The 110,837-nt window shown below is 42.2% G+C and overlaps 1 protein-coding gene and 1 long non-coding RNA gene across 3 annotated transcripts; one reads left to right on the top strand and one right to left on the bottom strand.

The window, feature by feature from the left end:
* Nucleotides 1-45,059: 45,059 nt before the first annotated feature.
* LOC108922287 (uncharacterized) lies at nucleotides 45,060-53,321 on the bottom strand. Its single transcript, XR_001965117.1, has 3 exons — nucleotides 53,245-53,321; nucleotides 49,930-50,038; nucleotides 45,060-45,337 (listed from the first exon to the last, which is right to left on the bottom strand). It is a non-coding gene; the product is annotated as an uncharacterized LOC108922287 (long non-coding RNA).
* Nucleotides 53,322-53,614: 293 nt separating this feature from the next.
* klf7b (Kruppel like factor 7b) lies at nucleotides 53,615-90,988 on the top strand. 2 transcript variants are annotated; one of them, XM_018732394.2, is made up of 4 exons: nucleotides 53,615-54,053; nucleotides 80,003-80,606; nucleotides 84,129-84,252; nucleotides 89,534-90,988. In XM_018732394.2, exons 1-4 carry the CDS (start codon nucleotides 53,952-53,954, stop codon nucleotides 89,583-89,585), a joined length of 882 nt encoding a protein of 293 aa, XP_018587910.1. In that variant the 5' UTR covers nucleotides 53,615-53,951; the 3' UTR covers nucleotides 89,586-90,988. The 2 variants fall into 2 exon arrangements, with proteins under 2 accessions (XP_018587910.1, XP_018587908.1); XM_018732392.1 differs by lacking the exon at nucleotides 89,534-90,988 and having other exon boundaries at nucleotides 84,129-84,495.
* Nucleotides 90,989-110,837: the final 19,849 nt, after the last annotated feature.

The raw sequence follows: 110,837 nt of genomic DNA, 5'->3' as shown, positions 1-110,837 counted from the left end.
AGTTGGGTGAATAAGTTGCCATAGTAACTATTCACACATTACGTAACTCACGAGGATTCTGGGCATAAAACTTGACACAGTTGCTTGTCGTATTTCAATGTTTATTACTGAATTAATATATTTTTTGATATTAGACTGTTTATTTACATTATTTATTTAGCAAATACTTTTCTTCAAAGCAACTTCCAATGAACTCTATGTAGTGTTATCTGCCCTCACACTTTATTCACCAAGGTGACTTACACTGCTAGATACACTACTTACACTGGGTCACTCATCAATACATCAATGGAGCACACTCTCTCTGTCACTCACACACTATGGGAGAACCTGAACAGCATGTCTTGGAACTGTGGGAAGAAACCCACAAAGACACGGGGAGAACATACAAACTCCAAAGAGACTGAGCAGGGTTCAAGCCCACGTCCTCTCACGCCACCTAGGTGCTGTGAGCCAGTAGCACTACTTGCCGTGCCGCCTTGCTGCTCGTTTCTTCTTCTTATTATCATTATTATTACATTTCCCAGCAACTATAAAATTCATGCCTTGCAATTATTCCTTGCACAGTCATTCTCCTTCCTAGATGGCCTAACACTGACAAAGAATATGTTCTCCTGGCAACAGAATATGCTTCTGCTGGTGCTTCTTGCCACACTGACCTGACTATCCTGACTTTGTCCTCCAGTATATCAGGAAAGAGAATGCCATCGTCATATATTGAGCACTGTGATTGACGTGAGACACAGGGGCCACAGTGGTCACTATGGTGGAGAACAGCCTTCCCACCCCCTTAATACACAACCCTTTCAGCTCTAAAAGTTGCCACCTCAGCAGTCTGAGCTCATGCGTGTTGAGTTGCCAAACTTCCAGATGAGCATGCGTGACATCGCGTGAGCATCAGTTGCTTTTAAATTTGCAAGGAGCCAGAAATTTGCAATGGCGAAGCTTTGACTGAGCCCTCTGGGACAGCAAGCTCCCATGAGTCAGCATCCAGTCAGATTTATAGTAAATTGATTAAATTAGCATTCACTACACAACCAGTGGTTCAGCCCCTCTTCTACCAGCAGTGCACTGACACCTCTGCACCTAACGCTCAGGAGCCCCTGCCTCATCTGGGAAATTTTTAATTTCTTTTTGACAGTCCCAGGAAAAATGGACTAAAGAAAGAACAGAAGATAAAAAAAAATGTACAAACTGGAAATGAGTGTCATGAATATGCGCCTCTTTGTAAGCCGGAGAAAAACCGACCCAGGAGTCAAAATTATCAAAAATCGACGTGACACACAAAAAGCAGCACGCTGAAAAATGGCCTTGGGCCTCACTATTGTTCACTGACCCCTTTTTATGATTTTCACAGGAGCAATTAGTTATTTTCCAGCCAATTAATTTAAAGAGGGGAAACAAGATCAATTAGGCTGGAAAAATAATGGTTTTGCTGTTTCCTTTTTACGGCCTAATTTTTCTCCAACCTCCTGTGAAAAACCAATTGTTATTTTTTCCTTCTTTCTACACTGTAAATGTTTGAGTATACATAGTAAAAATTAAACTGTGTTACATTAGTTTTTAAAGAGGACTTAACATGAGTTAGTTCATCTTTTTGGATAAGAAGGAGCTAGGCACACATGACAAAGTCAGTGAGGTTTACAGAAAGGAAAAGAAAGGTAAATCAGAAGAGAGGAGTGAAGTAAGAGACATGCATGGCTTGATGATGCACGTGACGCGAGTCGTAGATTCTGTATCTATGTCATTTTGATAAATGGTTTTTAGGGTTATGTATGGATGATAGAATATTTAAACCCAGGGTAGCGGGTTTCGGCTAAAATTCGGACAATGCATGTTGGCGTCCAGGAAGATGGGACAAGGTCACAGTGGGGAACAGGAGGATAGGGACAGATACTACAAGTTTAACATACTAAAGAACTACTCTGGGTTTTCAGAGGGTTGCAATGTGAGTGCCGCAGAGTTTGGGATCAAGTCTGTCACCAGTCCTTGATGCTGACAAGGGGCTGGAAAGAAATTAAATAATCTGAAAATGCCTGTCAAGGATGTATGCAGAACAGTAGAGAAAGACCATGAAATGTGAAAAACCAGGCCAAACTGAAATCACACTTGTGAGGATGATGAAATCCAAGGGGAGAAAACTCTGTGCCTGTTAATGCCCACCAGGTTGTGACATAAAGATGACAAAAATTATGAATATTCAAGACATAGTATTTATTAAAAAAAAAAAATATATATATATATATATATATATATATATATATATATATATATATATATATAACAAAATTTACTTAAATAAAGAGAGGGGGGTGCGGTGGTGCGGTGGTGCAGTGGGTTGGACTCCAGTCCTGCTCTCCAGTAGGTCTGGGGTTCGAGTCCCGCTTGGGGTGCCTTGAGACGGACTGGCGTCCCGTCCTGGGTGTGTCCCCTTCCCCCTCTGGCCCTACGCCCTGTGTTGCCAGGTTAGGCTCTGGCTCCCCGCGACCCCCTATGGGGACAAGCGGTTCTGAAAATGTGTGTGTGTGTACTTAAATAAATGTGACATTTATATGTGTCCATCCATCCATTCTTGACAACCTCTTGTGAAGCCTATCCAAGGAAGTACAGGACAAAAGGAGGAGTGCACCCTGGACCAGTCTACTGCAGGGCACTCACAAACACTCGTGCACACACTGAGCACAATTTTATAATCACCAATTAATATGAAACACCTGTCTTTGCACTGTGAGAAGAAACCTGGGTAAAACCCTCATGAACACAGGAAGAAACTCCAAACTCAGATCTTTCCAAACTACAGCTAAAGTTTTAAACCACGCTAAAAATTATCAGAACGCTTTATTGCAGAGATGTGAAGTAGGTTATGTTTGATTTCTCAATCAATCCTCAAAGAAGAAGGAATCAATGGTATTGTGCTAACTGATGATGCTTGGAGTGGAAATGCCCAGAAACAATCTATAAGATCCAGCCTGTCTGTTTGTGTTTGCCTTAGCTCCAAAATTCTGATCAAGAAGTTTTATTGCGCCTCCACAAAACATACCTTTGACAGGGCCCAGCAAAATGAATAATTATGGTTAGAAAAGAGTTGGGAATTGGAAAAGGACTATTTGTAATTTGACAATGCTAAGCATCATTGTGAAAATCCTCTTGTTTTCGACAGTGGGTTAGAGATGGAGGTCCATTGCTGCAATGTCACTTTACTCAGAGGAAGACAAGGTTTTTGAAGTTCTATTGATCTACATTTTATTCATCAATGTATTTATTTACTTATTTATTTCTTAAGAAATTGGGGGTTCCTGATTCTTTTGGCAAGTAGCTGATTTCTTAAGCTGCATCAGCCTGAATACTAACAGACGGTATGCAAATCGACTCTTTAGTATGCAGGAACAGTCTTGTTCCAGAGAATATCAATCAGGGCCTTTGCTGGCCAAAGTGTAACAAATACTTTATCATAAGAGGAAGGGTTCTGGAAAACGCAATCCACACAGCCTTATCAAGGGAGAGCCACTGGCTTTCTTGACCCAACGTGACTTCATCCCTCTCAGTACCTCTGCTAAACAGCATTGCCCCCACCCACACTCCCCAGAGTTAGCATTGTCTCATTTGTCTTCCTAAGTGGAGGGCAAGATCAATGGTACTCATGAGTCCTCTGCTGCTCTATTCCTCTCCCTGCTCACCTTCCTTTTCCCCCACCCTCCTCCAAACCACCACAGCCATGCTCCATAACCTTGGCCAGATGCAGCATAATGTGGTTAATCACCATAACAACGTCAATGCATGCCATCTTTGCCTAGCGTTGACATCCTTCTCCGCCCTTCCTCCTCGCTGTTTCTGAGAACTCTTCTTCCTGACCCTGTGTGTAATGCAATTAAATCCCACATTATAGAAAATGAATAGATGGTAATCCAATCAAGGGTTCTCAAAGGCCACTGTAACTCGAATTGCATCTTCCTCTTGTCTCCTGTGCTTTAGGGTCAAAGAGAACAAGGACACCCTGAATTATTAGGGACTACTCCACAAAGTTGGCTGCATCAAATGGTTTTTGTTACATTGCTGTGTACCTAGGACTTTAGTGTTATCCTCCAAACCCTGAAACAGCATTAGGCCGCGGTATTATTGACTGAGTTCATAAATGGCCTGAAAACAAATCCAATACCTACCTGTTCTTCAGGAGTCACATCAAATGTTATCAGCTGTGTTGTCTGTCAAGGTCTGTACACAAACATGGACAGTTTTCAACCCACTTGAATTCCTTTTGGTTCGGTTACTCCAATTGTTAGGACAGCCTATCCTTGTCAACATCTTGATGGTACAATACCTCTTTTTATTTTCATAAAATTGACTTCACTGTCCCTGAAAGGTTAAAAGTTTTGCCAGGCAACTTCATTTCAGCATTCTACAGCATTCTATTCCTTAAACTTAATGACAGCATATCTCTTGTAAGCTTTAGTAGTATCGCTCAAGAAAATAGAATACACTCGACTAAATTTAGGAAAGGTTGTTGTTGTTGGGTGCTGTTGAGTTGATGTCAACTCATGTTGATTCTCTGGATAGCTGTCCTGAAAAGCGTCCGGTCTTCCACCAGCCAGCTAAGACTTGAAAGTGGGGCATCCTTGGCTGTGGTGATTGTGTGGATCCACCATGTTGCAGGCCTTTCTCTTCTACATTGATCTTCCACTTTGCCCAGCATGATTTCCTTTTCCACTGACTGTTCTCTCCGCATGATGTGTCTGAAATAAAAGATTCAAAGCCATGTCATCTGAGCTTCCAATGACATCTTTGGTTTGATCTGCTTAGGAAAGGTACATATTACTTAATTATTTTTTTTCTCATTTTTACTATAATTCTACAAATATCTAAAATATTTTTGTGTTCTAGATAAATCATTAAAGTCCTTAGATAGATCTTGTAGAGTTTGATATATGTTGGAAGACTTAGTCTCCTTACATTTATTTTTACATGACCTGGCAACACAGCTAAAGGAACAATAATGAGTGGGATGGAATTTTTTGCCAAGGAACTCTATAGAAACTCACACACTCGTATTTATATATTGTATACACACACACACACACACACACACACACACACACACACACACACAGCAATATATATTTTGGAATTTTCAGAACCTCTAGTGATACTAGTTAGATACTAGTGAGTGTATCTAAATTGGTCGTACATTTAGACTGGTACTTGCAGCCATTCTGTTTCTTTATGTGTCTGTCCCAGGATTTAATGAGTAAAATCATTCTCAAACTTAGCAGAAAATCAGCAAAGGTAGGTCTGTACAGATAATACAGCTTTACAGCTTCAGAGTGGTGCTAATTGGACTCCCACACATCCTCATTATACATCTATTTCTTTCAAGGCAGCTTAGAGAAAGGGAGGCTGAGGAGCATGCTAGTGGAAAAGAGAAGAAAATTAGCTACTTTTTGTCATAAATACATTTAAAGGAAAGCAATTTCCTGGTATCTGCTGGAGCTGGTGGAGCCAGATTCATCTGTTGTTCTGAAGCTATGACTGCGAAATAGCCCAAGGGCAGGTAATGACCCTGTGACCCATGGCCTTCCTGGTTCCTCCACAGTTTTTATGCAATTCCTTCAATATAAAAAAACTCAGTCTTGTTGTTGTTGTTGTTGTTGTTGTTGTTGTTGTTGTTGTTGTTGTTGTTGTTGTTGTTGTTGTTGTTCTTCTTCTTCTTCTTCTTCTTCTTCTTCTTCTTCTTCTTCTTCTTCTTCTTCTTCTTCTTCTTCTTCTATTGAATGGCATAACCAGGATCTTAGAGTCCTGTACCATAAATGATAGTGTCATAGTCTCATGTTTCCTTGTATGATCTTCATACAGAGAACATGTTTAATGTATTTCTTTCTAAAAGCAAAGAACTATGTCACTATTTTAAATATAAAACATGGGATCATAGCAGTCCAAAGCCTGCCAGAGAAACATCAGGCCAAAGGTAGGGTATACTCTAGACAGGATACCAGTCCATCACTGGATTAGCCTGTAGTAGAAAACAAAAATGAAACATACAGGGTAGACATACACAACCTGAACTGGATTTGAACTTACATTCAACTGCACAACACCAGAACCGTGGGATAGCAGTACTACCAACCGTGTTTTTGTCCCATCCTGTCTATTCAATGGCTCCTCGGTGAAGACAACTAAAATGTTTTTATAACAGGTCATACTATTGTCATGAGGGGGGGGACATGTTATTGCCTATGCTGTGAGCGTGTACATGCTTCTGTCATGGAGAGGATGCATTGCATAATGTGCCTGGTGTATGTAGCATAATGTGTATGTATCCATGTAGTTGCTGCGTGCGTGTATGATTTTCCTGTATTGGTGTTGCCTGATGTTCCATGGTGGAATGTTATACATGTTCATGTGTTCTGTATATGTGCATGTGTTCTACACCCCCACCTGCCTACCCCCATGGCACAGTGACATTTACCCTGTATTGATATCTCAGAAGAGGTGGTCTATGGTATAATGAGGCCTGACTGGCTAAATAAGATAAGGAAGTCATTATAACATCCAGCCAACATTGCCAATATGCTCATCAGTGAATAGGCATCATCAAAAATTAATGGGCCCTTGCAGACCCTTAAGTAAACAGTGCAATTTGTTGAGTTAGATGTGCATTAAGGCATGATAGGGCCATGCGTTCCAACCCCCAGTGGAAATGGCTCTGGGGACCACCAGAATTTTTTCATATAGCCATCATAAACTTTCCTTGATGACTCTTGGTGAACAGGCACAGGGGATGGGTGTTTGGTAAGGATTGGAAGGGTAATTAGCCATGGGTCAGACAGGTTCTGAAGCTGGGAATAAAGACACAAAGAAAGACACATGCAAGCATCTTGGTGGTTAGAACTTCTGCCTTGCACTCCTTGAACCCAGGTTTAAATCCCACCCGCTGCTGCAACGTACTTATCTTAAATAGCTCCAGTAGCCTCTCAGAATCATTGTAAGGAACTGTTAGATCTCTCAGAAATCTTACATCTTACAAAATAATAATTCTCTTCATTGTGTTTTCATAGACTATATGGACATGGATTGAAAGAGTTGTATTAGGGAAGCTAACTGTAAGTCATCTTTTGGTTTAATAGCATTTCGATAGTAAAACTAACCTTGCCTTTATATCTCATGTGTTTCTTTGTAAACCTCATAGTCTATCATCTTGATTCCTGCATAAAATTAGAAGATTAGACCCATTTACAGAGATTCTCCAGTAACACTAGAACAGATAAAAAAAATTCACAGCTATCAGAGAGAAATGGGACAGAGCGCATTGAAACGAGAATGGAGGTGAAAAACTGTATCAACCTGTCATTTTATGTGTCCAATATATTCAAACAAACAAACTGTATGCGTAATAATTCTCAAGAACTGAGAAAATTGAGAGCTCATACATTATTAGCAAACTGAAGTAATCCAATATCTTATAAAACAAGCATCCATAAACAACAGGAGTAATTTCCACTTGGCAGCACTGTCAGGGAGGCTGCAGCCTGGCCACTTTTCACTTCTGATCCTGAGTGAAGCACCCATAGGTGCAAGAGCAATAAGGAAGTTTGTCTCATGGAGTACATGTTCTGTGTCAGGTGACTATAACTTGGCTGAGGTGATGATGGGGGTGGGTGGGGGGCGGAGGATTAAATCATGAACTTATTATTTACTAATGATAAAGGCGGTGTTAATGGGGAGGGGTTGTTGAACGAAAGCATTAAAGAAAACTTTGAAAAGGTAACATTATCTCAAGAGATGCATGGCACTATTGAGAAATTTATTTCATAAGTTATAGTTTCTCATCACATTATTACTTTTTTAATATTAAGAAAATTCAAGAGAAAGTAAGCAAAATGTGTAATTCATGACAGTCACATTTTATTTTAAGGTGTTTTTTATTTATCCAGTATAAATACATATATATACATTCCATCAACCTGTCATTCTTTGTGCCAAATCTACTGTATATTCTAACATATTGCAAACTGATTAGACCGCCTTTATGTCTTTTGCTTTATTTTTGATTTAGGACTTACATGTCTGTGTGTATAATGACCATTGGGTAAGATTCATGCACAGTATGTGCCAATATTGTCAACTCACTTGCTCATCTGTTATGTCCCCATAATCACAATCTCACCATATTAATGATTTAAAAAAAAAAAAAGTTTTCCTGAAGTCCCCCCCCCCAATATCTCTACACAAGACTTATCTAACACATTTGTGGGAGATGGTGAAATTTCTTTGAAAGATCCTCCTTTTTAGCCAAAGTTTCCAGAGGAATGACCAAAAAATGGATTGGCTTTACTTGGCCTGAGTCACAGCACTGCTTCCCCTTACAATCCACTGTCTGCCAAGATGGAAACAATGAAAATAAATATAAATAAAAATAAACTTTCCATTTAATATTAACATCATTGGAACATAGCAATGTTATCCCTCATTTACAACATATCCCATCTCTACTGGTTTATGAACAATATTTCCTAATGGTTTTATAGTTAATAATATCACACGGCTTGGTGGTGTTATGTCCACATAACTCAAAGGAGGCCATTTATTCAGAATAAATATTACACTGAGTAGCCATGCATATTTTTCATCTACAACTGCTTTACAGCTTGGCTAATATTAATAAAGATATTGATAGCATGTCAAGCACTTGGCAGTAGCTGAAAAACAAATTGCTGATTGTGGACTAACTATGCCTCATTGCATCCATCTCTCATCCTCTAACAAACACACAACTGAACATTTATCTATTTCTTTATTGACTCCTCTGTCATCAGAGCTCCAGAATGTCAAGTGAAACTCTACGGGATCAAACTACATCCATTGCCAATACGACCAGACAACATCACTGGCACAGCCAAGGTGTGCTTTTTAGAGAAAATTTGTCATGCTAAAATTCATCAGGCTCCAGATTTAAATGCAAATATTGCTTGCCTCATTCTGATTGCCAAGTGAGTTTTGATTCAAATCCTACTTCCTGCTAAACTGCACTGTCAAGCAGACACTCGGCCCTGTTAGGCAGTTCCTTTTTATAAGCCCATTAAATTGCTCCTGCAGACAGGGACAGTACTTCTGGTTTCTGGTCCTTCAGTGTTTTGCTTTTCAATATCGTTTATCTGCAACTTGTATGCTTTTCCCCTCCCCAGAAAGGCCAGTGCTCCTTGTTGGAAAATGATACAAACTATTTTAGCAACAATGCACCCAAACTGGCCAGCTAGCAACATAGTGGTTAGAGCTGCTGCCGTTGGATCTAAAGGTCACACATTTGATTCACAGCTCTTGCTGTAGTGGCCTTGAGCAAGGTACTTACACTAAATTGCTCCAGTAAAAACACCAAGCTGTATAAATGGGTAAATAAATATTAAGTAGCTTAACATTACGAGTAGCTTTGGAGAAAGCATCAGCTAAATGAATAAATGTAATGTATATGTAAACAAATACATACACACATTCAAATCATGACACACATGTGTGTAGACATACACATGGGAACATGGATATATGTACATGCAAACAAAGATTAAGTGTGACCCCCCAACCCCAAACAGCTAAATGGGCAATACTGCCACCAGGTAAATGCAGAGAAGTAGTGTATTAAATGCCAGTGCATGACTGCACATGTAAAGTATGGTCACAGCCTGTTATTAGAGCCCTCACAGAGAGCACAGTGTCACCGTATCTTGTCCGGGAAGTGCGCAAACTTTGTCTAAGGCAGGCACAGATATCAAGGGGCCCATGCAGAACAGGCCAACAATAATGAAATTGGAAACCCAAGAGCCAAGGGTCTGGAAAGCTGGTCCTAGGAGAACCACAGCAACGGCGAGCATAATTGTCCGTTGCCTAGCGGCTGTGCCAGTTGCCTGGGAGATATTTCCTCAGCGGGAATTGGGACAGAGATGCTGACAGTGTTGCTGTAGTGACTGAGCAAGGAATACTGACACGACAGAACATTATTATTATTTTTATTGTTATTATTGTTGCTGTTGCTGATGTTGTTGTTGGTGCTGGTGGTGGTGATGGTATTGTCGTCGTCATGAATGAAAAAGACGAATAATAATAAAATAATAGATTTTCTTTCTTTTATTATTGCTGTTGTTGTTTGGCTGGCTAAGATCACCACTGTTCCAATTTTACTTAAACAGGTAACTGGGTATTTTACTGAACAATTTAAATTAGGCACCTTTCTATAAGGTACAAGAGGAGGCACAATCCAAGAAGCTGAACACGTAACCTTCAGTTTACAAGTACAGGTCTTCAGTCACCTAATTACATGCTGCTCTGCCTGACTTCCAAAACATTACACTTATTGGTTTTGGTGCGTTACTGATCTCTAGTTTGGCTTTATGAAAAATCCATGCATTTCCCCTGTTATCCACCAATCTTAGGATTTTTATCCCAGTTTGCCAAAGATTTTAATATCTAGGATGATGTAAAATGTTTTAATGGACATATAACATTGATAGACTGAACTATTAAAGCAATAAAACAATTTATCCTTGCTCAAGAATAGACTGTTCAGCATCAAGCTATAATTCAAACCAATTTATGTGTTGTTCCATACAGTATTTTCCTCCATAGTCCACTCCAGTCTCTGAAGGTAATACCATAGTTGTATGCTCCAGGTGCCCTGCTTTGCCACATTGAGGGAATGGTTGTTAAAAGCAGAAGGTCAAGATCCTTCTTCCTCAAGTTGTAAAGAGACAGCCAGGCTAGATTGGCTTCCCTTTTGTGTGAAGCATTTTTGTCCTTCAGTGAGAAAGTGGTTTCACTTCTCTGCACCTGAGGCTATGATTTTACACCTCTGTGTCTAACTGGCCAAAGCACTTCATTATTTGCTCACACAAATAGTAAAGAAAGGAAATGTTTGCACCTTAACTTGATGGAATCAGTGAAAAATTGGGACCAACAATGAAGTCACACATTATGCTATTGCTCAGTTTTTTACTTCATTTTTTGGTTGTTTTAATTTGTGCATTTTAGGTTGAGAATTAGTGGGGTCTCAGCGGCATGATGGGTTTGGCCAGTGCCTGCTGTGTGGCAGATGTAGGATTTGACCCCTGCTTGGGGTGCCTTGCGATGGACTGGCATCTCATCCTGGGTGTGTCCCTTCCCCCTTCAGCCTTACACCCTGTGTTGTCACATAGGCTCTGGCTTGCTGCAACCCCGCTCAGGACAAGCAGTTGTTGACAATGGATAGATTCAGAATTAAATTAAAAATTCACTTTTAAATATGAAGTGTATATTTGTAGCATATAGCTTCATTTTCCAAATGAAAATTCCCCCTTAACTCCCTTGACATTATTAGAGATATTCTTTGAGGAACTTATTAACCTTTGCCTCTTGTAACATCCATTTAAAAAAACCCTCCCTCGTACCCTGTGTTTCTAACACAGGCTCCAGACTACCGCAACCATGCAATGGAGAAGAGCTTCTTGAAAATGGATCCATTGATATTAATAACCATTATTACTTTTCTTGTTCTTCTTCTTGTTTATGAGATCTACATAACACACTGACAATAACTAACAATGAGGAATGGCAGTGGGTCATAAAAGCTTAGGGCTATTTGACAGCCCATCTTGCCAAATTAACAGCCACATCCCTGGTGGGTGTGAATCAGATGCGGCACACAGGATACTGAGGTGGAGATGAGGGGAGGGTTAGCGTGCACGCAAAGCACCCAAGTGAGCACACCACATCAGAGAGGCACACTGCAATGACAAAAACAAGCCCTAGCAACACCCAACTGTGCAGCCTAGTAACCCTAACCCTAATAATAGCCACAGCATAAATACATAAGTATAATTGCCCAGTTCTCTGAACCATTGACCATAAGGCAAAGTCTGCAGACATAATGATGTCAAGTGCTTAAATCTATAATTATCTATTTGCAAGCTAAGTATATGATGATACCGTTAATGTATTTGTCATATGTGGAAGTATACAGGCTCCTGACCCTTCAAACACAATTGGGACCAGAAGTCTGTTCTTAACCTAGTTTGTCTGTAAGTCCAAAGACACTTGGGCACTGTGGCCCAAAATGCCACAATGAATAAAATGTTAATAGGGATGTCGCATGATTTATTTACTGGTTAGGTTTTGTTAACGTTTCGGATAAAAATATAAAAAATACTCTGGAATTATTTAATTTCGTTATTTGTGGAAGAAAGTGATGCTGTGATATTATCATAAACATCCATTATAAATGTTTGTATTCATTGGTTTGCAAGTTACAGATCATATTACTATTATATAAAATGTCTGTTAAAAAGGTTGGGAAGGATAAAGACAAAGAAGGGGAAATTGAACCGAAAAAAAAATAAGATTAAAAGACAAGTTAGAAATTATGAAGTGCCTCGAAAGTATAAGAAGAAAAAAGATATTGCACATATTAGTTTAATTGGATTTGTTTAAAATAAAAGAAATAGTGTAGAAACTTTAATTGGTGGTTATAAATTGTTGAAGGTGAGAAGAGAAAGGAAAAAGAACTCCAGAAAGAAAAGCACTAAAAAGAAAGCACCTCATAAATAAATAAATAAATAAATACAAGTAAACGCAGCTTTCATACCGCATTCCCTGCTGAGCTGAGCATTTGTCTTGTAGTTAATAAATCAGAGTCTGAAGGTGACAATGATGGTCCAAACATGCTTCCCTGGGCTGCACAATTCATGGTACCAGTCCTATTAATAATCTACATGGAAGTGATGTAATTCAATAACATTTATGTGCTAGATAGATAGATAGATAGATAGATAGATAGATAGATAGATAGATAGATAGATCTTATAAATTTTACGTGAGTTTGACATTATCTTTTTCTCAAATTAAATAATGGTAATTCAATATCCTCACAACAGGACTTTGCCTAACGGGGGGATTTTATGGAATAAATTAACCACATTACACAAGGGAAGTATATTGTAATGACAGTTATTAGTTATAATTTAAAGAACTTCACAACATTCTTTGTCAACAAAGGTTTTTCCTTTGAATTCAGAATATATGCACTTTTGGTAGCTGAGTCTTGATTCCACTGACGCTTGTGATTTCAAAGAAAGTTATAGGGTGAGGAGTGAGAGACAATTCCCTAAATGGTGACTCAGACATGTGCAGTCAGTCCCTACCTCACGACCTTCCTCGGCGCCTGGCCTGGGTCAAAGTCACAGCTGTGGTGATGTCGACGGGAGCAATAATTGCAGGAGATAAACCCAGGCCGACTCCACCTGTCTGCTCTTAATACACTCCCAGTGGCCATAAACACACCACCTGGTTTAAGCATACAGGGAATTTCGCAAACTGAATGTTGAGCTCTACAGTGATTCATGTGGCCTGTCACTTTAATTTATATTTCCACATTCATATCCTTAGCAAGCAAAGAAGTTTATTGAGATCTGCTTGTACTGTGTGTGTCAGAGAATTTAACTTTATCTCTAAACTTGCTAACCCATAAATACAACGGTTATTAGAGCTGTACATAATATTGCGAAGAGCCTGTTCTTGTTCTGTTACACAGACAAAGTGTAGGTTTTTACACCTAAGGATATCACAAAACATAAATACAAATACACACACACACACACATTTTCAGAACCGCTTGTCCCTTACGGGGTCACGGGGAACCGGAGCCTAACCCGGCAACACAGGGCGTAAGGCCGGAGGGGGAAGGGGACACACCCAGGACGGGACGCCAGTCCGCCGCAAGGCACCCCAAGCGGGACTCGAACCCCAGACCCACTGGAGAGCAGGACTGTGGTCCAACCCACTGCACCACCGCACCCCCTTCCCAAATACAAATAATAAATACAAAAATATTACAGAATTTTAAAACAGGACTGTCACACAGAGTCACTAGCCACCTATCAATGTTCTTGGGTTTAACAAGGAGCAGCTCAGATTATGTGGAATGTTGCTTCTTATGCCAGACCAACAGTCCTTCTATTTCTTCCTCTTTCACACAGAGCCGAGTTAATGAGAATATACCTTCAAATGCAAAATTCTACACTCCATGGTCACAGAAGGAACTCCACCACAAAGGAATCTTAAACCAGGATGGCAGACAGTCACAGCTGGGGACAACTAGTTGTGTAGTGGTTAGAGTTACTGCTTTGGACCCAAAGGCTGCAGGTTTGATTCCCCAATCTGGCTGTAGTACTCTTGTACAAGGTACAAGATTACCCAGCTGTATAAATGGGTAAATAATTGTAGGTCAACTTACATTGTAAGTTGTTTTGGAGAAAAGGGTCAGTTAAATGAATAAATGTAAACTGGGGAAAAGTACATTTACTGAGAATACAGCATTGCACTCAAGTTTCCCTCCAGTAGTTCTTTGCTACCCCCTAAGCAGTAGCATCTATTACTATATTCCTATTACATTTTTTATTTGTAGATGTACTTGAAGTTTTTTAAGCAAGGCTGGTCTGTTATGTCATGAGGAAAGAAAATTAAAAATGCTCTCAGCTCAGTTGTTGCAGCAACCCCCCCTTTTTTTTTGTAACCGGTTTCTGGATGCTGCAAAGGCTCACTGCACTCATTTAGCATGTGGGCCAGCCTGTGTCTTTATGAGGGAGCCAATTAGGTTGGGAAAAAAAACACAGACAGCTTCCCAGGACTGCAATTCTAAACTATCAGCTTGACCCTCTGTCAGTGCAGTGAGCAGTGACTCACCACAGGCTGGTATATCTGACACTGCTGGTTACGTTACATTACTTCATTTACCTGACACTCTTCTCCAAAGGGACTTACATTTATTTACTCATTTATTCAGCTATGTAATTTTTACTGCAGCCTTTTTAGTCTATTTTAGCTGGAGGTGAAATTCAAACCCCCAACCTTCATGTCCAAAGGCAGCAATTCTAAGCATGATATGATCACCTATCTCTCATGGAATAAATATAAATACAGTCTCCCTGCTAAAGTTAGCTGTGAAAGGCAAAAACTGTCATCAGAAATCATTTCGGAAACCAGAAGCATTTCATTGAAATCCTATGGATTCCATCAGATTTCAGTGTAAAGGTACCAGGTCCAATCGGGCAAAACAAAATGACCAAGTGGGGAAAAGGAACATTTTGCTCCAGATAGACTTCAGAGAAATGTTTAGTTTAGTTTAGTTTAGAAATGAGTGTTTCAGAGTAATCCAGTGTGCTGGGTTTTATAAGAGCTCTGCCATGTCAATAAAGTGCACAAGTGGACGTGACAAGATCCATACCAGCTGAGAACCTGTGCAGCGAACCCTAAACTCTAACCCCACCCCTTGCCCAGCCCTTCAGTCACCACACTGCTGTGACACCGTCCTGTCAGGAAACACCCAACTCTGACGGCCTGACCGTGGCTGCGATGAAAAAGGGGTACCGTGATGGAGAGTTCAGGCCAGAGAGCAGCGGAGCGAAACGAAATCTCCCTTTCTGTCAGTGGGAGTCACGCACATGTACATAAACAGACACACACACACACACACACACACACACACACACACACACACACACAGCCCACTGTTCACCAACCCTGCACATCTGCCTTTTTGACATTTGAGCCTTTACAGAAGCACCATTCCCAACAGTCTGCTGATAGCCGGATAGTCTTTTTTTTTCCAGATGCAGAAAATAAGATAAAATCAGAAACTGCCCAAAGGCAATGACTGAATGCAAGTGTGTGTGAAGTTTCTTTAGTAAAAGAAAATGTGTGATCGTTATAAAAAAATAGGACTGTCTTTTTGCTACTTTTAAATGCCAAGACCTGCACTTAGTATAGTAAGTATCGCTAGTTTATATAGTAAGATAATTATACTGAGCATACTGTAAATATTTACAGAAAAATGGGACTCTGGATAAGGCGTTGACTTTGAGAACATGGAAAAATTAAGGCCCAGGAGAAGAATATACATTACAGAAGGAATCGTCAATGCATGAAAACTCACAACAGGCAGAAGCAGCATGTGTGACCAAGGGCAGCTGGTAGAGTAGTGGTTAGAGCGGCTGCATTTATATCTAAGGGGCACAAATTTAAATCCCAATTCCTGCTTTAGTAGTGGTGCGCAAAGTACTTAACCTGAATTGCTCCAGTAAAGTTTGCCTGCTGTGTGACTGGGTAAACAGTTGTAGGTAGCTTCATATTGTAAGATGCTTTGCACAAAAGCATGAACTAAATGAATGAATAAGACAAGTGACCATGAAGGCTATATGGGTTGTTTCATGGGAACAGTGCATGTTGTGTGTTTCATATGCTATGCAGAATAACCTGTTGTGTTTGTATTGTTTTCTTTATAATGTATGTTTAATCACTACATGTTGTAATTGGTGGTGAGTGTTTTAAAAGGTGCAACAAGGACAAAATGTTCTGGGACTTTCCAAAAGAGGATATCCAGCTAAACTGGGATTTGAACCTGGGATCACGATACCTGCTGGGCTTCTGTATGGACTGATCTTGATACTGTAATATTGTATTTGATCAAAGACTCATTGCCACAGTCTACTGCCAAAAGAGGTACTGAAATGATGCTGATATTGTAACTGTGGAATACAGGAATCAGTTTTTTTATTATTTATTTATTATTAATTCTTACTGAGGGGGCCGTGGTGGCGCAGTGGGTTGAGCCGAGTCCTGCTCTCTGGTAGGTCTGGGGTTCTAGTCCCACTTGGGTCGCCCTGCGATGGACTGGCGTCCTGGGTGTGTCCCCTCCCTTTCCAGCTTTGCGCCCTGTGTTGCCAGGTTATGCTCCGGTTTGCCGCTACCACACTTGGGACAAGCGGTCTCAGACAATCTGTGTGTGTAATTTTTACCAGTCAGCATTGATGTTGACCAGTGTGCAATTCTTTTGTGTGTGTTTTGTTCATGTTTAAATCTTACATGTACAGATTTATTTCTTTGGGAGGGTAGATGAGCAAGTACACTGAGCCAGTAACTTCTTACTCATGTGCCTTGTGCTACATATCCACATCAGGCCCATTTCATAGAGCTCCTCTGAAGGCAAGCCCCAATAGCAGGACTATAAACCCAGAGCAGTGTGACATGCAACGTTTGTGTAAGGTAGGACACTGTGTGATGGGCAGTGGGGTAAAGTCCATCTTAGACCTCCAGCTTTCCTTCTCTACTTCTATTCTGTGTTTGGAATAAATCAGAGTCAATCCCTTTTCTGACTGGTTGGTAGAGTACCATACACCCCATTTCCCTATCAGCAGGTCTGCAGCCTCCCACCTTAGGCGGGACAAAAGGGGTTAAATCAATGGTGAAAACACAGGTGCACTGAGATAACACAGCTTTGTTCTCCCCTGCCTTCCCAGTAGCTGTGCCCCAGCCCACACTGGAGTTCTACAACACATTCTGTCTGAAGACTAGGAGTTCACACCATTATTTTACACCCTTGGGTAAATGTCAGAGAAAGTTGCTGGCAAATTCAAATCTTTTCTGCCACTCCTTTTGGTGCACTCCCACCTCCCACTCCCACTGCCCTCATCCGCCACTTCTACTTCTTTCTGATGAGCTTTGCTCTTCTTCTCTCCTTCCTTTCATTCCTCCCCCTGCTCTCTGTCTCTCTCTACTTCCATTTCCTTTTCAACTTGTCCTAGCTTTCTTTGCCTCACTTTTGCACCCTGCTATTCCTCTCACTCCCCCCCCCCCCCCCCCCCCCCCCAAGTACTGTCACGTTCTTCCACTTATAATTCCAGAAAGCAAAGCGGAGCCATCCGCTCCAAAACACCAAAACCTTCTCTATGAGATCACAAGGATTTCAAACAAACCCCCATGGCACTTAGCACCACTGGCAAAAAAAGGCAACATGGAACACGGATGCAGCCATGGAAGAGGGTAGGTGTAGGAATGTGCTGCGCAAGTGGAGATATATGCATGATTTCGGATCCAGCGCAATCCACCCCATCAAACTGAGATTCTCCAAACAATGTGGCTGAACTGTGTGACTGCACTATAACGAAAATAAAGAGGAAACAAGTCAGTCAAGGTAAAAAAGAGGTTTGGTTGAGAATAGTTCTATTAAGTCAAGGTCATAAAGTGAATTTATTGGTGGTGCTGTTGCAGAGCTCACATTCCCTGTATGTACACCGTCTGCTGTCACTGACCGCTGGCTCTCTCCCATTACGCTGTCACTGGGGTTGTGATCAATGCCAGGGTCGTAACTCACAAAACACCTCTCCACACCTCCACCTTCCCTCAAAATGACATAAAACGGGGAGAAAAAAAAATAATAAAACGAATATTCTTCAGGGGCAAAGTATTTTATCACTATAAGGCATTCTGCATGTCTTGTACATTTCAGAGCAGTATCTAGCATCTTTTTGTTTTAATCCTCCTCTGCATCCCAACCCCCTTTAGAACCTTCTTTTCACACTCCCTAGAGAGATAGCCTTTAATGAAGCCGGACCAAGCTGTCGATTTTTCCGGCCCAACCCCCACATACACACCCCCGAACTCTGTCCTTAAGCCTCTTTGTGAGTCTTCACTAAAGAGCAGACCTTAGCATGCGATGTCATCTCCAGACTCACCAGGAGCTATGCAAACCCCACACACCCATGGCACCCGTACTGTAAATATGCAATCACACACACACACACACACACACACACACACACACACAAACACAGTCACTCCGCACACATTAAATGAAACACACACGTTTCTGTTTCAAGCAGTTACACTGGAAAAAACCCAACTGATTTCTGTCTTTTTAGCACCATCTTCATGCCCTTTGAGCTGCAGTGTTTATTGTTTCTACTGCAGCCCACATGCAGCTCATTACTGTCTAAAACCAGCCAGGGTACCAGCAGCTCTGAAAAGGGCTGAATGAATGAAACGACACCAGGAGTGTTATCACAGCTCTGAATGACAGAAGCTGGTTGGAGCTTCAGCTTTTAGTTTTTCCAGTCTCTCTTTTCCCAAATGCAAATGAGCAACACATTTGCAGCCACCTGACTGTATAAACAGGCATCAGTGAAAGCAGTCTGGCATTCTAGCACCGATCAAAGTGAAAGATAAAACCTGAAATCAGCTCTCCCCTTGTTTATGCATAAGGCATCATATTATGCTATGAAGAGTGAGATCCATATCCTTTTCAGTGATAAAACCCCAGTGTACCACTGTGAAGGTATGCCACGTGAAGACAGTGCTAACAGCATTAACATTGACAGAGGGTTTTATGGAATATGAAAGCCCTTCTTTTAGTAAGAAACGCAGGTACTCATTGTGTGTGATAGGACAGTGACACTAGAGTGGCACAAAAAGGGAGGCCTTGATTGCAGATGGGGGCAAAACAGCTTCTTACGGTAACTGGATGAGACTTTCAACAGCAAACATTAAAGACTGGCAGAAATTCTAGGAAGCAAGGTGTTCCTTTTTTACATTTGGGAAATTTGCCTGTTTAATGTGAGGACGTAATCTCCGCCCTTTACAGGCTGGGCTACGGCTCTAATTGGGGAGCTGCCCCCAGGACACATACCACACGATGAAAGCTGGAGCTCGGGGTTTAGAACTCATCCCCCGACCACCCTCGAACCCTCCTTGCAGAGGTGACCAACTTCAAAGAGAGAGCCATCTTAAGAGGTGTGCCTCCATGTCAGCTTTGGGAAAAGCCCACCACCAACCCAGTGTAAAATTAGTTCCTTTTATGTATGGGCTTTGCTACCTTATGCTGTTGTGGACGCTAGAGAAGCTATGATGATGAGTCGCTGCATGTCGAAGGGGGGGAGAAATATATCAAGTGGACACCCCGCCTGGCTTTGGCTAACCTTTTTTTTTTTGCCTCCCTTTGGATGCTGTTGCCATATTTTTCATCTAAAAACAGAACATTGTGAAAGAGCATGGAGCACAGCCAGATGCATAACAGTAGTTACAGTCATATTTTCCCTTATTTTAGCAGATGTACTCACCTCAAACTGTCAGGCAGGTGTGGAGTTTGCTCACAGAAATAATTTCCTCTCACAGCAGAGCAGTTCAGGCCTCTCATTTAGGGCAGCAGGTAGCTTAAAGCACCCAAGTTAGAACTCCGGCTACTGCAGTACCACCGATCAAGGGACTTACCCTGAATTGCTTCAGTAAAAAAAAATTACCCAGCTGCAAAAATGGGTAAATATCTGTTGGTATCTTAATATTTGAAGTCTTCTTGGAGAAAAAGCATCAGCTAAATGAAGAAATGTAATAAATAACAAATAAATCATGTATCACTGTAATATAAATGCCAGAGTGGATCCCTGTCTAAAACTAGTTGTAATTGTGTGCAAATACATATTGCAACCTTAAATAAACACTAATTTTGGTGCTGATGATAATATTTCACATAAATGATCATCTTATAACTTGATGGACTTTATTTGTCATTTACTTTAGGCAACAATGGACACTTTCCAGCACACACAAAGCAGCTCATAGTCCTTGTACCCTTAACCCAGAGGGCCTTTGTTTCATCAGAACTTGCCTTCTGTAATCTACTGTTTTGTTCCTCTCCATCTATGTCAATTTAAAAACAACAGCGGGTGCCAAGAGCAGCAGATGGGAGCCGCACTGACAAGTCCTACTGTTCTCCTGTCTCCTGTCACTCTATCCAGTGCTACTGTTCTGATTTAATCCTTTGGAGCTATTATTTTGCCTGTTTTTTTTTTTTTTTTTTTTTTTTTGCCAAAGCAAAATTCCACAGTTAATTATAGTGAATTATTTATTATTTATTTTAAAATCTGAAATTGCATTGCTCACCAGTGCCAGTCAGGCCTCTGGGTATGCAACATTCTGTGCTGTTTTAATTATACTGTGTCTGGTGGGTGTCCTCTAATCTTTGGCCCAGCAACTTCTTGGGTGCACTCTTTGTTAGGTACCTGAGTGTCAACCTGTGTCCCTAACTAAGAGGTGTTTGCCTCTTTCAAGATTTCTGTTTGGTTAGCAGCATTTTTAGGTTTGACTCAAAAGAGCTAGCAATTAGTCACTGCTAGGACTGACTCATCTAACTGGAAATCAAATAGTCCATTTGTGAAACCTGCCACTGGCATAACTGTGGCAAGATTGAACAAATATGAATATCAGCCATGTCTGTTTTAAACTGCTTACCTGTAATCTCCACACCTCATCCTGTTTCATTGCTAATCCATTAACCACACCTGCATCCTTAGGACAGGGTGTAGTATAATTCAGGTTGGGCCAGGTCTGAACCCACCCTCCACTGCAGCCATTATTCCCAGTACAGGTCTGTCAACACTTCTAGCGCCACTAATAGGTGACACAGAAATTAAGCAATGCCGTCACACCTTTGTTGTTGTTCAGGTGAGAGATATGTTGTTTTTTTTTTTTTTTTTCTGCCATCAGTAACAGTGTGATTGGCAGCGACAGAAGCTTTCTTTTTCAGAGTTTGTTTCAACTGTTGGATGTGGGCTTTCTGTGCAAATTTGGCTCTTGACAATGATCGAGCGCTTCTCCCATTTACTAACACGCACAACTGGGAGATGCTTCAAAGCAAAGCTGCCATTGCCAGGTTTGTCAGCATTGGAGGCCTTGTACCCCCCACCCTCTCCTACACTCATTCCATGGCTTATTAATGAAACCAGTTGGGGGGAAATGGGGGTTTGAGGGTGGGGGTGTGGGGGGAGACACACCACAGGGACATCATTACATGTACAACACAATGCATTTGTTTGCCTGATCAAACATCGGGAAGGCACATTCATGCAATATGTAACGAAACAAGCGAACAGCTAAATACAAATCATGGGTCCCTCTCGCTGCGGTGCTGCTGTTTATGGGCGAGGCTCTATCAAGAGGAACTGTAGTCGATTTTGGCTGCAGTTTTCCACTGAAAGGAGTCAAAAAGAGACGCGGGAGCAATATGCACAAAATGGCTATGAGGAAACATGGATCTACATACCGCAGTGGGTGACTGGAAGCTTTTTTAGCTGCAGGCTTTTCAGTAGTATCTTTTGAAAGCTAAACATTTTGAAATTTCCACTGTGCACAAAGGCAAGAACACTTTACACAGCTCAAAAGTCTGCAACAACTTGCATGGTCCATTTTATCTAGACACACTTGTGCAGCCAACAACTTGGATGTGGCTCATTCCCTCCATTCCCATTGAATTTGTAGCAATAGAATAATATTTTGAGGGGAATTTTAAAGCAGCAAAGTTACAGGACAGTAAATAAGTTTTGTGCCCTAAGAGTGATTAAGATTAAACATGTCAGTCCTGCAGACCAGCTGAGTCGGCCCACTTTGAGTTCAGCCAATTCTTACATTTCACCAGCCAAGACTACAAAACCCAGAGTGTGTGTGTGTGTGTGTGTGTGTGTGTGTGTCTATATATAGGAGGTGGTTTTCAAGTAACAACAGGAATCTGTTCCAATGACCTTGTTGTAAGTTGACTGTGTTGTGTCACAAATGCTCTTATACTGTGTTATATAAACCATAAGGATACAGAAGCAATTAACATGTATGAATGTCACATTTGTTATAGGGATTTGTGATATTTTTCAGCAATATCTACATTGTTCGTGTTTAAATACTAATATATTATGATAATTAGGGGGGCACGGTGGCGCAGTAAGTTGTACCGGGTCCTGCTCTCTGGTGGGTCTGGGGCTCGAATCCCGCTTGGGGTGCCTTGCGACAGACTGGCGTCCCGTCCTGGGTGTGTCCCCTCCCCCTCCAGCCCTGCGCCCTGTGTTGCCGGGTAGGCTCCGGTTCCCCGTGACCCTGTATGGGACAAGTGGTTTCAGGTGATGTGTGTGTGTGTATATTATGATAATAGAAAATTTTGGATAATATAATGTAATATTGTAAATACATTTTCATGATACACTATTGTGTTCGTCTTCATTTCTACATTTGTTTTCTTCCATTTTTCTTTTAACAGCTAATGTTATCACACAGAAGATGTAGCAGTCGTCGTTAGAAGCCACAAACAAATTATGGTACCCGAAAATAATATAACAAGGTTGATGGAACGTCCATGGTAAGTCTTGTTATTGTATATGCTGTAATTTGGGAACCACCTGCATTCAAATTATGTGTAAGAGTGAATGGTAAAGTTTTGAAACTGTACTGCATGATTTGTACATGTAGTAGAGCTGAACAATGCTGGGGGGGTCAAGTTCAAGGCCTTCTGACTTTACACTAGTAGAAGGATCCATTTCTGTTCAGTCCATGAATTTATGATGCCCGATGGTTTAGGCTCTATTTTGCGATGGCAGCCACAAGTAATGTTTCTTCAACTGTGTGACAAAGATGTATGACTACATTTTGTGTAAAGCTTAGGAATAGTGGTCCGCAGACTTTTGAAATGTTGAATCAAGCATACGGAAGAGAGGGCAGGGCATAAAAAGCTATGAAGAGCTGAAAAAAGCTATGCCCACTGCCTTGAAACACCATCACACACACCATCTGCAACCACTTGTCCCATACAAGGTTGCGGGCAGCCGGAGCCCAACCCGGAAACAGAGGGCAAAAGGCTGGAGGGGGAGGGGACACACCTAGGATGGGATGTCAGTCCATTGCAAGGCACACCAAGCAGGATTCAAACCCCAGACCCCCCGGAGAGCAGGACCCGGTCCAACCCACTGCGCCACCACACCCCCATACTGCCTTGAAATATCACCTGAAAATATCAAGGGCACCATCACTCAGAATGATTTTGTGGAGCATGCTGGCTAGGAAAAACAAACAATAAACCAGTAATCCCAGAAGTATTTGCAACACATGCATTTGTGCACATACACACATGCATTTACGCTGAACAGGGCTTGGACACCTGGGAGGAGGACCAGCCCGCCTCAACAGACAACTCTCTAAAAACCGCCATCAATGCTGAAACATATTCTGCTAACATTTGCAAAAGGTAGTGGAGTTAATGAGATAAGGGTGCAAGGTTTCATGTTCCTTCATATTCATAAGGCCTTCACATCAGGCGAGGAGGGAGCTGTGTCACCAGGGCCCAGCTGGTGCTTCGCCCCTCCCCAGCCCATGTGTGAGGCAGACAGTTATATTTTCCACCCAGATATGCTCAGTCAGAGCCAACACCTCCATCTGGAAGTACAGCGAGAGCTTACGTAACATAGCCACAATGCTATCTATAGGTAGGTGTAAAACAAAAACCCATATCTCAAAACAAGTGGATTTAGTTGGCATGCCTGGTCTACACTGTTTACCTGGTTTTTTGAACTTCTGAGTTCTGGAACACTGGTTCTTTATGGTTCATTGGGTATGCTGCTGCCAGCTGGTTACGTAGCATTAAAAAACATCCACCAGCATACACCAGTCTGCTCAAAACCATGACCAAAAAGCTTTGATTTCAGGATGTTCCCCTTAGGCTTTAGAGTCACTACCCAAAACCTTTCGCTTTACACAAGAGCGTCCAATATTGGTCCATTGGGTCACAGAGGTCATCAGGCCCTCATGCACTTTCACTCCAACCCTTTACTGTTACTGCTGAGCCAGTATTGTTGTCCTCCAGGCTCAACACTGTTAAAAAGCTAGTAGACTATGGTGCTCAGTGAAATCAAAATTATGAAAAAAACTATGAATGAAAGTTCTCAAATTGGTTTAAGTGGGTTAAAATTTATTACACAGCTAAAATGATGATACTGATATTTGCTTAATTGAGCTTTAATACCTGCATTTAAAAGTAACCAGAAAGAGGATTTAACTAACTATATGTAAGTTTCAGCCCTTTATGCTATTCTGAAAGAAGGGTAGAAATTAGGTTGTATGGGATTGAAGGCTGAATTCGGAGAAATTGAGAGAGAAAAATAGAACTGACCCTCAGACAGACAAGTCCTTAACAATCCATAGCGCTGATATGGAAAAGTTTGTCAGCTGAAGTAGAAGAGTAAAGAAGGCAAGTAAATTAAAAGACTAAAAGACTAAATTAAATCCTGATTTACAATAAGAACACCATTGTGAAGACATATTTAAAGTTCATGTAAACATTCTTGAAACTAGATGCTGGAAACAATCTTCTGAAAAATATATACTTTTTGCTACCCCGGTGCCTTTTCTGAGCTTAGGTGCCACAATGATTTTGGGATTCTGATGGTGAGGGATACCCAGGGAGAACTGACTTACTGTCAGTCTCTATAACTATCGTGCTGACAGGAAGGACTGATGTCCAGCTGCTGGGAGAGAGCAGAGAGCAGATGGATTTATCCATTTTGTGAGACTGGTTATGTTTATGACTTCCTGTTTTACTGATTCCCCTGAGAGTCCCATCTCCACAACTTTGCAGAGTGAATAAGTTTCTAGGGAGAATTATCTGGAGCTAAGCAAAAGGAAAACAAATCTGAGGACATGAGGACTGTCAAAACTGAAAGAGTTCCTGGTAGTCCCAGCTGTAGGTTAGAATAAAGGTTCAAAACTTAACCACCAACAACAACAGCAAAAAAAGGATGAGGGTATGTATAAACTTCAACAGAGCAGTTGGAAGTCATTCCAACCTTCCAGCTAATGGGGATGTCACACATAGTCTGAAACTGCTTGCCCCAAGGGGGTTGGGCAGCACAGCAAACCGGAGCCTAACCCAGCAACACAGGGCGCAAGGCTGGAGGGAGAAGGGACACACCCAGGACGGGATGCCAGTCCATCGCAAGGCACCCCAAGCGGGACTCGAACCCCAGAGCCACCAGAGAACAAGACCGGGTCAAACCAGCTGCACCACCGCGCCCCCTCCTAATGGGATGTCAAAGGGTAAAATTAAAACCCATACTGCATTGTTTAATTATGGCACAATTTTTTTAATCCTAATCATCCTCTATCATTTACACAGTATAATGAGAATATAAGTGAATTTATGCTACAAACTTGAGCACAGCATTAGGTTATCTTGGAAAAACGTAGTTACCAGAAGTGTTATCCAAATGTACATAAGAAGGGCAATTTAGAATAAAATATAGCAATATATCTAAATTTTAAGATAAAATTAAATTTTTAATATTAAGTATTAAATTTTAAGGTAACAGTTCATGTATATCATACTAGTTATGTCTATTTCAAATAATATGAAGCTCATACAGTACATAAAACATCTGAGCACCAAAAAGCATATATGTATAAAGTTAGCCAATAAAACATACATGAAAATCACATTTCTGAAGTGTATTGGCACATATCCTGCTTATTCATAAAGCATCCATCACAACTACAGAGACTGAAATACCAAGAATGTGTCATAAGAAGCCAAACAACAGTCTGTCAAAGGGCACAAATACAGTCACCCAAATGCCATGGGTAATTTGAAGTCACATTTTACCTGCACTGTATCAACATTGGGAGCACACCTGAACAATGCCACCCAGACAGAGAAGAGGTTTGAATTTAAACCTGCTGTTTGAGAGCTGGGGGGCAATGGTACTGCCTACTGAGCAACTGGGCTAAGCCTGTGTTCAGTCAGCTATTGCGCAATTGTGCTGATAAATTGTGAAAAAGATTCTACAGTTCTGAAACCCTGAATTTTTCCAAAACAAATGCCCCTCATCATGTAATGGCTGAAGTGTATGTATTTTGTCACATAACCACTGAAAATAACACAGGGAGATGAACTGAGAATGAATTCCTGTGATTGCCACTGACATCTTAAACTCTTACCTCATATGATCCAGACTTCCCTAAAGTAATAAAGCAAATGTTACTACCTCCATGGCTACGTGTGTGGGTAGTGTTATTTATTTATTTATTTATTTGGCCTCCAAAGTGCATTTATGTCAGTACATCCTCTCATACATAATTTCACATATTTAGTGCTTGACAGAATCATATGTATCAAATGCAAAAAATTATACTTTTACAGCATGAACAAGTTATTTAATTTTAGCAAGCATAACAGAGATGATCCATAGATATTTCAATGGGAGGTGAGTTATTCTGCTTCACTACTTGAAACATCCCACCAGCTATGTTTTTCCAAACGACTATGAAATTGCATTTTAATAAGTTTGATGCTGTTTACCAAGTGGGGCATAGGCAGTGCCCTCAGCAATTGTGTGGCACTGGCTGTGTAATAGAAAACTGGGCAAGGTTGTAAGACTCATTACTGTATAATTATACTCATTTTCTACCACATGACAAAAAAAGGAGTCGCAAAACAAATGAATGACATGCTCTTCTGGCTGCCTGTGTCCAAGAAAGAATAAATGGGAGTGAGTTCATTCTTTCCTTGCTTACTCCCCACAAAGCACAACTCTACACGAGTCAGTCCTGCGGAACATCGAAATATGTTGCATTAACAGAAGGCTGTCACGTCCGACTGCTTCGGGCCCCACAGATCTTCCCATCTGATTCTGAAGGGTTGTTATGTATGAAAGTCAAGTCAGACTTCCCAGGCACACTGTGAATGTGCTGATAAGTGGGCTGACATCTGCGCCATATTATGCAGGAGATTTTCTTTGTGTATTGTGCATATGCGTGGGGACTGGGGGGGATGCAATTACCCATGTTCGAAGAAAGTTTCATTGTGGACTAGGTAGGTGGTTGTGGGTGGCTTAGATGTGAAGCATCCTCTCTCGTTCTGTCTCTCTGCCTGACTCTCTCTTTCTGAGCTCTGGTACTTCCTGAGAAGACTCCCTCAGTTCCCACTAGGCTCCTCACCCCTTCATTCGTGATCCATCTGATTGAGTCTTCCAAGCACACTTTGCGAGGAGAAAATGAAGCTTCTTCAAAGTTTCGCTCATTATCTGTGGAATCACTCAAGTCCACCCCATGTGGGGGAGTAAAGGAACAAGGGGGTGCTGGCAAAAAAGAACCCTTTGCAGATTCCTTCCACTCTGTGTTTTGATCATTGATGGCATTGACTGTGGCATCTGGAGTCATATCCAGTAAATCTTGAAGGAAGGAGGGAAAGAAGGCAAAGCTTTTCACCAGGCAAGCAAGTAGCCTTCAAGTAATGTTTGTGTTCCCATGACACAGCTGAAAAAACTTGTGTGGCGGGGGGGCGTTTACACATGTCGCCCTAGGCTGAATTCAGCTAAATTTCAGCTCAGTTTGCTTCCAACTGGCGGTGCACAGCATTCTCAAGAGTCTGGCCTCTGCAACTGGTCCAACATTGCTGCAACGCTGGTGGAGGGGGCAATGAGGAGCTCTGGATAACAGCAGAGCAGGAAGGAAGACCTAATCCAACCTGAACCTCCAGCACGTTTAATGCCGATCTGCAGCATTGGTATTGGACTTTAGCACTGGTTATAGCTTAAAGGTCAGTTTAGGTACATTTTTTTCATATGATACATTAATTTTGTCACTCATTAAGGAACCATTACATTCCTTGTCTTTATTTAACAACCGGCTGTTAAATTCACTCATTTCAGTAAAGTCGGCATGTTGCTACAAATACACTCTTTTTCAGCTTTTTATGAAGCTTCCACAATGGTCTGATTGCAGACTGCTGTGAGAGGTGATTCCAAGAGAGCAAAAACAGTCACACGGGTAGTAATATAACTATTTTGTGTGTGTTACACTCCTGGAGAGAACTGATAACTTGGGGTCTCCATTTAAATGTCTATATGAAGAGGGATTCCATGAAAGGTGTGTGAAAAAGTCTAATACAGACTTTAAGTAGTTTACATGACATCCATTGGTACCATTTTCACAGCTGATTTTTTTTTACCTTGTTAATGAGAAGAGAGCGATCATCTGACATGAACTGACAGCCTATTACTTCCCTCACCATTTCCTAACTGATTCTGTACCTGCCACTAGGAGGGTGACCTCCAGAAGACAGGCACCCAGAGAAAGGGAAGCAGAGCATGGCTGCTGTAAGCTGCACTTTGCATGCTGTTCAGTGGGGCTTGAGCACTAATGCATTCTGGGTGATAGCTCCCTACAGACAGTCTGCTTCCTTCAGGGGCAGTCAGGGGCACTAATGGAGCCGGGTGCATGCTGGATCAATACAGAGATGGCAACAGGCCCAGTCTGACAGCTGTTGCCGGGGTGAAAAGACCAGGGTAATGGAGTACGGGTGGTGCAGGGGGAGTTTGTTGAGTAAGGATGTACAGTCTGGTAAGGGGCCGTGGTGGAAGGCGAATGGCTTATGGGTGAAAGGAGGGGTTGGTTGGTGGGTATGCATCCAACAAATTAATGGGCTATAGTTCTTCCTTTTGTCATTAGCATTGACAACACAATGGATTGCCTCTTGAAATGCACTCTGCACAAGTTCTGCTGAGGCAGTGAAGCAGTCTCCAAGGGGTGCACCCCCAGCCCATGCCTGCTAGTAGCTGTGGACCCCTGGGGCTGTCCTGCACCTCTCAACCCTCCTTCCCTGTTAGTGCAGTGCAGGCAAAGACGTCCACTTGACCAGTGCTATGTGAATGATTTCTAATGTGACAGGGTATTGCAGTGTCACTGGCATGTTTTTTACCTGTTGCTTCATTATAAATGCAACATGCATCCTTCATGTTCATCGTCAGAAGAGATAAAATAGTATACTGTAACACTTGGTTTTGTGCAGTTATGGCTGTAAACTTGATATTATGATTGTTATTGTAAGATTTTTTTTGGAAGTTGCTGTACATATTAGTATATCTGTCATGGTTGGTTCCGGAAGGAAGTGGCGGACCCAAGTACGGAGTGGAATTCGTGGTTTATTCAGGGAAATCCGAGAGACGTGGTCACAGAACAGGCAATGGGTCTTCAAGGCGCGAACGTCGTAACAAGGACAATCCAAAAGGCAAGGTCAGTAAACGGGCAAGAGGTCGTGGATCATAAGGAGGTACAAGGACAAAGGATCAGGGTAACGGGACAGGGAAAGGACTCAGGGACCAGGGAGGAGTAGAGCACTAGTCAGGAGGTTGCGAGGAACAAGGCTGAATGAGGTTTCGTGGCAATATCACCTATAGACTGAGGAAAGGAGCAATTGCTAATAATCTGTTCAAAAGTTATCATACAAAAGAGTATTGGTTACATGCTGAAAAACATTTACAGTTACATATTTAAGTGACTGAAATATTTTGAAACAGAGATATAAAGTTTGTAAAGCCACAGATTGTACATTTAAATGTGCATCTGAATATCAATAACCATAATAATTGATATGTAATCAATAACATCATGGGAGACATTTATTATTCTATTACTTCTTTGTTTTCCTCTTCATTACCGTTATAGGTAATCCATTACACTTGAACTGTAGCTATATGCCCAGCTACTGTCACAGCCACCACTGGGAAGTTGGTTATTACAGATTAGAAATATGCTCAGTAATTTTCGTGTTGAAAAAAGCTCCAATAATGACTTCCCTGAGTGACATACTGCTCTATCGGTACATTCACCATCGTAACATCAGCAAGCGACATTGGCACGGTTGCAACCCAGACATGGTGGTGTAAGACACTATTTGCTCCACATGCAGTCAGCGTAATTTTCGGGAGTGGCCCACTTTAGGAAGCGACTGACCAATAAATCCCCCATTAGGAGCATGCAGTCCCGGACCTGTCAGTTCAGGACATGTCACCTTTGTCAGCGTAATGCCCAAATATTAATTAATCCTTATCTGCGATCATGGCTATACTTGTTTCCTTCTGCTAAACAATCTTCAAAACCCCATGTAGAAGAGCATGGGGGCTGATGTGAGGTGGTGGAGAAACTGTAGCATTGTTTTAAAGTCAGGGTGAAGTCCCACCAAGACCTGCTTAAGTTACCCTGCAGGGGGGTCACATTTGACCTTGATTCCCCAGTTTCCAGTGGCATGTGAGAAAGGCACAAGTTGTTGATTAAGAGGATAAATCAGGTAGCGGGGTGGTTTTGAATGAGTAGTGTGTGATTCATCTGTCTCCAATGCTGGGAGCGTTCAATTATTCCCTCAGAAGTTTCCCACTGTCCTTCAGACAGTAAAATGAAATCCATTCCGTCTTGATCAGCACACCTTTCCTCATTTCTCTGGTTTATATTTCGCTTGCTTTTAGGAAAGGAAATTAAAAGAAAGATATTCCCCTCCGGGCGCAGTGGCACAGCAGGTTTGGCCGGATCCTGCTCTCTGGCAGGACCAAGGTTTGAGTCCTGCTTGGGGTGCCTTGCAGCGGACTGGGATCCAGTCCTAGGTGTGTCCCCTCCCCCCTCCGGCCCTGCGCCCTGTGTTGCCGGGTTAGGCTCCGGGTCGCCGTGATCCCACTTGCATCAAGCGGTTTCAGACAATATGTGTGTGTGTTACTCCCCTCCACTTTTTTACATGCTCTCCTGTAACACATTGCAGTTGTTTTGTCCATCTTGACTCTGGGTCCCTGGAGCTACTGGGGGATAAATGCTTCACAAGAATGTTTTTGTTTTCTTTCATTCATTTATTTGTTTTCATAAGAGTGCTGATAAAGATATGGGGGCTGGGGGGTGGAGAACAGTTAGAGTTGGCAGATGATGGACTAGGAGCCAGAGCCCCTTCTCTTCTCCCACCCATAGCTCTCCAGGACACCTGGCCTGAGTTTCAGGAGCTCAGAATGAGAATCAAGGTTTCCAGTCGTCACGTCATATCAGGGTTTTCCAGTGTTTGGGCATCCAAATTTCCTTTGTTTTATGTCCTCCTGCAGAGCAAGTGCGAGATGTGCATCTGTGTGGCGAGCGCATCATAGCTGGAGCGAGGATGCGAGAAGACATAAAGATACAGATTTCCACGTTTCCCCCTTCTTTCTCTCTCTCTCTCGCTCTCAATCCCCTGTGACTTCTGTCACAAGAGAGACCTTGTTATTTTGGTGTGAAATGTCCCCTAGGGCAAGACTTTGCAGACTGCCCTTGAGTAGTGACGGCAGGCTTCTGTCTCGCCATGGCGCCACTCGGCAGGTGATCCCAAATTTGTTTTCAGGCAACTCACCCCCATTCCCTCTCCCCCACACCCATCCCATGCCCTCTTTCTTCTACTCTAAGACAAAATTAAAGAGCTTGCTGCCTTTTTGCTTTCTTCTTTTTTGGGATCTGCCTGCAGCAGTCTGTCCTCCACCCAGCTTCTACGGCCCCAGATGATCACAGCCCGCTCTCTGTGACTCCACTCTAGGGCCTCAGCAGGAACCCCTGTAGTCCAAATTCCCGATCAATAGAGTTGTTTCGGAGACGCCGGCTGACATATGTGTCGAAAAACCACTGTTCTTCGACAGACTCCTGTTCATCTAAATAGCCTTAAATGGATATTTTAAAAAGGAGCTATTATAACAATGGTGAAAAAAAATTGTGATGGCACCTACTGAGCGTTTATGTAGTTTAGACCTGTTCCTACTTCATGTATCAGTTGCATTAGTAGCTGAAATGTGACTAAACCCTCCTGATTGAAAGAGGGCTGATTATTTGTGATGCCCAGTGTGTTAAAATGAATGCATTCTCCTGCTTATACAGCATTAGCTGAAGCTGAATCTTAGTATCTACAATAAGCAGAAAATTGTACTTCTTAAATATTAACGTTGCTTAAACAATGCAAAAAATAACAAAAAACAAAGTTTAAGTTCTTAGTTACTAGTTCCTGTATAGCTAAATGAGTATGTTTGTGTCTGCAAAAACATTTACTTTTATCTATTTAGTTGATGCTTTTCTCCAAAGCAACCTACACTATTTAGCTACAGTACTTACGATTATTTACCCATTGTTTCTGGAGAAAGCAACTGCTCTAGAGTCAAAAATGTAGCTCCGAAACAGTTTGGTAAATAGTGACAACCTGTGACTCCTTCCACTGAAAGATTTAAAAAAGTTTTCTGCTATTTACTCTGGGGAAAGAAGACTCAATCCAGCAAGCCTATGCTCTCCTACTGCATGGTTAGACAGCACCAAGCAATGCAGCACAGTCAGATGTATAATTCGTATTGAGAAAAAACAGATTATGTAAATTTTGGAGGAAACAGGTCTAACCATGCAATCAAAGAGGAGGACCAGCAAAAAAGTATCTTGGAATTATTTGGTCGCAGTAGTAGTAATCAGTAAGGGGAAGGCTGTTTGCTTGTCAGATGAATGCTTCACAGTTACAAACGGACCAAAGCACATTAAATTGGAAGCAAATGTTTAATTGCTTAGCAAAAGAACAGAATTGATGTTCAATGGAAGTATAGCAATTGCCATTAGTTGGGAAAGCTTACACAAACACTGATGACCGTGATATACTATTTAACAGGAAGGAAGACGAAGGTATTTTATCATTACAATATCACATCCTTCATAATCTTCACGGCAAGATCAGAACTACGGAATGAATGTTTGTGAGCTTCTGATTTGCTGAAAGCAGTATGAGAGCTGAGCCTTTTTTACTTTGATTCAGTCATTCAGCGTAGCGATGGCACTTGCACCTTCTTGGGCTGCTTCACCTCTGTTTGGGCTCGTTTCTCTTGCATTTCTCCAGTTTCTTTCCCGATACCGAAAGCGTCCGCTGTATATGTGTGCACAAATGGGCTTTGTGTGTGACAGCATTATTCTGTACTGGATTCGTACCACCTCTCATATGCTTCACACGTATGCACATGAGGCTATGCTTCAGATCACCATAGTTCTAATGAGATAAGAGGTTATAGAAGAGGAACAGATTTCCAACACAGGGACCTGTCTGGAAAAGAATGCTGCCATACTGCATCTGACAGCACATCGCTGACCTGACTTCTCATCTGCTCCCATTTTCTGGGTGATACTGTTTGCCGCATGTTTGGCCAAGCTGACCGGAGGACCCCTCCTGAAGGTGAATTAACTAAGCCCTGGGACCTGAACGAGTGGCTACTGAACGCAAGCTGTCTCCTCATCAGTCTCCTCATCAGTGGCACTCGACAGCCATGGTGAACAGGCACTGTGGGGGTGTGCAGCTAATGCACACATTTGACAGGGCGACAAGCTTATGTACAGCATGGACAGAGAGTGTGACGGCAGCATGGCGCTGCCAATTAGAGCCCGCAGCTTGCTCCTGCTTGCAAGCCTATCTCACACACCCCCCGTCGATGACAGCTCCCCGTGGGATCAGCTGGGCTTGTACCTCCTCCGAAACCACCCACCCCCCACCACCGCCACCCCCATGGCAGGCTTCAGACAACTTACAGTGCCTCGTTTGTTTGTCTCTGTCTCTGCCGGCACCGATGGGGAGATTTTTCACAACTTCCCAGATCCCTGCAGTGGGCCAGCACCAATTTGCCATCACCAGCACACAAAAAAAGGGGTCAAATGGAACACAGAGACAGGCGTTGTGGAGGCGGAATAAAATTTGGAAATACTAGACACCAGATATGAGAGGATAAGCATTTATATAAACAGTCTGTAGACATTCAGTGTTTTTACCTTAAAAGCCACAGCTCCCTGATTTTTAGAGAGGAGGTTTCAGTAGAAGATTCTTGAGCTCAACTTCCAAAGAAGCTGAATATAAAACATGTTGTAGATGCTGTTTAATGTGTCAGTTGTTCGAAGAAAACCTCATCCAGTTACTGTACATGAAATGAATGAGTGTCCCAACGTTTGCTAAGGCATTTTTACCATACTTTCACCGTGGCAAGTCACTTATTTTTGCAGTGTATAATAGCAATGATCAGCAGGACATGGCACCATAGACAAACTTATCATTTATTGTAACTGTGTACAGCTGGACGTGTGCATTTGAGTTCAGAAAAAATGTGAGCACACTGAGCAATAATACTCGGATAATGATAATGAGGCAATAATGATGGTCATGTATCTGAGCAAGTGCCAAGACTACAATTCAATGCCCTGATAACACGAGGAGACAAACATTTCAAATGGTCAAGTCTGAGTTCATCTCCTCTAACTATTATAGGAGAAAGTAAACTAGAGGAAAACTACTTACATAGTACACATTGCAGGAAGGTTTTAAACAGGGACTCCTTCTCAAATGAGCAGCCTGAGCACCAAACCTCTGAAAATGACTACCATTGATGTGACATTTCAGCAAATTTTGCCATCCCTCTACCACGCAGCTCAATATATTTCAATATCCATTAAGCCCTTTCACTGGGGCCGACAGAACTTTACCATAGTCCAGAGCGGGTCTCCAGCCTCTAGGATTGTTAGCCTGTGTCTGATGTGTTGTCTATTCTTAGAAAGAGAGCTTGCTGCCAGCACTAGTGGCACTCGCCTGTGGGAAGGCGGAATGTAATTCAGATTGAAGGAGTGTCATGTTCACGTTCATTATCCAATAGAAGCATTGTATACAGAAAAATCACTACCTTTATACAACTGAACACATTTCTACTTGTACAAGATAGTGAAAACAGACAGGCTAAATAAACCAGAAATTACACAAAAGATATTTTGAATTTGTTGTTGATAAACTGATATAAAAGCATAGGTACATCTTCTTCGGCATGCAGACAGGATCGCTCGTCCGTCATAGTGACAACCAACTGATGTAATTTTAGAGGCTACCTAAAGGAATAGTATCCCTGTTATTCCTTTAAAGTTATACCTCCAAATGAAGGTAATGGTCTTTGTCATTATGTGTCATGGTCATATAGGCAGTTTAATATAATAAAGGATTGAAATTCTTCCTTAAGTGTTAGGCCCTTATTGGAGATCTTTCAAATGTAGAAGTCTTCTGACCAGCCTTTAACTGAGTAACAATGTTAGTGACCACAGAAGTGTTTAAAACTAGCACTGTTTCAGCAAGGCTATTTTCTTTCATTTGCAGAGAGAGATGCCCTCGCCCATGGAAGACATGACAGCTTCCTTTTATCTTCACAGATTTGGATCAACAAGAGGCCATTGGACTTAAAAGAAAGGATTAGCCACCAATTTTGGGCACGCCAAGTGTGAATTTGTTCCTTTTTTATAGCCCACTGTGGATGCATCTAAATCGTTTGATTCTAATACAAAAGACAAGCCTTAACACAAAGCACGCTGGACAGCGATGAAATTACAGCACTAAATCTTCCTCGTCAAACTCTGCAAGTGGCTGGATTTGAAAACCAGAAGGCGGAAAAAATGAAAAAGAAAATTACATATTATTGGTTTTGTTTTCCGAGGAAAAAGCTGTTTTGCACCGCTGAATTATAAAGGAGATTACAAAGAACATTTTCCAAAGTAGTCTCTGTGGAACAAGCTTTTGTGGACCGAGGGAGAATTCACAGCAGGTGAATAATGACAGATGTTCAGCATGTGAGGTGAGGAAATCCCCTCTCAACACACTGTTACACATGCTGAAAAAAATGTAGTTAGCCAGATGAATTTACAAATTACACTAAACCATTTACTCATGATTATCATATACATGATCATATAAAACACAACAAAAAAAAATTTAATAAAAATTTTATAGAACTCCATATCTAAATCTACACTTCAGCATTTTGGCCTGTTCCTCCCAAATCACTGCTCATTCACTTACTAATGTGAAAGTATGCTCGGAAGACCTGAAGGAAATGTTTGTAAGACTTTAATATGAATTTTTAATTTTAGCCTTCCTCTGGTAATTTAGATATTAGTCATACAGTTTTATTTTGCTAACGGGCCACCAGTCTACCATTGTAGCAGTACGCCAGGTTTTTGGTTCCGGAGGTCCATCGTTCCAGGGCAGCCCCCCACCCCCCACTGAGAACAGGATGTCATGGGCTAGATCAGGCAATTATTAATTACTCGTTATCTTCAGCTGCTCTCCACTGGGCTTCAAGAAGTAATTGTCGCTGTTGCGAGAGTCACGGTGCCCCTGGCGATTGGAAATGAAGAGATAATCAGAGCTCCAGTGGCTCTGCCAATGAAGTGAACAAAGCAGCACTGGCCCTGTGTTGGCCAGAGGCCACTAGCATAGATAGATAGATAGATAGATAGATAGATAGATAGATAGATAGATAGATAGATAGATAGATAGATACCTGTCTGTTGCTGAGGGGGCTCTCCTGTGTCACTAGGGGGATTTGCACTGGGTGACAGTTATTATCCATGGTAATGATGGTTATAGGTCTGTTTTGAGGCAAGAGATTCAGATGTTTGGGTATTTGATTCTTTCCTCATGGTGGAACATCAGAGTGGCAAGTCCATGAGGCACACATTTTTCAGGCAATTTAGAAGTATACCCTCCCCCAACCACCCACTGTGCCCTCTTCTGTTTTTAGTGGTAATGCATTTTTCTACAGCACAATATTACACATTCCATTATCCCTACTGGCATGTGTGTTTGCTTTGTTTTTTTAAGTGACTGCAAACACACTGGTGCTCCACTTTAAAGAAACAATTGGTGTTTAATAACATCATGATGGATGGGTTGCATTAGTATTGCTCCTCTCTTACTACTTAGCATGTAGATGAGACATACTCCTTCTTATACACTCAGATCCCACGTTAAACTCTTCTCAGATGGTGAACATTCCGGTATTCCATCTGAAATACACTTTCTTTCTGGAAGCAAAAAGGTGTCTTAACCATACTCACTTGTGCAAAAAGCTTGTATTTCATTTGTGCTCCCAAGCTTAGTACAGCAAAGTACCCATCATAATGTAGCTTTACCAGAACATTATACACTGAAGCTTATTTCCTCTCATATCCGTCATTTGTAATGGTTTCATTGATGGTGATACTTCACATTATAAAGAGTGGATGTTACAAAACCTAGAAAGTACGTTCCAGCAGCAAAGCAGAACCGCTCCATCACAAAGTCTTGACTCCACCACACATGCAGAGAGAAGCAATTCAACAGTCAGTGAACTTTTTAAAAGAAGCAACTGATCCTATTTGCCTCCATGGATTCTGCTTCATGTGCACTTGCCTACCAGGTCCCTTCTGATCTGCTCAGTTAGCCTTATGCATACACTCTTCTGTTCCACTGTATATATTCCCCTGTTTCCACTTGTCACTGTAAATAAACTCTGCACCTGTGTCTACCACCATCCCTGTTCCCATGTTTTTGTGTATGACACTATATTCCCATTCCACACTTGAAAAGAACTAGAGTGGTGCCTGTGCAGCAGGGATTCCAGATTCTCACCCTCAGTCTCTGGCATTCCTATAACTTTTATAAATCACCCCCCGACTCAACTTCCCATCCTGGCAACTATGTTCCTGGACTACTTTCTCACATCTCCCAAAAGACAATGTCAACAGCTGCATTAGTTGCTTTGCCAATTGGTATGTTCAATGCCCTCCATTAATTATTACAATTCCATTATTATTACAATGGAGTGACCATCTGTGGGCTGTAAATTGCAATACTGACCAGCAAAGAGGAAATATGAAACTGCATTTTGTGGCATACCAATAAACACATGCACCATATGCACATACTCCAAGCCCTTTAACAAATGCTGTAAGCTAATTAGGGACAAGCAGTTTCAGTCAATGTGTGTGTGTGTGTGTATACTTGCATTTCTAGATTAGCTTTTTTTAGTGTTTTACTTTCTATGCCTTTTTGAACGTCTGCTTTTTTTTTCAAAGGTGGTTGGAGTAACAGTTATATTGTTGGTTTGTCTCATTTCTCTTCCTCTTTCTTTTTTCTACTTGCACACATATATTGACTTTGAGACCAGATAAAATCATCTGTTGTGCGTGAGCAGAAAAATGATGATTTCTCCAGAAGTTCCCCAGGGTCAACGAAGGCAATTTAAATATTCTGGCGCAGAGGTCTCGCTAGGCACCTGGTGGAGGGAATTTATACATTGCACGCATTAAGAAATAATGTTAAGTGATGCGTGGTCATGAGTTTATTTATGATCCCACTGAAGAAAAAGAGTGCACTTTGTGAAATAGGGATGTGACAACCTATTTAACGAGTGCCATCATTAGGCAGACACAGCAGTGCATACAAAAGTATATTTGATGGTTTTGTTTCCAGAAATTTTCCTAGCTTTATACAGATGTATTAAAAATCTAAAATCCAAAAATTAGGGTAAGTAAACTGAAAGATTTGGATGAATGCTGGTGTCATGTTAACCATTCACCTGAAAGATCCAGTCCATGAATGGAAACAAATGCAGTGCAGTAATTAATGTTGGTGTTTTCCACTGCCTTTGCTGTGTGTTTGGATATGGGTTTAAAGCCTGCTAACTCTTTGTTTCTTATAGGCACTGTAGTAACCTCCCAAAGACATGTGGATTCAATAAATGGAGTTAATAAACATAATGTAACAACCCGTATTACTGCGAGTTTGAGTGGGGGATGGGTTTATTGTAATTAGTTGCATTGTGAGACAAATGTGAATAAAGTGTGCAACCACTGGGGGGGACTTAAAGGGATAATAAAGGGGTGTCCGTGTTTGCCAGTGGGAAAAATCCTGGAGGCGCTAAGTAGGCTGAGAAGGCTGGCTTGAGGTGCAGGTCCTTGAGGAAACAGGGTCCTTGGACCAAGAGCATTATTTCCCTGTGTGCTAGTGTTCTAATAAAACATTTGTTATGAACACTGCCCGCGCCTCCTTCTTTGCCCCATCTGAATCCAGAGCACTGTGCGCCACAAGATACATAATCGGTCAAACAGTTACTTTCTGGACTTTAAAAAAACAGGTACCAATACCTCATAAAGAACTCAAATGGGTTGCTAATGAAATGCCTCAGCCCTGTGGCCTGAATCCAGGACAGACCCATGGAGGTGGGAGTAATGAACATGGAAAATCATCTGGGACCTCCAGTGGAAAGTAAGGTAGCTACGGTAGAGAAAATAGGTAAGAATCCAAAGCAAGCAGCTGCTGCCACTGAAGGCAGGGTCCTCATCGGATAAGGAGGAGAAAAGGAATATGACAAGACTAACACAATACAGAAATGCCTAGCTTGCAAGCAAAGTGTGCAGGTTGTAGGGTGTTTGGGCAACCTCCCTTAAGAAAGTTATTTTTTTTGTTAAAGTGAAGTGGACACATTGCACGGCCACAGTATACATAACTTGGTCTTGTGCGAATCTGTCATGCTGTCAGTCATGATTAATCAAAGCAAATATTCTACAATGAGTGTTGCTTTTTAACCCTCCATATATTTATAGTTTCACTGTGAACTCCAGTTGTCCCCTTGTAACCTTGGGACTCGTAGAAAGAGACGATCCCTTCAATGCGGACAGGCCCTGGAAAGGTCCGTGAGTTCCGTCAATGTTAGCCAGCTGCCATGGATTCATTGAATTATTTTTTCTTCTGGGGATGTCATCCTTGATTAACCATGGAAAAATGTAATGAATGCAAATTGCCTGTGCCCTACAACAAGGGGCAATATGTGCCAGGACTGACACTGACACTGTTGCACAGCTGACTCCACCCAAACGGCACAGGGCTTTATCCCTTCTGGTTCTTTGATAAATTGACTCGGATATAGGAGTATAACACAGAGCCCTGAACTCTATATATAACATTCCTAGACAGTGACCTATTACCCTTTGTCCAGCCACACTTTGATGGTCACAGCAAACTTGAGCTTATTTCAGTTAACAAAGAGAATGACATCTGAGCTTTGCGAGAGATGTTGATTACATGGAGTAATTCATACATCTACACAAGGATATGATCAATATTAATGTACATGGAAAAGGTGATGGATACTGATAATCAAAATTACAAACAAAAAAGAGCAATTAAAAAAAGAGAAGTTAAAGAATTAGCTGTTGTAAGTGGTGACAGAGACGAGAAATCTTGTACTGAGAGTTTAAATAATTTGTGATGCACATTAAGTCAGAACAACGGTGACAATCATAAGTAAACTTCATAGGGGGACTTCATTTGAGTCCAAGTATCACCATAGAAAACCTTCCATTCACAGTCAGTCTCAATAAAAATTAATTCTCAGTCATGCCGTGCCAAGGACCCTACACAGAGACTGAAGGTAGTCAAAGCCCAATGTGGTCTCCTTAATAAGAACTAAATCACCCGGAACATCAATGTGTTGTTCATCCACTTTGGGCCTCACTCATTGCCGCCATTAACTCAAATGGCTCCATTCTCACACTGAGAAACAGAGTGTCAGCATGGAATGTTAACAGGATTCCACACCCTGATGCTCCAAAGAAGAAGCAACTGGTATTTGTCCAGAACAAATGATTGCCAGTATGGCGGTTCAAGATTTCAGCACAGGGATGTGATGGGAGTGTAAGATGGTAATGCACAGCAGACACTACAAGTGCAGAGCATGATTTTATTTATTTATTTTCTTCCACTCTCCCTCTCATACCCCAGGATCTGTTTACCCAGTCAGGATGGCTTTGAACCCAAGAGTCTTTGTAGTTCTGAGGCTTGCGCTGGCATCTGCTAATGTCAATGCTAATGATATGAGCCCCTTTGCCTGTCTGCTGAAATGCTAAAAAAAAAAAAAGGAAAATAAAGAAAGAAACTGAATCTGGGGGATGCTCTGAGACAATTGTCTCCATAGTTATGAATGTATTCATGATACAGCAACATAAAATAAAAAATCCAGCTAGTACCAAAGATGCACTGTCTATTGCTGGGTGAGCCACTTCCTGCGACAAGCAGCTGGACCGCTGCTCCAGGCCACAGACTACTTTGGAAGGCATTTGGGAAGCCTCTTTCTCTTCCATGAGCAAAGAAGGAATATAACTAAATAAATAATTCTACATTTCAACCTATTGTGATATTGCCTGCTGGGCTGGCTTCCCTGATTCTGTAGCTGCCTGGGAAGAATACACTACAGGAAGGTCAAGTGACAGAAGTGAACTGGGTTGGGCAGGGAGCATGTGATACCTGGCCTCCTAGGAAGGTCATTTATAATATGTGCCAAAAGAGGCCTGCATCGTTCTGCCCCCATCCCCCACCCCCAATCTCCTGCAGATGGTGCATGCAGTGAGCGAAGTCAGCATCCTTCAAAGAAAGCTTTCCACATCGCAGCACCGTGGTCCCAAGGATAATCCATTGCGTTTCCTCAGCGTGCTGCATCCCGGCTTCCCCACCATTCAGAATGAGTACATGATTATTTACACATTTCATACATCTGATTTGCAAAAACAATGAGCCATAGCCTTTTCCTCTTTAAATGGATTAGCATCTAAATGAATTTCATTACAGTTATGGTACTTCCAAAATAAAGATCACAGTAGTGAAGTTGCTCTACAGGCCATCTAGTTAGAGACATAATCTCCTCTAACAGAAGTCTGCACTCAGAAAAGGCTGAAATAAACATTAATCAGTGTCTCACATTTACATTTATTGACTTAGCAGACACATTTCTCTGAAGCAACATACAATGAAGGCACCGTGAGACATCTTCATCTCTCATCTCACTATCAAGGTATTAAAGTACAAATAAGATCTGAACATTGGGTGTGACCTCAGCTCTCAGGGAAGTCCTGTATGTTGCATCAAGACATTGACATTCCCTTTTTCCTACTCACCAAGGAGTCAGGCAACCTTCACCCTGGCTCTGCACCACCCATCAGGCACCAATCAGGCACCGACACGAACACACGACGGGGGGGGTAGGACTCATCATCGTTGCTGAACTCAATCAAGTGAGAGCGGTGATAGCGGCTCTTCGACAGGAGTATGTCTCCAGCAAATGCCCAGGGGGCTGGAAGAGGTGCATTTGGAGGCAGACAGTTCCACACGCCCACCCTTGTTTATGATTTTTACCTACGGGGAAAATATTTTTAAAAGACAAATGGTGTTCATTCCATGACAGTTGCAGTTTGAAAACACGTCTGTTTTGACGCTGCTTTTTTGCTGTCATGAAAAACTGTACCTGTCTGCTTTATGTGTGTGCGGGCACGGAAGTGTGTGTATCTGTGATTTAAAATTCATAAATGCAATGAAAAAGTCGTGACAATACTTTTTTTCTCTGGTGTCAGGAAAACACAAGAATTAAACTAGAAAAGATCATTCAGCAGTACAGAGTCCACAGATAAGTGTAGGTTCATGAATCAGTCCTTAATGTGGCATTGTTGATTGGAACTTACAGCTCACCTCTCCGGTTAGCAACCGATCCGCTCCTTAGATGGGCTACACAACACGGCAAATTTCAAGGATCCCTGTGCTCTCTTATGTGCCAGAATAAGTACACTTTTGTCAAGTGGGATAATGGCTGTGCAGCAATTGGACTGCAACCATGTAAGTAATTTCCAATTGTCGCTGTTTTGAGAGATGGAAATGATGCTCTTACCCGTTGCTGAATAAAACACAAACCAGGGAAGAAAATTATGTCCAGCTGCTCATTCATGAAGCACCACACCAAGCAGCTCCTGTCATGCAGTGGTGGTTATAAACACATGTTGTTTGCAGTTATCATTCGCACAAGTACATCTGCTGCAGGTGAGTGGCTGTCCTCCAACACACATGGCATCAGGAGAGGGGCGAGTGATGGGCATAAGGGACAGCGAGCAGGGTGTGAAAATAACCAGGTGACTCAAGTGGTTTGCCAAACAGATATCTGCTTGGTGAGAAAAAATTGATTGGCTTACTGTTAGGATTTTAAAAAGTACATGCTTGTGGCTTATTTAAAACTTGTGATACATCATTTTCTGGCTTATTTGAGGTTTTTCTGCAGTTAGATACAGTTTGTTAACAGGTCAGGTTACCTTTTTTGCACAAGGATGTGGTAGTTCCTCCTAGCAAAAGAACCTGCAGCTTTCAGGTCACAAGCCTGTATTCTAAACAGACTGAACTGCCAGTTCTCTATACCCTGAATCACACCTTTACTAAAATGTTGAAACAAGGATATCTTCAAGGGTAGTGTGGTGGTGCAGCGGGTAGCATCCAGTCCAAGGCATACCCCTGATTAGTTTTACACTCTATGATTCTGGTATAGACTTTTAACCACCACAATCTCAACCTGGACTAGTGGTTACTAAAAGTGAGTGAATGATGTATCTTCAGTTCACTCTGGTAATATGGATATGAAAAACAGGAGACATCACTTAAGAGTTGATTGCCATGTGTGGCATCATTTTGATCCGCCTCTCCCCTACTCTTTGAAAGGGGCTCTTTGATGATCAGGAGTCAATGTCTTGCCATGCTCTGTTGCCATGGAAACCATGTGAGTGGTCTAGTGCTTTGACTTCTGACCTCTCTTTTACCTGCAGCCAGCAGCCACATAAAGCTGGTCCATCGCCAGGTTTACACCAAAGCTTCTTGGTCACTCATCTTGACAGGAGTATGGATGACTTCATGCTCCGACAAATGCCTAAGTATCTTTATCCTTCATTGCAGAACTCACTCCCTTTTTTAATACCAAGCCTTCCTTGAATCTTGCTTTCTGCTGTCTGGTGGATGATCTGCTGTTCAAGCATCCTTTTCATTACCGATGGACCCTTGATGTAAGTCTCCTGTGTAATGCGGGGAAATTGCTTTTCACAGGTTCCAATCGAATGGCCCCGCAGGTTTGGTTTGACGTGGGGTGGGAAAGATTGAACTTCCAGTAATCACTGTTCCTGGCAGAGGCCACATTAGCATCAAATTAACCTTTGTGAAACACACAGAGGTGCAAGGAGAAAAGGGTCAGCCACTTATGGCCTCTGTTTTCCCCCCTTCACTAATTCCTGTTTAATACCCTATAAATGGATGCTCTCCTTGGCTCTTGCTTTGTAGCCCCCCCAGTTATTTATTCCCTTTCTTGGCACAGGAAGAACTAACACAGCATTAAAACGAATGCAGCTTAGACCCTTAGACTGACCCAGCTGAGATTGACACACTTCTCCTTCCTATTCCTTTTCCAATAAAAGATTTGAACATATTTTTCAAAACCAGAAGTGACTAATTTTATTTCTACTCTTACCGGTTTTTACCAGTTCTCTATGGTGTACCACCCTGGCCTATCCAGGGATAAACACAGAGGCCTTGTGCCATTCCTCCCATCCTAAATAGATACCCTATTAGCCAGTCTGTAATGCTCCAATGAACTCTCCTCATACGATGAATATGTGTGCTTTTCTCTGTGGGTAAATACAGGTCTTATCGACCATTGCACACCCTAGAGCAGGGCGGTGTTTGTTCACAGCTGTGCCCTCCGCTCCCTTTGCAAACTCACGCCTTTGGCCTTTTGTGCAGCTTAGTGGAAACTGTTGGACTTGGACTGTCATGCTCAAGGGGTGTCCCATCCAGGGGTTCCCCATACAACATGTGCTGTGCTGATAAACCTCTTTTCAATAGGTTAACCCCACAAAAACCACACACACACACACACACACACACACACACACACTCTAACATACATTTTTTTTTTTTCAGCAATGCAAGTTGCTTACAGTGCAATACTGCACCAATCTATACACTGGGACCAGATGTTGTCTCCATCATACATCTCTCAGGTCTGGTAAGGACTGCTCTCGAGAACATGAGCTGCAGAAGCTTCTGTGCTGTGCCCACTTCGATGTAATTAGAATTGGCTTACAGACAAATGAGCTATAGTCAAACACATAATGTAAGAGCTGTTTTTAGTCCACACGGCCTTAGAATCCAACTGCAATAACATCCTCAGGTCCTCATATATCACCAGTGCCTCATATCCCTTTATTGTGAAGTCCTAGATGGTCCAGCATGGTCCAGTACTGAGTGAAAATTCTGCAATGACATAAATAACATAACACAGTTTGAGACAACTGTCAAGTTTATCGAGGGCTTTCTTCATGTTTTTGGTGTTGAAGGCTTTGCTCTCAATTTCAGGTTTTTCTGCATGATCGCATGGAAGAGTACATAGTCACCGAAGAGTTTTCGATTACTAATTAATTCCTGATTTGTCAAATAAAGTATGCCACAAATGAAGTTAATGATGGAACATGCAACAGCACTGGGTGATGTTCATTAACCCTCTCGGGCCCGACTTAATACTAGCAGTAGAAAAGGCTAGTATTAGTAGGCAATTACAGATACTAGGCATTTAGTGATGCTAATTTGCAATGTCTGCCTGGAGAGGGTTAAATGAAACATCTTACAACAAAGTTGTATTGTGTCACAAAGGAAATTCTGATTTGGGGGGACAATATGTGATGGCAAACATGCTGCCAGAGAAAACAGAGGAGATGAAAACAAAGCAAGCAATTACACATTTGCATTTTCACAATGAGGAAGTGGCAAAATGTCTACCAATAATGAGCGTAGACAGAAAAATCTGTTATTTTGTAAGATGTACAGAGCACACTGGTAAATCCTAATATTTCAATATAAAGTTGAAACTGAAGTTGAAAAATGTGTTGAGGGAAAACAAAATGTTAATTCCTTTAATGATTAATGGCATAGTATTCTGTCTTGTACGGAAAGAAGGACACAGCTGTCAATGCTCCGTTACTTCTTTAACAGCTGTCAGTGGTCAGTCCCCCCTCATACCCTCCAGAGGGTTAGTGTGACAGTTGTGCAGCCACATACTATTCAGAGCTGCCTACCAGGGCTCAAGGCTGGAGGGAGAGTCAGTCAGTCCGCAGGGGGCACTGTGGGTTACTTTGATCAGACGGTAAATTTAACCAGGAATGACAGTCTACCAGCACCACTGGCTTAGGTTCAAACAGCATATTGTGACAGGGAGGCAAGTCTGTGGGGTGCGTGTCACAGAGGCTGGCATCTGCACCTGCATGCTACTTTCATGCACAAACACATTCACATACACGTACACTTATGTTACGTTATTATAGGCCAATGGGGTGTGCATGCCATTCACATCAAGACATCCACAAATATACATTATGAGATGGTATATCCACTGAAAACACAGGAAAACATCACCATTCCGGCTTTGATGAGCAGACCGGCCTACCCACAAAGCAGATATTCACACATAGTCACAACATTCAGGACCTAGTTTTAGATTGTGTTTATAGTGATGCATATTTATTTATACTCAGGCCTTAAACAAAGGAATCCTTTCAACAAAAACCCACTCCAATGGCTTTCGAAAATAAATACTTTTTTTAAAACATTTACTACAATGCCATTTTTGCCCATTATGCTGTCACTTTACTTCTCATAAATCCAAACACTACATCGCAATCAATAAAAGCTTAATAATACAGATTTCCCTAGATTTATTAATAGGCTAAGCTACAGGAACCTAAGATGAGCATATAATGTGGAAAAAAAATAGTTGTAAGACTTTTATTTATTTATTTCATTTTGATCAATCACTCATCCTATGTAAGGTCCGTATGTTCCAGAACCTTGGAAAAACAGGACATGAAGTAGGGATCATCATGGACTGGACAATAATAGTCTGTTGCAGAACTTTTACTTGATCATTTCTTATCAACTTGTAAAAAAAATGTGCAGCACTTATCTGCATCCAGTTACTTTTAGTTGGTTTTGTTATCCCATACAATCAATGATGAGAGTAACGAAAGAGTCGGACCTCAAATTATTAGCAGGGTAGGCTCTGTAAAAATGTCAAATATAGGTATAATAAGTAAAAATATTCTGCAACACCTCTATCATAAGACTTTTATAAATTGTTCTATTTATTAACTGGACAGTAAGCTGTGTTAGCTCTAGGAATCTGCATGAAGTCCAAAGCCGAAGGTCAAGGTCAGAGGTAAATAAATCTGCCCATCACAACTGCCCACCTATCAAGGTCATCTGAGAACCTATTTAAACACACTTACATTAACAAACACATTTACACAATCTCCTTCTTTTCACCTTCACCGCTCTGAAGACGGCATCCCTTGTGATGTCAAAACATTCACAACCAAACGACTCAGCCCCACGTATGCTTAACAGTCAATGTGCCCCTCTGGGGTTACCTATTATCTCTCTTATGTTCCCATTCATTCACAAATCCACACATGTAAACACATGCACACATTTACAAGTCACTTTGGATAACAGCATCTGCCAAACAACAGATAATCAAAAATAACAAAAAAATGTCTACAAAATATGGGTGTATGATGGCACAGCAGGTAGCATGCTGCCTCAAAGCGCCTGGGCTGTTCAGACGTAGGTTTGAATCCACTTCACTCTCTGTGGAGTTTGCACGTTCTCCGTGTGTCTGCATGGGTTTCCTTTTCGTAATCCAGTTTCTTCCCACTCTCCCCAAACATGCAGTTCAGAAGAATTGGACTCTGTAAAGTGCCTACAGTGTGTCTATATTTGTGTAGGCATGTGTTGGGGGGGCGCAACCCTGCACTGGACTGGCGGCCTATCCAGGGTGTACCCCAGCCTTGCATCCAGTAATCTTGGGATAGCCTCCATACCACTGCAACCTTGAGCCGCACAAACGGTTTTCAAAATTAATGATTTTATGTAATATGTAAACACATACAAACACACTCTGGTAAATCCAAAAAAAAACTGACCATTTTAGTGCTTTGATACTACCCTTTGCAAGTGCTACCAATGTTACTTTATTGCTGAAGTACGTTATATTTTTACTGCTGTGCTATTCTGACACTGACATATGTTTTTTCTTTATTAAAATTTGAATTTACAATTAGCTGTGATATATAATTACCCCCCCACACACGCATAATCCTTTGCATAGCAATAGGGTATTTTTAACTTATGTTACATTATTAATGTCACTGACTGGTGGAGAAAGTAATATTACTGTTGCACTATGACTCAAAGAAAACTGTGGGGGACGTGTGTGTCTGCGCATAAGCTTTAAAGGCCCACAGTGATATCCATGTGCTCATAACCGGCTTTGTGAATTGGGGTAAAAATGAGGAAAATTGAGGCAGTTACCCCACTTTGAAGAGCTCATGTCCCCCTGAGCCTTCCCCCTGGTGGGCCCAGCATGGGCTTGGCTAATTGCAGTTTCCCCCTTTGCCTGGGTGCAGCAGGGGTCCTCTGGGAAAGTTACCAGTCATGCCCCCTGGCTCCCCGCCTCCCCGCCCCACTCAGCTATGCAGAGATAAGTGGGAAGGAAACATAGGATGCCTTGTTGGAGGGCTTTTCTCCTCATGTGCACCTGCAAATATGTCTATGATCATAGGCATAACAGGAGAAGGAGATGCACATCTACTTTTCAAGCAAGTCTGCTGTGTTCCCCCCTGTGTTTGAATAAAACTCCATTGATTACCATTGCAACTGTTTTTCTGTGGCCCAATATCTGACAAGTAATTAAGATACCAAATGTGAGTATGTGTCCCTGACCGTGTGATATATGTGTCTTTGGCATTTGTTGCATGCTCTCATTGCCCCAGCTATGCAACCTTCACCAAGATCCGCCCGGCCATCCCTGGGTGAACTCCTGGAGACAGCGGAAGAAAGCGAGGAAGAAAAAGAGAGTAGAGAAAGGCAGAGGGATGGAGAGAAGGGAGGAACAGGGTGTCAAATGGATGAATGTCTCTGGATATTGCATCTGCGGCCAACCTCCACTTCCTGCCGAAATGCCATGTGTAAAGAGCACAGTGAGGGCTGTCAGCCAGGCTCCCAGAGCAGGATAATGAGATTACAGCTTTCTGTGTCACTGTGCTGGAGCCAAGGAGGGGACCGAAAGAGAAATACCAAACAGGCTTACGTGAAAGGGACAAGTCAGTTTCGTTTACCCACGCCGATTCAGGAATGGGTCTTACATAGTGACAGATTAGGATGACTGGTGTTAGTGCTCTGATCCTGTTTATAAATTGAGCGGGAGTGGGGCTGTGGGTACCGTGAGCCACGCCGGCGACAAATTACTGCAGGTTTCCTCTCTCCCACAAAAATATCACCCAACCTACTATCAGGGGAGGTGATATTTCAGAACCTAGAGATTAAAGGGAAAGCTTCTTTACGTTCGCTGAGTGCACAGCGAGCCCAGTGAAAGAACCCGAAATACTGCGAGAGAAGCTCTGTTTCTGTTTCTAATCATTACTGAAATCACAAAATTCACCCCAACGTAGCTTCCTGAGCCTTTCATAGGGGGTGCAATGCCAGATGAAAGGCAAAAAACTTAAATGTATTCCCTTTACCATTCAAAGCATCATTTCTGGCATTCATTTAATAATTCTGCTCATTTTGGCTCATGAACCTGGAGTGCTTCTTTTCCTTTTTCTTTGCGTTTTACTTTTCCTGTGAAATGAAACAAGTTTTGTGGCACAGCTTTTTGAATCACCCAAATGCTCTCCACGAGGTGCTCCAAAGGTCAGGGTTTCTCTGCAAGCAGGGGAGGTAGGGAGGCTGGCATTGCTGCTCTGATCCAATGTAATTGGGACAATTCCCGCTTTATGATATGATTCCCTACTTACCTCCACATGACTCTTCCCTTTATCTTGTGCCATCCTCCAGCTCCGTCTGCTGCTGCAGGCCTCAGTCATCAGGGCCGGCTGTGGGGCATGGCGAGAGCTCCCTCCTCGCCTGTACCCAAGCATAACAGAACACGTGTAAACATACTGCTGAGTGCAAGTGACTGTGTCACATTTACACTCAAAAACTTCAGACTCATCACATAAGACCAACAGTGGACCATAAAGTTTGCAAAATGTTTAACTGGCACTCAGACAACTTTTGCACATTATTTGTGTACATCTGCATTGAGTGTGGTTGCTGATACTTTTCAGTGCCCCATGGTCCTGACAAGATGCTGTATCACTGTTAGAATATGTTGTCAGCTCTTTGCAAAGAGGCTTCAAGGAGCTCTAGGGGAGAACACGAGCCAACGGTAGTGGAGAGGAGGATGCTAGACTTTGTTTACTGGATTTGCTTTTTTTACTTATTTTCAGGTGCCTAAATTTGCATGGACCATTTTGTAGGAAGCATGAAAAGTTACAATAACTCAGCTGGAGGCAAAGCCATAACTGTCACGTCAGGCCGAGAGAACCGGGACGGAAAGACCCAAGTGCGGAGTCGTTCGTCTGGAGTCAGAGGATCAGGCAAGTTCTCAGTATCGGGGACAGGCGGAGGGTCGGTCGATCGGCGATCGGAGTTGAAATAAAGATCGCTGGACGTGGTCAAGAAACAAAGCTAGGGGTCAAAACCAGAAAATGTGAACTGAGAACTGGAGATATGTATGCGCGAGGAGTCACAAGGAAGGGCGGTTGTCCCTGACGAGATTCCGCAAAGGTATGGGAGCTGAGAAGGGTCTTTTAAAGAGTGAGCAGTTAATCAGGTGCTGGAGCAGAGTTAGGTGTTGTCGTTTGAGATGTGGGCGTGGACGTGACAATAACACAATGTCTTCACCACAAAAAGTCCTTTATTTGTAATTTCTTCTCATCTGAATTTCTTACACTTAGGGGGTGCGGTGGTGCAGTGGGTTGGACCGCAGTCCTGCTCTGGGGTGGGTCTGGGGTTCGAGTCCCGCTTGGGGTGCCTTGCGACGGACTGGCGTCCCGTCCTGGGTGTGTCCCCTCCCCCTCCGGCCTTCCGCCCTGTGTTACCGGGTTGGCTCCAGTTCCCCGTGACCCCGTATGGGACAAGCGGTTCTGAAAATGTGTGTGTGTGTGTGTGTGTGTGTGTGTGAATTTCTTACACGGAGTATAACCATTGACTGTGCTTCTGCTTTTATACAGCAACAGGACCAAATACACTGGTCTCTCATGTTAAAGTTATGAATTTTCAAAAGATACAAACACTTTCCACTTTATTAATTAAAATTTTAATTGTATTTGTGCGTGTGTGTGTGTGTGTGTGTATTTTGTACATTGTTCTATTTTCTGAAATTTCTGACTATTGCAGAAAGAAGACTATTTCCTCATCTGGCAGAAAAATACAAAGAGACAAAAGATAAACAGAATAGGATTATAGAACTGCCTTCATTCATCTCACTTCCGCAGTGTTCATAGCTTACCTCTGGGGTTTCGAGTGTTGTGATCAGTTACAAACACTGCAGGTGTTTATAGATCAACCACTTATCCATCAGCACTGAAAAGGGGCATGCATAGAAATACACACACACACACACACACACACACACACCTTCTGAACTGCTTGTCCCATGTAGGGTCGCAGGGAACCGGAGCCTACCCGGCAACACAGGGCGTAAGGCCAGAGGGGGAGGGGACAAACCCAGGAAGGGACGCCAGTCCGTCGCAAAGCACCCCAAGGGGGACTCGAACCCCAGACCCACGGGAGAGCAGGACCCGGTCCAACCCACTGCGCCACCACGCCCCCCTATGCATAGAAAATATAATTTATTTATTTCCAGCCATTATAAACTAGTTTTAATATCACTTTAGCTCAAAATATAAAAAAGGGTATTAAAATGAAAAGTATTTACTAAAGTTGTACCCAGAATTTTTAGATAGTTTCACCCATGCAGAAATTAAGGGGCATCTCTTTTACTGAGCTTTTATTGACTATGAAGATAATGAAGTTTAAAGTTAACCGATGCTGACAAACGTTGGACATGGTTAAGAGATGGTCAATGGAATTGAGTGGGAAATTAAGGTGATGGGAGTTTATTTTCTATAATTATAAATGAGTTTCAAATTTAATTTAGTTTGAAGTTAATAAAAAATAAAACTTTTACACTCCAATGTACAGTACTGGTTTCAAATGCAGGGTGTACGCTGCCTTGTGCTCTATGATCGTGGATGCTGCAGCCCTGCATTGGAGAAGCGGCTATTGATAATGGGTGGAAGTGTTGCGGCATATTTTTTATTAATTATGTCTTTGTCTGAGGCTTTTATCAAATCTAAGGAGCCTGAAGTGACAAATTTATTATTATGCTTTTATTAACTGGGATAGTGGTAAAAGTGACTTTGGAATTATGGATAAATTATGAATGGACTTCCTGTTCCAGTTGTGTTTGTAAGGTGACCCAATGTATAAACAATGATAATTAACTGCAAAAGTCACACAGCAGGCACAAGCAATATTGGTGCAGCATTGAAAGGTACTTTTTACTTCATAGGTGGCCAAATGCTTCAGATACAGCAGGGCAGAAGCCACCAGCAAAGAGCCCCATGCCACGGCCTGAAAACACCATCCATAAACCATATGCTCTGGCAGTTCATGGAGACCCAGCGTAGACCTTCAGCACATAGTCCCAGCAGATGAAACATTGCAGGTCCAACCTTAACATTGTTAGTAGCCTTGAGCAAAAACTAAACAAACAAAAAAGTCTAGAAAAAAAGGTGATGCTATCACCATACTGTATTATGACGTCATACGCATACTTTATACACACCTATTAAGTACAGATGGTTTATTATTATTATTAGGCTGCGGACTAGTGTGACCCTGTGCAAGACAAGCGGTTAGTGAACATGAATGTATTATTATTACATTTAAACAATAGAAATGTTTAAGTGTAGATTGTGCTAGTTAAACGGCGGTGTTTTTATTAATGGTGCTTCGTATGCGACATAAGCTGATATTCGGCATGATTGGTGGGTTGAAAGAGGGTCGAGCTCCACGCTCCAAATTCCGCGCTGTGATCACAAGACGGTCAGTCCGGGCCAAGCGCGTCTGCCGCGCGGTACGAGCTCCGTTACATAACAGTCACGCCGTCTTTCTTTTATTGTTATTCCCCTTCAACAAATGGCAACGCTTATAGGTGTTTTCTACAACGACGCTCCCAAACATACGACAACAGAATTTTTGAGGGAAAAAGTTTTCCCTACCACGTTTTCTCCTCAGAAACCCAGCCACTAATCTCTCCTTTCACACGAACTCTACTTCTCGGAGTGCAAGGAAGCTGAGCTACAACATTTATATAGCTCTCTAAAAATAGCTCACCTTTCACTGGCATTTAGGACTTGAGTGACAGCAAGCGCTAGCCAATAGTCTCTGTTAATTTGCCATGACTCCTCCCCGACAGCATTGTAGCGCCGCCTTAATTGGCTGCATATGAGATCATCAACCCTATATACCTTATATGGTCACGCACGGATTTGACTGACAAGAACCCCCCCGCCCCCCGCCCATTGGCTTGCTCCGCTCGGTAGACAGCTAGCCCGGCTACTTGCCTGCCGGAGCAGAGCAGCCAAAAAAAAGAAAAGAGCAACCTGGAATTTAAAGAGCAAAGATTACAATCTGGCAATGCGGAAATAGATGGACGTTTCATGTCACCGAGCTTGCTTCCCACTTCTGGACCGAAGAGCTAACTGTTCAGACTAGAGAAGGGGATTGCATTTTAGTGACACAATCTTTGAAATATTGTTTTTCTTCTCTCACATTGTTAATAACTGTATCTTTTCATATATGTGCGCTCATCTGTCGCTCTCGGACCACAGCAGAGACGGATCTCAAAGACTTTGTGCTCTCAATAAAACAAAGTGGGCTTTTTCGGTGGAAAAAAAGTAATTTGTGTTTTGTATCGAGCATCACCATGGACGTGTTGGCAAATTACAGTATTTTTCAGGAACTCCAACTCGTGCACGACACGGGCTACTTCTCAGCGATGCCATCCCTGGAAGAGAACTGGCAGCAGGTGACACATTTCTCGTTACTGTAATAATTGTGGTAAATTGCTGGCAGTGCGCGTAACTCGCTGTCACGACGGGTTCCCGATGCGCGATCGCGTTAAAACTGCCTCACTTATCTCACCTGCGTCCGCGAGGCGTGTAAAATTGTGGTACCAGTTAAGTTTCAGCGCAGAGCAGCACTTTTCCCTTCCCTGACCAAGCGCCTTTTTAAAATATCTATCTGTGTGTATTTCACATACACGTTTTCCTTCTGACTCAGTACCGGGCGAGTAACAAACATCCATATATAGTGTTCAACAACGACGAGTACGTGTAATGTGTTTGGTTAAAAGAAGAAAAAGAAATCTTTTTGGTTTTTATTCCAGGCTTTCTCTTTATTAGTCTAAATGAAAGATGTTGTGTGCTATTGTATCGATCAGTGAGCGTGCGGCTCAGATCGATAAAGCCCGTCTGCCGTCCGTTACGTTGCGAGAATTTCTGAAGAATTATAATGAGAGCTCCCTGCTCTAATTGTCATTCTGTCAGAGCCAATTTTGGAAGGCGAAAAGTAATTTAGGCAGTGAAGATGAAGACTTGACTAATAGCAACAGACTTATTCTTAAATAATGCATCCGCATCTGTCAGATTACTTCGAGTTTTCAGCCCTTCGCTACGTCGAACATCTCCCAATTCTAATGCATAATATATCACGGGCGCCGCGAGGACGTGCGCGCTCGAGATAAGCGCCGCTGGTGGAGGGACGCGTTCGGAGGGGAGCGCGCGCTCGGAACAATACTGGACCGCCGTCTCAGGCGCCTTTAATGAGGGGAAAAAAAAGTCAACTCCGTGTGAAGCCACATGGCGCAATAGCGGCAATCTGCTCCATTCCGAGAACATAGCGCGTCTCTGCATCATATCTGTGTGTGTGTGGTCATTCGAACCTCCGGACGTGCTGTGTCCTTTCCGTAGAGCACGGAGAAGCTTGTAGATGGACGGTGTGACCCTTTAGTCTAACGGCTGATGCCGGCCGGGTGTTCAGAGGTGCTTGACGGGATGCAGATGCGAGCTCCCTGTGCCGATGTTGCAGTGCGCTTTGCATGTCTTCCAGCTTCTTCATGGGCCCATGTGTCCAGCTTGGGGGCTCTGCAGAGAGCACCTATTGAACTGTCCTGGAATGGGATGGAGATGAATGAATGGCTTTAATTCCGTTATTCTGGAGCAGCCCGTTGTGCCCAGTGATGATCTGTGGCCACTTTCTTAATAAGCAGCAGTGCTTTTTCTTGGGCATTTCCGTTTGCCTTTCCACACTGTATCGCAGGCAGTGTGTCCGTGTGTTTTTTTTTTGTTTGTTTCTAATTGCAAATATACCTACAAACAAGACCCTTTCCTTGGTCGGTTAACAAAAGACCTCTTTTTGCTCTTGTTGACACCGCAAGTGCCATCATGTTCTGGAAGTGGTTTAGCGTGACTCCTGGATGTGTTCAAGTAACTAACTGGGAGGGCTAGAGCTGAGATGTGCCCAATGCACTCGTGTGCCCCTGTTGGAAAGATGAGGGGTGGGGGTGGGGATTTAAACGGGTTTTGGCCCAATAGCCCGGTTGTGAATGACCATAAAATGTATTGGAGTGACACGTGTTTACCTTCAGCAAGCCAGGAAAATCAAGAGAGAAAAATTGCTGGATCAGTGAAAAAATTTTACTCGAAAGCATAAGCTGTAAAAGACCCATTTGAAGGGCTGTGGAAATAATACGCTGTTTTGCAGGACAGGTGAAGAAAGAGGTGTTTATTGGTGCTGTGTTGTTGAAGGTTGATGGCTTTACTGGGCCTGATGGTTTTATAGCAGTCCTAGATCTTCTAGGGAAGGTAAACAGGACCCCGTGTTACTTACAGCAAGATGGATGGTTCTGGACGCTGCTCACCACATGGAGTATGAATCAGACCTTAATGGAGGCTGTATGAATTGAGTTTTAGGGCTCAAGCAATATGAATTGAATTTTAGGGCTCCTTCGGCGGCTGTGGCAGGCACTTGGGAGCCATGGGTTGGAAGGGGGTGGGGTTCTGGATGGTTGGGGGGGCTTTTAGGTTGTGTGATGGAGCACTAAATACAAGGACTCAGTGAAAAAACCTCAGCTCCTCTGGCACCGTTGTCGCAGCTCAGAGCTAGCGCTGTCTTCCCTTGAACAAAGACGCCATCTCTCACTGTCACCAGAGACGGAGAGAAGAGAGGGGGGACCACGGAGACACTGGCCACAGTAATCATTCCCTAGTCACACGGGTCAAAAGGAGGGGGCTATTTAAGTGACCCGCAAAGAGGTTAATTCAAAGAGCGGCTGTGCGCTCAAGAAGAAAGGCCCTGTTCCGCCAGCCTCTCCGTGACACAGAGAATCGTGGTGAGCAGGTGTAGATGCCGGTCAGCCGAGACCAGCACAAAAAACAACATGGTTATTATAAGGGGAGTCAGCTGGGGAAATCAGCAGGGGAGCCATATTACCTGGGAAACAGAGTGCGGCTGCGGGTGCTTCAGGGAGGGAGGGGCGTCTGTCTGTCTATCGGTCTGTCCCCATGGGCCAAGGCTGCTCCTCTGCTGGTCCCTGCCTCAGTCATCCTGCCTTAATGGGCTGAGAGAAAATGGGTCACTCTGCAATGCTTTGTCTTTGCCATGGCTCACAAAATGTTTTTTTTTTTTTTTTATTTCCCCTTTTTCTCTCTTTTGGCAAGCAATTTTTCGAGACCTTTCTAATTGATTTATCTCCAGTGCCATGTATGTTTTTTTTTTTTTTTTTTTTTTTTTTATATATCTTCAATAGTAGCAGGCAGAATTGCCCAGTGCTGCCATAGTAACCAGGAAAGATGGAGAAGCATGGTCAGAACCCTTTGGCAAAGCCTGTGAGAGCAGTGTGGTTTGAAAGCTTTAGGCATTAGTGGATTTTGGTAAGTGCTGTCACCTGTTAATAGCAAGACTGCAGCAGACGTGTCCTCCTCCCTGGTATCCCTGTGCTGCAGTTTTTGTGTGCCAGTAGGTCGGAGGTTCTGCAGGGTTCACTTCTTGCTCTGGGTAAAGGCAGCTGATTGAAGCCCGCAGCATGTTCCATGTGACTTCACCAAGTTCGTCCCACACTGTTGCAATGTGGTTTTTAAAGCCCACTTGCTTCAAAATGTTTATAATGTTGGTATTTTGGGGGAGGATGCTTCAGGGGGATGGATGAACAACATCATAAAAATTGGATTTGAGCCCCAAATCCCTGCCCTAGAACAGCTCTGTGCCCTACAAGCCAAGAGACACACAGGGGGCTCGTTCTGGATTTCAGGACTTCTCCCCCCAACCCTATTCTAAGAGACGGTCCAGCTGAATGCGCTCCCGTTACTGCAGGCGACGGCTGCTGAAAAGTATGTTATGTAATCCTCTGTGGAGCACAGCTGGTTTCTCACAGAGCAGCTACGGACCAGGGCTACTTCATTTCTTTGGCTTGCTCTGGGAATCCACCGCTCATTACAAACATGAGACACAGCAGCGTGTGGGTGGGAAGAAGGTCTGGAGGTGGGAAGAAAGCTTCTAGTGTAATCTAATAAGAGCTGACCACTACCCAGAGCAAGCTAACACCTGAAGTGTTTAATATGGAAATGTGTTTAATGAGTGGACTTTTCCTTCTGACCTTGTTTTATTTCTCAATGGGCTGCGTCTCTCCAAATGGCCCTGAGGAGCAATTCACACAGCTGGATGACAAGCACAGACGGTAAACTGTCATCTTAGTTCAGAAGTTTATTTTTGCAGTTTTTAAAAAGCAAAACTGGGCTTAGGGATGCATCTCCAAAAAACAAAAAATGAATAGATTCCAATAGGAAATTTGTAGTCATAAGTGTCCTGTCAGAAATGTAGCACAATGTAATTCAACACATCCCAAAGAGGGTGGAAAGCATTTATTAACTACAGCTTTGCTTGTACTGGAAAGTTTTGAAATTTTTCCCGTGCTATCTTTTTTCCCCCAAGGAAACAGTGCAAATGTATTATTGTTGTTGTTGTTCTTGATAAAAAAAAAAAATAATAATAATAATAATAATAATGTTGATTAGGCCATATATTTATTTAAATGCAGCCTTAACCTGCTGCATTTAATTTTAGATATTACAGTTAAGAATATAGTTACAGCAAACCTCATGGAGCTTAATTACTATATAGTGTTGTCGTTGCACCGTTAAACTATTTTCAAGACTCTCTGGAAGTTCCAAGACTTCATACTTTTTCAGTCATAAAACAGCAATACCCGTACTGAAATGGCAGCTGAATTCTCACAAACCAATCCCCCCCCCCACCACCATAAAGCCAGACGCAGCCATTTATCATTTGAAACCTGTTTAATGAATTAATGTTTAATTAAAGAGATCATATGATATGTATTGTCCTGGTATGATGTAGGATCTACATTACAGGGCTTCATGGTGCTTAATTACTTCTTTATAATGAGCTTTGTACTTGATGAACTGTTTGAAATGTTATGTTTTAATATGAGGGTAATTCACTAATACATGACAGCAACCAATTCGTGGTGATCATTATCACTGCACTGAATAGCCAGACAATGGAGGGAAAGAACAGACGAAACAATTCAAAATTTATAAATTAGTTGCTTCAGTGCTGAACCATAAAGTCCAAGAGGAGTTTTCCCAACGTTTCTTTAAGTCATCAGCATTTTTGAGGTGGCAACAACAATCAGATGTTTCCATGTTCAGCATGAGCATGCTGTACTGAAGATGTCTTTCTAGTAGTAATTTTTACTACTAGCTGTGACCATAGTATGTACGACATTATTTTTCCAAATGAGCGCTCTACACTGTACACTGTATTTTAGTATTACTTCAGTGTGTACCAGCCAGATACCAGTCCTGACTGGAACACACTGTAGATGGAGTGGAGGGTTCACACAATTAGCGTGTCAGCCTGGTGTATTTTCAGGGTAAACATCAGCCTTCTTCCAGCCATGCAATCCCACAAGGACGGTGGGGTCATATATAGCTAATGTCAGTCTTGTCCTGAAGCAGATCTGTCCAGATCCCTGCTCCCATGTTGGAATGTAATGGCTCCTGGGGAGTGGAGTGATTACGACGCAACTCAGCAGATGATTGCGAATCAGCACCGTTGTCTACAGGAGATGAAGAGGTTCATCGATAGTGGGATGGGGGGAGGATGGGGAATGGGAAATGGAGTTATTCATTTGTCTTGCATTTCTTCGAGTGACTGTCAGCTCCCTGGCCCATGGACAGGGGAAAGGAGGGGATGCAAGAACAAGACGAGCTTGGCTGACCCATCTTTATGCATGAGGCCTGTCGTCTCCATTCCAGGCTTTGATTAACAGGCTGAGTGGAGGAAGCCATTTCTTTTGCACATGAACACATGGCTTGGCAATGGCTTTCTCATCATTTGAGAGGCAATAGACAACCTTTAAAATATATTACAGAGGCAGGACATGGATCAGTCACAGATTGCTCCCGCTGATTTTGCTTTTGCCCTGTCTTGTCATTTTTCTGCCCTTGTTCTCCATCACACTCTCCATACCTTTATGTCTGACCAGTTTCTGGAGTGAGATGTCTTATGCTGATAAATATTGCTGTTAAATATTAATTGGCATTGCTTATTTAAAATAACTGAAGAAGCTCTTTAAAGATCCTTACAAATGGTTGTCTGAGAGCAGGATACATTTTGTTGATAACCCAAGAGTACATTGTGTTCTGAGGTGGAATTCTTCTATATTTAATAGCCTGGTGAGAGACTGGAGCCTCGACACTCAATATCATTTAGGGGCTGGCTTAACCTTCTGTAAATTCCCTCCAGAAAGGGCTCTTGACAACTTCAGCAAATCCTTTATGTTCCTTTGGGAAGTATGGAAATATGTATTATGTTTGAACAGATTAGCGAATTCAGCCCTCTTCACTTTTCTATTCATAGAGCTCTGATTACAAAGACTCACCACAAACTCAAATTATTTGAATAGAAGGTCAAAAAGATTACTCTTCACTTTAGGTTTTCTCCTCTTTGCGTTATACTACAGTACAAGACAGTCATACACAGAAACCATTTTCTTTCTCAAGTAGGCCTTCACATATAAATGATGCACAAGTTTTTGCTAGGGGGTTGTAGTACAAGCCAAAGCTACTGTTTTAATATAGCAATGCTACATTAGCCAGGACATTCAAGAACACCTGTTGCTCTGCAGCCACGCTACATTGGGATAATTCACAAATACAGAGGCTTATATCAGTGTAGTATGACTTTACACTGCAGTTCTGTGTCATGGCAGATCTATACATGTGGGGAGATGTACAATGCAGCAGAACCGATTCCCAACATTAATGAACCCGGTCCAATGACGTGTTATCTTCGCAGAGGCCATCCCTCAGCACTGTACAAACTCACGTCTCTTCCCAGCTCCCTTCCAAGACAGCACTGTCTTTCTTTAGTTGGAAGCTTGCATGTGCACCCAGCAGCATTTTCATGTTGGAACTGTGTCTTCTCTGGTAGTCAAAATAGTTTTGTTCACAGTCCAGGTATGAATTACATCAGAGCCTCTGATTAATGTTACCTTGCTTTCGCTCTTGCTCATCCAGCTGCAATGCAAACTGGTGTTGTAGTCTGCTTACTCTTCCCACCTCTCTTTAGCACAGGGACTGAGAGCAGAAAATGGGGGCCATGTTAGCCATGAAACATTTCTTAGATCCTAGCAAACTTTGTTTTCACAGCGCTATACTCATCTGTCCATCTCTAGCACAGGCTGCTAAAGGTCTCGGTGGTGAAGAGAGTGCTATGATCACAAGCTGAGTACCACCTCCAGTGAGGAGAGTTAATTCCAGCTGCAGCTAGTAGATAAGTTTGAGAGGCACCAGAAGGAAGCAAGTGGTTTTAGCCGATGGATAGTGACATCGTGCATCCAGTGTCAATGGTCTCCACAGTGCTTCCCATGACCCACACTAGCAGCCTCCCCACTGCCTCCTCACTTCCTCTGGCTCAGGAAACTTGAGTCTTGTTTCCTCCGTAAAGAGCATGTGTGTGTGTGTGTGTGTGTGCATGTGTGCACTCTGGAATGAGGTGAACCCTTTCCTCAACTGTACAACATTGCATCTCACCCCCACCACCACAGCTGGAAGCATATCAGCTTCCTCCTCATCCATCACCTGGTTCCTGCTCTCCCGCTGGTTGTTGCTGTAGCCCTGGCAATGTTCATATGGCTGCCAGAAAACTGCCTTCTTCTTGTGTTTTATTTTAAGTCCTTTCTGTCTTCACACATTTTAGATCTCACCATGTGGCAATCTGTGCCCAGTATAAATCTTACACACTGCCACTTTAGCTCTGAGTACATCCTAAATCAACTATTCACTTGAGTCATAAAGGCCAATGCATTCTACCAGTGCAAAATAACTGCTTTTCCTTTTATTTAACTTCTGATTTAATTCTTTTAATTTCCAATCTAACGCTCTAATTTTGGTTAACAAGAATGTTAATGGGTCAACTTCAAATTTAATTTTAGCTGAATGTGCGAAGTAAGAAAGGGCAAAAGTTAAATTAGCGAAATTATTAATCACCATTCTCACAATTATGACTCAGTCAGCCATTTACACAGTTTTCATTTTTTTTGAATGAAAAACAATCGTTTTCATGGTATGATGTCACTTTTGCAGGGAACATGTTTTGTCCTGGGTGACACAAACCTATATACCATACTATTGTCTTTGACACTTTTTCACCAGATGGCTTCACAGCATAAGTTTTTTGTGAGTGTTTAGGTTTAATATTTTTAAATAACAATTTGTTTCATAATGGAAACACCTTCCTGCAGTTACTTCTGTGATGTATATTGTTTCACATGGTGGAATGTGACAAATTAACTGTACTCTAGAGTCACATGTCTCCATCCAAACCTGTCCTTCTGTTGACTGTGCATTTTTCCATTGGTTTGGAGAAAAGCTTCTGCTAAATGAATAAATGTAAATATAAATATTATTGTAACATTGGAAAACAATGTTAAAAGTGTGTTGACTATGATAATAAGAGGCATTGATGTTGGTGCCGCAGCACTGTATTAAGCAGTTAGAAGGGCATTATAGTGCATCACTTAACACTGAAAGGTTGGTGGAGCGTAGCTCACCTGGACCTATGGTGCCTTGCAAAAGTATTTACATTTATTTGCTTTATCAGTTGCATCATTTCACTGAATCACAAATACACACACACACATCATCTGAAACTGCATGTCCCATGCGGGGTCGCAGGGAGCCAGAGCCCGATCCTATCCCCGCAGCACAGGGAGAAAGGCTGGAGGGGGAGGGGACACACACCAGGACGGAACGCCAGTCCGTTGCAAGGCACCCCAAGCAAGACTCAAACCCCAGACCCACCGAAGAGCAGGACCCGGTCAAACCCGCTGCGCCACCACACCCCCCTCTTATTTAAAAATGTTAAAAATTAAAGTTAAAATTACATTTTTGTCTTAGAAAATACTTTTAAAAACAAAAATATAAAGTTTTAATAGTTAATTCAATCCCTGTGCTCTGGAAACTCCAAGTTTACCCAGATGAAAAACAAGTGAAGGACACAGCTGCCTTACAACTGGTCTGTACCTGTGAACCATTAAAGTAACTGTCAGTTTTTCGTACTGTTAAAGGATCATTAGTTGGCCTGGGAATATGAAGGAAAGAGTGTGAGTGAAGACGACAGAGCATTCTACAGAAGTTGAAATAATTCAAATGCATGAATTAGAAAAAGGGCACAAAATAATATCTAAGTGTTTGAATATCCCATTGATCATTGGTGGTTCAATGATAGTGGAAGCGATATCACACACTCAGGTATTGCCCAGTAAAGGGTAGTCCCTCAAAATTCAGTGCACAAAGAAGGAGACTTGTGAGAGAAGCCTCCAAGAGGTCAACAGTCACTTTGAAGAAGATAAAAGAGTTTATGAGCTGAGGTGCAAAAGTTAACCATAGTAAGAATTTTGCATACCACTTGTCTGTATGGGAGGGTGGGACAAAAAATCCATTACTCAAAAATTACAATCATGAATTATCTCTGGAGTTTGCCAGAAAGCATACGAGTGACCCAACAAGATTGTGGGAAAAGGTTTTGTGGCCCGAAAAGAGCAAGATAGATTTTTTTTGATAAAATTAAAAGTGCTATTTTTTGGCATACGCCTAACGATTAAGAAACATAATTTCTACAGTGATGTATGGTAGACACCATAATTCTGTGGTTTTGAGAATCTTGTTAGAACAGAAGGAAGCATAAAAAGTGCAGAAATGCTGCAAGACAACCTGCAATGGTCTTCTAAAAAAACAAACTGAAATTTTTGCAAAGTTAACCTGTCAGTAGGATAGTCATCTCCAGTATGGGCCAAAACAACATTGGAATAAATGAAAAACAAAAGGTGAAGATCCCACAGTGTCCCCAGTCAATGTCACGGTCTCAGTCTCATTGAGAATCTGTGGCGCTATTTCAAAAATCCAGTTCACATGCATCATCGAGCCTTTCTGAATAACCAGGAGCAAATTAACCTGTAACAATGGGTCAACGCTGTGCAAAGCTAGTGTATACTTATCCCAAAGGACATCCTAAAGTTGTTTTTGCAGCTTGAGATTCCTCTACCAACAATGTGTGAGGATTGAATATTTATGCAAACAGAATGTGATCAATTATTAAAACAATCATAAAGGCAATGCCATCTTAATTAATTTTGAGTTCCTGTGTTTTGAAAAAAAAGGTCACAAAGAATGAAATTTACACTATCAGATTCACCATGTGCCATCTGTGATCCATTAAGCTGAGAAAACCGATCACAGGTTTGAATACTTTTGCAAGGCACTGTATATGGGTCGGGAGTTATTTTAGTCCGGGATGCAGCTGGGAATACTCATAGGAGAATCCTTACACTGTTGGAACATGGACAGTTACAATGTCTCTGTGACTGTGAGCACCCAGATGAATTTCTGTGTGTTTGTATGAACACTATCCTACTGCCATCCAGTGGGAAACCTGCCCAGAAATGTCCTTTTCACTTCCTTCAGTGGAACAAATGCCATAATTGCAGTCCATGGCTACCTGTCCAGCCTAATACAGTAAAGGGCCAGACAAACGTGAACGTGGCAGTTGGCCTTTTTCTCCTCAGAGCATTCTCCTAGTGTGAGCTGAGCAGCAACCATTGCATTCTCAGATAATGAGAGAGCACCCTGTCAATCACACTGATTCATTCTTTGTTTCTGGCACAGTAAAAGAACCAGTGGGACTCCTGGAAGATGAGGCTGAATTTGCTTAACATAAACTGTGGGAGTAGGGCAGCAGAGACAGCAGGTGGTAGTTCCAGTGGAAGGATCTAGGTTTGAATCCTGGTCCTGGTGTGGTATCCTTCAGCGAGGCACTTACCATCAATTGCTCTTGTTAAAAGATTTCCCAGGTGTAAATTGGGTTAACAATTGTTACTTGCTTAGTACAGACACTGTTCAAAACCACTTGTACTAAGAAGGGTTGCGGCGCATGGGAACCTAACCCAGCAACACAGGGTGCAAGGCTGGAGGGGGAGGGGACACACCCAGGATGGGATGCCAGTCCGTTACAAGGCACCCCAAGCAGGACTTGAACCCCAGACCCACAAGAAAGCGGGTCTCAGCCAAATTCGCTGCACCATTGCACCCCCCTTGTGGTTAGTATATCATACATAATGTTGTAAGTTGCCTTGGAGAAATGCACCAGCTAAACGAGAAAGATGCACAAGCTTATATTCAACAAATGGAGCAGAGTCAGGAAGGTGTGCAGGTAGGAGTTAAGATTTCAACCTTACCTTTCCTGGAAAGTCATGACAGCCATCTCTCCAGGAGTACTGATAATCTCTCTGAGCACATACTCTAGCATGTTCTGTCACCTTGTGCAGGAGACAGCAGAGGGAAAAAAAACTTTTCTGCAATCGGAAAAGGTGACAGATGACTGGAAACGTGAGCATTGACAGGTGTGGCAACAGCAGGGGTCCGGCTGCAGCAACCTACCTGGATGGTAAGGGGGCCTTCAAAAGCTTCACCAGCCAAGTGTTATTTATAAACTTGAGAGTCTGGCAGCCTCACCAGCAATGCATTGAATGGGAAATGATCTCCCCTGAGTCACATGGACCCTGGCAGAAGATCATCACTCCAGGCCTACCTTCAAGCTTCTTTGGCAGCATTCCCTCTGAATCTCCTGCTCTAATCTGGAATTAATGTCCCACAAAAGTGTTATTCAGCTCTTTGTTGCTTTCTGTATCTGTTACATTTTGTTTTACCATGGTAATTGGGTTCAGAGTGCCATCCTTTGCTGGCAGTACAGTGCCCTTAAAGCAAATGGTTGTGAAGGGTTCAGCTTGGTTGCTGAGGTTCATGTGCAATGCTAAGGGCAGAAGATGATGGTTTGTTTTTGCCTTAGAACTTCTTACACTGAAGTCTATGCATACATGAAACAGGGAAGATGATTCACAAATTTCAGTTGTATTCATGTTATTAAGGATGTGGGGGATTAAGGTCGGTTTCACAGCTGTCCATCTTTTGAGCCATCTTCCTTTATGTGGTGTGTGATCTATGGAAGCTTGTTATGAAGAACACCCTAAAGCACACAGCACTAATATCAGTTCTGTTTGTTGTGTGGCAAAGAAGAGAGACTCCAGAGTGATAGAAAGAGATCCAAATGTCATAGCAGGGGTGTTTAAATAGAGCTCTCCTTTTAGCAATACCTTTTGGTTGTCCTTTATGGAAATATTGAGCAGGTCATAGAGTCAAAAGGAAGCACTTGAGAGATAACTTCCCTTTGTCTTGAGATAATACATTCCATTGTTTGTCACCCATTAGCTCTTTCTCAATCTCTCTAGTAATTTTTCCACTCCATTCACCTCGTTGGTGCTATGGGTGGTGTAGTAGTTAGTGCTGCTGCTTTGTACTTGGAGTACCCAGGTTTGAATGTCTCCTCCTATGGTTGTACCTTTGATCTATTTACTTACACTACATTTCTCCAGTAAAAATTATCCAACTATATAAATGAGCAAATCAGTGTCAGTACCTTAACATGTTAGGCATCAGCTATGTGAATAAATGTGAATGAGACATGTCCCAAAACAAATTCACTGCAACCACAAAATAAAGTCAAGCTGAATACATGCATGTAGAGTTTCCTGAAATATACAAAATAATTTTTTTTTCCGAAGAAATGTAGAACATTAATTTCGTATGGTGTGTCGCACAAGATTCTCACTGGTTTCATTTTGCTTTTCCACGGTTTTTTGTTCCATCTTCTATTATGCTTTCGGGGCTGAAACCCAACCAACATGCCAATAGAGAACAAAGGGCCCGGTGACACTATTCCACTATCTGATTCACATTTCTCATTGTTTCCCAACTGCGTGGTGTGTCTGCAGGCAGTCGATGCACAGGAGTGCCAGGTGGGAGAAAAATAGGAACTGTCTTCAACATTAGAACTTGAAATGCCTCTGGGCAAGGAATTGTAGAGCTAGATGGCTTCCATTATTTCCAGTGGCACAGTTTACCTTACGCATCGTAGAGAAAACTGTGAATAAAAATGATGGCTTGAAAATATTATACAACTAACACTATGGAAGATCAAGGCTTTAAAGCAATAATTGAAAAGGTAATTAAACAAGGCATACTGTTGATAAAAACACTGTGCTCTTTTCCTTGTAATTGTAATTTTCTGGACCTATCATTGTGTCTCTTGTCTAGGAGGCCAAGTCCCAGAACCAAGCTGTTTTATTTGTCTGAGGATTGGAACAAGAATGACATCCCTTCTCCTCTCTAGTCCATCCTGGTCCCCCTTCCCCCCTCATAAACTCCACTGCCTTGAAGCCACCAGAGTGGACTTCTGGTTTTAATCAGTATGTAGGCAGCAGCATTGTGGTAACCAGGTGGTATTACATAATCCCTGGTGAGTCAGAACGTAAGGCATAATGTCTGAAGTCAAGGATCCACACACTTCTTATCCCAGCCTACCTGTGCAATTTCCTGTCTAATTTCCTCCACAGGGTGAATAATTTGAGGCCTGTGTACAGTGTTAGTATACAGAACAAGGGCAAGTTAATACATGGCAAGTTGTAGTACCGTTTTCATGATCCTTTGTCCCAGGTACCTCTGTGGTTTCTTAACATTTCTGTTAGAAGGAGCAATAACTTAGTAATGCTAATTTTTTAAAAAGCTTTGGCCTTTTTTGCTGTCTGTAAGTTCATAATTAAATACACTCTAACTTTTCTACATTTTTTGACTAGAATCTGCAAACCACACAGGTGATCCTTGAGGGAAATATATGAGAAGAAATCTAAATGATCTCAATGGAGTCTTTCGTAAAATTATTCTGCCTTGGAAACCATTACGCTAGCTACCAGGACAGAATTCAAGGAAGCACACGAAGAGCAGGTTGTCATTTTTCTTTGAGACTATAAATTCATAAGGAAGTAACCTAGTTAAAAGAGCTGAACAAATTCACCCAGATTTGGATGAAAATGTTCAGTTTGTGGAATATTTCATATGCTGCTGCCCCAAGAAAGTGATATGGGATCATTTTACTTTTGCACATAATGAAATGTCCTAAAGGAATGCAAAGGGAAGATTTTTAAAAAGGAAGTTGAACCTGACTCTTTTTAACCAGAGACTGGATTTCACATTGAGTGCCTTTCTCACACAGTAGCACAGAGTGCTGAATAAAGGCTCAGGATACATAATAACACATAAAAGGTTATCTATATAATAAATTACTACAAGGAGTTAAGTATTAAAGCTATAATTAAGCCGCAGAGGAAAGGAAAAGAAAGGAAAGGAAAGGAAAGGAAAGGAAAGGAAAGGAAAGGAAAGGAAAAATTCCCAACCAAAAGGCAAGAAAGGAAAAAACCTGTGGTGGTCCAAGCGCCAGTGGCTGCCCAACCCTACTTGGAATTCTAAATAGAAAAAAAGAATTAAGCAAACTTATACAGCTATTTATAACATCATTGTAGTTAGTAGAAGCTAATGAGTTGATGTTCAGGTTCAGATATGCTAATCTCCTCCACCGTAGCCCACAAGTATCAGATCATTATAATTGTCAAACCTGTTTGAAATAAAATCATGAACCAGTTTCTCAGCAACCTGCCTACACAAGAATCACCTTAGTTAAGCTGTATTTTTCAACTGAAAGAAACATAATCTTTTCAATGTACACTGCGAGACACAAAAAACAGCTTCATGTCCAGTTAAACACCCGAAAAGCAAGACACCCTGAGCACCTCACAACAAAGCTTCCTCCATGGTAGAGCCCAGACCAGACCACTCACAGCCTCTTTGTGCGCTATTACCAAATGAGCCTTGTAGTATGACCCCTCCAATGACATGACCACGCAGCAGAAAACTGTCATGTACTCTTGGCCGTCTTCATGGCAAAGTAAATTTAGCGGCTTCTCATACCACTTCCCATTTTTGATACGGGGTAAAAGTACAGGATCACTTCACTGGCTGAAAACCCGGAGAGTGTCTGGAAGAAGGCAGTGAGGAAATGTAACTACTACTCAAATCTAGTGCAGTCGCTGCTTATACTAGAGCTCCTGGACAGGGCTTTTAATCACCAGGGACAAAAGTGGTGAGACACCACATGGTCCCCTTTGCAGACAGCCCGGGGACTCCAGATTTTAGTTCATGTTTCTAGTAAAAAAGCATAAAAACAAAGCCTAAACTGCAAATTATTTAACTAAAAGTGTCTAGAAAGATATTATCTGCTGCTTTGAGGCTTGCTTAAAGGATATTGTGATTCAAAAAACTAACAGGGCATGAATAAATCATTTTGGTATGATGTTGGTTGGTAAGTGAGTCATCATCAGCCTTCCCCACAGATGCTGTTCACTGGCATTGCCTCCTCTCCAATTCTTGGCACTGAGTTGACCTGAGTGTTTTACTGTGCTGATGAAGACAGCAAGCTCTTCATTTAAGTTGGCTCAAGGCTCATACCCAGGCCTGTTTTCAAGTCTTGGATTGAGCCAGTGGCATGTAACCAGAGCACTGTCTACAATACATGTCATAAGAGTGCTTTATATCTCCACTTTGTCTCCTTTTCCTCTCTACCACTGCACACCACCAGCACTGCTGCAGTTATTTTATCACCCTCCAACCTCCTCTAAATACATCCGTTTTGTCTCCCCATGTAGTCTACATGTCCATACTCATTCTGCTGCCGTTTTATCCTGTTGAGTAATGGAGATTAGCTTGCTGTGTCGCACAATGGGCTACAATATCCCTAGCACAGACATCCCAGTCTTATAACAAGCTGTTAGCCCTGTTTAAAATGGTCCCCTCTAAATGGACTTATGCTGGGGAATAATCCCGACTGAGCGATTTAATGAAAATTGCCGTATCCTGATTAGATTAGCCCATGCTGCCAGCGGGCCGCTATTAGCCGACCTATGCGCCGATAAACTGCAGTTCGCCCAAATCCAGTTAAAGGAAGACGGGGGATTGACTCTTTGGTGTAGCTGCTACTGCTGTGGTTGGCGAGATTTTCTCTCAGCTGGTGTGTTCTCCCCCTCTTATGTCTCCAGACTGCCTTATTCTTGCATAGCATTTTCTTGTTTGCGGACTGGCTCCTTGAGTTTTTCTTGCCTAGCTCAGTCCTAGCAACTTAAACACCTCTTATCAGAACAGCTTCAGAGTTGATGTTATAATACAATAACTGCTGGATGTGTTATTCATGTTTATTTTTACTACCTCTTTATGTAATGTTTCTTATGGTTTGAAATTAGTGCAGATTTTGAGAAAAACAGTTATAGCTGTTGTTTTAAGCAAACATTCTTATTCTACCTGAACACTGTATTTACCCTACTCAACCCAGAGAAGGGAAGGAAAACAGGGGGTCCACAGTCAGCATGTCACCACATGCCTTCCTCTTTGATATAATTTTAACCTCACTTCAGGATCATTGGGATTCAAGTGTGAATATATTATGACAGAGAGTGAGCAGAGGAGGAGGGGGCTGAAGACAGGAAGAAGAGTGCATTTTTTGTTTACTAGTAAACCATCCGTGAGGATAACATTGGATTTTTCTTTTTGTCTTGAACCGGCATTTCACTTACAAGAATCTAGAAACCCAATGAGAAGCAGTCAGACTCAAAGAAAATTAAAGCCAGGTTCTTAAATCTCTGATTCACATGTATAACATGTCTGAGTGAATTAACAGTGTACCTGGGCACAGATGCAGGAATTGTGGCATCATCCTTGTTGTCACTCACAAAGCAATCCAATGAGTTCTCAAGCTGATGGTTTACAGCAATTGCTTTGCTAAAAATTCTCAAAAGGAAATGGTGCAGTAAACTCAGTCACTGTGGTTTTGCTGTCGTTGGTACATGCAGCATGAAGAGACCATTACACTGGATTTGCTGCTGGTCCCTCCAGGCCCAGCAAAGGTTTTCCTGCTCAAGGTTATTTTCCATCTTTTTCCCCTTACCTTCCTCAACCCTGTTGAACTAATTGAAAATGCCCGGAAAACATCTCTGTACCAGATAAATCATGTTGTTAGCCAGGAAGGTAATGTTTTCTTACATCTCACATTTCTCCGTCTGGTTTGGTTGGGCTGTGTGGCGCAGGTGTGCTTAGAAATCTGTATTTTTAATGGTTTGCAATGTGTAGTGGTGCTTAGAGTTCAACCCTGTTGAGTAGGCTGCAGAGTACAATAATGCTTAGTAATAGAAATTGTACTCTGTTCCGTTGACCTCAGCTTCAGTGACCTGAAGCATACTTAACCTTTCTTGCTGATCCTGGCATGGACCAGTGAACTGGGATCAGTAAATACTATACACAAGCAGATGTCCTGAAAGTGCAGATTGCTGGGACAGGAAGTGTGACCAGCTGGGTCCACTTCACAAGTAATGGTGTGTGACCCCATTTACCCATCATCTTCAAGCTGTCAGGGTTCTGGTAGAATGTGTATCTCAAGGTGTCACCCATATCAAGGTATTGTCACGCCGCTCTATATGGAGGTGGTTCTGGTGGCTCTCAGTACAAGCATAATTACACTGAGCTGCCTGGGTTTCCACACCATGAACATGATGCAGGAGAGTTTTGGCCTGTTCCCCTGGTCACTGTCACAGCGGGGTAGGTTTAGTAGTTTCTCATGTCACTTCCCACTTTCAATGTAAGACAGCCAGTATCACTCTCCAAGGTTTCAGTGCCTAAGGCTAATGGGATGTGGGATGGTAAATATGCTGATTCTAATCCTGAACTGGTGGGTATATTTCTTGATAGTATAACGTTTCTGAAAGCAGGAATGCCCATTTTTGTTATTTTATAGCTGTGCATTTCATTAAGCAATGTTGTAGTATGTAAGGTCATCTCACAGCAATACCTCAAGGAGCTCAATGGAGTTCCCTGCTATGCTGGATCATTAGGCAGGCAGGCATTATTGTGTCGGTTCCTCATTATTTAACAGCACATGAAGAGCATGGGGAAAACCACCCTCCTGCGATCATTGGAGGTTGACTGGGATACTATGTCTCTTCACTCTGTCACTCCCAGCGTGATCAGTAGGGGTAAACCTCAGGTCCCTCACTCCGACTGTGCTTTGTGTTACACTTGCACAGCTCCCTCCATCACAGGCACTTGGTTTATTTTATCTGTGCAGGTCTCTGGCCATTCACAGAAAACCGGATGCTCCTCCTCCAAGCCAACAGATTTTGAGCATTGTTGGAGTAGGAGAAATGCAGGTTCAAGTAATTAAAATTGTGCTTAATTTGTGTTTTTCAGTGCAGGTAAATCTTTCTTTCCCACTGCTTCCTCAAGTTCATCACTGGGGCCATTCTTCTTTTTATGTGCCGTCAAATTGATTTTGAGTGTTGGCGACCAGATAAATAAAGCCACTGGGTTGGAAATACAGACAAACTTGAATCTTATTTAACTTGGCATCTTAAAAATGAAATGTGATTTTGTAACTAGCAGTATGTCCAAGCAGCTGGAGTCTTGGTACTTGTTTAGTGAGCATGAAATATTTTCTCTCATATTGTTCCTTCAGTGGATGGATACCTCTTGAGAAATTCATAACTACTAGAAATGCGTTTTACAAAATTATATAAAATACATGCAAATTGGTCTCCTTTGTTACCCATAATTTTAATGTCTCTGCGTGTGGAAAAGACTGTCTATCAGAGAGTAAATAAATTATGTATTTTGCTTCAGTATTAATATTTTAGCCATATATATAGACACATTATCTGAACCGCTTGTCCCACATGGGGTTGCGGGGAGCCGGAGCCTAACCCAGCAACTCAGGGCGTAAGGCCGGAGGGGGAGGGGACACACCCAAGACGGGACGCCAGTCCGTCGCAAGGCACCCCAAGGGGGGCTTGAACCCCAGACCCACCGGAGAGCAGGACCCTGTCCAACCCACTGCGCATATTTTTTTTTTTTAATATATTATAATTATATATATATAAATATATTATAATTATATATATATGTACGTGTGTGTGTGTGTGTGTGTGTGTGTATTTGCCATGCAGCTAAGTTTTTTCATATCAAAATAGCAGCAGGATTACAGTGTTGTAGCTGCGGTCCAGTAACCAGGACTACATAAGTTCTTAACAATGGAACTAAATTATGAGCCAATTGTAATTTTATTATCTGTTCCCCTAACAAACCAGTCTGTATGTTGCTTTGCTGTCTCATTTTCAGAGCATTTTAGAGTCCTTGAGCAGGCATTGCAAAAAGGCACATCCTAAAATGTATGAGTGCTGTGCCTTAGTAATGGACACAGCAAGCAACACCAAGTCCTATACAAACGTGTTTCCGCTCAGGTCTGAAGCTTGACTGCATGGAAGCAACCAGGGGCATTCCACATTTCAGTGTTTTTTTTTTAATTTTTTTAAATTATTCATCCAATGCATTTTCCCAAAGTGATTGCAGTGCTAAGCTTTCAAGAATGAATGACATGTTTATACAGGTGGGTAGTTTTTACTGTATCAATTCAAGGTAAGTACCTTGATCAAGGGTGCTACAACGGGAGGCAGGATTCAAACCTGGGCTTTTCAAGTGGAACACAGCACATCTAACCACTATGCCATTTGTTGCCTCAATTTAAACTCATCCTGATCAGCATGTCCAAGTGACAAGGGTTCGAGAGGACCAGAAAGAAGGCTATAATCACAGTGCAGATCTTAACTGCCCAAAGGCCAGCAAATATTGCAGATTTCTCTCACTTATTTTAGGATGAGGTCACATAAAAAGCCCTTTCGAACAGTGGTATGGACCAGAGCCAATCATTAGGCTTTGTGACAAAAGATAGTGCCAGAAGGTATAGTGTTTAAGGAATTGGAACTGCTTACTTTGAATTCAAAATGGATTTCAGTGTTAAACCTTTAAACTCATTTAGTCACCTATTTTGGCATATTCTATATATTTCAGTGTATAGCTGTACTGTATGTTCACACACACACAATCTGAAACCACTTGTCCCCAGTGGGGTTGCAGTGAACCGGAGCCTAACCCGGCAAAACAAGGCGCAGGACTGAGGGGGGGGGAGGAGAGGACACACCCCAGATGGGATGCCAGTCCGTCGCAAGGCACCCCAAGCAAGGCTTGAACTCCAGACCCGCCAGAGAGCAGGCCCCAGCCAAACCTGCTGCACCACCGGATCGCCCTTTACTGTATGTTCAGTTCAGTTTAGTTAAATTCAGTTTATTGTTAGAGAGCTCTCTTCTTGTCAAGGTGACAGAGGTACGAAATAAAGTTTCAGGGGAACATACAATACAGAATAGCTACAGTTATAGTCAAGTATTAGGAGAAGTAATCCAGCAGCTGAGGAGAGGAAAACAAAAACTCCCAAATGAAAAGAATGGAATAAAAATAAATCTCTGGGGTCTAAGTACCAGTGGTTAACCACCCCTCCAGGGCTTCCTAATGTGGTGAAAGAGTGCAGTCGATATTTCCTTCATTGCTACCCTCATATTTAAATGGGCCTCCCAAAACTTCCAATCAGGTGATTCAAAACCTGCTCAAACCCCACTGCTCATTCTAAACTGGTGTGGTCAGGATTGTTTTTAGCTATCCCAGCATTCATCATGCTCACAAGTGGTTGGCTAATGGCGTCCTGTACTTTGTGTGCAATTGCTCCCTGTAATAGAGCCCGTGTCCTTGTGTTCCTGGACTCCTGATTTTATGTCTTTAGTTACTGCACACGGTCGTCTCCATTCTCCCCAGAGGGCCATAAGCCCTGCTAGCTATGAGATATTTTTAGGCTTGGACCGATGAGGCCGTAAATTTGACACCCCCACAGAGAGCTTTCCTCCACACAAAACACAGCAAAACTTTGCTTCTTATTCCTCTCAGACTTCCTCTGCGCAGATGATTTCTCTGCACAGAACCAATTAAGGAGAAGCATCCCATGGCAGGTCCTTATAACCAGTGAGCCGGCAGTCAGAGTAAAGGCACAAAAACAAATCACCGGCAGCAAACTATATGCTTGTGTAAAATTGCCCTTGTACTCAACAAGCACATGTTTGTGAATGAGATCACATTCATGTAGAGATGAGGTGTCAATCACAGCTACAGAAATAAACATCCGTGCACCTATACCTTTTGTCCCTCCATCTCTTCCAAGAGCTTTATGTGCTCTGCCTATTGGTATCACAGCAACACACTCTAGATGCGTGTTCTTCATTTCACTGTGGTGCATCGGACGGTGGGGCCTTATTTGACAAACGACCCTGCTGTGCCATTTTCTGCAAGTTGCTGCCATTCAGCACCAGTGGCCAAGGCAAACATAATTAAATTATTCACAAATTAAACGGGCATATCTTCTTTGCACTCGTCCACAGCCATCTGCATTTTCTGTGTTGTCTTTCTAATTTATTTCTATAAGCTGTTTATGTTTTGCTTCAGTGTTAATTGGTTCACTAGCCTGACTGAGGCACAGTGTGTTGGTGTGTGTGGTGCGTGTGTATGCATCCACATCTATGTGTGTGTACTCAGCACTTGACGTTGAGAAGGGGTGTTGATGGGGATTTTTCAGGAGCTGATGGGGAGGGGGGTACTGTGGAGGGACAGTAGGAGGAGGGTGGGCCCAGAGGGTGGGAAAAGGGGGACACAGGTGCACAGAGGTCTAAAAGAGAGGGGTAATTACACAGTGGGAGCATCTGAGAGGGGCTGTTCCACCAAGAAATGTTTATTAAAATTTCATTGAAGCAGGCTAGGGCAAGTGGGACTCTGAAAACTGTATTTTTAGACATGAGGCGATGGTGGGCTGAGTATGGCTTTGACATAAAAATGCTGTGTGTGTGTGTGTGTGTGTGTGTGTGTGTGTGTGTGTGTGTGTGTGTGTGTATCGTGGGGGGGCGGGGGGGTTACATGTTTACTTGTGTCTCCATTGTCTTGACAGGAAAGTGGAAAGTCGTGTATTGTTTTTTGAGAGCTCCTCCCAGACGTTTGAGAAAAAGTGGCTATCGGTGTGCCAGCCTGCCCAGCACTGGCCTCAGCTCATTGTAGCTGCTGTGAACACATTGCATGCACTGGTTAGTCTGCTGACCTCTGGCATAGGCAGAGTGGAGCCTGCATTAGGCCCCCCATTTATGATTTTTGCACGGGTAGACAACTGAAGTACTGGGATTCCGACAAAGCAAGTCCACTAGTTACCATAGTGCCCTAAGTTTTTGGGATGGTCACTAGGTACTCTGCATTTTACAGGCCTGACTTGTGTTGTCTTTTCTTTAGATTAATACATGTTCTTTTGTTCACTGACCCACCCTCACATTCAGCACACTACTTTGTTGTGTCTCATGTTTAAAAATGTACCCTTTTAAAAAAAAGATTTCAGCCCACTGGATTTACAAGCTACTTTCAATTAGGGCAGCAAAAGAGACCTAGGCATACAGTATTTATGGCCATCCCGTGTAAGTGTATCCAGTAAATGTCAGAAGCCCAGGGGCCGCAGTGGGGGTGAGGATGGAGGGGATCTGGTTGACAAAGAGAGTAGGAGGGAAGGGAGTTGGGCAATGGTCTTGGACAGATGATAATCCAGGGACAGCTCTTTTCTACCCTTCTGACCCCTGAAATCCCTTCCTTCATATCTATCTCCACCCACTCACTCACCCGGGGCACCGTGCATTATTCTCCTCTGGCCCTCAGAAGACGCAGAAAATGTGGAGAGAAAGCACAGATCCACAAAATCCTGTTTATGTCATTGTGTGTCTCATGGGCTCCAGGCTGGCTGTGATACAGCTCTGCTGTGATGATGGTTTAAATGTCATCTGGGCAGATAGGATCAGTCTCTGACTGTGATGGGCAGCTGGCCCACTCTTCTCTCTCTATGTCTCCTCAGCGGCAGTGGACATGGAGCGTGGGGCTGTGGGGGCCACAGCAAAGGAGACGGGATGTGAACCCCGTCACCCGCACAGTGCTGATTGAAAGCGACTGTCACCTCTCACAATGGCTGTCTTTCATGGCTCCTGTAATTGTCATGTTGTTGCAAAGCTAATGGTGCGGCACGAACCCGGCGCTCCTGGCGCCAACCCAGCGGAACGCAGCTCTGTATCTGTGGGCTTCACCGGACAAACACACGTTAAAGGGTGGCATCCTTATTTTGTTGCAGAGGGGTTCTGCTGACTGCGAGAGTAATAGCAGAGGTGAAGTTTTAGAACCCTGGCTGATTGTTAAGTGCACTGAGAGTTAAGGGTCGGCTCGGTGTTGCCAGGTAACCAAGGCTCCTCAAAGCCAGACACTGGACAAGGAGAAGAGCCAGTGTGTGTGTCTGTGTGTATGTTTGGAGGGTTTTCAAGACCATGGTTTTTTTCACCATTCTTGCAAAGAAACAACCCATCTTGAGGGATCAGTCAGTGGGATTCTCACATGGGTTCATAGGTCACTCTGAACTGTGGCAGATGGCCTCTGAACTCCCCGTTCCTCTCGTTTTCTCTCCATCTTCCTCTCTCTCTCTTTTTCACACACACACACACACACACACACACACACACTCACAATCATAGATGCAAAGGCTTCCCCATCAGTAAATGAAGTGAATAAAGAGTGTCTCTTCACTGCATCGTTTGAGTGGCTAATTACTCATCAGCGCACGCTGTGCAGGGGGAGCAAGAGATCGCTTTTGCATCAAGAGGTAGAGCTTCAAACAGCATCTGATGAAAGCCAAAGCACTTTAATTAAAACCTATTTGTATGAAAAAATTAATCTGAACTGCGAGATGGGGAAAAATACACAGTTCCAGAGATGGGGGCGGAGATTTAAATGCATTAGTTTAGATAATGTGCTGACTTCATTATTTTGCCAAGAGAGCGGAGAACGAGAGAGAAAGTGACTCGGAGATCAGTGATAATTTCCCCTTTGTGTCTCGCTCTGTCCCAGCTGCATGCATTAATAACAACTTGCGATTTGTGCCTTCACCATCCTTTTGTCTCCCATGACCTTTAATTTCCTCGCATTAACCCTTGACTTCCAAGAAGACCTCGATATATCGCTGATGAGATGTCCTTACTTACATATTAGAAAAACAGTGTTTTAAACAACCCTGAAGACTAATGCTGGAGAACTGAAGGCAAGTCAGTAACCCCCTGTTTCGACAAAATTGTGGTTAAGTTGGCTGAAGGCCCAGTTGACGGTGGAAAAACAGCATGAAATTTTGTTGATGTGAGATTGTATCGACTCCTAGGAGAGACTCACTCCTTATAGCATCAGATACAGTGGAGGTTGGAAAAGGGATTTATTAGCTGTTTCTGCTTTTTTTTTTTGTAAATCTTCTTCTGCTTTACAGCAGCAAAGCTGTGTGAAGCATTTCAAAATCACACACTCAAAATAAGAGCAAATGATGTGACCGAAGGGAACTGGCAGTGTTGGAATGAAGGAACGCAACCAAGAGAATTAAATATAAAGGCTGGTCACTACGGTGCAGCAATGACACACTGATCGAATTAACTTCCTTGTTCGGAGGTGCCAGCCATTCATACACCAGCCAGAATGGTTAAGGCAAAAAATGCCAGACCAGGATAATAAAAATAGCTTTTTTGATGACAAAAATTACTTTATCTTATTCAGTAATATCGTTTCATACTACTATCGCAAAATAGCATTAGCTGGAGATGGAATTATGTTCTGAACACATCTAAATACTGAGGTATGTGGAAGTGTATACTGTAGTACAAGACGTGACCAGATGATCTTCATTCGTGAAGAAATTGTTCTGAGAAAGGACAAGCACACCAGATTCAGACTGTATTTCGGACATCAGTTCCTTAAGAGAGTTATTGATTCACCAGTTGGTGACTTTGTGGATATTGTACAAAAGCACACACAGTATTGAAACAACGTTGAGTGTTAAGACAACACATGGGTGAGTCACACCATAGTATTGCCAATGACTGCAGCAAGAAGTGTCAGCATTATAAAGGAATCCTTTCTTAGCATGTAGCACCTTATTTAAGAAATGCTTTTTGGCAAAGTTTATTATGAAACATTGCCTCGGAAAGCCTTTCATTTATGTTCATATGCAAATGTTTTTCTTTTGTTCAAAAAAGCAAGCGTCGTTAGAAAATAAAGTAAGAGGTAGAGCTTATCGAAGAGCAACAGACGCTGAGCCAAATGTTGTTACTTATTTTCAGCATAATAAAAGGGGTTTAGTAAATGCCTGTGATGCGTTCCGTTCTGTTTTAAGTTCTGCTAATGGAACGGCGGCAGCTATAATTTATACAGATGAGATGAGCGAAAAAGCCAGAAGGTTTGGTTCTGTTGAGCTCAGTCTGCTGGGGCAGGAAACACCAACAAGAATGAGCTAATAACAAAATTAGCTGCCATGACGAGGAAACAATATTATCAGACCTTATTCAAAGAAACTGCTAAATAGACATTTAGCCAGCCCTGTTTTCGTAATGGCACTTCATTCCTCATGTTGAAATGCGTTGCTCTCCACACAAAAAGAGTGGCCTGGTTTCTGTGCCGAAGATGGCTTTTTGATGTTCTTTACTTCACACGAAAATAAAGAATAACCTCCTAATGTGTTTTGTGAATTATATGTCTTCTCTGCGTTTGGCCAAAATACATTTGTTCAGCAGAAAACGGGTGAGAATAGATATTTGAACTAGGATAGATTCACAATAATACACAATGCTTGTTCATGTGGCTTTTAGTATTGGGTCACACTGTTATTATTATTATTATTATTATTATTATTATTATTACAACAGCTGGTAATGCAGTGGTTAGAGCTAATGCCTTTGGATCCAAAGTTCGCAGGTCTGATCCCCATCTCTGGCTGTAGTACCCTTGAGCAAGGTACTTATCCTGAATTGCTCCAGTAAGAATTGCCCAGCTGAATAAATGGGTAAATAATTGTAACCTTAACACTGTAAGTTGCTTTGGAGAAAAAAGTTGGCTAAATTAATAAATGTATTATTATTACTGAAACTCAGTGACACAGTGGGTAGCACCCATGGCTTACAGAACCTGGGCCTTTGTGTGGCCATTAGTTCAAATCCAGCTCAGTCTGTGTACATTTTGCATATTCTCCCACCGTCCATGTATGTTTCTTCGCACAGCCCAAATACATGTGTTTCAGGTGGATTGTTCACTCTAAATTGCTCATAATGTGTATATCCACGAGTGAAAAATTTGAGATTTCCTTCCAGGAGACTCTCATCCACATCTAGTGTGTGCTTTGCCTCATGTCCTATGATTCCTGGATAGATTCTGAACCACCATCTCTCTGACTTGGAGAAGCATTTTCTGATAATAGCTGTTACTGTCACTTACGAAAAACACTTTATAGCAGCTTAAAATTTTCAGTAAGAGCAAGGCCCCATTTTGGGACTGGCAATCTATTGGTGAGTCCATACGATTTCTGATGCCATAGCTAAGATAACACTTTGAAATCACAAAGAAATCTGTTAAAAGGATATGATTCATAGATGTCACTTGTGGATTGTGTCTATTGACTCTGTGCTCATTCTGTCCTTCGTGTTCCCTGCAGACCTGCCTTGAGCTGGAGCGGTACTTGCAGACTGAGCCCAAACGCTTTTCCGAGCTCTTTGATGAAGAGCTGGATGACCTGCTCACCCCAGCCTTCATGAAGGCAGACAGTGAGGATGAACTGTCAGACCCTCTGCTGCCCAGCCTGGCTGAGAGGCCTACGCCCACCTTAGGCTCACCTCATAAACTCGTGTCTGTCCCAGTCGTCTCCAAGACCCCTGAGACAGGTTCGAAGGAGGGCCCGGAGGGAGTTAATGCTGCCCAACTAAGCGCAGTCACTTCACTCACGCCGCCCTCATCCCCAGAGCTGGGCCGCCACCTGGTGAAACCAGCCCACACGCTGACAGCAACAGCAGACGGCACACTCACATTGAAGCTGGTTGCCAAGAAGATGGGCCTAGGGGCCGCAAAGCTGATGGCTGCCCAAACATTGCCCTCGCCGTCCAGCAAGGGTGCCCTGAGCGACAGCGAAACGGTTGCAGGGGGAGGTGCTGGGGGGGAAATCCCCGAAAACAAGAAGAGGGTCCACCGCTGTCAGTTCAATGGTTGTAGGAAAGTGTACACAAAAAGCTCCCATCTGAAAGCACATCAGCGAACTCATACAGGTAAGTCCCCTGGGATACATCCTCAGATCCTGAGCTTGTGTGAGTCTGCCATGATTTTGTAATCTTCCACTGAACTCAAACACGACTTTGGCTCATTCTGTGAGCTGTGGACTTGAATCTAATTGGTCAAGTGAAGCTAAACAGCCAAAATAGTTGGAACGTGATTGATCACATGGGTTCGATCAGGATCTGCCACACGGACCGCACAGCTCCAGCTTCACTGAGTAAAAGCAGTAATTTTGAACATTCCACATTAGACATTTTAATATTTTTCTTGGATGGACCAGGACAGAAGCCGTCTGCCCCATATCTGGTGCGTACAGATTACAGTTACTGATGCAGCTTTTGAGACTTGACACAGCCTTTTCAAGTCGAGTCAAGTTAAGTGGTTTTATTGTCATTTCAACCATATACAGTTGGTACAGTAAGTAGTGAAACAATACAATGTTCCTCCAGGACCATGGTGCTACATAAAAAAAACAGAAAGCTACCTACAGTTTGCACAGGACAGTACAGTAATTACTGAACAAAACAGCAAACACAGTAGAAAAACAGAAGATATTACAATATTATAAAAATACTATAGCTATAAATATCCTAATTAGCTGCAAAAAAAACAGTTGGTCAGTACAGAATCACGGAATGATATTCGGTACAGTATAGTGAAATGGGTGTATGTGTGTGTGTGGATTTGTGTCAGTCCAGTCCCTGGGTATTGAGGAGTCGGATGGCTTGGGGGAAGAAACTGTTAGACAGTCTGGCCGTGAGGCCCCAATGCTTTGGTACCTTTTGCCAGACGACAGGAAGGTAAAGAGTTTGTGTGAGGGGTGCGTGGGGTCATCCACAATGCTGGTGGCTTTACGGATGCAGCGTGTGGTGTAAATGTCCATGATGGAGGGAAGAGAGACCCCAATGATCTTCTCAGTCTTTTCTGCAGGAACACTGTAAGCAATAGAAATCGTGCTGTTCTGTAACAAAAATAGTGCTGTGCTGTCCTTTGGATTTGGACCCAAACTGCTCAGAGTAGGGTGACGACTGGAAGCTGCAGTAAATCGTTTCCCACAAAAGAAGGAAGCAGCAGTAATACCGTGGGGCACTTTAAAAATCCCCAGTGATTCCATCATCCCATTTTCTTTCACCACAGATGCACACTGCTGTCGGCTTCATTTTCATGCAAAGTCCGAGCCAACCGGACGCCGACGTAACCTGATCTAACAATCTCCCGCTGGGGATACATCACACGGTGCAACATTTGCCAAATTCTGGACAGTGGTACCAGAAATAACCTGTTTTAGTGTGATACAAGCAAGGGTGAGGTAATAATGCTTTTGGAAGTGATGCAAGCACTGCAGCACTATTCTGGATCCCAGCCTGGGAAGGGAAAAACACCCCTAACCACACACTTCCATTTGTTCATTACAAGATGGGCTCAGCAGTGTAATTAGCCTAATCCTCTTTTTTGGTTATTATTTCCATAAATTACTGAGACAGTGAGATTAAGATTAGTGCAAGACTTAAACAGTCTGTATGGAGATGACACGGTCCTGCATGGTTTTATGAATGGCAGATAAGCAGTCCTACAATGGGATTTGCGGGGAGGGGGGGGGGGGCAAAGGATTCTGTCTTTCCCTTGACTCAGCAAGTTCATTATAACATGCCCTGAACTGGAAAACTTCAGGAACAGCAATGGGCTGTAAAGGGCTTTTGCTCTATAACTTTCCAACACAGAAATTGTAATAGCTTGTTCTGCCTCTATTTGACAGAAGAAATATAATTAACTGTAGCTCAGACACATGGGGGGTGCTGTTGCTAGGCGACTACATAAGCACCAGACAAGCCACAGTAATTGGCTGATTATTTGCTGCTCTACGTACCAGTCCCTGACTGCACAGCTAATGTTTGGTAAGCCCCCCACACCTATCTTCCCGAAAAACAACCCCCTCTGCTTCCACCAGGCAGACTGTGTTGGTTTTTGGTTTCCAGGCAACAGCATCATACTTGGCCAAACCACACCACATTTGTCTGGTAGCACAGAGTGGTCTGTGGATGCCGGATTCAGCCGGCTGCTCTGCCGTCTCAACTGTTACTCTCTCACCCCGTTGCTAGGTGACTGCATCATGCATCCCTGCCTCCCCGTGTTGTAATTGGCTGGATTTACAGTTGCTGAGGGTGTGGGTCCCTGCCTGCCTTACTGCTGTTAGGCGTTGGGGGGGTGGAGGATTTAGGCTGGATGGACAGAGAAAGGAGGAAAGGAGCAGGATGAGGTGGGGGGGATCTCTCTGGCCAATTACTCGTTGTAGGGTGTGAGCTCTGCACTGCCTTGCACCTGCGTCCCCACCACTCACCAAATTACTGGTGCCAGCCTCCCCCGGCCCAGCAGCCGCAACGCATTAAAGGCACAGATGAAAACAGGTCTCAAGGGGTTATTATCTGCTACAGGTTCACAAAGTGGAAGAGCCAATAAGTGGCCAATATAGTGCCTGGAGCAGCTTAGCTGCAGCTTTTACACTGATGCCCTCTTTTCTCTCCAGCACTCTTCTCACTGAAAGTCAGCTTATTTCCACAGAATACTATTTCTGAGATATTTCTTTTTTCAGTCTCCAGTTGTCCGGCAAACCACAACCTAGCAGTCCTAAAAACCCAACCCCATGCACCAATGCAGCACAGAAAAAAATATGAGTAAAACTCACAAAGGTATAATAGGCATTTGTATATTTCATTTCTAGCATTATTTTACTGCATTGCAAGATAATAATTTTAAAAGTGGTTTGTTTGATACCATGTCTTGCCTTATGACGGAATACTAACCTACTACATACCACATCACTTGTGTAATTATAGGTTTTAGTTGAGGACATTCGTGTTTCAGAGGTCCCTTTGATGGATGTTTCTCACAGAGGTGTCACTTGATTAACAGGTCTCTCATCTGTTCTGTAAGCCACGTCTTCTTTACTTGTTTAATAGGAGTTTTGAAAGACTTCAAGTCTGGTGTTTCTCCCCATTCGACACTGTGAGCACCTAACTGGCCTTATTTAGTCTCGCTCTATACAAATTAAATGGGGCCCCATTCACGCTAGACAATTCTAATTTATACCCTCTTTCTTATATTTCTTCCCTATGCCAAGCTCAAATACACCCTGAAAGAGACACCCCCTTTATAAATTTTTGTTTTGAAGACTCATGTACACCTCGTGGAACAACATGTAGGAAACTTTGAATCTGAGTTATTTTCAGTCATTTGTTAGTGATAGAAAATCTTATTACCCTGTGATCTAAATGTGCATGTCCCTTTTAAAATGTTGGCAATGGAATCGCCATGTATTTGCTCCTGGACAACTCCTGATGACCTGCAAGTTTCTAAGAAACATGGGAACTCTTTTGAAACCATTAGAGAAGCCGACAAATGGAACCAGTGGCTGGAGACTTTGTTTTGACAGTATTCTGTTTCGTGCCACGGGACTGAACCTTGGTGGCGATGGACAAGTATGTGTCAGTAAAATGTGCCTCTCCCCCTCCCCCCAGGTGAGAAGCCTTACAAATGCTCATGGGAGGGCTGCGAGTGGCGTTTTGCCCGGAGTGACGAGCTGACACGGCACTACCGCAAACACACTGGAGCCAAGCCCTTCAAGTGCAACCACTGCGACAGGTACGACTGTCACATTTGCCCTTCTCCTTCTGTGTGTTTCAGATCATCAGCGAAAACAAGTTGTTCTACGTACACCGCATAAGCACCCGAACGTGGTCCTTCACATGAGTGCAGCTCTTCGTCTCACAATAGGGCAATGAGTAACATAGACGTTTACAGCATCAGCTCTTCTTACTGATTCAAGTTTCAGACTGCAGTATCCGTGAGCGCTGTGTATAACTTCACTATTAAGTTAGGTATTAAGTGGCATATTAAAAAAAAAAAAAAAAAAACTGTTTACTTTGAATAAAAGAACCAGGTAAAAAATAACCCATCAGATCAGACGTATGGTGGTACAGCAGGTCAGTCTGGTTGCTCACAGCCCTTAAGCAGCTTCTTAGGGAGTCTGAAGCCATTTCAATATGTGAAGACTATCTTTACATTACATTTACATTCATTCATTTAGCAGACGCTTTTATTCAAAGTGACGTACATCTCAGAGAAATACAATTTGTACATTACATTAGGAGAAAGAGAGACAGTTACAGACGTGCGATTCTTAAGTAAACTTAGTTTGTTTCTTTCCACTAAATGCACCGATGTTCATCGCACGAGTAGGGGCATAAAACTCAGAATTGATGATTCCTGATCACAAAGATGTAGTGATCACAAGGATGTAGGAAGTATGTTTTCCATATGTCTGCATCCCACTGGTGGGTGTGGAAGAAGGCAATGGTAACAACTTCTATACCTTACTAGTAATACTACAGTAACATTCAACATACAGAGGGGTGCAGTAGCACAACAGATTTGGCCAGGTCCTGCTCTCTAGCAGGTCTGGGGTTCAAGTCCTGCTTGGGGTGCCTTGTGATAGACTGGCATCCTACCCTGGGTGTGTCTGCTACACCCTGTGTTACTGGATTAGGCTCCTGCTTGGGACAAGTGGTTTCAGCCAGTGTGTGTATGTATATTCAACGCCCTGTCTTTGGTCCATAAGATAGTGCTGGTGTTCCTCTCTGATGACTTCTTCAATCTGTCCTCCTTTGACTTTGTCACTTTCCCATGAAGCATCACTAGCTGTTTCTCTCAGTAATACAGGCACATGCAAGTAGGCTTCCAGTGAGAATTTAAAAAAGTACCTTTTTAATTGTGTTGCTTTTCAGTAAAAAAAACTGGATATTTTGCTGGGGAAGTGCATGATCAGTACCATTCTGAAGAATATCACAGTTTAACTCCACTTGGCAACCAGTTCATGAAGCTACACTATGTCCATAACCAGTATACCACCTGCCGACCAAAGTGATGCACTAACTATCTAGAGGGCAGGATTATGTGGGCTCCAGCAGGCAACAACAGCACAAAAATAGCTTAGGGTAAGAGGAACACCCACACATATGCCAGGCTTTGCCACATGATGACTGACACAATAGGCAGTCCCTGCCAGGCAGCAATGCATCCATGCAGACGACCCTGGCCTGAGCACAGGGGCCTGACTGATTGGCTGTCAGGTGACAATAACAGGGAGCTGAAGTCACTTTCCAGCTTGTACACAAACAGCAACGACACAGCAGCACTCAGACACATGCAGAGCACTGCCACTAAACAGGGTGGCAATGGGGCTGTCCAGTGAGCAACTGTTTCAAATCAGAATAGGCTACTGCTGCAAGTGCTAAATTAGCCCATTTATTCACAGGTCCATTAAGTACACCAGCCAAAACCAAATGAGTAGAAAAGCGCAGATAAACACAAACAAGGTAATAATTTTGGTGGCGCAAAGGCAGTACCTTGAATGATGACTCTGTCAGTAGCATAGTGGCTGGTGCTACTGCCTTTGGATCCACAGCTCATAGGTTTGATTCCAACCTCTGGCTGAGCTACCTGTATGCAGAGTACTTACCCTAAGTTGTTCCAGTAAAATTACCCAACTGTATTGATGGGTAAATAATTGTAACCTTAACACTTTAAGTTGTTTTAGAGAAAAGCATCAGCTAAGTTAATAAATGTGATGTAATCTATTCTATTTATTATATTTCCACTCAATGTTCACACAGTTACTATTAAAATCCATGGTTTGGACCGTAGCGTGCTCTTTCTTTCAGGGCAGTGCCAGTGTAGTAGAACTTCAAGAATATTCAAAGTGCACATCAGTGGTTTTGGAATCCAGCTGAACATTGTTGCTTTGCTTTGCTTTGTGCCTATTGCCTCTTCACTGTCGGAAACCTTAGTGGACCTCACTAATTTGACACAAGGAGGTCAGGCTGCAATCACACAAAAAGAACAGGACGTTAATACAGCTATTATGCAGGTAACATCATATGCAGTCAACAGCAGTGCACTTTAAGTGCTGTGTTTTTTTGGGGACCATGTTCACTAATATTCACTTTAAGGACCGTGCTCATAAGTAAGTTTCCGTTAATGTTCACATCTGAACCCACGTAATATTGTTAAATACTTTGGGTTTTTTATAAAATTTTCAACTCTTGGATTTCTTTAATAGTGTTATTTCAATAGATTTATACTAGTATAACTATAAAAAAATCACATCCTTGTATACTGTGTGCTCAGGCTATTGAGTCTTGCTGAAAAATCTAAATCCCTATATATAATATGCAGGTTTACTTCAGGCTCAGTCTCCATTAAATGTGTTTCAATAGCACTAAAACAAGTGTTAATGCACTCGAGCATTAAAACTGATAATTATTAACTTAAATTTATTATAAGTTTAATCTTTTAGTAGATCATACAAAACCATGATGTTTTAATGTGAATGCACTGCAGCCAAAAAATTAAAGCAATAAATTACACTGAAGCGAACAGGAATAGGGCAAATAATCCTCAATTTGATATTGCAAAATCCATCTGATGGCACTTTAGAAATTCTTTAATTGTATATAACACATTTTTAGTGTTATATGGTTTATCAGTTTATGACAACATCCTGTATAAGGCTTTTGCAACAAGAAGGGCTAAATTTATTAAAATTAAGGAAATATTCAAAATTCAAACATGCATATCTTTAAATTGTTTATATTTGTTAATAATCATGTGAAAAACACAGTGGTAAACGCTGCTTTGTTTTTGCCTTGCTGCCATGCTGTGCCAGTGAGATGCTTATGTAGTCAAAGGATTCTGCGCTGTCTCTTGCCAACCCACAGCCTGAAAACAGCAAAAAAAAATTGCACCACATATCCAGGATTTTTCTGTGTATACTGCTATTTCCCAACTCTTTAAAGAAAACAGGACCATGTGGATGGGGCATGTCTCCCAGTCACGCAGGTAGCAGAGAAATCCAGTTACCAGCAGTGCTTTGGACCCCAACCCTGAAAGTAACTGGGGAATATTTTTCTTTTAAACGGGGATGTGAGACCTACTTGGTACGTATGTCAATATCAGTGTCGAATATGAAAATGTGCCTCTTCCCTCATTAGGTGTCTGTGCCTTCAGCTCATGGTATCTGTTGAAAACTGAGCTTAACTTAACCCAGTTTGCTTATCAATAAACTATCTTTCATACATGTTGTTACTCAATTAATGTGCCTTTAAACAAGCTACTGGCCATCCGCCTGTGATCCAGCCTGCTCTGAATCTTTGGGGAGTTGAGCATCATGTTGCTGCAAGAAGCCCACATTACCATTAGAATGGCTGAGAGGGGTCTCAAGAGGAGGGTACAGCAGGATGTGGAAACACAGTGCAGAGGTGGCATGTGTCACAGCAATCGAACTGTAAATCCAGTGCACTGGAGCTCCCCAACCAATCATTCAGACACACACACACATACACACACACACGCACCAGCCTGTCATTAATTCTGCCTAATCAAACCCAGGACCCCCTGCAAAGAGAAGGAGTCTGGCCAGAAGGGGGGTGCTTGGGTGGGGGTGGGGGGAGAGCAGTGGGTCGGGGGCCATGCCAGCTGGTGTGGCGGCCCCTGGCAGTATCTCGCACCGCCATCTGTCTGGGCCTCCGCCCACCCCTCCCCACTCCTCCCTGTCCCGCTGGCTGTCCCTCCTCCCTACGCACAGACAGGTATGACTCCCGATGGGGAGTGGGGGTGAGGCAGACGGGGGGACGGCCTATGTGCATGTGCGTGTTGTGTCAGAGGGAGGAGTGGCGAGGAGCGGGGGGGGTGCCTTCACAATGTCCTACATGCTCCTGCATCTCACTGCAGAGGGGGTGACACTAATTCATTCAGACAACTTGAGGAGCAGCTCACGTCTGGCCTGCATTTCCTTGAAAGGGTCAGTGGAGAGAGAGGGAGGGAGGGACAGAAAGAGACAGAGAGGGAGAGAGGGGAGAGGAATTAAGGACAAGGCGACAGAGACTGAGGTGACTGTTTCTAAGACTCGGCACTGTCTCCTTACCTACATCTTTATCTCATGCCGTAACACAACTTGCTTAGCTGAAAAATCCAATCGCAGTTTCAACCAATAAATAATGCAGAAAGCCAGAGGCTGTGATTTTATTTCATTTTTATTTCAATTTTATTTCTTTTTCTCCAGACCTTATTTATTATGTTTCTGATTGATTTCATAAGCGAAAACCTGATACAGCAATCCTTAAAGTACAGCTTTACAGAAGTGAAAAAAATACTTATGACATTTTAATTACCAGTATTTTCAATAGCACATTACTGGCAATAGCCAAAAAGAAAATCAGTTTCCACGCTGAAACCTTGTGGTTTGTACAATCAGACTCTAATTATTTAGATGCTTTATAACTGATGTTTTCAGTTGCTCCAGTAGTCTTTTTAGTTCCAGTGGACTGCTGTGGATTGTTCATACTGTTGTGTTTTGCTTTGCAGTTACGTTCATAGGAATTACAGCACATTTTACCCTTCAATCATGCCAAATCCAAAAGCTCCTGCTGAATGGGTTGAATCTCATCTGTGTCGGGCTGGGAAAAACAGGCCTAATTGAGGATTCATATGAAAAGCCAATGCCATTTGTGTTCCAACTTCCTGTGAATAGCTCCATCTGCACCAGTGCCACGCCGACAGCAGCTTTTCCGCCATGTCCAACTGCTGTGATAGTCTGCATAGCTGCATTAGTTTCCCGTATAGCTCTTTTTTCTTAACATTTCCATTGGGTTTTATCATTACTGTTAATGAAACATTTTCCAGGCAGCAAACTCTTATTCAAGGATCTTCCCAGCATTGGAGGGATTACATGATTCTGAAGCGATTTAATCAATAACTTCTTCAAAGCCTGTCTTTGTCGTCTATTATTTGTGTTCATGCCAGTTTTATTTCTGTGCAAGGAAATGCTGCTGTACTCTGACAGTGCATCTGTCCTTATCTGCTGCAGGTGTTTCTCCAGGTCAGATCATCTGGCCCTACACATGAAGAGGCACATCTGAGTGCAAAAAGAATGAAGACTGGAGAGAGACAGAGACAGGAGAGGGAGTGACAGTGAGTAGAGTGGCAGAAACAAACAACATGTCGACGCAATGTGCCCGTGCCACCCAGAAAAGGTTCGGTGGTGAACTTCTTTGAGGAGCATCTTGACACCTGTGGGCTGATACTCTGGCCACCAGCAGGGAATGGACAATAGAGAGAAAGGGAGGGCAAGAAAGAAAGTGACATGGAGTTCTGTGGTTTTGTTCATAGACACATAGAAGCCAACAGACCTACATTTGTCAGCAGATTAGTCATGCCTTATGTAGCTGGGGCTGGGAATCAGACACTGCCAAACAATCTTGCTGATCCAGTCGTGCCCCATGTACCATTTAACTGTTCTGGACACCCCAGAGAGTCTCTAAGAGGAGCTACAGCCTACACATCAAAACTCTTCAAACCACTCATCAGACTTTGATCTGCTGGTCATAAAATTTATACAAAAAATCTTCTATTGGCATATTCTGGCGTGAACTGTATTTTACTTTTTTTGTCACAACTCACTAACTGCTGTAATCTCAAGCAAAGAAGACATCCAGTGAAATAGAAAATACAACCGAACTGTAATGAAGAGGACTGATGGGAAGACTGGTGGCCAAGGAGCAATGCCCAGGACTTATGTCTAATACTCCGTCCCTCCAGGAGTGGACGTGTGGAAGGGGCCAGAGGGCATTTTTCCTGATCGCCACTGGCCGGACATTGTTTCCTTCTTCAAGCCAGGCACCTCACAGGCTACCCTACAAGTAACACAGCGACACTTTTGTTTTTTGCCTTTTTTTTTAAAGCTTGTCTCTCCTTTCTTGGAACTTCAATGTCTTAAGACACAGACATAATAGTCACTCTGTGAGCACAGATGTGAGCATAGTGAGGAAAATCATGTGCGAACAGAAAAAAAAAAAACTCTGAAGCTGCTGCCGAGCTCTGATGGCACAGGACACGAAAAAGACCACAAAATATTAACGGAAAGGCTTTATGATTGTACTTCTGAAATGAAAGGACAGCCTCCTCTTTTTCATTTTGTGAGGGGTTCTGTCTCTTGCAGAATGCTACACAAAGCAAAGAGCGGAGCACAATGCTCGGTCCTCTCCCTCGAATGGGTTGGGAAAGCTTCAGAATAGCAGTAAGATCCCAGAAGCTCTGTCTGATCATGGAGCAAATGGAGGGTGATGTCCCGCAGGTGTCCCAGGTAGTGATGGGATGAACATAGGCGTTGAACATACTCAGACTTTTAGATGTCTTTAGCAGTTTGAACACACAAGGCCATTTTCTGCCAAGTGGAACTTGCTTGTTTCCTACCTGTCATCTGCACTGACTTTTTTCCAAAGTGATGCATTCGTTTTTTTCATACTGGACAGAAAAAAAAATAAAAAACAAAAAAAAAAAAAAAAACATATGTAAAAAAAATACGCAAACACAAAAAAATGAGAATGGCACCCTTCAAATGGTGAAACATGTAGAAGAAAAACTGTCAAGTACATAAACAAGTTGAAAACAAAACACTGCATGGCGGATTCATACACAGATTGCTTCTGGAATTATTGGTTCTGCTCAGAAATGTTTACATTGCAGTTATAGCTATTGATTTTTTTTTTCTTTTTTAATAAATAGCTCAATCCACAAAAACAACTGAAAGCGAAAATGCTTCATTAAAGTCACAGTTTCAGGGCCAGGCTAGGCCTCAACATGAACAATCATCCTCCACATTCTGGGGACCAGGTTTCTGGTCCTCTCTAGGCATATGCATTTTCTGTGGTGGGGTTGCACTATCCTTGTCCCCTCTTTTGTCCTCATTAGAGTTTTTTTTAAAAAAAAAAACACCCACTGAGCGATGCTGGAGAGGGAGGCTATTGCTATTACGTACCGGGAATGGTGGGCACTTGCAGTGCCAGATACTTTTAGACGATCTCAGAGGAGCCCCTCAGGGGACCGGTGCCACTCAACACATGCAATACCAAAAAACTTGCAGCATGTAACTGCCCAAACGGAATAGGGTCTGGGAGCTAGCAGGCCACTACAGCTAGAGACTCCCCACCACCAGACGTCTATCCACTCCAGCACTCGAATCTATAAGAAGTATTTCAGATCACTGCTTCATGAAGCAATCCAGCTCACAGCTTCTGTTAGTGTTAGTGACTTGTTAACTGTGGGTACAACTCATGCCAGACTTGTCGAGATCTGGACATAAGCCTGTGTGCGTACAATCAGGCGGGGGTCTTGGTATTTCAGCGAAAGCTGTCCTGCCTTTGCAAGGATGTGTCAGCATGTCTCACTCTGAGGTATGAAGACAATGTCATGAGGACGGTGTTAGTTTGGGTGTGACCATGATATGGAGCCACTCTGCTGTGTGTCTTTTGGGCAGAAACAGTTATCTCTGACATGACTGCTTGATTTGGCAAGAATAGGCAAACCAGTGTAACAATGAATGATGTCATCTGAAAATGCTTGTTACCAGTTGATGCTACAACAAAACGAGATCCCAGAAAGTTTCTTTCTTTTTTATTTGACATTTCTCCATAGTTTAAGTGACACGGTAGCCCTAATCTTGCCGAGAAGGTTACCGTATGACAGCGACCCTTTCTCTGATTGGTCATTGGCCCGACTGACGTTGTGAAAAGGGAAAGCCATGCGAGAATCAAAGAGCAAGTTTAGATCTCACCGCTTTGGCTCCAGTCAGACCTCCAGTGGAGTGGAACAGAGTGGCAGAGCCACACCAGGGGCACTATTTGTGTTCACGCCAAATTTAACAACCCCTGGTAGGAAGACGTTATCGCCGCAGCCCCAGTCAGAACATTTCACTCCCATGGTTTTCACGCTGCTCAGTGTCAAAACAGCTCCCTCCGATGCACTGCTGGAAACCACAGTAGCCGTTGCGAAAGCACCAATGTAGTTGTTGTGCCCTCAAATATCGTTTTCCACAGGTCTGATTTGCACTTGAGGCTTCGCAGGCATATGCTCTCTTTGACTCAAATCAGGCAAAATCTAAGCCATGAATGCAGTTACCATCAAATCTGCAATATCAAAGAGCGCAGCCACATAGAACAGGGTTCTGAAAAACCTTCTTATAGTTCAGCAAAACTCAGCTGATTCAATCGTAGCCAGGAAAAGACATAATAAACCAAATAACGATTACCTTGTTTTCTGTACGTATCCCCTATGGACAACATCTTAAATGCTTCAGACATACTCAGTGTTCAGCACTATAACAGAAGAAGCATCACTGCATCCAGAAGTTTGAGACACACACATCTGCAGTGTACAAGTGACATTTACGCTCCCTAAGCATTCCAGCGGTGTTCTGTACACAGTCAGCTGCAAGAAGGCTAAATGCACACTCGTACTTTCTCCCAAAGATTTGCAGATTTGCAATGACCTAACAAAATGTGAGCTAGGACAAAAAAAAGCTGATAATTTACTTATAAAATTCCACCTTGTTGAAAATGTCAGTTTGCAAACTTTGTAAACTTTTTTCCAAACCCGACTGAAACCAACCAAAACCACTACTGACATGTTTACAGTAATAAAAAGTTTTATGGTTTTACGATAATACAGGGCCTACCAGGCATATAATGGGGACATAGCCTTTCTGTAAGACTTGTAAAAGTGTAGGTTTTTTTTGTTGTTGTTACTTTTTCCAAAACCACTGCTGCCTGTGACTATAGGTGGGAGCCTTTACAGAAAATATCATTCATCTGTCGAAAGAGACACCAGAAGCTAATTGTATTGAATACCTTCAGTGGTCATAATCCAAGTTTTCCTGGGAGGGTATTCAGCTTTGGTGTGGCTTTCTGGCTGTTTTGTGCATTGCTGTTGAACTCAAGGATTTCTTATAGGACTGTATTACAATTTACATCCAGCTGAAGGGGTTTGATGCAACTGGCCATGGGTCTTCTACGACTTTTCATAAGTTTGATGGATATAAAGTGTTCCTCTTTGTAGTCAGAAGCTTACCATTTCACTACATTAACTGCACACTTCCTGTATACTGCTAGCCTAGTTTATTGGTGCACTCCTCTGTCAAATGTCCACTTAACATGTTCTGACTCTTTAAGATGCAATATTCCCCCAAGACAGGAACACTCAGGCTACTGTTGCCCAGACAACTGTGATACCACATTGTGTTGGCGCCAGCAACCATTAGTTTTTGGAATACTGTTCTCTGGAATACTCCCACTTTGGAGAAAAAAAACAAAAAATAACAGTCTGCTAAACACTTAACACTCTGCATAGCTTGTTAAATAACTGCATCCTGGTGTCCTTGGGTATACTGCATCTTGAGGTGTCTTTCTATCAGCTGTTGTCCATTCATAATATAAAAGTCAGGGGTTCACCAAACCTTTTGCCCAATTTCTTGGCTTCCCTCCTGCCCTGGCCCAGAACTCATCATCCTGATACCTGCCTAGGGGGCATCTACACAATGTATCCTGGGAGTTCAGCACAGGGGCCACCCCATAACCTCTAATGGGGAGAACATGAACTTTGGGGCTTAGGGAACTCCACTTTCCGTTGCTCCTGCAACTGTGGACTTTTTGCATTGTACATTTTCAACAGGCCTTCGGTTTTCCTCCTGAGTGGTTTTCGTTTCTTCTATGCTTTGGTTTTCCGTTGTCATTTTTTGTGAGAGACGGGGCACGGCACAGCACACACTGTCTTGTTGGAGCACTGGGCCAAGACCTGCCACTGTTCACCTGCTGAAGACTTAACCACCAGGGATGTCGCTGACCACACAACCAACCGGCTACACAGCTCAGCTTGCGTGACATTCCTACAAGTGCTTTGTTTCGTTCTTTCTGTGCCAGTCTGAGGACCAGATGCTGTGTGACCACCAACGCTCTTTCTCCGGTCCAGTTAAAGTAGAGCAGAAGGCATTAGCCATTCAGACTGGCCTAGATGGCCTTGGGTCTGTTTTCATTATTGAAGACTTGTCAGAGAGAGCCCCTCTACCCGTACCTGTGACACTTCCAAACCCCTCCCCCCCAACCCACTGTTTGCATCCCTTGTCGACACTCTCACTTCTTCTCTTATGTTCTTCTTTTTCTTTCATGTACAAAGTGTTTAAAATATTATTTGTATTATATGACATTAGTATGGTAATGTTCTTTATTAAGGAAGAAGAAAAATTTATTTTTGTTACTGGTCTGTTTCATAATTCTTTTTTAAATTCGTATTGTAAGATATCTATGCAAGAACTGTTCTGTGGAGCATTTTTATTTAAGAATGTAATAAGTGTAATAAATGGTAGAATCTGCTTGGTCTGAGATGCTCTACTCTGTTCTCTGTTTGTGAAATAAATAGCGAGGGCCAGCAATCAGGGATCATTACTTAATTATGACTTTCATGAGAGACATTACCTACTGCCCAACTAATTTGCGAGACTGAAACCCACTACAGAGCCTCTATCACTATGTACAGGAAAAGGCAATTAAGCAAATAATGGGCTCCTGTGTACAGTAACTGACTGCAAAGTGCTCAGTGTCTCAGGACAATCACTGGCTGAAGAGTTGAATGAAACAGCCAAATGATATCGGATAAATGTCACCACACAATGCTAATGTAACAAATAAAACAAGCATAATGTAAACACATAGAAGCTTTTTGGCAGTATTTGTTAAAAATTTTGAACATTTATAAATATGTATAAATCTACCAAATGCCCTGTCAGGAATGTAAGTGACTTATCTACCATTTATGAAGATTCTGCTCGTGACTGACCAATTAAAAAAGATAATTAAATAACTAATGGCTTATTAGGGAGCAATTATGTAGAATTAAATAGCATTGTATGGTATATAAATTCTGCAAATGTAGCTCTGTGAGATTTTCCTGGTTGGTTCCACATCCTTGGGTAATGCACCTAACTGAAGCGGACATTGTGACTGACCAATTTCTGTGCATCTTTCTGAGTTAATCTCTTGTTTGTAATGTCACACACACCACTCGTGTCTGAGTCTTTCAGTGTCATCACATATGGAAACATCTCGGTTTAAGCTTTATATACTCTTTGGCCTAATAGAAGATGCCAGAATGTGAAAAACTGCTTTCTGGATGTGTCTTGTCTCGGGTTTATGCAACTTTTTATTGCTGTACCCAGATTCCATGGAAAAACCACTGGGACCATACCAATCAAAAAGTACATTTCCATCACACAGAAAGGCTTTTTGGTGCTGAAAAGTGACGTGAGATATTGAACAAAAATAACAGCTCATACATACAAAAGAAAAAAGAAAGTAAAAGTCAGCAGTCTTGCAGTATCTCTGCACACAAACATATGTGTATTATGCAGTACTGGACAAAATGGCAATACACAAAAATCATAATGCTCCCCTGTCTGCTTCCATGGGATATCTCTCTATTACACTACTCTATAGGCTCTGTGAACAAACTGGCATCTATCCACTTTGTTACAACACAGGTATTACATTTTAGAGTTTGAGGAGGAACAATTTGTTCCTACACATTGTACACCCACACTATGGATAATCACAGTTAAAATATTAAAATGAAAAATTAAATATAATTATAAATATTCATTGGGGGTGTGGTGGCGCAGTGGGTTGGACTGGGTCCTACTCTCCAGTGGGTCTGGGGTTCAAGTCCCGCTTGGGGTGCCTTGCGACGGACTGGCGTCCCGTCCTGGGTGTGTCCCCTCCCCCTCCGGCCTTACGCCCTGTGTTGCCGGGTAGGCTCCGGTTCCCCGTGACCCCGTATGGGACAAGCGGCTCTGAAGATGTGTGTGTGTGTGTGTGTGTGTGTATAAATATTCAGTTAAATTTTGTAATTATTATATGTATTATTAATTAAAATGTGTGGATAATTGAAAACAAAGCCAAACTACTAACGCTTCCTGAGCTGTCCACTCCGGTCTTTAATTTACAACTATAAATACTTTTTATGAAACAACAGATAGTAGATAATGATAGCATGAAAAGGAGAGAGCTGGAGAAAAACAAAGGAGAATATACATAGAGAAAAGAATTACTACAGGGGGACAATGAGATCATCACAAACATTGTCCCTTTTTTGCCAGATATCTTCCTCGTCCATCCCTTTGCGCAGTTCACTTGCGAGGTCAAGACTCGCCCTCCCACACACACATAGTAAGGCACATGCACACAAACTATAAACCAGTCATCAGTGTGCTCTGAGGTCACTTCCTTCCCAAATCCTTCTGGAGAATTGCAGGAAGGAAAGGCCACAGCAGCGTAAACTCTTCCACATCCAAGCACTCTCACACACACATGCATAAACACACATCCATATGCGGCATACAAAATAAATATTAAACTAATATAAATAAACAATAAAACAGAGATACAAGGATATTTTCACACCAAGAGATGAATACTAATGTCAAGTTTCCTAATCTTCTCTTTAAAAATGAGTGATCTTCTCAGAGTGGAAGAACCATCATTGTGGAAGATTGTCTTCATTATAATACAGTCCTTTCGCTGTCCCTCCTCAACATTATAATAAAGGTTGACAGTCTGCATCAAGCGCACTCATGCTTAACTCATACAGACAGCAGAGACAAAATAAGAAACTTTATTGGACTAATTGAATTAGTAGTTTAGTTGGACTCTCAGACGTGGCTAGAATGTGTCTGCTGGCTCCCTGCTCTTTCAGATCCTTTGTCTTCCCCTCTCAGACTGAGAGCATAGCAACAGCATTTCCAGGCCAGACTGCAGAACCTCTGTCCACTCTCTGTGTCTTCAGGTCCTGGGACTTCAGCTCGAAAGACCTGAGGTCAACATCCATACCAATGAAAAGGGAGTCTCCATTAGGTCCCTGATAGTAAAGCTATTTTTCAGAATCAGAACGAGCTTTACTTTTCACCTCAGAATTTTTTCTTCGGTTCATTGTCCAATGTTATTGTTATTATTATTTTTGCTAAAATGATAAAATCTTATTATTTAACAATAATAAATATTAGAATATTTTTAAGAGAATTATAGGATAATTATTATAGAAGGAAATTTATGATAATATAGGATAATTATTTTATCGTTATGGCAAGGAAATAAAGGTCAAAGTAAAGAACAGAAAATCTTCCAAATATCATAGAAATATTCTGGCAACACATCTGTCTTTCCTTTTCGAAAAAGTTTCCTAGGATGTTAACAGGTGAAAGACATTTACCATATTTTTTTCATGAGGTTAAGTGTCAGGACCCAAGAGAGTCATGGGTAAATGGGAGGAAATGTGTCTTTGTGGTTGTGGCTGAAAACAAATACCTGGCAAACAGTGTCATAAACATTATTATGATGCTAAGATAAATACACAAGTGCTGTGCACTAAGGAACTCCTGTGATTTGTCTGCCATCCTTCCTCCATCTGTTTCCTGTCATCTCTCTTTAGGAATCATGTACAAGACTAGATGAGCTAAGCCTTCCACATATCCTTTAGAAGGAAATGAAGAGCATCCAGGGCTTCAGCCAGGGAATGGGGTTAGAATCAGTGCACTTAAACAAAGAATCAGCCTCCACTAGGAGCTGTGCCTGTACCATTTGTTTCTGTAAACAATAAAAGGATGTGGGGATCGGGGACAATGCAGTGAAGGTAGTATAGCAGTATTGTCAAACTCCCACTTTCAGCTATACTGACCTCCGAGAAGCTGAAACAAAAAACGAAAAAATCCTTTAAAACTACTTGAATATATACTATAATAATAACAACCCTTTCGTATAGTATTTCTCAATATCTGCAGCTGCTGCACCAATTTATGGGGTTGTGATTCCCCTTCATTCACTGGTAAACAGGACCCAAAGTGTTGAAACTCCCTCCCCTGGTTCCCAACATGGGCTGAGCGCTCCCTGGCAGCTGGACAGCACAACCTACTTCTTATGTGGTGAGAATCATCAGCTCAGGTCTGGAGGTGCTGACCTTCATCCCGAGTGCAACACATTGAGCTGTGAACCACTTTGCTGCTACTGAAAGCCACACTGCAGTGAGGCTAAAAGAGCTACATCTTTAGGCAGCAACCATGAAAGCCTGGTACCCACCAAACTTTGACTGCAATTTGACATCCTGTCCATGTACACCACAAACCGAAGGGGAGAGAAGCCACACCTTTGCTGGAATCCAACATGCTGAACAAGTTCAACTTAACCCCACAAAATGCAAGCACAACACTCACATTCTGTAGATAGAGGGAATGGAAGGCATGTAGGAGAGGCGCTGACTGCCTCCCACCACAGTCCTGCAGCACCACCCAAAGAATATGATGAGGTAAATGATAGTAGGCATTCTCCTGGTCAACAAAGCTCATGTCAATGAATTTGCAGTTTCCAGGAACCCGCAAGTTTCCTTGAGTAGGTGAAGGGTTTGTCAACGCTTCCACAGTCATGTTGAAATCCTTGCTGTTCCTCTTGGACCTCAGGGCTGACAAATTGTTCATAACCTCCTCTCCAGCACCCCAGTAAAGATTTCCAAGGGAAGGATGATAAGCGTGATGTCTTGACAGTTAAGGGCACATTATGGGGTTCTCCTTTAAAAGACAAAAACCACCATCCCCCATGGTATTGTCACAGTCTTCCATGTGATACTGATCTCAACGACATTCAGGGGGTTCAGTGTTTCTGGATAATTCCATCCCTGCAAGTCGACCAAAGGCCAGTTGAAAATATTCTTAAATGTGTGTTAATCACTGCGCTTTTTTTATTTTACATTTTAGGCAAGCAAACATGATTCCGAGGCTTTACAATCATTGTTTTTTTTTCAGCTGTCTCTTTCAACCCCAATTAATTTTCATTTCAGCAATTACATGGCCAGATCAGTTGTTACAAAATGAAGCAGTATATTTTGCGGTTCTGAAATCTACATAATTGGATATTTTCGGCTATTGCTGACAGGGCCCGTTAATTTGGCTCGCTAGAATTTGTTGTTTCATTTCTATTTCCTTATTATATCAGAATGCTTCAATTGAGTCACCAGGCTCTGATCATAATATCTAATCACTCAATACAAATACAGTACAAAAAACACTTTTTTCAGCTTCAGTCTCTCATTTATTGTTTAATATCTCAGTATACATTAATCTATCACTGGTCACAGGAGTTGTCTCTGCTGAGCCGACACTTGCTTTTCCTCTCTTTTATTCTACATCAGGCCAGCTACATTTGTAAGGCCATTTTTTCGCATGGTGGTAGCTGTAAAGAACAGATGAAAGAAAATGCATGATGCCTTGTCTTGAGTTAAGGAATGAACATCTCTAGAAATGATACCACAGTAACAGGATCACATACAGTAAAGGGAAGAGTTAAGTCAATCAAGGACAGAACTTCTGTGTCCATGATCAAGATAACCTTGTAAAATTTCACGCAATGTGAGACATCTCTGGATAAACTTTATTTTTCAAGAGTTTGAAAGGTCACTTTTTAATAGGTGATAGATGTATACCATTACTCATAGATGCAGAGGGGTGTGATTGCTCTCACTTTGTAAGAAAACATTAGATCCTCCAGTCTGATGCCTTGTGCACCGCATGTTACTTTAGCACCTTTTCTTCCCGTTCCATTTTGTCAGAAACAAAAGCATTTGAACGCCCACACATAGTTTGCAAATTGTGACCCTCTCTGTAAGAGGGAAGGATGTGATGTAGCCAGAGTCTCCTTGGGCTTTGCAAGGAACAATATTGCTTTGTCCTTCAAACACCCTTCAACAGCTTCCACCCAATGGTCAGAAAAAAGAGGCCGATCACAGCACGTCTGCTTCTTCACCTGCTTTCCCTGGGAGGAAGTGGAAGTGATGGAATGACGGCGTTGATGAATGCATGTGTTTCCTCGTTCTAAAATACTGCACATTTTTTTAAAATAATGGCCTACTTCTCACAGGTGTGGAGTGGTACACTATTGCCTCTTTGTTTTTTTTAAAGTTATAATTAGTCACAGTCCTCTGGGAATAGGTAACAATTGTTTGGTAGCGCCCTCTGCAGTCTAAGCTTTTCATTGAAATCTAATGCTGCTCTCCCGCTTATTAAATATTATTCAGGGGATGGCTTGATCCAAGCCACCATACAAGGCTAGGTTTACATACTAAGCAATTTACAATTATTGAACTATTTGCATAGTTCTTGCTGGAACAGTTGAGGTGAAGTACCCTGGTTGAGGATACTACAGTGAGAGCCAGGATTAGAAGGTACCAGTGCTGAGCACTACGGTACTCACATCTTATATATTGATCTTTTTAACATTTTGATATTCCAAAGTCTCACTGAAATGTTATGACGAGGAACTGTAACAATATCACACAATACCTAAACACTGCCTGTAATCATTTACAGACACATGTATTCATTCAGCAGATAGTTTTCTCATTAAAGCAGCATAGAGCTCAGAATAAACAAAGGTGTATTTCACCTTTTAGATGCAGACACATGGTGGTTGAAACACAGTTTTTCCAGTATTGTCATTGTTTTCCTGTGCACATTAAACAAGTGGTTACTGATAAAACTCAGTCTGGGAAAGTAAGCAATTTGAGCAATCCTACAGTATACATGAGGAACTCATGGTAATGCTTTAGAGTATCCTAGAAGCATTAAAAAAAGATTCAAGAAAAGCTATAGTGTTAAAAGATAATCTCCTATTCTTTACCCTTTCTTATGGAAAGGTCAAAGGCTAGCACTTACCCACACAAAACTTGAAACCTCATATGAAGATCAAATATGTGATTTTAAACTTCAAAAATGAATGTAGTGTGGTGAACACTTTAGTCTCTCATCAAGCTATGTGGTTTGTTCAGGCACTGAGCCTGTTGCAAGAAGGCAGAATGAAAGAACACACAATGCTATTATGTCCAGCTTGGGTTCACCCCCATTACCTCTTTGTGGACCTTAATTTAATAAAATTTTCTTTGAGGGGTTTTAGCCAAGCTTTACAATACAGACAACATACCACAGATTCTTCTCCTGTGTGTCAAATACCATACATGGAAAAATATATATTAAAGTAAAATATAAAAGTCCTCTGTAATATGGTACTATGTATCCTCCAAGTAAATCTTAAGAAATTTGCCAACGGATTTTAAAAGTCAACCATTTTACATTTACATTTTACATTTATTTACTTAGCAGACGCTTTTCTCCAAAGCAGCTTCCAATGAACTCTATGTAGTGCTATCAGCCCACACACCTTATTCACCAAGGTAACTAACACTGCTAGATACACTACTTACAATGCGTCACTCACCCATCAGTGAAACACACTCTTTCTGTGTCACTCGCACAGCAATTTGACAGTGACTTATAACAGTATTGTTTGAGAAAATCTGAGCATATCTGAGCTTCACTGTCAGATAAGAAACTCCTTTGGCAGAGCACACATGTAAATCCTAGATTTCATAATACCTAACAACAAGTGTTAGTCCTTTATTGTATTTCTGAGTAGTAAGAATTGCTGATTAGCAAATCATTACAGTATTAATAATAACAGTACTGAAAACTACCATGTAGGTAAAAGGTTTTGTTTTCTGGATAGTTGGTCTTTATGGCTTCACACTTGATTTTCTTTGGACATTTTAGCAATGTGCATGAATCACCAGGCAATTCACTGGTCTGCAGAAGCAATACATGACACTGCTATTCTTGGCAATGTTACTGTTCAGCTGCTATCTGACTGACTGCAAAACTGTGTATAAAGCCAGATTTCGTTATTGCAAATGCCACCTCTAATGGGGGAAACGTTCCTTTTGAGTGTTTCAGGTTCATTAGATCATCTGCATGGTGAACAAGTTTAAAGTTTGAGTGAAAAGTCATTCATCTTGTTCTGTGTGTTTAAATGGAATCAAAAAGGTTTTTTGGAAAAGAATGAGATGGGGACACTTGAACACTCCTGGTGCCTTTTGTCACATAGTAGAAGTTACCCTTAGTGGTAGCTTCACTCTCTAAGATTGAGACTTTCTGTCACCATACAAATTCCAGCTGCCTTAAACACTGAGTGACTCATGGTCTGACTTACTCTTCCCCTTCACTAGTGAGGTTAAGCAGAACAATGTTGGGCAGCAAATCAAAACAGCCCAGCAACATACTTCTCACCCATTGAGAACATTTCACAGGCTGTAAAGGAGTCAAAGTTGAGCTGAAACAACCATGCCTGAAGGGGACCAAAGCAGTCTTTCCATGCTTACATAGTGAGAGCATGTGTAGTTCCATACTGGAAGGGTAACTGAACACTGGGATTTCTGATGTTATCTTCAGGGAGGACATTGCAGAGCTGCCGTACTGACTACTTTCTCCAGTGATTTTGAAAGCACAATGTAATATGAAATAAAGGCATTTTACAAACTTGAAAAATGTCTATGGGTGGCACAGTGAGTAGCACAGCGGTCTCACAGTACCTTGGTGGTGCAAGAGGATGTGGGTTTGATCCAGCTGACGATGGACTCAATTACAGGTGGTTCTTTATTCAAAGGGGCAGGCACAAATCAGTTGATTTACAAATGTTGTTTCAAGGGATAGGCAGAGGCAAAAGCCAGGAAGGTAGAAGGTCAAGGAGCCAAACAGGTTGTGACAAGCTTCAGCTAAATAAATGTGAATGTATAATTTTTTTCTGTTGAAGTTTGGTTTCGCCCACAATTCCACATGTAAACACGTACACATATACATACACACATAGTAAATGTAACCACGTACTTTGACCTTTGGCGAGTGTGGAAAGAATGAGCTGCATAAACAGCAACTGGCAGTTGGGTTCCAGGAGGATGGAGACATGAGTGTGTTTAATTGCCTTTTTAATTGCCTCATTGCTAAACCTGGAGCTTCCTGCCCATCATCAGTCCCCAAATCAAGGACACAGCATGTAAAGAAGCAGCCAATTAAGCAGTAAGAGAGAGCAGCACCCAATACTAGTGGCTTCTCTCCCTGGGGAGTTTCTGTTTGTGAGGAGCATTACAAGCATCTCACTCCCAACAGTCTTTGGTCTTGTAGTCCACATCACATACTGCCATCTCCATTAGAACACACTCCTCTGAATATCCCAAGTCTTGGATTTGCAAAGATGGGCATCTCCAAAGTTGTCGGGGGCTAATGAAGACACTAACCTCTGTGCTCACCAGTGCTGAAAAGCACAGATAGAGATCAGTGTAATCAGCCTGCAAAAGAGGCAAGAGAAAAAGGAATCAATAGACAAAAAGGTATCCCTCTCCAGGAAGACATATTCAACAGCTAATTACTTTTTCATTTGAAAAAAAGTGCAGGTATGATGTTTTGAGCCAGTAGTGCAAGCTATGAAATTTTGAGGAAACTAATCATAATATTTGGTGTCCCGAGACTCTGCTAGACCCGGTTCTACTGTATGTCTAAGATCAGCCCTGTAAACAAGACACTGAAAAAACAGATTATAGCAGTAAAATACACTTGCTTCTGTTCAGTAATCATTGTAAAAATATGAATACAGTAAACTAAGAACAAACTGAGTTTGTGTGGAAAACATTCAGCAAAGCAGGTCTGTCCAACGTAGGCTGGGCTATGCCATTCGTCCTTCTGTGCTGGAGGACTTAAGCATGTGACAGATGTCTTCGTTATCATGCAGGCTATGTTTCTATCCTCCTCTCCCAACCCCCCCCTCCCCCATACACACACACACACAGCTCCATCCACGCAGTAGCTTTGATCACAAAGCACTTATGTGATCCACACAACAGTCATCCAGCTTTCACTTAGACACTCAATCCAGAGAACACCTAAAATATTTTTAACCTTCCTACTTTTTTTTTCTTTTCTGGTGATTTCCAGCATCTGTTTTATTGAATATCCATCCTCTCAGGAGACAGACGCCCAGCATCAAACACCTATCAATCTGGCCAGAGTAATAGGCACTGGAAGCTGAAGGTGGATCATGGGTGACACCTCCATTCTGCATAGTGCCAGCGATTGTGTACACAGCATCCCTGAAACCATTAGGATCTGTTTTTGCGTGGTTAGGGCCAATGACTAACATATTTCATGTCTTGGTGACACTCCATTTGAGCCTTTGCAATGTTGGTCTGCAAATCTGGAAGAAAAGTCCAAAATTCATTATTTGTGATTCTCTCAGATTCAGGGAACAATACACTAACAACTCCTTGACTGGGAACTGGTGGCACAGGCCTGCCGGGACTTGCTTTGGTTTAGAGTTTGTGTTTAAACTCTGCCTCCTGCAGTACAGAGTAGAATGTGGGGTGTTAGGAAGATGCTTCCAGTTACGATGCATTAGCCTCTGTGTGTTTATGATTCACTGAAATAATGTCTTCTCTTTATGTGCTCATTTCTTCTATTTCTTTACAACTTCTTACTATTTACTCTTTTACTCTATTTGCTTTCCGTGGCCCCTGATACCCACCCCTAAGAACACCTAAAATGCAACTTATAAGGTTATTTTGACTTTCTCTCCAGTTTTTACAATTAAGCACACAAACAATGTCAGAGCAAACCATACATTAGTAGACAAATAAAACAATAAATACTGCATATAAAACTACATTTCAACTGAACTGTATTTGAATTTGAAAATATTATTCTGAGACATTCAGTCATTTGTTGTCCCCTTCATCTCCTCCGCTCTCTGTTTGTCAGCCACTGGTTTTTTTTTTGTCTCAGAATATAAGGTGGGGGTGTTAAACGGGGGTGTGCTCCTCTGCCTCTCCAGTGACCAGCGCTGCTCTACCCCTCACCCCTCCTAACCACACAGATGGCAGAGGCACCTGCCTGGAAATGAATTGTTGTCATGTACACTGAAGCAGCGCTTATTTGCCAGAAAGAGAATTCAAAATTCTTTTCTTCTCACAGGGGTCATTCCAAAATCATCCACAAGCTATTCTGACTGGACCGCTAGTTACTAAAGATGTCAATGCAGTGAGTTTACAAGAAGAATGTATTTGCCCACCAGTTGATGGGGCAGAGTACAAGGGTGCCTCTCTCTCTCTCTGCTTATAGGATCAGTGAGGAAGCTTTTATCATCTCCATCATTGCTGCATATCCATGCATGTCACATTTACATTTATTTATTTAGTAGACGCTTTTCTCCAAAATAACTTCCAATGAATTCTATATAGACTTATCAGGCCAAATACCTCGTTCACCAAGGTGACTTACACTGCTGGATACACTACTTACAATGGGTCACTCATCCATACATCAGTGGAACACACTCTCTCTCTCCGTCACTCACACACTATGGGGAACCTGAAAAGTATCTTTTTGGACTGTTGGAGGAAACTGGAGCACCTGGAGGAAACCCACAGAGACATGGGGAGAACATGTAAACTCCAATAAAACATAGACTGAGAGGGGATCAAACCCACATCCTCTCGCAACACCCAGGTGGTGTGAGACAGCAGCACTACTCAAGAGAGATACAGATATATCCCAGTGCAGCTTCTAAATCAGGCCCTTCTGGCCAGTCTTATAATGCTGTTACTACTAGTTTCACCCCTAAAAGAGGAGGAGGCCTTCTATTAAAAACAGGACCCAATTTCAATGTAAAAGGTAACGTTTTGCTGGCATCATTCCATTCTACTCTTCTCATTGCTGTGATGCAGGAGCCTGATTATTCTCTAAGAAACGCAAACAACTGTCTTAGAAGGAGCGTATAATAGCCCTGTGTAATCCATAGCATTGCCCAAAAATTCCTGGAGTACTGAAGTTAGGCTCCACAATCATCTGAAGCCTTATGCTCCTGGTAGAGTCTCTGTTGGCAAACAGATGGGAGTGGGAGAAGCTAGACATAAAGTGGTCCATATAGACCAAATTCAGTATACTTTAAATAAAATATACTCTTCCCAGAACATGGTTTCAAGGACCCAGTCCAGGAGCCAGGCCAGGAAGTGGAGTTCACTGACTAGCACCGGAAACCCACCCAGCTCCTTTTGGCTCAGCCCAAAATGGCAGCATGGAGCCATCTTTTGGCCTGACCACCTGTAAGATTAAGGATGGAATTCAGGTGCAATGCTACACAAATGACCTCTGGTCTCATCTCTAGGAACTTGGTCTATGAAACCAATCTTCCTCACTGGGGTGGTCTCTCTCATACTCTGGAGTTCCTTCTTGTGAAAGAACTGAGGTGAAGAGGAACCTCACAAGTCCCTGGCTGATGGCTGTGCGGTTAAAGTTCTTCTGGGGAGATGAAAGGATTGCCTCAGTGTGGCTGCAGACATGTCCTTGAAAGAGTGGTTCAGGTATCGTGGGACCTTGTTCATGAGTGACTGAAAATGGAAACTGGAGATTCAAAGCATAATTATGACAAAGCAAGAGCTGAACCTTTTAGCAAAGTTCTCAGTTTACTGCTCTGTCTATGTCTGTATCCTCAACAGTGGCCATGAGCTTTGGGTCACGACCGAAGAATGAGATCATGGGTACAAGTAGCCAAAATTACATTTATTCACAGCATTTTTGGGTACATTCTCTGTAAAAGGACAAGGACTCTGGTGATCCAGAAGAGCCATGAATCACCATGTAATAAGTAGATTTGCTGTTTCTCTGGATCAAGGAAAGTCTTTTGTGGTGGTTGAGATATGTTGTAGGAATGCACCCGTCAGTATCTGCTGGTGCTGGACCTACGCCAGGAATGTCCTACATCCCAGGGGCAGACCCAGAATATCCTTGACAGATTATATCTTTGCCTGGCCCAGGAATGCTTGCAGATCACCTCGGAGGACTGTTCCTGGGGAAGAAAAGGTTTGGGCCTACTTGCTTAGCCTGCTTCCACCATGACCTCACTCAGACAAGCAGAAGGAAACTGACTGACTTACTGGCTGAGTGCAGATACACAAAATGCAGTATTGTCATTTCAGTGGCTCAGTAACATTCCTAATTCATTGCTGAAATGTGGCATTCCACAAATATTGTATCGCTATCTGGAACCCGAGCAGTGAGACGTGGCTTCAGCACATCAGCAAAAATTCTCATACAATGTTTTATCCAGTGAACCACCTTTATGGCAAAACTGAGCTGTTAAAAAAGGCAGGAAGAAGCACTGTACCTTAGCGGGTCTGTTTGGACAAACCTATCAGCTTTACATGAAAAAAAATCTGAAGGTGTTGTCAGATCTCTGGTAGGTTGCATACGTCAGATTAAGGAATGCTATCGTTCCATCGGGCCGTGTCTACAAGCACAGTGACTGGAAACACATTACAGACTCCCCCAGTTTATCTTACCCAGTCCAACATTTACAGTTCAGCAGTGCAGCTGAGTCTCACAGTGGCGCTTCCAAATGTTATTTGATATGAAACACAAGCCTCATACAGTCCACTTGTGGAAGTGAAATGTACATCTTATATTAGCATTTATTCAATTACACGTACATCTGACAGCTTCCAATTATTCATGCTTCTTTTCAAAGTTATAATTAATTTAGACATTATTTCATCTGAAAAGGAAAATCAGTGGTTATGGATTCAGAATTAAAATGAGTAAATATTTGCAAGTAAATTTTTAGGGTTTAAAGAAGTCAAAACTGGCATCTTTAGACTCTCACAGTGAGAAAGCAAATAATCTAAGCAAAAGCCGATAGGTAATTTACATTTTCTGAAATGGAATACATTTTTTTATGTACAGTATCCCTCTGGCCCATGGACAAAATTAGCATTTGTTATTTAAGAAAAAATCTCATTATACCCGGTTGTTCAATAGCCCTAAGCAGTGATTCTATACTGTAGAGGAGCACAATTTACCACATTTTTGAGACACAACAAAAACAACAGAACCAGAAAAACAAGTAGTTTGTCTTTAACAGTGCTTTTAAAACTGATTTTAAAAGAAATTTAAAAAAATACCATATGCAAAATAACCTCAACCTAGATAATAAGTTTTTTCTAGAGTCGTGCATGTTAATGTTTTCATTTTACGTTCCTCCCTCCCAACTAAAATGTCACCAACTGTGCGCTTGTGTTCTTTCATTGAGTTAATGTATTCCTTTACATTCAGCTCATGGATCTTAAATATCTCTCATTTTTGGGGACATGTGAACCTGACCCACAATAATTACATCTTAATTGTGGAGGCAAATTCCAAACTGGTTTTTGTCAAAGTTTCATTAGTATTTCCACCTGAAGTCTCATAGCACCCTTCAAGTAATTCTGCTCTCCTAACATAAATTTAAATGATCTGACCTGATGAGAAAAAAAATGTTGGAGGTTCTTAAATGTTCAGATAAGATAATTGAATCTGTTTTGTTTGATTATCATTTATTCTCCAGTGTATTTTCCCTGCTCTGGATAGTGCTTACACCTAGCATTTTACATAAAGCCGTACAGGTCAACCTACTCATCCATCCAGATTTCACAAGACAAGATAAATCACTAACACTGGACACATGGGAGAGATGTGTCCATGCAGTGGAAAAAAAAACTGTATGTCCTCAATGCAGAAGGAATATTACAAGTGCTATCAAAATGACTTGTGTGTGTGCATCCTTTTTCTTTCTTGCTGGGTTCTGATTCTAACACCATGGGAGGTTTAGTCAAAAAGATTTAAACTGAAATAGGCCTGCACCCAAAGGGTGTTAAGATGTAATAGGCTGCAGCTGCAGCTTGCATAAATGTAATAAATACTTTTACAGATGTACAAACACATAAAAAATGATGTCTTCCACAGGGCTGAGTTCAGGGAAATACAAGTCACTCTCTGTCCTCTTTGAACTAGTCATCACTTATTCACGTGTTGCTAAATAACTAATGTGAGATGATTTTTGGCTTGTGTGACTGGCCAAAACACAAAATTGAATGGTTAAATCAACCAGAGAACATTTTTGTCCCTCCGTCTCCAAGAGCACTCAAAATGAGCTCCATCTACCAATGCCAAACCCATAGCGGTGCAGATTCATCATATAATATGTACCAACCCACCTCAGAAACAAACTGCACACATCTGCTTTCTATAAGTACAGAGAACAATCAAGTTACACTACTGGCATTAGATCCATTTACACAGATTGATGATATTATCCAAATGGCCCTACATGAGGGTAATGACACCCAAAGAAAAATGCAGAAAGTAAACAAAAAATTTGAGCTGCTTTACTATGTGGCATGTAAGAGGGTGCTGTTGGTCAGGAACGCTTTCTGATCTGGGTTCAAGTGTCTTCCGTGAACTCTGCTGCTTCAACTTCCTTACTGTAAGCAGTCATCTTGCATAAAGGCACCAGCTATAATTGTAATAATTGCAATAACAATAACGAGCATAAAACAAGGTTCCATGGAAGCCTGAGTGTAGCAAAGATGTAGACCTCCAAGGCAGGAGATCTTGGTGCCGGAGATCCAGAAGTTCACCGCTTAGCATTTGTCTTCTGTGTTAGAGTTCCATGTCGACGGGGCCGATTATTGCTTTTGCCTCAGGAGCCGAGGAACCGAGGCAAAGCCAGGGTCACTCTGGAAGGCACTGCATGGAGATTCCACAGATACCTTGGCTGCCGATTTATTGGTTTTTTAATGAAATTCAGGTTATGCTGCTCAGGTCACCACACCAGGGGGTGGGAGAGATGGAGTGGGTGGGGGTCCTCATGAAAATGTATGTATGGACAAGCAGTGGCTCAGCCCCACCATTGTACTGCAAAATTGTAAGCAGCAGAAATTACAGGGCACCAGAGCAAACCTAACCGACAGGCACCTCTGTGGGCTATAAATATTTTCATATGCTTTGTGAAGATATTCTGTATCTAGGGAGGTAATGGACGTTGCTTTATACATGAAAAGATGAGCAACATCAAACAATATAAATCATGAAACCCACACATGAAACAAGTTTGCAAGCCTGTTACAACAGCTGTGATTCAGTACAACATTTAAAAAAAAAATTGTACCTGGTTATTTCTTATGAAAAGTCAAGACCACAAGCTGTGTGCAACAAACCAGTGTTTTCTTTTTTTGTGTGAAAAATACTCAACATACATAAGGGAATATATATAAGAAAACACCAATACAGACGTCACTAATCAATTTAATGAACTTACTAACCCTGACCCAAAAAAAAGAATGTGAGCATCGAAGTAAAGTCTCATGCAACCCAACCGCTCTGCACTTACCCAAAATAAAAGAAAACAAACAAAACAATAAATATGACCAACACTATCAAACACAAAGAGACAAAGTATCACAGAGAGACCTACAATCAAGGTCAACAAGGACAGAGATATGTGAGAAATGTCTGTGGTGTCAGAGAGATCTTGAGTGTCTCCAAGTAAGTGATTTTAACTTGAAGAGAAGACCTGCTTCTCTGGTTCTCCAACCCACCTTTATCTTCTTGCATCAATAAT

This window comes from Scleropages formosus, chromosome 1, assembly GCF_900964775.1.
Source record: "Scleropages formosus chromosome 1, fSclFor1.1, whole genome shotgun sequence".
In the NCBI taxonomy this organism is placed as follows: domain Eukaryota; kingdom Metazoa; phylum Chordata; class Actinopteri; order Osteoglossiformes; family Osteoglossidae; genus Scleropages; species Scleropages formosus.
Note: the sequence above shows the minus strand (reverse complement) of the source record. Positions and strands in the feature narration are given on the sequence as shown.

Coding starts and splice junctions, on each gene's coding strand:
- klf7b (XM_018732392.1), top strand. CDS start 53,952: ATGGACGTGTTGGCAAATTACAGTATTTTTCAGGAACTCCAACTCGTG. Junction 54,054..80,002: donor TGGAAGAGAACTGGCAGCAG/GTGACACATTTC, acceptor TGTTCCCTGCAG/ACCTGCCTTGAGCTGGAGCG. Junction 80,607..84,128: donor ACATCAGCGAACTCATACAG/GTAAGTCCCCTG, acceptor CCCTCCCCCCAG/GTGAGAAGCCTTACAAATGC.